This window comes from Schistocerca nitens, chromosome 4 (genome assembly GCF_023898315.1).
Source record: "Schistocerca nitens isolate TAMUIC-IGC-003100 chromosome 4, iqSchNite1.1, whole genome shotgun sequence".
Classification (NCBI taxonomy): domain Eukaryota; kingdom Metazoa; phylum Arthropoda; class Insecta; order Orthoptera; family Acrididae; genus Schistocerca; species Schistocerca nitens.
Window position 1 is genome coordinate 532401783 of NC_064617.1, and position 144179 is coordinate 532545961.

Below are 144179 nucleotides of genomic sequence, written 5' to 3' on the forward strand. Positions count from 1 at the left end.
TTAGTTACTTTCAGTAACAAAGTGCAGGCATTTCCTGCCAATTCCCATGAGTCATTTTCTTTTCTTCACATTCCTCTCTCCTTCCCTCCAAGTAAATCGATTGATAGTTAAACGTCAGCTTAAGTGAAATTATCCCTTAATATATGTGAAACAGCGCAGCACTCGTGAATTATTTCTCTGCCGTAAGGCAGAAACGAGAAATATGTCATCAAACATTGACGTTAGTTCTCTAATTGAACGCGCTGGTTTGCTCCCATCCCGCGTAAATCGCTAGGCTCTTCAGCATGGGCTCCGTTGCCTCTCATTTGAGCTGCATTAGTGGTGTTTAATTAGCAATTAAGAAGAGATCTGGTCCCCTGGCAGACTTCCTGCAGTGACTCACAGCTAACAGTAACCGAGCGTCGCTGCAGACTGTGTCCGTGTTTCAGTTTTGTCTGCTATGATTTCGGATACCATACGCCAGGTCACTTTCTTATTGCTGTAATTTTTTCCCCCTTATGCCATGACCGAATGGTAAGAGCTGACTGTCTGAGATCCACCCTATCGCATAGTAAGGAGAGAGTAGGATGTAAAGTGTTTTTCAGTTCCGGCCTTTATCTTACAATCACAAAAAATATCCCTAAAGCATTGTTCTGAATCGGGGATTGGTACTGAATTTAATTTACTTCTAAAACAATATTGATAGTATTTGTAGCCGCTCTTTCTCAAGTGAGCAAGGGCGTGCAGTCTGCAACAGGAAACGTTCCCTGTAGAGAAATGTGTAAGTGTGACACATTTTCTGTTGCAAACATGTACATGCGCAGCCCATTAAATTTCGGACATGCATCCGCGCAAATAAAATTTCTTCCACTGCCTCCCCTTTTTGGATGATGTCGTTCGCCGTAAAGTTGACGGCACATTAGGACATCCCGTACATCTTAAACCTACACATAAAAACATAACCTCTTCCTTTTGGGATTCTGTCTTCAAGGAAGCTATAGAGAGATCACCTAATAATTTAATGAATAGAGATAATGGTTTTAATTTGGACAAAGCATATAATCCGGCTCATAGGATAATTAAATTGCAGAGAAGTCGTCATGGTGTCATCGCCGCCGAGCATACACTATGTGATCAAAAGTATCCGTACATCCTCAAAAACATACGTTTCTCAAATTAGGTGCATTGTTCTGCCAAATTTTCCCAGGTACTCCATATCAGCGACCTCAGTAGTCGTTAGACATCGTGAGTGAGCAGAATGGGCCGCTCCGCGGAACTCACGGACTTCGAACGTAGTCAGGTGATTAGGTGTCACTTGTGTCATACGTCTGTACGCGAGATTTCCACACTCCTAACCATCCCTAGTTTCACTGTTTCCGATGTCATAGTCAAGTGGAAACGTGAAGGGACACATACAGCACAAAAACGTGCAGGCCGACCTCGTCTGTTGACTGAAAGAGACCGCCGACAGTTGAAGAGGGTCGTAATAGGCAGACATCTATCCAGACCATCACACAGGAATTCCAAATAGCATCAGGATCCATTGCAAGTATTATGACAGTTAGACGGGAGGTGAGAAAACTTAGATATCATGATCGAGCGGCTGCTCATAAGCCACACATCACTCCGGTAAATGCCAAACGACGTCTCGCTTGGTGTAAGGAGGGTAAACATTGTGAACGATTGAACAGTGGAAATAACATTGTGTGGAGTGATGCATCACGGTATACAATGTGGCGAACCGATGGCAGGGTGTGGGTATGGCGAATGCCCGGTGAACATCATCTGCCAGAGTGTGTAGTGCCAACAGCAAAATTCGGAGGCGGTGGTGTTATGGTGTGGTCGTATTTTTCATAGAGGGGGCTTGCACCCTCTGTTGTTTTGCGTGTCAGTATCACAGCATAGGCCTACATTGATGTTTTAAGCACCTTCTTGCTTCCCACTGTTAAAGAGAAATTCGGAGATGGCGATTGCATCTTTCAACACGATCGAGCACCTGTTCATAATGCATGGCCTGTGGCGGAGTGGTTACACGACAATAACATCCCTATAATGGACTGGCCTGCACAGAGTCCTGACCTGAATCTCATAGAACGCATTTGGAATTTTCAAATAACTTCCGGGAATTCAGCCAGGTAACACTTCCAGCGACACCACGAAAAGTGTTGAGAGAAAGACCAACAGCCTCATGAAGAAAAGTGGTTTGTCGCAGGACACAATCAAGAGGCTTAACACCTATAGTGCCGTTCCCCCTAGGTTATATGGCCTTCCAAAGGTTCATAAGGAAGCGGTTCCTTTCCGTCCTATAGTGAGTAACATCGGCGCTCCGACATATCGTGTATCCAAGCATCTTGCTTCTCTGTTGAGTCCACAAGTAGGACGGTGTGAACATCATATCAGGAACTCAGCTGATTTTTTACATCGTTTGGAGGGACTGAGGCTGAATGACTCTGATATTTTAGTGAGTTTCGATGTGGTCTCTCTCTTCACTCGTGTTCCTCTGTCTGATTCGTTGCGGTTAATTGAAGCCAGGTTTGGTGCTGATTTAACTAATCTCTTTAGGCATGTGTTGACATCCACTTACTTTTTATTTAATGACCAGTATTACGAGCAGACAGATGGAGTTGCGATGGGTAGTCCGTTGTCTCCTGTGATCGCAAATTTGTTTATGGAAGACTTCGAGGAACGTGCATTGGAGTCGGCGCCTTTAAAACCCGCCTGTTTCTTTAGATACGTTGACGATACCTTCCTTCTTTGGCCTCACGGTAGGGAGAATTTGAACGTCTTTCTAGAACATCTGAACTCGATCCACCCGAACATTCGTTTTACGATGGAGGTGGAAGTGGATGGTTGCCTTCCCTTTCTCGACGTGTTGGTTAGGAGGAAGGATGATGGATCATTGGGACAGGCAGTCTACAGGAAACGTACTCACACCGACTTGTACTTACAAGCTAATAGTTGTCACCATTCGGCTCAGCGTGAAGGGGTACTTCGTACCTTGGTACACAGGGCACATGTCGTTTCTGACGCTGAGACTTTGCCAGCTGAGCTGTCCCACCTTGAAGTTACATTTCGTCAAAATGGTTATAGTGATAGACAGATTGAACGTGCGTTGCGCTATCGACCAACTGTACATCGGGTGATTGATGATAATTCTGAGTCAACACCTAAGTCTACTGCCTTTTTGCCTTACGTAGGAAACACGTCCAATAAGATCGGTCGTATTTTACGGAAATACGATGTGAAATGTGTTTTCCGACCTCCATCTAAAATTAAAGCACTTTTGAGTTCCGTTAAGGATGATCTTGGACTGCGTAAGGCGGGTGTATATCGTATTCCTTGTAGCTGCGGCATGGCATATATTGGTCAAACTATCAGGACCGTGGAGGACAGATGTACTGAGCATAAACGGCACACACGAATACAGCAGCCAAATAGATCTGCTATTACCGAACATTGCTTGGATACTGGTCACCCCATGTTATATAATAACACCGAGATATTGGCATGCACGTCCAGCTATTGGGACAGTGTCATTAGGGAGGCAGTTGAGATTAAATTAGCGAGCAACCTCGTTAACAGGGATGGAGGTTTCTGTTTAAACTCTGTTTGGAATCCGGCTCTCTCCCTTGTCAAAAAACAGAGGAATTCATAGTCTCAGTATCGATAGCTCTGACTTTGGTCATCTTTGGTGGCACTAGTGTTCAGTGTGTGTGTGTGTGTGTTATCTTTCCTGCTTCTGTCCGAGAACCGAGGTATTAAATTTGCATGTACGCCGCCTTCCGTTGCAGTTTGCCTTGAGAATGGCGGGGTGTTCTCCCGCCGAAATATCGGCGGTCGCTGAAAGTGTTACCTGGCTGAATTCCCGGAAGTTATTTGAAAGTTGTATACGCCAGGAGAAACTCAGGTCTCACATTTGGAATGTTTTAGAACGCCTACTTCGTGCCAGGCCTCGCCGACCGACATCGATATCTCTCCTCAGTTCAGCATTCCATGGAGAATGGACTGTCATTCCACAAAAAACCTTCCAGCACGTGACTGAACGTATGCCTGCGAGAATGGAAACTGTTGTCAAGGCAATGGGTGGGCCAACACCATACTGAATTCCAGCATTACCGATGGAGGGCGCCACGAGTTTGTAAGTCTTTTTCAGCCAGGTATCCGGATACTTTTGAGCACATAGTGTTCATCGATAAGCGAATCGAATGTCTGTACGCCTTCGCCACAGGCGTCGCGTGTGTAAGCATCTCCTTGAGCCGACCAGCGTCTGTAACTCGCAGGCGCTTACCACCGCGGTGGAGCATATAAGGCCGTGCTTGTCACTAAGTTGGTTGTCTTGCAATCTATTTACATCATGACCGTACGGATACACTGCCGAAATATCAATCCAAGAAATCTAACGGGCTATTCATTGTACCACAAAGAGTTGTGGATGCACAGCTGATACACATCTGGCGAAATAAATACGCAGTATTACTTTTGAACAATGTATGAAACGCATCATTAATTTTGAACAATGTATCACAGTCAAAGCTATGAATGCTCAGTTTGCGTGCGCGTAACTGTTAGTGTGTGTAACAGTAAAAGCGAATGACTTGTTAGACATGTACGGCAGTCTGTCATAGGTTCACAACTGAAGGAATTCCTTTTTCCTTTTTTTTTTTTCCTCTCTCTCTTTTCCCATCCTCCACCCCGGAAGATAGCTGGAACCCCTTAGGAGACCGGGCCTGTAGAAGAGTTCGGCAAGCAGACAGTGAGGCAGAGAGTGGTCCGAAATTGGAGCAATGGGATGTCATTCTTTTCGGCATTTTTCATTATCTACCACAAAATATAGGTAAGACTGATCGAAATCCGACCAGTATTGTAGGATCTAATTCTTATCAACCAAATAACAGGCAAAGTGTCAGCACTGCTGGTTGCATACCAACTCATAATATTTAGGAGGAGACTTCCATTTTCAGAAAACCAGCCGTAAATCTAAGTTTGAATGATAATTATCCACTTGCTTAATTGTCTCTGTATCTCAGCGGTTAAGTGCCAGGCTACATGTAATGGAAATGTTTTTTGTACGTCTCTGCAACTGATAGAATGAATGCGGTACAAATTAACACTCTCTATCCGCAAGTAATAATAGTACCTCGCCAAACTGCGTGAAAAACGAAATATTTGACGACAGCGGATTGGTTCTCCCACTGAAGGGACAAAAATATAGTGGCATTAACGTGTGCACTATCCGGCCACAAGTACACAGACAAATATTAGTGGTTATTGTACACTATGCCTCCGCCCTTCACGTTTATGATGGCTCCAACTCCGCTCAGGACACTTTCAATGTAGTTTCTGAACGTCTGTTGAAGAATGGCAGCCCATTCTACCTCAAGAGCCGGAGCCAGAGAAGGTAGTGATGTTGGACGCTGGGTCTAACTCATCCTAATGATGTTCCATTGGCTTCAGGTCGGGATTCTGGGCAGGCTAGTCCATTTCAGTAATGTTACTGGAGCAAAACACTGGCTCACACATGCTGCTTTATGATAGAGAGCACTGTCATAATTATACAACAATCATCGTCTACGAACTGTTTTTCCACTGTACAGCATACAGAATCCTGCAAAATGTATTCACATTCTTCCACATTTAGCATTTTCATATGCGCAATAAAGGGACCACACCCTAAATACAAAAAACACCCTCGTGCCGTAACCACACCACCACCGTACTTCACTCTTGGCACAACGCATGGTGGCGGAGTTCCTTCTCGAGGCATTCCCCAAACCCAAACCACTCATTTCTAGTGATCTACTGCCCGGTTGCGTCGCTCTTTACACCACATCCAGCGTCATTTAGCATTGACTACAAAAATGCGAGCTTTTGAGGAGTTGGTCAACCACTGTGTCCCATTGATTTAAACTCCCTACGCACAGCCATTGTGCTAGCTGAACTGCTAGTAGCACTCTAAAACTTGCGAAAGATTCCTTCCGTTGGTTTCATTCGTGTTTTGCAACCGACCTCGGCAGTGTTCGACGATCCTTGTCCGTCAGGTATAAGGACTGCCTGGACTTGGTTTAGCAGCGATTATTTCCTCGCTTTTCCACTTCACAATCACACCACCAACAGTCGATTTGGGTAGCTTTAGAAGGGTTGAAATGTCCCTGATGTACTCAGTCCAGTCACATTAATGTGACCACCTGCCAAAAGCCTCAATAACCAAATTTTGACCGCGCACCGCTACAGTCGCAGGTTCGAAACCTGCCTCGGGTCCTTAGGTTAGTTAAGTGTAAGTAGTTCTGGCACGTACCGACTGCCGTATGAAGCCATGCTGACTCCAATGCCTTGGCCAGCTACGCTAGGTTTTATGGTTGAGGATCCATGACACGAACAGCCCGATCGACGTGTTCCCTCGAATTCACGCCTGGGCTTAAATCCTGGGCGTTTGGTGACTGGACCAGTACGGTACACTCATCCTGATGCTCTTCAAACCACGCACGTACACTGCAAGCTGCGTGACACATTGCAATGTCCTGCAGTTGATCCCATCGTGGCAAGGAAAAACGATCTGCTTGTAGGGATGGATATAGACCCATCGTGCCTGCCTGAACGAAGAGATCACCCACGAAAACATTCCGCAGACCGTAACGCTCCCTCCTGCAGCCTGCATCCTGCCGACTATTGTTGTAGGGCCGTACACACCAATGGAACATGGAACTTGATTCATCTAAAAAGGCCATCTTTCGCCACTCAGTGGACTTCCAGTTGTGGTATTGGCCTGAACAGCAGTCACCATGGGTGCTTGATCCAGCCACCTGCTGCAGTGGTCCATCACAGCAACATTCGCTGGACGGTCGTTGAGGAGACTGTTGGTACCTCCTAGGTGCATCTGGGTGGTCTGTTGCACAACGGTTGCACATCTGTTCGTCTGTATATATCTCCGCAGCTGTCGTTCACCCCTGTCACATATTGCTCGTGACGCAACACAGTTGCCTCGGAGTCAGTTTTGGGTAGCACCATTCTGCCACGACTCCACACGAACAGTTTACAAACATAGACGTAGCTTTCATCCTTGATCCTTGACCCGAAAGCCAATAATCATTTCCTTTGGGCCGGCCGGAGTGACCGAGCGGTTCTAAGCGCTTCAGTTTGGAACCGCGCGACCGCTACGGCCGCAGGTTCGAATCCTGCCTCGGGCATGGATGTGTGTGATGTCCTTAGATTAGTTAGGTTTAAGTAGTTCTAAGTTCAAGGGGACTGATGACCTCCGATGTTCAGTCCCATAGTGCTCAGAGCCGTTTGAACCATTTCATTTCCTTTGGGACGTCTGATAAATCGCTCCGTTTGCCCACGGCGACAATGCCTGCACTGTTTTCCGCGTCCCGCCGACACGCTTTATATGCCCTTTACTTCTAGTGTGCCACCTGCCATCTGTGAGCGCCTATTGCTCGTTGATGTCGAACATTGGCAGTGATCACATTCATGTGAGTGGACCGTGTTTGAGGACCAGTCGAATGAAAATCGAATATCCGACAGAACGGAACCATGGGATGGTTCCAATTAAAAGTAATCACCAGACGCGTTAAGACATTTATCCCACTGGGAGACTGAGACGATCAATTCCTGTTTCGTAGAACGAGTTTGGCCACTGACGGATCCACAACCGCACTCACTATTGCACTTTCTCATCCAACTGAAACTGATCTCCACACATGTCTTTCTTCAGGTAGCCAAAGGTGTGAAAATCACATGGTGAAGAGGGCAGCGTTTCCCAACAAATTCGCCGAAGTGTAGCCTTCGTCCGATGGGCAGCGTGGGGAGAGGAGGGGGGGGGGGGTGTTATCGTGCAGCAAGATGATATGATGCTGCGCGAGAGCATTCCTGAGAGTATTGACTTTGTGTCGCATTGCAGTTTCCGCAAAGTGTTTTCATAGAGCTACGCATTTATGGTGTTTCCCTGCTCGATGAACTCAAAGAGCAGAGGAAGCGCAAAAGTGGGTGTGGTTCTGGATCCGTTAGTGGCCGATCGCATTCTACAATGCAGGAATTGATCAGCTCGTCTTCCAACGGGATTGTCTTAACGCATTTTGAATTACTTTTCATTTGACATCCGATGGCTAGTCCACGTTCGAAGTGGCTGGGCTCTCCTGACCGACCCAATCTGCTCTTACTGCTTCTCTACTAACAATACAATACTCCCCGCCTTCTTTTATACTGGCTTTCCGTGACATTAATGGTCAGTTCCGCCTTACATAAGGGAGTCCTGATACTTTTGATCAGATAGTGTGTACAGTTTTGCAGGAACAGATATTTGCCACAAATTTCAATGTCTGTTATCAGCGTTAAGTGTTTTACTAGCCCTTGACTTATAACTGTCTGTAGGGGGTTTTGTATGATGATGAGAGTAAGTTTTGTAAGATGGCAAGATCTATGCCCCTCACATGAAGTCATTATAGATCAACTAACCCACATTGAGCGAACAGTAGGGCTGAACAAAAATGACTGACAAGGCACAATGCATCTTGTAGAGGGTATAGTATGGGCGTATTGCAATAATTAATGTCGGGTGATGGTTTTAAAGTAATTCACACGACATGAAAACTTTGTGGAAATGCGTCGATTTATTGGAGACTAGTTTAGCCCAGGGAAGTATACATAGCCGACCGCGCGCACGGCTGGGGAGCGGCGAAGGGAAGCGACAATAGGCAGCTTAGGGCGGCTCAAACTCTTGAGAAAGCGGTAACGGGGCGCGGCCTCCAGCTGTCTTAAGATGAGTGACAGTGAGGGGCGGTGGATGACCCCATGCTGGTGTACCGGGAAGCAGACGGAGAACTTGTACACCTGTTGATAAATGTCCATCGTCCCGTTTTCAGTGAAACATGCGAGAAAGCCGCGCAAAGCTACGGTGGAGCGGTCAACAGAGGTCAAAATATGCGTGTTCGTGACTATAGCAACTTCACGCTGAATTCACGGTCCGCAGAGCCTGAAGTAAATCAGGTGAAGAGCGACAGCATGAAATACGCTGGCCTCCGATGGGAATGCAGGACCAAAGAATTTGAAGTACTCTCCTGGGAGTCAGAATTCCGGAAAACTTGGTGTTGTGTAGACGCTAACCTTGATGGGTGGCCTGGGAGGAGCTAAATAGCAGAAGTTGAAAGAAATTTTGTGGGAATTTGTTCACTTCTCAGAGCAGGCATTGCTCGGCGCTGGGAAGCGACGCATAATTAATGCGGCTTGCGCTGCAATTGGCGTAAGTGATTTTGCTGGAGGGGAAACCGAGGTGAAGAGCGGACTGGCAGAACTCTCCATAGAGGTCTTCTGTTCCCAGCTTGCCTAGAGTGCAGATGTGGCGTTCTTTACTCAGCTTGCCTCGGAAAGAGTGAGCATCTTTGCAGTTTAGGACCTAGCAAATGGAACGATTGAGCTTGGAGATAGGAAGTTTTGGTTCAGCTATGTACTGAGCAAGATAGCTAGGAGTGAATAGACGAGCGCAGCCTTGCAGCACAACGAGGTCAGCTGATGTCCGCACAACGACACCGCTCCGCCACGCTGAATTCGGTGATATTGCGCCCGCTCCGGCCACTGATTAATTTGTTGGATCACGTCGGCAAAGTTTCCACGAGGGTTTAATGGGCCATGTATTGTAGAATTCTTCTTGCACTTACTTTTGATTTATCGCGCTTTACTCCACGCAAACGCAATTTATTACCACTGCCTGTTAGGAGAGTCATATAATGTGATGATTGAAGGTCGTGAGTTAAAATAAATCTGTGCTAATCGACTGCATCTGTTTTCAATCAAGTAGTTGAAATCCCAAGTCACTTTCTTAATTAATTTTATGTTCAACATTTGCATCTGGTGTTCAATTGCTGAATATAACATTAATGTACACCACTTTTTAATTAAAAGGGATCAATTCTGAATCAATTAATGTCAACACTGCCACCACAGTTCAATCAGGCGTCACAGGGCCTTATTACTTTCTTTGCGTTATCCGACATTGCGGCAGTTTTGCACTCTCTGTTGATCTGTTAGTCAATTACCTGGGGTGAACACACACCAAAACCAGATAAATGACGGGTGGGGTGTTACAGTTTAACTAGTAGCGGAGAACTGTATCTCATTATTGCTTATTGGTTATTTTATTATGAGCTCGTCGGACTAAATGTAAAGAGGGATGAAAAAGTTTTCGTTTCAGGTCGTTGCTGCAGCGGATATGCAACGTAGCTCAACTCCGATACGGTTAAGCAGCGATTTGAAGTCATGGCATTACTGTGGCATTCGTGCCTTTCCGACTTGCGTTCGGTAAATGAGGAAACGTAAACTATGGCGACGTTATTACCAAGTGCGTCCAACAGGTCCTGTTTGGACCAACGTGCTGTTATTCTTTCCTTGGCTACTCATGGACAAACAGCGGTAGACATCCATCGGAGAGTGAAGAATGTGTGTGGGGCAGCATGTCTGTCACAAACGACCGTTGTGGAATGGTGCGACATTGGTTGCTGCTGCTTCATGATGACGCACATTCCCATATGGCAGCAAATGTCGTAACACAGAAGTTACACCATCTCAAATGGGAGACAGTCGAGACCAACCCTACAGCCCCTTCCTTCCACGCGATTACGACGCTTTCAGTCCCTTAAGAAAGGCCTTGAAGGGTCGCGATTCCTGTCGGAACAGGATGTTCAGCACGTAGTTAAGGACTTCTTCACGCTGACGGACACTGTGTTTTACCAAAATGCTGTCTTCAACCTGTTGCGTCGGTGGATGATTGCCACAATGTTCATAGCTATTTGGCCTGTTTGGATACGGATTCTGGCCTTCGAATCGAAATTTTTTGATCGCTCCTTATAAATGATGCAAGCGATCGACTGCACCGACGACTCAACGAGGCGTTTATCCCGCAATGTATGGACTACGTAGTTGATGTCGGAGAAGGTTGTTGATGTTTCGAGGCTGTTTTCCGTGGCTTTATTCATTCAGATTCCTGTGAACATGAATCGGGAATAGTATTTCACTCCCAGTAACCAATTGTTGCCTTTTCATTGATATCTTCATCATCTACTTTCACATCTATACTCTGCAAACCACTGTGGAGTGGTTGTACCAGTTATAACAGTTTCACTCACCTACGGAGCGCGGGAACAATGACTGTTTAAATGCCTGCCGCAATTAATCTAACCTTGTCCTTACGAGCGATATGTAGGTGGTTGTAGTATATTCCTAGAGTCATCATTTACAGACGGCTCTTGAAACATTGTAACTAGGCTTTCTCGGGATAGTTTACGTCCGTGCTCAAGTGTTTGCCAGTTCAGTTCTTTCAGCATCTCTCTGACACTCCCCTATGGATCAATGTGGCCATTTGTGCTACTCTTCTGTGTATGCCTTTAATATCCCCTGTCAGCCCTATTTGACACGGGTCCCACACGCTTTAGCAGTATTCTTGGATGGGTCGCACGAGTGTTTAGTTTGCAATCTCTTTGTAGGCTAACTGCTTTTCCCTAGTATTCTAACAATAAACGGAAGTCTGCTACCTATTTTGCCCACAACAGAGCCTGTGTGACCATTCCGTTTCATATCCCTGCAAAGTTTTACAACCAGGTATTTGTATGAGATTACCGATTCGAGCAGTGACTCATTCACACTGTAGTCATAGGATACAATGTTATCTTGATTTCTTTGAGGAACATAACATTCGTGTTCCGAGGCTGCACGCGTACGCTTCTTGTCTGGATAACATTTAGACACTCTATCGCAGCTCGAGCGGTTTGCAAAATCATCATCGCAAATCCCAGAGAACAAGTCAGGGAGTATTTGGAACAGCGGGCGAAACGCAGCTATCAAAATCCACGGCGTTTGATTGCTGTACAGGATCTAATCATCAATGAGTGACCTCGAGTTGATACGAAATACCTAAAGAAACTCGTGGATTAGACACTGGACTCGCATTCGGGAGGACGACGGTTCAATCCCGCGTCCGGCCATCCTGATTTAGGTTTTCCGTGATTTCCCTAAATCACTCCAGGCAAATGCCGGGATGGTTCCTCTGAAAGGGCACGACCGACTTCCTTCCCCTTCCTTCCCTAATCCGATGAGACCGATGACCACGCTGTCTGGTCTCCTTCCCCAAAACCAACCAACCAACCAAACTCGTCGACTCTTATTCCTTGCCGAATTGAGTTCGTTATCAAAGCTAGAGACGGTGTTACATAGCACAGTGTGATGTCTCTTGGGAGTGTCTAACTTTCGTCCGGCTTGCCTACATTCGAACAATAAATAACCTCTGTAATCCATTCGTTGTTTTTGAAAAAGTAACGATGTACTATGAAGATGAGTCTCCTTTTCTGGGGTGCTGCAGTTTCTGCCTTTTGCTACTACCAGACTGCTTCTATTTCATGGTGGATTTATCAGGAAATAGTGTGCACATTGTTTGAAGGCAAAACGTCCGACTGTTTATCGCGTCGTGTCGTTGAAGTATTTTATTCACCGTTAGTCGTACCTGCAGATCTATTCTTACAAAGTGCGAATTAATATTCATTACCACTTCTACGAGGAAGTTAGTACAGTACTTTCACGGCCACGACCTTCAAATAATGATGACGCTCAATAGCCACCAGGACCTCATACATGAAAAGGTCATGATGTGCAATAGCTTTAGAATTTAAATGACGCTGATTCAGTACGGTAGAAAATTTGGTCTTATCTCGATTTGTGTACTGTTACTAACGACATAGTGCCATCGCATTCATAGCGTGCCTTTCATGAGGTAAACCTTTATTCGTGCGTTGCATATTGTTATCAAAATTAATATATTTCTCTCACTTTTGTCTGGCAGAAATAAAAGACACGTTGCACAATGTGAATGTCAATTAGCTCTAGCCTGGTTCCCAGTTTTTCAGAGACAACTAACCCTGCGTATAATCAGATATTACCTTGTACGCTACCTCATCCCCCCCCTTCCCCCACCAACACACACAAATCAACAACATTAGCGCCTCACTAAACTTCTGAATGAAAAATAATCCTCTAACTAAAATTATCCTCTTAACCATTGTGTCAATGGTACTGCTTATTTCTAAAAACTTTTTTATAAACTAATGAAGCAATATTCTCAGCGCACTGCGAGTGCTATGTAAAACTCATTCTCAGACAGATAAGCTATGAACATTGAACGCAGACACTTGTCACAACACACGCTTCCTCTATATCAGGGGTCCCAGTCTTTTCCTCTGACTGAACTCTTTGACCATCCTGGTACTCGTATGGAACACCTTGTTTATTCTGAAAGTTAATAAAATTTTAAAAATGAGAAAAACTTTTTATTAAATTGTTATTTCAATTTTAAATCATGACTAGTAACACAGAAAATAAAATTTAAGAAATTTAGTATTTGAAAATGTCGAAAAAGAAAAACGCCATGTTATTAATCCACTACTGGCCATTAAAATTGCTACACCACGAAGATGAAGTGCTACAGACGCGAAATTTAATCGACAGGAAGAAGATGCTGTGATATGCAAATGATTAGCTTTTCAGAGCATTCACACAAGGTTGGCGCCGGTGGCGACACCTACAACGTGCTGACAAGAGGAAAGTTTCCAACCGATTTCTCATACACAAACAGCCGCTGACCGGCGTTGCCTGGTGAAACGTTGTTGTGTTGCCTCGTGTCAGGAGGAGAAACGCATACCATCACGTTTCCGACTTTGATACAGGTCGGATTGCAGCCTATCCCGATTTCGGTTTATCGTATCGCGACATTGCTGCTCCCGTTGGTCGAGATCCAATGACTGTTAGCAGAATATGGAATCGGTGGGTTCAGGAGGGTAATACGGAACGCCGTGCTGGATCCCAACGGCCTCGTATCACTAGCAGTCGAGATGACAGCTATCTTATACGCATGGCAGTAACGAATCGTGCAGCCACGTCTCGATCCCTGAGTCAACAGATTGGGACGTTTGCAAGACAACAACCATCTGCACGAACAGTTCGACGACGTTTGCAGCAGCATGGACTATCAGCTCGGAGATCATGGCTGCGGTTACCCTTGACGCTGCATCACAGACATGAGCGCCTTTGATGGTGTATCCAACGACGAACCTGGGTGCACGATTGGCAAAACGTCACGTTTTTCGGATGAATCAAAGGTTCTGTTTACAGCATCATGATGGTCGCATCCGTGTTTGGCGACATCGCGGTGAACGCACATTGGAAGCGTGTATTCGTCATCGCCATACTGGCGTATCACCTGGCGTGATGGTGTGGGGTGCCATTGGTTACACGTCTCGGTCACCTCTTGTTCGCATTGACGGCACTTTGAACAGTGGACGTTACATTTCAGATGTGTTACGACCCGCGGCTCTACCCTTCATTCGCTCCCTGCGAAACCCTACATTGCAGCAGGATATTGCACGACCGCATGTTGCAGGTCCTGTACGGGCCTTTCTGGATACAGAAAATGTTCGACTGCTGCCCTTGCCAGCTCATTCTCCAGATCTCTCACCAATTGGAAACGTCTGGTCAATGATGGCCGAGCAACTGGCTCGTCACAACACGCCAGTCACTACTCTTGGTGAACTGTGGTATCGTGTTGAAGCTGCATGGGCAGCTGTACCTGTACACGCCATCCAAGCTCTGTTTGACTCAATGCCCAGGCGTATCAAGGCCGTTATTACGGCCAGAGGTGGTTGTTCTGGGTACTGATTTCTCGGGATCTATGCCCCCAAATTTCTTGAAAATGTAATCACATTTCAGTTCTAGTATAATACATTTGTCCAAAGAGTATCGGTTTATCATCTGCAATTCTTCTTGGTGTAGCAATTTTAATGGCCAGTAGTGTAGTTTTTTCGTGGAGCACTTACTCGCTTCCCACGGAAAAGAGTTTGGAAAAAAAAAACATGCTCTACACCACTTCTCTCACTAGCAACTATTGCTTCAACCACACATTGCATTCCTGTTTAAAATCAACCAAGTTAAGATGAGTGCACTATACTCGTTATTTGTAATCACTTCACTGCTGGACCCCTTACTTCTCAGCTAAGAGAAACTGCAAGACTCCAGGCTGCCAGTGCATTGTGTCTTACCACTACCACTAAAACTAATAATAATTATTCTGTGTAACCTCTAAAGCAATGTACGATGGCGGGCTGAAAAGTAACATCGAATTTGTATATGTAAACTCTTAAAGATTTTAATTTTATTAACTTCCTGTAGCTTTATTCTTCATTTTTATTTCTCAGCACCGTCACCTGGCGACGAGCACATGTCTCCCAACGAAAGACCAGGTTGTTGATGCCTGTCACTAGATTGACTTCGGTGTCTTAGCGGCACTTCTGCTCCCCCCGCTTCATTAGTATCAAAGTGAAGTCCTCGAAGGTATTCAGGTTCTGGAAACAGACGAAAATCGGATTGGGACAAGTCGGGATTGTATAGAGGACGATCGATGACAGTGAATCTAAGCTCTCGGATTGTTGCTAATGTCGCGGCGCTCTTGTGTGGTCTGGCATTGCATTTTGAAAGGGAGGATGTTCCATGAGTGGACAAACTTTTCGAATTCGAAACTCGATCGCAGCAATCTGCACCGAGCGAGGTGTCGCAGTGATTAGCACCCTGGACTCGCACCCGGGAGGACGACGGATCAAACCCGCATGAGGCCATCCTGATTTAGGTTTTCAGTGATTTTCTACATCGCTTCAGGCAAATGATGGGATGGTTCCTTTGAAAGAGAAGGCCGACTTCCTCCCACTATCCTTCCCTAATCCGATGGGACCGATGACCTCACTGTTTGTACCCTCCCCCAAATCAACTAACCGACAATCACCACATTGGATACTACTCGTATATAAACGCCAGCACGCTGCTCCTCACACACAGACGTAGGTTTGTTACACATCGCCGTGTTACACGGAACAATTCGGAGCCCTCTAGTGGCAGAAGACTGCAACTTGTGTCACCGAAGCGGGAAAGTTGACCGAGTAAAGCGCATGACATGTGATACCTCAACCGATCTTGAGAATAGAATACGAAATTCGGAGGCGTTACTCCGTAACACACCCTGATTGCAGCCGTTACATTCTGTTAGCTAATACAGTGTAGAACCTATAGCGGTGTAATAGAAGTTACATAAGTACTGTTGCTGTGCTGTCAATTAGTTCATTAGTAGACAATAGTACTGTGTAGACCTAACAGCAGTGCAGCTGCCATTACACACTAGGGATAACAGGGATGAATGTGCGGGTGCGTTATCGTGATGCAAGAGCAATGAATTGTCCCGCCACATTTCAGGCCGTTTCCTTCTCACATTTTCTCGCAGGCATCGCAACACGTCCCGATAGTACCATAGATTAACTGTTTGTTCCTGTGACACGAATTCATGATAAAGTAATCCTTCAAAGTCAAAGAAAACAATCAGCGTAGTTTTGACATTGGACCTGACCTGACGAGCTTGCTTTGGTCTTGGAGAACCTTTCACGGCCCGTTGCGAGGATTAAACCTATGTCTCAACATCATAACCGTAGACCCATGTCTCATCACTAGTTATAATTCTCTTAAGGACCATCTTGTTCTCATTTTCGTGATCCGAAAGCTCTTCACAGATCGCGAGATAAAGGTCTTTCTGGTTTTGATTCATGAGCCGTGCGACAAACTTGACGGCAAAGCGATGCATTCCAAGATGCTGGGTCAGGATTTCATGACAAGGTCCAACTGAACTATTACGTTCTTCTGCATTCTCTCGGACAGTCATTCTTCGATTGACACGCAAAATTTCATTTACGTTCCTGACATGAGAGTCGTCGATAGATGCCAAAGAGCGTAGTAACGAGAGTTATCTTTAACTTCTGTGCGGCCATTTTTAAACCGTGTGAACCATTCGTAACACCGAGTACGGCTTAAGCACTCATCACCGTAGGCTTCCTGCATCAGTTGGTGTGTCCCTGTAAAGGTTTTCTTGAGTTTCATGCAGATTGGTGGCCCCTCTAACTCTGCCATCTCGATATGCGCAATCTGTGCGACTCAATACAACACTGAACAATAACGGATAGGCACACAACAATGAAACATCCAGCAGTTACACATTACACTCAGGCGTCTGCAGGAATGCCAAACGCTGTTCGCTCCAACACACCATTGGCGCGAAATTACGAACGTTCCGGAATTTTTTGAACAGACCTCGTAGTTACTGCAGCGTTTTTCTGTCAATAAGATTGTTTGTTGCGAAGCGAATAGTGGAGCATTTTCTGGTCCATTGCGGGAACTACAGAGACCGTGAAGATGGATTATTCATAAGATATTTAAGCATATATGATGTGTATGTCCCAATTTTACTGTCATAGATACGCGGTACAACGTAAGTGTGTAATGGGTCGATTACACTACGGTGACAAAAGTCATGAGGAAACCTCCTAATATCGTGTCGGACCTCCTTTTGCCAGGCGTAGTGCGGCAACTCGACGTGGCATGGACTCAACAAGTTGCCAGCCCCCTGCAGATACATGGATCCGTCTACATCTACATGGATACTCTGCAAATCACATTTAAGTGCCTGGCAGAGGGTTCATCGAACCACCTTCACAATTTTCTATTATTCCAATCTCGTATAGGGCGCGGAAAGAATGAACACCTATATCTTTCCGAACGAGTTCTGATTTCCCTTATTTTATCGTGGTGATCGTTCCTCCCTATGTAGGTCGGTGTGAACAAAATATTTTCGCATTCGGAGGAGAAAGTTGGTGATTGGAATTTCGTGAGAAGATTCCGTCGCAACGAAAAACGACTTTCTTTTAACGACTTCCAGCCCAAATCCTGTATCATTTCTGTGACACTCTCTCCCATATTTCGCGATAATACAAAACGTGCTGCCTTTCTTTGAACTTTTTCGATGTACTCCGTCAGTCCTATCTGGTAAGGATCCCACACCGCGCAGCAGTATTCTAAAAGAGGACGGACAAGCGTAGTGTAGGCAGTCTCCTTAGTAGGTCTGTTACATTTTCTATGTGTCCTGCAAATAAAACAAAGTTTTTGGTTAGCTTTACCCACAATATTTTCTCTGTGTTCCTTCCAATTTAATTTGTTCGTAATTGTAATACCTAGGTATTTAGTTGAATTTACGGCTTTTAGTTAAGACTGATTTATCGTGTAACCGAAGTTTAACGAGTTCCTTTTAGCACTCCTGTGGATGACCTCACACTTTTCGTTATTCAGGGTCAACTGCCACTTTTCTCACTCTTCAGATATTTTTTCTAAATCGTTTTGCAGTTTGTTTTGATCTTCTGATGACTTTATTAGTCAATAAACGACAGCGTCATCTGCAAACAACCGAAGACGGCTGCTCAGATTGTCTCCCAAATCGTTTATATAGATAAGGAAGAGCAAAGGGCCTATAACACTACCTTGGGGAACGCCAGAAATCACTTCTGTTGTAAACGATGACTTTCCTTCAATTACTACGAACTGTGACCTCTCTGACAGGAAACCACAAAAAAATGTTCGAATGTGTGTGAGATCTTATGGGACTAAACTGCTAAGGTCATCAGTCCCTAAGCTTACACGCTACTTAACCTAAATTATCCTAAGGACAAACACACACACCCATGCCCGAGGGAAGACTCGAACCTCCGCCGGGACCAGCCGCACAGTCCAAGACTGCAGCGCCTGAGACCGCTCGGCTAATCCCGCGCGGCCCAGGAAATCACAGATCCAGTAACATAACTGAGACGATATTCCATAAGCACGCAATTTCAGTACGAGCCGCTTGTGTGGTACAGTGTCAAAAGCCTTCCGGAAATCCAGAAATACGGAATCGATCTGAAATCCCTTGTCAATAGCACTCAACACTTCATGTGAATAAAGACCTAGTTGTGTTTCACAGGAACGATGTTTTCTAAACCCATGTTGACTGTGTGTCAATAGACAGTTTTCTTCGAGGTAATTCATAACGTTCGAACACAATATATGTTCAAAAATTCTGCTACATATCGACGTTAACGATATGGGCCTGTAATTTAGTGGATTATTCATACTACCTTTCTTGAGTATTGGTGTGACCTGTGCAACTTCCCAGTCTTTGGGTACGGATCTTTCGCCGAGCGAAGTGTTGTATATGCATCAGCACAGTCCGAAAGGAACGTAGTTGGTATACATTTTGGACCAGAAGAGTTGCTTTTATCAAGTGATTTAAGTTGCTTCACTGCTCCGAGGATATTTACTTCTACGTTACTCATGTTGGCAGCTGTTCTTGATTCGAATTCTGGAATATTTACTTCGCCTTCTTTTGTGAAGGCATTTCGGAAGACTGTGTTGAGTAACTCTGCTTTGGCAGCACTGTCTTCGATATTATCTCCATTGCTTTCGCGCAGAGAGGGCATTGATTGTTTCTTGCCGCTAACATACTTCACATACGACCAGAATCTCTTTGGATTTTCTGCCAGGTTTCGAGACAACGTTTCATTGTGGAAACTGTTATAGACATCTCGCACTGAAGTCCGCGCTAAATTTCGAGCTTCTGTAAAAGATCGCCAATCTTGGGGATTTTGCGTCTGTTTAAATTTGGCATGTTTATTTCGTTGCTGCCTCTGTAGCCGTCCGTAATTGCGGAAGCGTTACCGGTGCAGGATTTTGTGCACAACCCATAAATGGGCGATCTGGGTAGCCAAACCATTCGCTCGAATTGTCCAGAATGTTCTTCAAACCAATCGGGAATAACTGTGGTTCGGTGACATGGCGCACTGTCATCTATAAAAATCCCATCGTTGTTTGGTAACATGAAGCCCATGAATGGCTGCAAATGGTCCACACGTAGCCGAACATAAGTATTTCCAGTCAATGATCGGTTCATTTGGGCCAGAGTAACCAATTCACTCCATGTACCAATGGCCCACACTCTTATGGAGCCACCAGCAGCTTTCACAGTGCCTTATTGACAACTTGTGTCTGTGGCTTCGCGCAGTCTGCGCCACACTAGAACCCTACAATCAGCTCTCTTCTTCTTCTTCTTCTTCGTCTTTATTCTTTTTTGTCATCAGTCTTGTGACTGGTCTGACGCGTCCAGCGACGAATTGCTCTCCTATGTCAACCTTCTTATCTCCAAGCAGCAATTGGAACATACGTATTCAATTATTTGCTGGATGTATTCCAGTCTCTGCCTTCCTCTACAGTTCTTATTCTATACAGATCCTTTTAGTACCAAGGAAGATATTTCATGATGTCTTTATAGATGTCCTCTCATCCTGTCCATTCTTCTCTTCAGGATTTTCCATGTGTTCCTTTCCTCGCCGATTCTGCGGAGAGCCTCCTCATTGCGTCAATTCTTACCAACAGAAATCGAGACTCATCTAACCAGGCGTGTAGGGTCCAACCGATATGGTCACCAGCCCAGAAGAGGCGCGGCAGGCGATGTCGTGTGGTTAGCAAAGGCTCTCACTTCGGTCGTCTGCTGCCATAACCCGTTGACGCCTAATTTCGCCGCACTGTCCTAACTGATGCTTCGTCGAACGTCCCACATTGACTTCTGCGGTTATTTCACGCCGTGTTCCTTGTCTGTTAAAAATGACAACTCTGCGCAAACGCCATTGCTCTCGGTCATTATGTGACGGCCGTCGGCCACTGTGTTGTCCGTGGTGAGAGCTAACGCCAGAAATTTTGTATTCTCGGCACACTCTTGACACTGTGGATCTTGGAATATTGGATTCCCTAACCATTTCCGAAATGGAATCTCCCACGCGTCTAGCTCCAACTACCATTCCGCGTTCAAAGTCTGTTAATTCCCGTCGTGTGGGCATAATCACGTTGGAAACATTTTCACGTAAATCGTCTGATTACAAACGACAGCTTCAATCCATTGTCCTTTGATACGTTCATTCCACAAGCAGTAAACTCCAACACATTAATTCTAGTACTTGAAAAAAAATGTAATCGCTGGCAAATTACGACATTAGTATTCAAAAATGGTTCAAATGGCTCTGAGCATCGTGCGACTTAACTTCTGAGGTCATCAGTCGCCTAGAACGTAGATCTAATTAAACCTAACTAACCTAAGGACATCACACACATCCATGCCCGAGCAGGATTCGAACCTGCGACCGTAGTGGTCGCCCGGTTCCAGACTGTAGCGCCTAGAACCGCACGACCACTCCGGCCGGCGACATTAGTATTACAGGCATAGGAAACGGTGAAAATAGTAATAATATTTTTAAAATAATTTGCATTTACGAACGAAACACAATCGAAGTTTCTCTGATCCCTTAGATTTTTTTTTTTCAGTAGGGGATAATTACCGCAGCATCCCCGTTTTATAGCGCGGGTAGTGAGACAAGGAACATGAATCCATATCAGTATGGCAGCCCTCACTTATTGGAATCCTTGTAGACTTTTGTCTTTCGTCTGCTACGCCTATCACGACGCTACGGAGTCAAGCCATACGCATTTTATAATAGACATCGCAAGTCAAAGAAGACCGCAACGCAGCTCTCCCATGTGAAAGTCTACAGGTCATATAAAGACAGCGCGGCAGGTCCGTGCTCGGTCAATGCGCTCAAGAAGCTGTGAGACAGTAACCGGTCCTCGTACGCGCCGACGGCTGACAATAGCGGGGGCTACTTTGCAACGCGGTAGGGGAGAGAACGGCCACATCCGCAGCTACCCTGCACGCAGCCGGGCTTTAGGGTGAGGCTGCATCCGGTTCCCCCCAGCTCCCGCTAGCGCAGGCCTGTTCCGGAAACTTATGCAGCTCTCCAGGGCACAACGGTAAACAGTCGCACAACGGCGACTGGGGAGAATCGGGTACGTTAAAAACCTACTCCTACCATCAAGTAGAAATACATTATCTTCAGCAGGACAACATATATGATCGAATGAAACTTCCTCACAAATTCAAGTAAGGTACTATACTAATGCCTGGCAGATTAAAACAGTGAATAGAGTAGGGAGTCGGTGCGTAAGTTGAAACATTATTGAGTTAACTGGGGCAAAGTTGATTAATAGGCAGGTGTTGTAGAGAGGCCGGAGAAAAGCTCACATGACTCCATTCGGTGTCCGTTGCTTTTCTTCATGTACGACAACGAGCTGAAAAGTAATGCTTCCGAATTTTTAAGCGAAAACTCTTAAAGATTTTTACATAAAACCAACGTTATTTACATTCTACATCTTTAACCTTCACGTCTCATATTTATTACTCAACATATCACATGGTGAGAAACACATTTGTCCTAACGAGAGACCAGTTCCTTGATACAGTCACTATATAGTATTTGACATTGTTGATGGAACCACTCCCTCACCTCTGCTTTGACCACTTCATCACATCCAAGTGAAGTACTCGAAGGCGTTTTTTAACTTTTGAAAACAGATGAAAGTCGGATGGGGCCATTTCAGGACTGTATGGAGGAGACAGCAAAGGACTTGGAAGAGCAGCTGAACGGAATGCACATTGTCTTGAAAGGAGGATATAAAATGAACATCAACAAAAGCAAAACGAGGATAATGGAATGTAGTCGAATTAAATCTGGTGATGCTGCGGGAATTAGATTAGGAAATGAGACGCTTAAAGTAGTAAATGAGTTTTGCTATTTGGGGAGCAAAATAACTGATGATGGTGGAAGTAGAGAGGATATAAAATGTAGAATGGCAGTGGCAAGGAAAGCGTTTCTGAAGAAGAGAAATTTGTTAACATCGAGTATAGATTTAAGTGTCAGGAAGTCGTATCTGGAAGTATTTCTATGGATACGTTAAAACGTGGAACTGAAACGTGGACGATAAATAGTTTTGACAAGAAGAGAATAGAAGATTTTGAAATGTTGTGCTACAGAAGAATGCCGAAGATTAGATGGATAGATCACATAACTAATGAGGAGGTATTGGATAGAATTAGAGAGAAGAGAAATTTGTGGCACAACTTGACTAGAAGAAGGGATAGTTTGGTAGGACATATTCTGAGGCATCAAGGGATCACCAATTTAGTATTGGAGGGCAGCGTGGAGGGTAAAAATCGTAGAGGGAGACCAATAGGTCAATACACTAAACAGATTCAGAAGGATGTAGGTTGCAGTAGGTACTGGAGATGAAGAATCTTGCTCAGGATAGAGTAGCATGGAGAGCTGCATCAAACTAGTCTCTGGACTGAAGACCACAACAACAACATGGAGGATGAACGATGAGAGTGAACCCAAGTGTCGCATTGTTGGAGATGTCGCAGCGCTCGTCTGTCTTCTGGCGTTGTCATGCTGAAAGAGAGGGTTCTCCATGTTGGATGAACTCTTCGAATTCGAAACTCGATTACAGTAAGCAGTTTTTCACGCACCGACGTAGTTACGTTGCACACCGCCCTGTTACAGTCCAGAATTCGGAGCCCCCTAGCGGCAGAGGGCTGCAAATACGTAGACACGAAAAATAAACATGTGCAATGTTTATTACGTTTGTTTTATTTAAAACGCTTTTCACATAAAAATTTCGAAGGCATTATTTTTCAGCACGCCTTCGAACATCAGTGAGCTAGCACTAAACATGACAGGTGATCCAAAATATTTCCTATTTGAAGACGACGTGAGTGTGAATGTGAAGAACGAGAAATGTAATGTAAAGGAGTTAGCAAACAGCGCAGTGGATAACGTTAGGTTATGGCTTACAGAAAACTGAAAGCAAATCAGTTCATCTGTGGTCATCAGCCCCTAGACTTAGAACTACTTAAACCTAACCAACCTAAGGACATCACACACATCCGTGCCCGAGGCAGGATTCGAACCTGCGATTGTAGCAGCAGCGCGGTTCCGGACTGAAGCGTCTAGAACCGCTCTGTCACAGCGGCCGGCAGCAAATCTGTCCTCAATCTCAAGTTGTATGAGTACCACAATACTTTGCTATACGTGACTCTATTGCAGATAGACTTGGTTTCTTCTAGCGTTGGAACTGACTATCCAAATCAGTTATAAGAGGGAAAATAGATGCCAGAAATGAAAGAAGCGACAAGGGACAGAACAGAAATCCTAGGACCGACTGGGGACCCAAATTTGACCTTTGAATTTGTACTCTGGCACTTAACCACTCTGGCACTTAAGAACTTCGCTACAGAGTCACGCAAGAAACAGGGCGGCACTTCATTGCAACAAAAGTCGATGGAGACAGTTTCTGACATGGAACTGCTGTAGAAGCGAAATGCTGTTGACATGCGGTGATCACATAATCAATGACATCGAAAATTTTAAACCAGTATAGCCCCACCCCCGACTCCTTAAAGAACCGAGTTATATACATTTTCATCAGTCATTTTTAAGAATGGTTTGTTGTAAGCCGATGAGGTGTTAAGGCGAACATTTTTATAGAATTGTTTTTGTAATTCAAGATTCTGTGTGATATGATATGCTCTTCAAAAAAGTATTAAATAATGAGAAGAGATACCGCAACAAATCATTTCTAAAGTTGATGCGTCGCCCAAAACCACGATCATAGATCTCTCCTCTTCACCTAGTAAACACACTTCTAAATATACTGTGACAATGAGAAATATGGAGAAAACTACAAACAAGAGACAAACGAAAGTGATAAACCATTTTACATAGTTTGTTAATTATTACATTACACAACGCTAATTCACTAATCTTCTGAGAGTCCTCAAGGTACTGAAAATTGTTTACGCAGACCACACCAACGTCCATCATTGATATTTCCTAAACAGATTTAAATATTATTTTAATCACACTGGAAAAAGAGTTGTTTAGAAACGATACTACGAAGTTGAATCGTCAAAGAAGTGACTGATACCTCTACATCTACATCTACAGATATACTCCGCAATCCACCATACGGTGCGTGGCGGAGGGGACCTCGTACCACAACTAGCATCTTCTCTCCCTGTTCCACTCCCAAACAGAACGAGGGAAAAATGACTGCCTATATGCTTCTCTTATCTTTTTGTGGTCTTTCCGCGAAATGTAAGTTGGCGGCAGTAAAACTGTACTGCAGTCAGTCCCAAATGCTGGTTCCTTAAATTTCCTCAGTAGCGATTCACGAAAAGAACGCATCATTTCCTCTAGAGACTCCCACCCGAGTTCCTGAAGCATTTCCGTAACACTCGCGTGATGATCAAACCTACCAGTAACAAATCTAGCAGCCCGCCTCTGAATTGCTTCCATGTCCTCCCTCAATCCGACTTGATAGGGATCCCAAACGCTCGAGCAGTACTCAAGAATAGATCGTATTAGTGTTTTATAAGCGGTCACCTTTACAGATGAACCACATCTTCCCAAAATTCTACCAATGAACCGAAGACGACTATCCGCCTTCCCCACAACTGCCATTACATTCTTGTCCCAATTCATATCGCTCCGCAATGTTACGCCCAAATATTTAATCGACGTGACTGTGCCAAGCGCTACACTACTAATGGAGTATTCAAACATTACAGGATTCTTTTTCCTGTTCATCTGCATTAATTTACATTTATCTATATTTAGAGTTAGCTGCCATTCTTTACACCAATCACAAATCCTGTCCAAGTCATCTTGTATCCTCCTACAGTCACTCAACGACGACACCTTCCCGTACACCACAGCATGATCAGTAAACAGCCGCACATTGCTATCCACCCTATCCAAAAGATCATTTATGTAGATAGAAAACAACAGCGGACCTACCACACTTCTCTGGGGCACTCCAGATGATACCCTCACCTCCGACGAACACTCACCACCGAGGACAACGTACTGGGTTCTATTACTTAAGAAGTCTTCGAGCCACTCACATACTCGGGAACCAATCCCATTTGCTCGTATCTTAGTTAGGAGTCTGCTGTGGGGCACCGAGTCAAACGCTTTCCCCAAGTCAAGGAATATGGCATCCGTCTGATACCCTTCAGCCATGGTTCGCAAGATAGCATGTGAAAAAAGGGCGAGTTGCGTTTCGCAGGGGCTATGCTTTCTAAAGCCGTGCTGATGCATGGACAGCAACTTCTCTGTCTCCAGGAAATTCATTATATTCGAACTGAGAATATGTTCGAGAATCCTGCAACAAACCGTTGTTAAGGATATTCGTCAGTAATTTTGAGGATTCGTCCTTCTACCCTTCTTATATACAGGCGTCACCTTCGCTTTTTTCCAGTCGCTCGGACTTTACGTTGGGCAAGAGATTCGCGGTAAATGCAAGCTAAGTAAGGAGACAACGCAGTAGAGTACTCTCTGTGAAACCGAATTGGAATCCCATCAGGACCTGGCGATTTATTTATTTTCAACCCATTCAGCTGCTTCACTACCCCAGGAATGTCTATCATTATGTCCTCCATACGGGAATCTGTACGAGACTCAAACGGCGGTATGTTTGTACGATCCTCCTGCGTGAAAGATTTCTCAAATGCTAAATTTAAAATTTCAGCTTGCGTTTTGCTGTCTTCCGTTGCCAGGCCAGACTGATCAGTGAGTGACTGGATGGAATCCTTCGAACCGCTTACCGATTTTACGTTAAGACCAGAATTTCCTTGGGTTTTCAGCAAGATCTTTTGCTAAGGTATGGCGGTGGTAGTGGTTGAATGCTTCGCGCATCGCTCTTTTTACAGCAGCTCGAATCTCTACTAACTTTTGCCTGTCCTCATTCTCCCGATCTTTCTTGTACCGCGAGTGCAACTGCCCCTCTCTCTCTCTCTCTCTCTCTCTCTCTCTCTAAAATTCATGAACAAAATCCCACTGCTAAACACAGCGCTTACCTAAAACATTTACACTGTTCGCCGCTGGTCGGCTGTCGCTCTGTGTTCGTAGGTGAACAATGATGCATTTCCAACCTACGTTCACTTGGAAAATTTTGCTCGATTCCACTACTGCTACCTTGCTCACCCCTTATTACCGGGTTGACTTACTCCAACTCGTATATTCAAAGCCAGAAAAAGCAATTAATTCGAAAATTCAGTCGTACCTGTTTTGGAAAGAACCCGTTCGAGACAAAAAAAAGCAACGTCAACTAAGAAAACTTGCTGCAGTTGGCGCGCACAGTGCCCGAAGCAGTATTTATGAGCACGTGCGGGAATTTCGACAGTTTGGTTTCTTTTGAGAAGAGCCAGAGGCCAGTGGCACGGCCGGCCGGCCCTGTGCCGACGCCGTCCTCTCACCAAAATTCTTCGCCCTCGCCAGCTTTCCAATCCCATAACTGCTTACCACTAAACTCCGCCACTGAGGTACAGCGACTTATCGCATTTTCAGTGGGTTCGAGTCTCCAGCTTATTTCTTCACAGGCAAATGTGGATCTTCCCGCTTCTGGAATTTGAGAGGTACTCGTAATTCCGCTCTCCAGTGATTATCGATATTTTTCTTTTGGTCCTCTGCTGCGTACCTTTTTCTTCATTGCATTTACGTCCAATTTTACAGAACGAAAGTACAGTGTGTGGCAGAGAAACGGGCCGATTCAGATATAACGAAACAGACCGAAGATTATATTGTAAAACATTTTCAAATACAGTAACGAAACCCTAGCGTATTGCCATTTCATGCACTGTTCATGTTTCGAGAATGATGTGTTGTAGGCAACCACCGTAGTTACGTTGCCACTCAAATAATCTGCGGTGTAAATCGTCCATGATATGTTCAAACATATGTATAGGAATGTTTCCGATTTCTGCACCAACTGTGTATTCCAGTTCCGCAATTGTGTGTAGATGTCTAGCACACACCCTGTATTTCAGGGACCCCCAAAGGAAATAATCATAGATCGGTTACGTCGGGAGATCCGAGTGTCCATAAAATGTCCCTTTTCCTTGAAATTATGTGGTTACCAAACAGACACTCTGCACACTGCTGCCACTGAAGTTTGAACACAAAGAGACGTAGCACCATATTGGTGAAATCGATACTCATTTGCAGGAAACTGTTAAAGTCCACATGCGAGGAATGTGTCAACCACGGCAGCAGACTGCTGAGATGTGACCGTGGTTGCTCGTTCGTTTTAAACCTCAAAAAAGAAAGGGCCGGCCAGCCGGGGTGGCCGAGCGGTTCTAGGCGCTACAGTCTGGAACCGCGCGACCGCTACTGTCGCAGGTTCGAATCCTGCCCCCGGCATTGATGTGTGTGATGTCCTTAGGTTAGTTAGGTTTAAGTAGTTCTAAGTTCTAGGGGACTCATGACCTTAGAACTTAAGTCCCATAGTGCTCAGAACCATTTGAACCAGGGAAGGGCCGATTACGCCCACTGGCGAGACAGTGTAACAGATTGTGACTTTCTAAATGTGTAAGGGGCGTTGATGGAGTTCATCAGGATTATCCTCGCATCAGTAACGTCAGGTTTGCTTCTTAACATAACCAGTGAGATGAATATGTGCCTCACCATTCATCTATTACAAATTTAAGAAGCCTTCATTGTCAATAATTTTAATCAAAAGGTCAACAGTCATTCGCTTTTCACAATCACTTTCATTTACTTGTTGCACAACCTTTATCTTCTACAGTTGCAACTTTAAATCATTCCATAAAATTATGTCCACACTAAGAACGATGAGCACATAGAGCTGTTTCGACTGTTTGTTTCAACTTTTGCACCTCCTCTGTTCGTTCCTGTAAGCGACAACTTTTGAGTCTTCTTGGTGACTTCAGCTTAAACGAGCTTCCTGTTCCTTCGAAGTTTTTCACCCATAACCTGATTGCGTGCCTCGATGGTAAAGTGATAATTCCGTCTGTGGTTGAAATGGCGATGGAGTTTCTGTCTAGCTGCAGCAACACATCGTTAGTGTAAAAGGCCTTCGCAGTCTCACCACGTTCAGGCCCGCTCCTACGCGTGTCTACCTGAAAAATGTTACAAACAATTCAGCGATGCCAATAACATCATTCCACTTTTAGAGACTAATTAAAACAGCCCGTTTTTGCCCATATCCTATACTTGCGACACTCTTTCTTAGTGAAACCAAACTGATATGCTAAAAAGTATTCCTCGCTCTGTACAGGGTGTTTCAATAAAAGTATGTAAAATTGAAGGTAGAAATAGGGGCTGCTACACATAGCAGTTTGACAGGCATAATTTTGTCTGTCAGGTCAACGGGATACACGTATAAACATGCTTAACACGAATAAAGTGTTCCGAGTTGTTGTTCATTGACAGTAAATTTGTATAATAGATTAGCTGGCTAAAAGTCTTGAGAAAGTGTGAGATATTAAATGGTCGTTGGCTTCTGTAGTCTAAGCGATGCATTTGCCTCCGGAAAGTCCTGATAGAAATGGGTTCTTGGCGCCCCACATTCAAATCAGCGGTGATCTTGTTCACAGTAGACCGCATATGGCCCCTATGCGACCCACCTTGAATTTTTGTGTAATCTCCGATATAATGTACGTTGATTCTTAAAAAGAAGAAGACAGCAATCAGCCACGATTAATAAATGGTTCAAATGGCTCTGAGCAATATGGGACTTAACATATGAGGTCATCAGTCCCCTAGAACTTAGAACTACTTAAACCTAACTAATCTAAGGAAATCACATACGTCCGTGCCCGAGGCAGGATTCGAACCTGCGACCGTAGCAGTCACGTGGTTCCGGACTGAAGCGCTGAGAACCGCTCGGCCACCGCGGCCGGCCACTATTAATACTCCTATTTATTTAAGTAAATAGCGCCGTAACCCGTTTCGAACTGGCATGTTTATCATCAGACGGCTGTTCACATGATTTGCAAGATACACTTCACATAATCGTCATTTTTCGATTCTGTCTTCTTCTTGGTAAGAATCAACCTACATTAATTGTACACAGCCACGGTCTCATTATTTCAGTTTTACACAAAATAGCAATCTCCGATATGCTGTGACCAATTCATCTTTTACCGATTATCATGTTCCCAAGTTCAAAATTCCAGGATCTACCACACCCATCGTATTCTCCCAACTTGGCTCTTTAAATTCTGTAGGCCGTCCTCCAACCACTTTTTTTGGAATCTGTCGCACCAACATAGGGCAACTGCTCGTAGTTCCTAGAAGTCTGTGAAATGATGTCCGTGCAGAAGTGTTTTCATAGCCCCAGACAGGTGGTAATCATAAGGGGGCAAGCCATGAGAATACGGTAGATGTGATAGTACCTGGAACCCCATTTCAGCGATGGCAGACGTGGCTTTCTGACGCATATGGGAACGAGCGTTGCCGTGTTGCAAGAGCCGTTCTTCGTGACGGTGCACGCACTCCACACACTGCCACCGATCGTCTATGAATATCTGCATTGTTTACACTCTCCTTCCGCAGAAACCTCGACATCCAGCGCTGTCCTCGACCACACCCCATATTGACCGCTCACGCAACGACAGCAGTTGGGAAATTGGGCTGTACTATGCAGGCCTTTCTAGAGGTTGTCTTGCTACCTACAGTTACATCAAAGTACTACGGACTTGTCATGTGCATGGAGCAACATGGATGATGGGGAAAAAACAAAATGTAAACGCCACAGGCCTGTGTCCTTGGCACAGTGTACGTTTCGACCAGCCGTTCGCCCGCATGATTACATAAGCGGACACGACATCGACCTGCTGTGGCAAGTAATGTGATTCATCCGACGAGGCGACAAGTTTCCAGTGATATACGGAACAATCTCGACGAACCAGTACCCACGGCAATAGTAACTGAGCATGTCGTTGGTCAACATGGGAGCATGGACGGGTCGTACACTGAGGAGCCCCATGTTCAATAATGTGCGCTGAACTGTGTGCCCGGAACACATGTGCCTGTACGACCACTGTGATCATACAGGATGGTAATTATTGAACTATATGAAACTTCTGAACGATTTGCGAGAGAACTTCGAACTGCACGGTTGACTGCAGAGCCCGATGGAGTTAGTATGGTTTGATTTAGCGACGAAGCCCACTTTCATTTGGATGGGTTCGTCAATAAACAAAACTGGCACATTTGGGTGACTGAGAATCCGTATTTCGCGATCGAGAAGTCTCTTCATCCTTAAAAGGTGTCTGCGTGGTGTGTAAAGTCCAGTGAAGAAATAATCAGTGCGATATTCCTTGATGGCAAGGTGACTACCGAACGGACTGTGAAGGTTTTGGAAGATGATTTCATCCCCATTATCCAAAGTGACAATGATTTCGACAAGACGTGGTTGATGAAAGACGGGCCCGATCCCAGAGAAACAGGAGAGTGTTGATGTCCTGGAGGGGCACTTTTGGGGACCGCATTCTGGCTCTGGGGTACCCACTGGCATGGGCCTCGATTAGCCGCCATATTCTCCGTATCTGAACACATGCGACTCCTTTTTGTGGGGCTATATTAAAGACAAGGTGTACAGCAATAACGCCAAAACCATTTCTGAGCTTAAGATAGCCATTTAGGAGGTTATCGACGGCATCGATGTTCCGACACTTCAGCGGGTCATGCAGTATTTCGCTATTCGACTGCGCCACATCACCGCCAAAGATGGCAGGCATACCGAACATGTCATAACCTAAATCTGAATATCTGCAGTGACGTTTACATGTTGAATAAAGTGTGTGCACGCCGTAGTTTGTACCTGACTTTTTTTCGTATACTTCAATAATTGTCACCCTATATCTGTCACAGATCGCCGCTTACCCTGCTTTACAGAGAGGACAAGCCTCCAACCTCCATATTTGTTTATTAGGGGCGGACGACCAGTTGTCACATTCTCGTGGTTTCACCGTCCCTCAACTACTTTCCATAGTTACTCACGACAGTAGCACGCGAACAGCCGACAAGCTTCACCTTTCGGAGTGTTCGTTCCCAGGCGGCGGGCCATAACAATCTGCCCTTTGTCGAAGTCGCATATGTCAGTGGAATTCCCCACTGCGGCCCGTATCGTCGCTAGAATGATTCCCCATTCGTCTCTGATCCGCGTGCATACTTTCCTTGATGAATCACGTGCCTGCAACGCCACGAAGCGGCAAACAATCTCGCAGTGGACGGTGGTCATAATGTTTTGGCTCATCAGTGTATGTACTAGATGTAGATTTCGGACAACTGCAGGGAAACGGGTAGTTTCGTGATCATTCTGGGTGGAACGTGCAACGGTAAGGGGAAACATGTCTTACAGATGTCAGGCACGGGAGCCATTCATACATCAAGTCAGATTAGATTAGAAGCCAGGATATTCGCGGAGGGTTGTACTTGGTGTGTGTCTATATGCAGTGTACGAGTTACAGCAGTACACCCATAGCTGTTCTATCGTTCCAAATGCCATCACGGATGAACATGACCACGCTCGTGAAGAGCGTGAAGTCTAGCCCATGAAACTGATCCGTCTCTTTTAGCAGAACCTATTTATACAATTCGATCCACTTTGCAAAAACCGTATCACTCAATGTAAGGACACATTGCGGGTATTGTGGGTGTAACAGATCCGTGTTAAGGTCTTGCCACACGCTACTTGCTACAAAGTTCATTGCGTGTTCTATACTGTGATTCCACATGTTCCCCACTTTCACCCCAAAGACGTGGTTATTGCTGTCCCTTGACGAACTGGTCCTTCTCTAGCGATACAGCAGAAAGGGCGTTGATGTGTATCGCTGTACAGTTCAGGTCGATGTCTTCCAGGTCTGCGAAACTGTACCGGTACTACGTATTTGAAATACAAAGCCCATGTGCTTCTGCAAACTCCGCCGGACGCTGACTCTTTTTTTTCCGACAAGTTCCATGATTACATTCTGATAGCGATATCTATCGCATCAGGCATATAATCATTGCGCAATTAAAATACGAAACGTATAAGTTCTCCTCCAGTCTCTTGTCTCAACAGGTTTGGAAATGTTATGTGACAATGTCAGCCAAATCTACGTGATCATGGATTTAATCGCTATATGCTTCACAGGAAACTGAGAACATTTACAAACCAACAAGAATATAACAAAATTAAAGAAACACACAAAAGACTCATAAGAGAATGTACAATGAATATAATATTACAGTGAAAGATTCTAAACTACTGCGCAGAATAAAAGGAGTGCGACACTTAGGCTTTGAATATTTGAGGGTTTCTTACTCAGACTTCTCAGTTGTGGAGCAAATATGTTGAAAATGGAAACTGCAGACTAGTGCCCACCCCTCTCTATAACGATGAAAGAAGTGTCAGTTTAAAGAAAATCGTATTTTCCTATAGCGCTCACTGAGTGAATGCTGCAGTTCACTTTGAGTGCGTCCATATTACTAATCGAAAACCCCATGAGTCAGTGCACTTACTGGGAAAGCAGCGATAGAATTCCGAGACTCATGAACTGACATTGCAGCTCGTTGTGACTGCGACTTTCTGAGCTAAGAATATTCTTTGTGAATACAGTGAATTTCCACAAGATTTAATCAGTAAGATAGACTTAAGTATGGGTAGAGCATCTAAAAGAATATGGGAAACAACGGGTAGTGCAAGGGGGAAGACAGAAAGCAAGAGGGTTAAGAATTATGGAAGGGTTGTCGGAAATGTGGAACAGTGGAAAGAGAAGAAAAACTAGAGAAGCAAAGACACGCCGATCAGTGTGCCAAAGACAAACGACAGAGAAGGGTAGAGAGCCACCAGTGGTGCACACAAGAGAAGAGGATTATGAAAATCGCGGAAGAAAAGCTGGCAAGAAGGAGAGAAAGGATGAAGAGATTCTGAAAGAAGAAGAAAATACAATCTTTGACGGGCCTACCAGTTGTCCTACAGAAAAAATTGAGTATATTGGAAGTATTTAAAGCAAACAACCTTTCACGTTTCAGCGTCAGACACATTGGAGATCGTTCTTACAGTAAAGTAGTCAGCGTTCTAGTGCTGCACAACATTATGAAAGTGGTAACTGCAAGAGAGCTTTTCACAAAGAACCTGTACTACTAAATGGGTGACCCAGTGCACGGTTACAGTTGCGGGTTGACTGTCTAACGGCTTTCGGTGAAATAAAATTTGAGTTTCTATATTTAATACATTTACTGAACGAATTTAGATTTGAAATGGTGTTATAACCTACTCATTCAGAGCTATAACTTATGTTAAAGCTTTAACACAATAAGTCAAGAATTACTGTTAGAAACTGTGTATAAGTATTGACGCAGCGCGGCTCACGGCGTGCAGCTTATCCAGACTATTTTCATCCACTATTTGAGAAAAAGGGCACTTAGCGACTTCCAACAGATTTACATGTAATTTCAAACCTTTACGAATTTTTTAATCGCTGTAACCACACACAAAATGATTAGAGGAAAAATGTTTTTCGCTTACTACATTTTTTCTGTTCACACAATAGAGGCATGATGTTTGAATTTATTACTTCTTCATTGCTGACTATATTAACTCTATTCTTCACACATTTTGCAGACACTATCCACATATAACACTGAATGTCGAGCATTTGCTGTAAAAAGTGAAATTTGAAACAAAAGAGCATTTAAAATTTAATTTATGATTTCGTTTTCACCATTGTCTTAGTTCACACCTACTGATCTACTGGATTCAGTACATAAAAGTTCATTGACGCGCGCTCTCTGTAAGTTAACAAAATTTAAAATATGTGGCCTGAAGATTTTTTTATAAATAACAATTCCACATGTCGGCTATCTTACTGTGGCGCTGTTTCTACGGTGGACCTACAGCTTATTGTCATAACAAGTTAATGGTAATACAATACTTTTAGTATAGTTGATTTAATAGTCAGTCTATACCCAGTAAAAATCAAATCCTCGTCTAACGTAATCAGTCATGTATAGGAATTTAAAGTTGGCCTAGATGTGACCAGCTGAAAACCATTATCTTCAGCTAATTATTTTAATAGCTGCGCTCTTTAGCATAACAGGTATATATCAACAGTTCTAACATACAAAATGGATGAAGTAATGTATTTTCCAAATTGCAAGAGACATTGAGCCGACTTTCTGTCGTTCCAGGGAACAAAATGAGGAGGTAGTCTTTTTTCGTCCCCTATTAAATTTCTTTACAACATTTACGTATTTACAAAATTGCCCCTCTTCAAGGACTACCACCTTAACGTTGGTGGGGAGGTTTGTGTGTATCAGTGATCCACTGAGCTATGTTGGCGGGAGCTGTGCTCCCGGAAGGGTCACCCATGCCAGACAGGTCAGTTGGTGAGATGCCAGACAAAGAGTGCTCCAGCCAGGGGGCTCCTTTCTTGGGAGTATGTGGGTAGCAACTGCATGGCCCCTTAGCTAAGTCTGACGTTACTTTCACTTACTTGTGTCATGCTTCTTCTGTTTTCTTTCCTATCGGCCTCCCTTGACCAACTCTCACTATTTCGACCCCAATGGTATTAGGTTTCGAGGCCTGAGGGTGTCTTTCATTTCTCTTTTCTATTCTCCAGTAATCAAAGGTTGGCAAAGGACCATGGAGTCTGCTCAGGCTGCCGATACTTGTTTGCAGAAACAAAACACTGGGAAATATCCATTGAAATTTGAGAACTCAATCAGACATAAGGATTTCAATGCAGCTCTGCCAACAAACCCATCTCCCACCTCCTAGAAGGCGTGAGTCGTGAGACCCCTGGACAACGTATGACACACAATGGATACAGGCAACAAAGCCAATGGGAGAGGATGAAAGACGAAGTTATTTCCGGCGCCTTTAAATAACCGGAACATATCGGCTAAGGGAGATAACCCCGAAAGAAAATCCTGGTCCTCCTAGAAGGGGGTTGAGCAGATGGCTGGTAACCAACTCTCAGAAGCAGTACTGCATGAGGAACAAATGGGTTTTAGGAAAGGACGCTCCACAATAGATGCAGTTTTTATTCTACAGCAAATAATAGAAAAACGGAGAGAGTATAATAAAGAAACACACATTGCTTTTATTGACTTCAAAAAAGCTTTTGACAATGTCAAAAGACAGAAACTTTGGGAAATAATGACGAATCGCGGATATCCAAAGCATCTAGTAAATGCGATAAAAAGTTTATATCAAGACACAAATATCACTCTAGATCTCAATGGTAAAACAATTAATGAGGTACCAGCTAACAAAGAGGTACGACAAGGCTGCTGCATCTCTCCAACTTTGTTCAACATTTACATTAATGAAATAATACGTATATGGAAATCAGAATTTCAGAAAGCCATCTACCTAGATAGGAACATTCTTTTATATAATTTACTATATGCTGATGATGCAGAGATCCTGGCAGATAAGGAAGATGACCTTCAGAAAGGAATATACTTGCTAAAAGAAATAAGTGCAAAATTTAACATGGAAATTTCAAAAGAGAAAACTAAGACAATGGCCTTCATGGGGAAAGAACCAATCAGAACCAAAATAGTATAGGAAGATTTTAGAGTAAGTACACCATTTCAGTTACCTCGGATGTGAAACGACATATGGCTACAGCAGAGATATTGAAATTAAGCTTAGTAAATTATGTCGGGTATGTGGAACAATTAAGAGGAACCTAAAAAACAAAACCAGGAAAGACACTCAAATTAAATTTTACAAAACTGTTGCATTTCCCACACTGCTCTATGGAAGTGAGAAATGGGTGATTACCAAGAAGCAAGAAAGCTGGATTCAGGCACAAGAAATGAAATTCCTTAGAAGTGTTGCACAAGAGTAGACAGGCTAAGAAATCAAGATATTAGAGAAGAACTGCAACTCTTTAGCCTCAATGATAAAATTCGAGATTACAGAAGAAAATGAACATCTACAAAGAATGGAGAGTGGGAGACTTTCATTATAGGCAAGAAATTATAAGTGCCATGGGCGAAGAGACAGAGGAAGACCCCGACAGAGATGGGTACCGTAACAGGCAATTTCTGCCTAATACCTGAAGAGAAGATGAAGACAAAATTGACAATTAGTACGACGTACATCAAAGTCTTTTCAATATTACAAAATTTCCAGTGATTGTGACATTTTCCCTATCGCTGTAATTTCTGCGCGTAGGCCACACAAGTTAGAAACGATTTTATGTTACCGTCGATTTTTTTTAAAAGCCTTTGCAATAATCTCGTCAGTTTTAATTGCTGACTTCTTTCTTATTTTCCCATCGATATTTAAAATTAATCGGTCAAACTCTGCGTCTTCTCGAAAACTTTTTACTAAAGATCAAACGTTGGAAGAACTTTTGACATTAATTTATTTATTCTTCGGTGCCACCATACAGTTAAATTGCGCTATGGCGCCTTCCATTGTAGTTCCAAATATTTCTTGGGATATGCTCGGTATCGAGCCACTGGTCCACAAAATAATAGTAGAAGTTTGAAGCTTTTGGTTTTTAGGTGTGCTTTCTGAAGACACAGCCAACTATCATCCAACATTTCCAGAGGAAGATATGTTAGAGCTGAAGACATTCTTATGTGATAGCGAATCTCTTCCTTTTCCTTATAGACAGGAACAAGGCCGCAGCAATGAACTTGTTCCCACAGACACTGATTAAACTGATAACTGCAACCCGCAATCTCTGTTTCAGGAAACAAACTTGTTGCTGATTGGATCATAGCAATTTCGGAATCCATCACGAGAGACGCAGGCTTCCATCCGCGCATCTTGTATTTAATAGCTTTAAAAAACGACTATATATTTCACGCTTTTTGTTCTGCAGGAAACCGTACACAGCTGGAATAGTATTTGTTTCCTCCAAAGTACTTCTAAGATCAGTGTGAAGGATAAACAATTGTCCAAACTGCTTGCACGAACTCTTGAAAGTTCTATCCACAAAGAATGATTCATAGCTTAATAAACACGATTTTCCCTTTACGCTTGCAAACACCAGTATTCTGTCACTCGGTCCTCTGTTTTCATCTGCAAGTAAAAGTTTGCTGCCATCGATCGGATTTTGTGTAGGTCCCATATAGTTTCGTCATATGCGATGCAGCGATTGTTTCGCATTTATATATGACGGTAACGATGTTACTAATTCGTAGCCTGGGGTGAACAGGTGCCCTAGTAGCCTAAACTGACTAAGTAAGGGAACTATATGTTTCCTCTGCAAGTCTTTTTGTTTTTACGCTTACAAAATGTTTTCGTATTTCATTTGGTGCTTCATCTGGAATACAACCATGGCTACCTTCTCCTAAAAGTATGGCATTTGTGTTGGATGGTCTTCCTTCTATTTACTCTTTCTATAGTTTATACAACGCCAGTATATGTTACATCTTCTTTCTTGGTATAGCACATAAAATACTGATGCCTGTTGTAAATCAAAAATGGTTTCCCGTTGGTAGTCGCGGTGAACTCCGTCTCTTCATCACGAAGAACAAGGAATTCCTTGCCATTCAGAGATCAACTGCAGTACTGAACTCTGAAAGAGAGCCACGCACCACAACCGTTCTAATGTGTCAATAAACTGAAGTGCGGACAGGTTCTTAGAGCAGGAAGTGGACTTTTCACGTGGTAAGTGGTCTTGGTGTATCCTACTTCTGTAACTGCCTGTTCCGAGGCCCTACTACCTGAAGTGTCTCGGGCTAAACGAAAACGTCGACATTCCATCTCCGTGCAAGTATCATTAAGGACAAGTGTCACAAACTCAACTCGATCACCCCGTAATGCTCTCAGGAGGAAAGCTGATGTCCGATAGACAAACGTGGTTGTCCTGTTCGCCGATTTATGCGCGACAAAAAATTGTCTTTGCAATATTGGAGGTCCATGATAGACACTGTTGTCCTCTCCGACATGCATCTTGCACAAATTATTATTACACCATGTTCAAGGTGGTTAACTCGAGACATGCTGCAACGTTCAGCACACAAATGTCTGTAATAGACTGCTCAGATATCACATATATGTTTGCGTCATATTCTGCATTTAGCCGCAATATTCTGGCTTCATACACGGCGTATTTTCAAATGGGACATACGACTCTTCCCGTGGTGCTAGGTGACCCAGTTTATTATAAATTACACCAAGATTTACTACAATTCGTCACCGAGAAATGTAACTGAAACGGACTTTATGCTGAAGGACTCGGTAAGGAAGACAAGAAGAAATTGACCCGCATAAATATAGCCGTAGATTTTTACGTAGCTACTTCAGAACAACTGAATCGAAGTGGCATCCAACTTGTAAGCACAAGTCTGTACTAAGCTCACTGATCACTTCGCATGTTGCGTTCTCTGCTGCAAGTGTCCTTCAACTGGCAAGGTCAGTTCCGCAACTCTCGAAGAAGTGTCACGTACAAGCATTTGTGCCTAAGTTTCTTGCTTATCATACTTTCATACTAACAGTGAAGCATCTAAATTGTTGAATCTTTCGTGGTCACTTGTTGACGTATTGGCGATTGTTTTTGTCTTGGGATCTTCAGCTGACGTTTGTTTAACGCTTTTTGTGACGTTTCGCCGGCACGAATGGCTGTCATTGTACACTGCTGATGATGGCCTCGAGTCGAGCCCGCGGCCGGACATTGTACGAGAGTCATTGCAAAAGATATCCAGCACTTTTTTTTTCTTCAAAAATCCAACTTTTGTTCTACATCTTTGCTATCCATAGAGGACAAACAAACACTTTTCTGTTTATATCCAAATTTAATTCAGCCTATTTCCCCAAGTCGTACTGTAGGAGCACTCAATCAAGAAGGCTGAAGAACACGACGTTTGTCTGAATCGACGTACTGTTATAAAGCTCCTGTGCTGTGAGAACGAGACAGTGACGAACATTCACAAGAGATTGAAGAAAGCGTATGTGGATGATGCTGTTGATCGCAGTGCAGTTAGTTGTTGGGCAAGCAAATTATCTGGTGAAAGTGGCCACGTCATTATTAGGGGCTCTCAGCACAGCGGCAGACCGAGAACTGCACAGGCATGGTACATAATACGCTTATCACCCAGATCTTTATGACCACCTCAATAATAGCCGCTGAGCGGTTCTAGGCGCTACGGTTGCAGGTTCGAATCCTGCCTCGGGCATGGATGTGTGTGATGACCTTAGGTTAGTTAGGTTTAAGTAGTTCTAAGTTCTAGTGGACTGATGACCTCAGAAGTTAAGTCACATAGTGCTCAGAGCCATTTGAAACAACCCTAATAAAATGGTTCAAATGTCTCTGAGCACTATGGGACTCAACTGCTGTGGTCATCAGTCCCCTAGAACTTAGAACTAGTTAAACCTAACTAACCTAAGGACATCACACACATCCATGCCCGAGGCAGGATTCGAACCTGCGACCGCAGCAGTCGCACGGTTCCGGACTGCGCGCCTAGAACCGCGAGACCACCGCGGCCGGCTCAACCCTAATAGCCTGTATGTCATTCTTTGGCACGGATAACAGAGCGACGCGTCGTGGCGTGGAACAATCAGTCCTTGGTAGGTCGCTGGAGGGAATTGGCACCACACACGAGTCACCTAATTCCCGTAAATTCCTGGGAGTGGGGAGACTAGCTCCGACGCCACGTTCAGTCACATCCCAGAGTGTTCGATCGGGCTCGGATCTGGCGAGTTGGGGGGGCCAGCACACCAATTGGAATTCGCCTCTGTGTCCTCGAACCAATCCCTCACACTCCTGGAACTGTGACACAGTGCATTATCTTGTTGAAAAACGCCACTGCCGTCGGGAAACGTGATCGTTATGAAGGGGTGTACGTGATCTGCAACCAGTGTACGATACTCGTTGGCCGTCGTGGTGCCTCGCACGAGCTCCACGGGACCCATGAATGCCCATGTGAATGTTCCCCAGAGCACAATGGAGCCGCCGCCGCCAGCCTGCCCCCGTCCAGCACTGCAGGTGTCAAGGAGCTGTTCCTGTGGATGATGACGCATTCGTGCCCTCTCATCGGCATTATGAAGAAGGTATCGGGATTCATCACACCACGCAACGCTCTGCCACAGCGCCAACGTCCAGTGCCGATGGTCACGTGCCCATTTTAGACGCAGTTGACGATGCCGATGTGTTAACATTGGCACATACGCGGGTCGCTGACTGCGGAGGCCCATCGTTTGGACTGTTCGATGCACTGTGTGTTCAGAAACACTTGTACTCTGCCCAGCATTAAAGTCTACATTAGTTCCGCCACAGTTCGCCGCCTGTCCCCTGTTACCAGTCTGCCCAGTCTACGGCGTCCAATGTCTGTAATGAAGGGTGGCCACTCAACACCACGACGTCTGGACGTGGTTTCACCTTGGTTTCGTCACGTGTTGAAGACACTCACCACAGCACAACTCAAACACCTGACAAGTTGTGCAGTTTCTGAAATGCTCATGTCGATCCTCCGAACCGTCACGATCTGCCCTAAGTCAAACTCAGATAGATGGCGGGCCTCCCCTAATCTACATTAAAGCTCTGTAGCGGGAAAATATGGCCAACTTGTCAATGGCCGCCATTTTAGGCCCACTGCGCTGCTCGTGATACATTGACTTCTGCAGCATATTTAGCTGTGCATATTAAAGAAGTGCACTCAACCGTCTAATGCACTGCTAAAACTAATCAGTGGCTTCACACGGAACATGTCGAATATTTAGCAACAAAAAAATCTCAGCAAATTTAAGATAGATGAGTCGAAAAGCATTTGTTGTGGCGAGCATGAAACACAGTTTTTTCCCTTCTATCCTTTATTAATAGCGAAAGCAGATTTCGCAGTTCTTGTTGAGGTATCGAGATTGAGCACCTTTTTTTCGTAATTATCGTTAAACTGGTCCTATTCAATAGTCAGCAGGACAAAAGGGAACCAATATTAGTTCGTAAGTGCAAGGAAAAATCCATCGCTACTTCAAAGCTCTATATCGACTTACTTTAGTTCGGAACCGCGCTGGTGCTACGGTCGCAGGTTCGAATCCTGCCTCGGGCATGGATGTGTGTGATGTCCTTAGGTTAGTTAGGTGTAGTTCTAAGTCTAGGGGACAGATGACCTCAGATGTTAAGTCCATTAGTGCTTAGAGCCTTTTGTTGCTACTCGGTCCAATGAAAATTCGCCCAATGTCTCTTTTGTTATACGAAATAAAGCATTGGATTCAAATATATATGCGCGGTATCTTACTAAATACAACTAATTACGCATGCTTTATATTTTTGTCAGATCTACCCCATAAAATTTTTTTCTGAGGATTATTCTATGGCATTGGGAGAATGATTACGAAAGTACAAAGGAATACAATACTTTTAAAATGTATTCGAATAAAACTAGGCCTGCGATCAAAAGTAGGCTGTAGGAAACAGTAACAACTGTATTAGTATTAATACAATGTAGATTAGTGGCCATCTTGCAACAGTGACAACAGTCTCTTGGTAACGTTTATGGTTACTGAATAAAAGGTCGTAGGTTCGGTGCGTTTTTTGTACGTTATATTGTGTGGAACAAAGTACAGTTTATTAATGTGATCATCGTAAATATAAGTTTAAACCATACTGTACAGTCAATCAGGTCGAACTTTTTACCAGTCATGATAAATTTGTACGGTACCACTCACTATTTTTCATGTATGTCCCAACAGTGGCAGTTTTATCTCTAAGATTAAACCATCCTATTAGCTCCTCCGACTTTTTTGGCTGCTGAATGGATTGGAAACTAAGTAACATAAACGTAAAAATCAGACAAACACAACAGGCCAGAAATGAATAAAATTTACTCATCGTTAAGTCGAGTTTCTGCGACCTCCCTCATTGCCATCAATATTCTCCCCCTTGTTGTAACTCTCCCTTCGGTAGAGTTTCTAGTTTTCATCCGTTTTCACCTCGAAACGAACAGCCAAAAGCACAGCACTGAGGCATTATTCTATTTAAAACTTCGAAGATACACAACAGTTCACGACTGGGCCCACAATGGCTGCTAACATCACGTGACGCGGTTTCAGTCAGTCCTGAACTGCGAACAGCGGCAAACGCAGGGGAAAAGGATGGGCATACTTTCCTTTATACAGAGCTTTAATTCTATATACGGACAGCACGCTGAGTGATACTTCAAATACCGTGCGTTTGTCTGACCAGCAGTCATTACTCGCCAGGTGATGCTGCTATAGCCCGGGCGGGTTAACACCGATAGGAGGACGGTGGTCATAATGTTCTGGCTGAGCAGTGTGGTGGGACAGCGTACCCTCCGCCACGCACCGTACGGTGGCTTGCGGAATATATATGTAGATAACAGATGTAGAAGGAAGCAGCCACGGCCTTTTCAAGGAACCATCCCGACATTCGCCTAGCATGAATTGGGTAACAACAAAAAACACAAATCTGGGTGGCCGGCTCTGGGGTTGAACAAGGCTCTTCTGAATGCGGGCCTAGTGTGTTAGATACTACTCAACCCCCTCAGTGTTGTGGTAGGAGTGAAGGAAATTAAAAGATTTCCTGAACTCGCAGAATAGGTGCGGTTATGATCAAACGCGATACTTATTAAGGGTAATGAATATGAAATTAAGCATAATGTAACAATGTTAGATCGGTAAGGTTGGCAATGGCCGGTTACTGCACGAAGGTTACCGACAGTACAAATGTTACACGAAATAATGTGCAGCAGCTAGTAGGAGAAGAAAATTACAAGTCTTCCATTCAGTACTTAGTGGAATTCTGGAAACTACAATAATCACTCAAGTCGGCCTATGAAATGAATAATCTGAGTTTTCCCCGATTTCCGAATGGAACTTTAGTCGTGATGAAAAGAAAACCGACGAAATTTCGCACTTTTTCAGGTTTCTTTCAAATTCCTCCGAAATTAAGCGTTTAATTCGAAAAGTCAAGGTTACCAAACATGTAGAGCATTAAAAACTGAACCGAATCATGTATAGCGAGTTTACATGGGCTTTTCGTTACATATTGTGTTCTAGATTTACTCTGAGAGAAAATATTTAATTGCGTTTCACTATGAGTTCGTGTGTAAATCGCTGTGGTAGCCATTTAATGAAAATAAATGAAATAATTTATTTAAACAATAAATTCTGGTTACTTTTCCATTTTCTCACGAAAGATAACATGCTTCAAAGCAAATTGGTACTCGATAAAAGGACAGAAGTTTTCGCCTTGAAAGAATATACTCCGAATGTTTCAGGAAGTAGGTGATAGTGAGCCAAACAACATTAGAAAACTTCTTAAGAAACACCGTATTCTCTGCAATAGATACAAGGCAAAGCATAACACGAAGATCGGCAAATGCTGATCGAAACGCGGGTGGCAATCAGAAAGGCAATGTGTGAAGTGTTCAGTAACTTCGGAAGCAAAACAGTATCACTGAAGCTCTGCCGAAACCCCAAGAAATTTTAGTCGTACGTGGAGGATGTCCAGACACTTGCTCACGAAACAGAAACTGATGTATAAAATAGCAAAACTAGAGCCGAAATGTTAAATTCCTGGCCGAGCGGTTCTAGGCGCCTCAGTCTGGAACCGCGCTGCTGTTACGGTCGCAGGTTCGAATCCTGCCTCGGGCGCGGATGTGTGTGATGTCCTTAGGTTAGTTAGGTTTAGGTAGTTCTAAGTCTAGGGGACTGATGACCTCAGATATTAAGTCCCATGGTGCTTAGAGCCATTTGAACCTTTTTTTTTTTTGTTAAATTCCGTCATGAAACGTTCTTTATAATGGAAGATCAAGAAATAGTGTTGTCATTCAGTAGCCGTACTGATACAAAAATGAGTCACGTTGTATGTAATCAGTACTAGCGGTGTTGAAATACAGCTCAAATCTTTAGAGCATAGTAAAGCTCCTCGACCCGATGGTGTCAAAAATGGCTCTGAGCACTATGGGACATAACACCTGAGGTCATCAGTCCTCTAGAACTTAGAACCACTTAAACCTAACTAACCTAAGGACATCACACACATTCATGCCCGAGGCAGTATTCGAAACTGCAGCCTTGGAGGTCGCGCGGTTCCAGACTGAAGCGCCTAGAACCTCTCGGCCACTACGGCCGGCCCGATGGTGTCATTGTCAGTTTCTACCCAGAGTCTGCTACTGAATTAGTTCCTCTTAAGCATAATTTACCGTAGATCCTTTGAGCAAGGAATTCTTCCTAGTGATCGGAAAAAAGCACAAGGCAGACCTATCTACAAGAAAGATCCACAAAACTCGCCCCCCCCCCTCCCACCCCGTTATACCGCTAGCCTCGATCTGCAGCAGAATGGTGGAGCATGAGTTAATGACAACCCTGGAACAGAATAAACTTCTCCATGAAAGACAACATGTATTCCGGAAGCATCGATCATGCGAAACCCAACTTGTGCCGTTCACAGCGACACAGGCAACTCCATGGATTCAGTGTTTCAAGACCCGAACGGCGTTTGATTCGGTGGCAAATAAACGCCTGTGACAGAAAGTATGTTCGTACGGAATATTTAGCCAGATTTGTGATTGGATCGAGGATTTCTTAACACGCAGAACGCAGCGCGTTATGCTGGATGGAACGCCTTCCTCAGATGCAGAAGTAATATCCGAATTGTAACTCTTCAGGCTTTCCCGGCGATCTAATGACATCTTGGGTTGTCGGGTGTTCTGCCGGATATCAGCGACGTACTTGCACGATATTTCGGTCACGTAGCTCGTAACCTTCATCAGGTGCCTCACGGGAGTATAATAACAACGTCAGTGTTCATGTTGTAGAGTAGTGAGTACATAGATAAGACTGGTACCAATCTCAGAATTTTCTTAGACGACGCGACTATCTGCGAGGAAATTCTATCTGAAAACAATTGTAGTTGTATTCAGTTGGACTTTGACAAAATATCTGCGTGTTGCAGGGACTGGCAACTAACTCTAAAAGAAGACAAATTTTAAGTCGTGCACTTCACGGAATGTAAAAGTATAGTAGCCTCTGACTGCATGCTAGATAGTTCACAGCTGAAAACAGTATTGTCATACAAATACTTGGGAATAACTATGTGTGGAGATATGAAGTGGAACGATCGCCTGGGAGCAGTTGCGGGTAAGACAGACATCAGGCTTCTGTTCGTTGGTACGGTACTTGGGAACTGCAGCTTGTTTGCGAAACGAATTGTTGACAAGAAGCGTGTGCGGCCCATACTTCAATACTGCTCAGATGTGTGGGGCCCATACCACGCCGACCTAACGGCGGACGTAGAGTGTGTACACAGAAGGGCAGCGCAAATGGTCACGGATTTGTCTGACTGGGGAGAGGGCGCCACGGATAAGCTGAAAAACCTGGACTGGCAACATTTGTAGAAAGACGCCACATTTCTCTCGAAAACCTTCTTTAAAAGTTCCAGACGCCAGATCCAATGGCAAAAAAGACATACATTCTTCAGCCACCTACGCAACGATCCCGTCAAGATCACGAAGATAAAATTACGGAAATAAGAGCTCTCACGGAGGCGATAAGCAGTTGTTCTTCCCAAGATCCATTCGCGAATAGAATAGTATACGGCACAATAAAAAGTAACCGCTGCCATGCATCTTGCGCTGATTCGCTGAGCAGAGATATAGACGTACATGTGTGAACTAAAAAATGACCAATTAAGTCAACCCTTGCACTTCATGAACACTGTGACAAGCAGATTCGAGTCAATATACAGGATGAAAGTTATTTGAATCTATAAACTCTGGGAGGTTTGCACGGGAACCAAAACAAACATTTTTCGGTAATGTCATTATTACCTAGGGGCATTTTTTTAATACGGTAAAGAGCGTAATCGCTCTCAGCACTCCTGCAATAGCACATAACATGGGGACGAATCAGATGAATGTAAGAAACGTCCTTCATGAGCAGTTGTAAATCCATTTCACTTACAGCGTATGCACAGCCTACAACCAGATGATTGTTCATTTAGGGCACAGTTTTCACAGTGGTACCTCCAACAGTATCAAAATATATTCTGCACTTCCGTCTTCTGTGCTTTTTACAGATGAAGCAACGTTCGGGCGTGAAGGGGTCTTCGACATCCACAATTAGCATGTTTTGGGTGAGGTTACTCACGCTCGCCAGTTGCGGTTCTAAGTGAATGAGTGGGCACATGTCGTTGGCGACCCTTTTACTGGGCCATGTCGGCTAACTGGGCTATTAAATGAGGGGCGCTTTACTATTTCCCTGCCAGAGTATTGCCAGAGTTGCTGGATGACGTGCCACTCGCTACAAGACAGCACGTGTGGTTCCAGCATAACGGGGCGCCGGCCCATTTCAATTGTCCTATGCGTCGATTCTTGAACCGACAGTTCCCAGAAAAGTGGATTGGCAGTGGTGAGCCTGTACAGTGGTCTACTCGATTCCTTAATTTGACTGCTCTGGCGGTCTAAGGCGCTGCAGTCATGGACTGTGCGGCTGGTCCCGGCGGAGGTTCGAGTCCTCCCTCGGGCATGGGTGTGTGTGTTTGTCCTTAGGATAATTTAAGTTAAGTAGCGTGTAAGCTTAGGGGCTAATGACCTTAGCAGTTAAGTCCCATAAGATTTCACACACATTTTGAACATTTTTTTTTTTTTTACTGCTCTGGCCTTCTTTGCATGATGAACGATGTGCAACACTGTTTTTAAAACCCCTGTTTAATCAGATGATCTGGCTGCCCAGATAGTAGTAGCAGCAGTAGGAATTAAGGACACTCCCCCAGTCTTTGACCGCGTTGACAAACCACGACACACTAGTGCAATTACCGAGCGAGGTGGCGCAGTGGTTAGACGCTGGACTCGCATTCGGGAGGACGACGGTTCAATCCCGCGTCCGGCCATCCTGATTTAGGTTTTCCGTGATTTCCCTAAATCACTCCAGGCAAATGCCGGGATGGTTCCTCTGAAAGGGCACGGCCGACTTCCTTCCCCGTCCTTCCCTAATCCGACGAGACCGATGACCACGCTGTCTGGTCTCCTTCCCCAAACCAACCACCCACTAGTGCAATTTGTGTTTTCAAGTCAATGCAGGCATTCTTGAACCATTGAAGTAACTGTGTTGTGTTACTTTTTGTTCTCACATTAAAAAATGTGTTTTCATTGGTCCATGCAACCTCCCAGAGTTTGTTAGATTAATTAATTTTCATCCAGAGAAAACTCCCTCTAACGGCTTAAAAAATCCTCATTGGTAAATAGGACATTAGAGAAAAATATTTCTTTAGGTGTACCGTGCAATCTCCCAGAGTCTGTCGGTTTAAATAATTTTCATCCTGTATAAGTTTTTATACCAATTCGATACTGTCGTAGAAATTCCAGGGCATATCTTCAGCATAGTTCAGCTCTTATTGTTGGTTATAGTCGAAATAGACTGCCGCTGCTACGGTATGTCTCATTTCTCTTTAACCCTCTAACCCCTAATTCTGACCACAAGTTTCCAATAGAAGTCGAGGTTTTCTGCTGCTTGCAACTACTGCCAACCTACGGTATCTAACAATAAGTGGACCAGTTTACAAGGAAACTGAAAGTGAAAAATGGAAGTGGCTAGATTACTGGTTTCTGAAACTTATTTGAAACATAAAGAAAAAAGAGTTGCGTTTTATGATGCAATGAACATCATGCCAGAAGATACGTTAATCGTACCTTTTGTTGTGAAGGAGTGCTGTATTTTGAGTAACATAATTTTGAACGTTCGAAATGAACAGCTCAACAATGAGCGCGCTTTATATGAACAAAGGAGTTCGGAATCCAAACAGAAGGCTGTATGATGACCCAACATATACAGGATGGTCAGAAACAGTCTAAAAAGCTTGTAAGGATGCTGTAGGAAAGGTTGTGCTGAGGAATGATTGTTATGAAAAAAATTCAATACATTGCGCCATTTGCAAGTTGATTAGTGTTGAAGGTAGCCGATCAGGACGTTGCGCGCGCGTGGCTCGCCATATACAGTTACTGTCAATTGTTCTCACAGCGTAGATGACAGCGTCGTAGCGTAGATCAGGGGCTGCCAACAAAATTTTCTCGAGGACCCCTCATCGAGCATGATTGGTACCTCGTCATATCACAGTATCAAGTACCTAAAAAAGCCAAATTAAGTCTTTTTATACATTTTCTATTTTTGGTACTTTGAAAAAACATTGAAATATTCATTATTGAAAAAATATTGAGCGGCCAAAACAAAAAAAATCTGTTATCATACGAAATATATTTTATATTCTAATAGCATCTTGCGGACCCCTCTGGATTAGCTCGCGGACCCCTGGGGGTTCGCGGACCACCTGCTGGGAACCATTGGCGTAGATAATAGCGCACTAGACTGATCGAGTTCGATTCTTACTACAGTTCCACGTCCATTTTTTGTATCACTCTCCTTCTCGGTTTTAGGAACCAAACGAAGCACACGCTTGCCGACGTCGTCTCTGGTTGGCCTGTTAAATTTTCACGCGCAACGGCCTGATTGGCTAGCTTCAGTGCTAATTAACTCGGAAACAGCGCAAGGTATTGAATTTTTTTCTTAACAGTTATTTCTGAGCACAACCTTTCCTGCAACATTCTTACTAGCTTTTCAGACCGCTTCTGACCACTCTGTACTTCGAGTAACTATCTTTATATTAGGAAAATCACGACAAATACTGAGGTGTAAAAGCGGTCTTTTTTCCGCGAACAGAACTGACAGGGAGCAGGTGATACCGATACTAAACTAAACTGCCTTACCTACCGTGTTATAGCTTGCGGAGTACAAATATACAATGTAATTATAGAAAAGTAAATGAAAAAAACTGAGATTATCACACTGTGCGCACTACTCATTCCGCTCTTCTGCATAGTATTGCTTAAAATAAACATTAACACGATAATAACAACAATTTCGGCCTTATACAGGTGGTGCGACACCGACGATAGTTGTAAGTTGGTACGTTGTAAATGAATGTCTTCTCCCTGCGCCCAGAGTTGGCAGCTGTGGCAATTAGGGAAGCCCTTACAAAGGGGCGGCGCTAACTGGACTTCCCAGGATGCCAGTCGAGCCACATTCCTTTGAGGCTCAGTCCACACATTGGTGCCAATATTGTCGCCAACGCTGATTCACCGTTGCGACCTTCCCTTCGCATACTACGCCGCGCTGGCAATAGCCGCCGTTTGGAAATTCGTTAATTTTACAGTAAAGATTATATTGCAGAGGGTTTTCTGATCACCATGTCTGGCAATGGTAATCATTATTGTCGCTTCAGTAGACATGTCATAAACTGTCTTCTGAATCTGGAGATGTTATGCAGTTCTCTAATGTTACGTGGGAGGTTATACCAGAGTCGTGTTTCTGCTTCTGAGAGGGACTTTTCCAGAAAGTGGCTGAACGATGGTGTGGGACAGAAAGAATTTTGCCCTGATGGGAATGGATGTTTCTGCCACGTTGTTCTGACAAAAGCTTTAAGATCAGGAGAGATATGAGGGACAGTGTATGTTCATAATACAGTAGAGAAGACAGAGGATATGCAAATCTCTGCGCTTGTCTGCACACAGCCAGGATAGCTGTGAATATGATACTGAAATATGATCAAAGAGTCGAACACCACAGATATAAAGGAACAGGCACTCATAACAAGTTTCAGGCGCCGTGGGCTTTCCTGAGAAAGACCTTGCAGAATAAAATCGATGTAAGCAACAATTGGAAGTATAAGAGTTTGTACAAGTTTCTTTTTCAGGTCAATAGGGAAGAGCCTTTTATGTTTTTCTAGAGTATGGAGAGATGCTGATGCCTTCTTGCACATTGCAGTTACGTGTTCAGTTCAGTCTCCCAGACTCTTTTCTGAGTTGATATTTGTCTCATTTAGGATTATAGATGATAGGGATTCCCGATATTTCGGTTTAATTAGCCTAGAATTACCAACCAGTACAGCTTGAGTTTTGGGTTTGTTGAGCTTTAACCCTACATCATGTGCCCATTTTGTAGTCCACACTGTTCTGTATTAAGATTCTCGATAGCTGTCGTCAGGTTTATTGGTTTTGCACTTAGATGCAACTAGAGGTCATCAGCGTATATGTGGTACTTGCAGTAGGGAAAAACTGATGACACATCACTGAAACACAATAAAAGGAGCACAGAACAATGCAGGAAGTCTGGTAGTACCTGCCTCCATGGTGACAGACACAGTGCATTGCTGGCGAGGCTTCAGGTATGAGCGAAACCAATGCACAGCACTTGGCGAGAAATTTAGGCTGCTAAGTTACGAAATTAAAAGTTGAAGTCGACAGTGTCAAAGGCTTTGCCAGGTATAGATTGGGAGTGTTATGACATCAAAATTTGTGCCAGAGACAGGGACTCGAATGGCATTGTTCTGCATGCCTTGTCCGAAAATTATCTTGAGGAGGTAGTTAGAGAACCAACTCGTGAGGGTAACGTCTTAGGCTTCCTGAAAACAAACAGACCTGAACTTAGCGAATCTGTTAACGTAGGGGAAGGTATCTGTGATCATAAGGCTGTGATAGCCTCTTTGACGACGGGTCCTAAAAAGGAATGTTAAGATAGGTAGGAAAATATATTTCCTCAGCAACGGTGACAGGATACAAATTTCAGAATGTCTCAGTAGTCAGCATCAAATACTCGGTGATGAGGACGAAGATGTCGGGAACAAATGGAAAAAATTCAAAGGTATCGTTCAATATTCCCTAGACAAGTATGTTCCGAATAAGATTTTAAGGGATGTGAAAGATCCACCATCGTTTAATAGCCGTGTTAGAAAAGCGCTGCGTAAACAAAGAACACTTCATCTCAGATTCAAGAGAAGTAAAAACTTAGCTGACAAACAAAAGCTGAACGAAGCGAAAATGAGCGTAAGGACAGCAATGAGAGAAGCGTTCAGTGATTCTTAAAGTAACACGTTGTCAACCGACCTGAGTAAAAACCCCAAGAGATTTTGGTCGTACGTAAAATCAGTAAGTGGGTCAAAATAATCTATTCATTCTCTCAGCCACCAAACCGGCACCGAAACGGAAGATAACAGAGAGAACGCCGAAATATTGAATTCCTGAATTCGGTCTTCCGAAGTTGTTTCACCGCAGAAGATCGTAACCCTCTCCCTCCTTTCAATCGTCGTACGAACATCGAAAGGCGGTTTCTGTGGCCGAGCGGTTCTAGGCGCTTCAGTCCGGAACCGCGCTGCTGCTACGGTCACAGGTTCGAATCCTGCCTCGGGCATGGATGTATGTGATGTCCTGAGGTTAGTTAGGTTTAAGTAGTTCTAATTCTAGGGGACTGATGACCTCAGATGTTAAATCCCATAGTGCTTAGAGCCATTGGAACATCGAAATGGCAGGTACTGAGATAACCAACCGCTAAATTGAAAAGCAGCTACAGTCGCTTAGTAGCGGAAAGACGTCTCGACCAGATGAGATACCTATAAGTTTCTATAAAGATTATGCGAAAGAACTTGCTCCCCTTCTAGCAGTAGTTTATAGTAGATCGCTTGTGCAACGAAAGGTTCCAAACGACTGGAAAAAAGCGCAGGTCATTCCCGCTTTTAAGGTAGGTCGTAAGATAGATCCACGCAATTATAGACCAAGACTGTTGACGTCAATCTGTTGTAGAATTATGGAACATGTTTTATGCTCAAGAATTATGACTTTTTGGAAAACGAACATCTCCTCTATAAAAATCAACATGGATTCCGCAAACAGAGACCTGCTAAACTCAGCTCGTTCTGTTCCTCCGTGAGATCCACAGCGCAGTGCACAACGGCGTTCAGGTTGATGCCGTGTTCCTTCATTTCAGTAAGGCATTTGACACCGTCCCGCATTGCCGTTTAATGAAAAAAATACGAGCTTATGGAGTATCGGAACAGACCTGCGATTGGATTCATGACTTTCTTGCAGATGGAACTCAACACGTCACTCTTAACGGAACTAAATCGACATATGTAAAGATAATATTTGGAGTACAACAGGGAAGTGTGATAGGGCCGTTGCTATTTACAATATATATAAATGATGTAGTAGAAAGCGTCGGATGCTCTTTAAGGCTATTCGCAGACGATGCAGTTGTCTATACCAAAGTAGCAATGCCAGAAATAGTAAGTAGCAATGCCAGAAATAGTAAGAATTTCCAGAACGATTTGCAGAGAATTGACGAATGGTGCAGGCTCTGGCAGTTGACCCTGAACGTAAATAAATGTAACATATTGCGCATACATAGGAACAGAAATCCACTACTGTACAGCTACACTATTGATGACAAACAGCTGGAGACAGCGTCTGCCGTAAAATGTCTAGGCGTAACTGTCCAGAGCGACCATAAGTGGAATGACCACATAAAGCAGATAGTGGGAAAAGCAGAAACCAGACTCAGATTCATAGGAAGAATCTTAAGGAAATGTCACTCATCCACGAAAGAAGTGGCTTATAAGGCGCTTGTCCGCCAGATTCTTGAGTATTTTTCATCTTTCTGGGATCCCTATCATGTAGGACTGATGGAGAAGATCCAACGAAGAGCGGCGCGTTTCGTCACGGGATCGTTTAGCTAGCGAGAGAGCGTTACGGAGATGCACTGGCAGACGTTACAACAGAGGCGTTGTGCATCACGGAGAGATTTACTATTGAAATCTCGGGACAGCACTTCTCAGGAGGAGTCGGACAACATGTTACTCTCCCCCTCCCACATACATCTCGCGTATTGACCACAAGGAGAAAATTCGAGAAATTAGAGCCAATACAGAGGCTTACCGACAATCATTCTTCCCACGCACTATTCGCGAGTGGAACGGGGTTGGAGGGATCAGATAGTGGTACCGAAAGTACCCTCCGCCACACACCATTAGGTGGCTTGCGGACCATGATGTAGATGTAGACACTTATTTGAGGATAGGTTGCACAAACAACAATCTCCTTTGCAGACTGATCATCAAGCGTATCTGATCAGCATCTACTGGACACGATGGCATCACAGTACAAATGATGAAGCCTGTTATTGACCCACTACTGTCCTTTATAACAGATATCTTCAACTACACTTTAACCAAAGGGTTTTCCCAGACGTTGCTTAAGTGTACGGGATCCGTAACAAATAAGACAACACGGGATACTGAACGTATACAGGAAAGGGCAGTGGGAGTGTTCAGTGTTTGTTCAATCTGTTGGTGTGTATTATAGAGATGCTGAAGAAACTGAACTGGCAGACTCTTGAAGGTAGACGTAAACAATCCCGGGAAAGCCCACTTACAAAGTAAGATGCTTCAGATAGAATTTTTCTTACCTGCACTCGTTTACCCCCATGAAGTAACCAATAAGTCTCTGTTTCGTTTGCAGTTCAATTATGGTAGTATGTAATGTGAAGTACCGGAGTAGTACTTCGTCTGGGACAATAGGATCAGCTACGGCTTTTGTTTTGCCTATATCAATACCGTGCAGGTTGTTCCATAGGACACTTGCTTTCCGCTATCGGTTAATGAATGGGCTTGCCTGAGTTTAGCATTTCTCACAGCCTGACTAAATCTATTCCGTTATTGTTTCCATGTTGAATTAATCTTTTCGTATTCGTATAATTGTTATTCGGAATACCTACCTCTCGCATACGGTACTCCATTCCTCACCTTGCTCAGACTTTATCGCTATCACCCCGATTCCCCACAGAAGTGAACCACTTTTGTACTTTTGTATAACTCCATATTTACCTACACAATGTATTCGTAAGTCAGTGTTTTCTTGTTTGCACGTTTTCTCCAGTAACTCTGCTTTTCATAGTTCATTTGCTTAGGTATCTTTTAATATAATTTGCAGAAAAACTTTTCCAATGAGGAGGGAATACAAACACCTGACCGTAGCACTTTGTAGAGATATGAATTGGAATGATCACATAGGCTCAGTTGTGGTTGAAGCAGATGGTAGGCTTCGCATAACTGGTAAAATGTCGAAGAAATATAACCAGTCTACAAAGGAAATTGTTACAAATTACTCGTGCAACCTATCCTATAATACTGCTAAAGTGTATAGGACCTGTACCAGATAAGATCAACAGCGGATATTGAAAGCAGCGCAAGTGTTCAGAGGTCTGTTCGATCTGTGGGTGAGTGTCACTGAGATGCTGAAGAAACTTAACTGGCAGACTCTCGAAGGCAGACGTAAACAATCACGGGATTGTTACTTACAATGTTTCAAGAACCGACTTTAAATGATGACTCTAGGAATATACTACAACTCCCTACGTATCGTTTCCGGAGGGATAGTGAGGACAAGATTAAACAAATTATAGCATGCACAGACGCATTTAAACGATTATTCTTCCCACGATCCATAGGTGAATGAAATGAAAAAAAAAAAAAAAACATAAGTGGTACAGTGGAACGTGCTCTTTCCCATGCCATTCATAGTCGTTTACAGGGTACTGACGTAGATGAAGTTACAAGCGTAGAAAGAACTAGATCCTCGAGTAGCATCTGGTAACTGTTCCTCTCTACATTCGGAAGTAACATAATCCATATTATTAAACTAAAGCCCTGCCTTACTACGACATCGACAAACGAATCGATCTCTCTTTTGCTTCAAATATCTTATATCACCGGATTGGAGAAATGCGATTTATGACGAAAAATTGAAAAAATACTTGAGAATGGAAATGGAGACTGCGATTCTATGACAAGTGACTGTCCACAAATAAGTATACTTACAAACTTATGCTTACACCCTTCTTCGTTGATTCCCGATAACGTAAGACTGATACATATGCAGAAACACATAAGCTGTAAAAAGATGAACTGTGCATTTCGCGAATGATTTCTTTGATTAGCCTGAGGATTTTAGACAGGTTCTCAATGGACTCGTAGAATACACACTGAAAAGATGATCGTCCTTCTTGTGGCAAACTATTCTTGACATTCTGTGCACACAAATCTCACGAAAGGCCTGTCGTCAATCAAACACAATCAGGGAATTAGAAAAAATTCTAGTGTCTTTAACTTCTTTTATATTACTACACTGGCGGCTTGCTCACCTGTTTGCGAGGGACATACAGGTCAGAGTGTTTTGTTATTTTTAGAGACGATGCTGTGAAGGCATACTGCCTTCTGTTGCGTATAAGATGGCAAAAACCAGACACTTGCTTTCTTTTGTGTGTCCGCTCGCAGATGCCTTTGTTTTCTACACTTGTAATTTGTACGGAATTTGCCTTTTCTCTGACAACTTGATTGGAAATACTGGATACCTCATTACTTAAAAACAAAATCCTGTAAGCGAAGAATTATGCGCGATGTATACCGTCACCATCTTGGCTGATGACGAAATAGTCGGCTAGTGGACGGGTAGACACATCACATACGTCCCACGGCACGCTGCCATGTTGCCAGGTCTGCAGCAGGAAGCCTAAGCAGCATTCCATATATCTAGCTATATCGTTATCTTCTGCAATAACACAACAATAACAAAAACTGCAACACTGAAACTACGTAAAACTTGTTAGTGATTGTTCCGGTGGTTACACTGCATTCGTTTATGTACGACAATGCCACTCTTCGTAGAAGTTGAATTCATTGTAACCGATGGCAATGTCTAGCAAAACATTGAGGCACGATTGAGTTAAGAAAAAGTAGCCACGCAATTTGGATACGTCTTGTAATCTTAAAACTGAATCTGTTTAATGGAACAATCATCAAATAATGCTGCTTCGGAATATGTCGACAATATGTAGCTTCAGGCTTATCAAAGCCAGTAATAAAGCTAATCTAATCCATAAATCTCTGTCTCTTAATCTTTGAACATTCAACATCAATATCTGGCAAAAGTTCTGACACAGCAGAAGTACGAATCAGGCTGAGTACGCTACTAGGGTTGAGAACACAGCATATTGCCATTCAACTAGAGACAACTTGCGGAGCGTCGTGTAGCTTGTTTTACGTCTTTTAAGAGCGAGAAAGGCCCTTACCACGTCTGACAGCAGTAGAGAACTGTAAGTGTTTGGAAATACACGTCTAGGTTTGTAACAGATTACGTTAATCAATACTATAGTGAAATACATGTCACATGCTGTCATCGCAAATTGGAAAAGTGCGGATATTCCTGCCACCGACTAACTAGTGACGAAATTTATTCCTGGTAAGCTCCGCACCGACACTTCTGTCCCTGCCGCGTCTTTCATACTGCAAACTTTGCGAGACGAGAAGTCTGATTACAAAATGAACAGAGCAATAAGACGGTTTTCATTTAAATCTATTCAGGAATGCAAGACAGACAGAACTAAGGATTTTGGCAGTAACGTAACCTCAGTTACATTTAAGAGGCTGCATTCCGATGAATAGAAGTCTGTCAGCTGCACAAATTCCTAGGCTTCTAAATGTACCTTCGCTTCCCTCCGAGCTTTTACTCAGCTACTTAGAATGTAGTGGATGCTCTGATTTTGCGGGTTTTCTGTCATAGATCGTACTTGTAATTGCTCTCTCTATCTTACAAGAAATGTCGTAGTGAACTTATTTAATCTTTATGTTTCCGTATGGCTAGACGGTTTCTCGATTCTGTTATTGGGCAATCGAAAACTACTATCAGTCACACTGTATTTACCCAGTTCGTGGGGGTCATAAATCAGCTTCCTAGGCAGCTTTTGTGCAACATCATTATAACAAACGACGTCGTCAATAAAGATCGCTTAATGGATGGGGGTATAGTGGATCGATAAGGACTTCTTCTAATGCAGTGCCAATATGCCGACATTACCAACTGCAGTCGAATCCAGCGACATAAACCATTGATGTAGCCTATTTACTATTTCTCGTACTTTTCTCGGTATGAATCTTATGTGAATACATTTGGCTATTGCTCCTCGAACTGCGTACGATAAAATCGCAGCATCTTACCAACAGCATACTGGGATATTCGTTCCAAGTAACGTTATCAAAGAACGTTCACGCAACGACAAAGAAAATCAGTCAGTGAAATTTCGTCACTATCACAGGATACTTAGACCACAGAGAACGCGAAAGTTCCTGAAGAGCAGTTCAACACAGAAAGGATCAATTAATCAAATAAATGAAAAACGCATGTAGTAGATTAACATTTTAGCTGTGTGACTTGCGCCTTATCTTGTTCCAACATTGAAAGGATCGGTGGGAACGTATGTAGTAAATTAATATTTTTGCAGTGTGACTTACGCCATTATCTTGTTCTCGGTGTTGAGTAGTCCGTGTTTTTTTTTTTTTTTTTTCAAATATCCAAAGTGCGCACAAATGCACAAAGTTTACTGTCCCATCTCGTGACCACTGCTGCTCCACTTGTTCACATGTGTTACACAGCCCCTTCTGTCTCTAGCTACAATGAATAATGACACGCCGAAACTTCCCATGACGGGAAACGGACTATAGAAATGTGATGGCTCACTATCGTACAGGTTAAACGAATTCTGCAGATATATTCAGTTCCAGAAAATAAATTAAATACTAAAGCGATTTTAGGGACTACAAGAGACAGGTATTGTATAAGCCCAGTGTAGCGTACGTGCAAAGTTTAAAAACATGTAACTTAACTGCGAACATTTGAATGAGAGCACTGTAACGTCCTTAGTTGAATATCTCGCTACCCCTCAACTATTCATGTCACAATGAATCGTAATATGTTTTCGAGAACAAACGACGCAGCGATTATCTGACTTGTTTGTCCATGAAAAAAAAAAAAAAAAAAAAAGGTAGCACTCACCTCATTTCAACTCGAACTTCGAAGAATTGCCTTGTCGAGTTTTCAAAGAGTAGAAACTATAAATGGATCCTCTAGAAACAGACTGCGCGCAATTCATCCCGTTATATTATTAACACCAAGGCACATTGATACATAAAATAACACAAGACTACTCATTTCCAAGTAACGTTAATATTTTGTAACGGTGCATTATGTGTATCACAGCGCAAAGGTAGCGAAATTAAAGACGTAAGCGCAGACGTATTACGTAGGCGCAAGACCGTATTTTATAGGCCACGACTCGCCTATATCTCGGACTAGCGCAATTGAGTCGAGGACTCGCACAGTTTCAATATTACTTACTTTGTTGCACACCTACCGCGATGGAACATCGCGGAGACCGTGTTCTAGGAGGAGGGAGGCAAAGGAGCATAAAAATTAGATTTTCTGACATAAAAAGGGTAGTGAGCAAACACAGAAAGTGGTTTTCTTTTGATTTCGGTATCTCGGCGATATATCAGTACTCGTCGAAGAGACGCAAATTTGAGGACATTTCTGAAACGCGCTGCTCTCGAGGCAGCTGGAACTCTTCTGAGGAGCCTGCGCGAGAGCCGAGTTGCCCCATCGGAGGGAGAGACGTCCGGATCACGGAGGGGGAAGTGGAGGGGGACAAATTCCAAGCACCAAATTTCTCGACAGATCTTACTGAAAGAACGATTTATTGACAGATGGGTATTAGTGGGTTTAAAATGAGGATATTGGGTTAAGTTGTGCGTAAATGAAGGCTAAATTTCGAAAATTTTCGAAATAAGTGTTTGCGGAACGAGTAGTAGCGGCGTGCGGCCGCCAGGGAAGGGTGGGGAGTGGTGGGGACGGCAGGAAACCCCCTCCCGCGCGCTGGCCACCAGCGGAGGAATCCCGCTGGTTATTCTGGCCTGGTCGCTCGCCAGGTTCGGAAGTGTCAGTGAGCTGTACCACGACTTCCCGAGATCACGGTCAGCTGTTCGCAGTAAGCCGACTCGAGCGCACAGTTGTGGGGCGCTCCTTGGCAGCTGACCCGCTCTCGAAAACTGTCTAATCTGCGTCTACGGGACGCATCTGTCTCCTTAATTTTATAGATCCCAAACCGGCGAAACCCTTTGGATATTGCTCCTTTTTTTCCTCGTTCGTTGAAGTGCACTGGGAATTTGGAAAAGTGCGTGTGATAGCAGTCCATTATGGATTTACTGTGTTCGGAGAATGAACGTGAGTGTAGAGCCTACGCCGACCAAGTGATTCTTAAGGACGATCGCGTACTCGAAGGTCTATTAAGGACGGAAGAGCGATATACGCCGTCTACTTCTTATTTCAGAACTGTGCAGAAGGAAATTACGCCGGAAATGCGAGACATCGTCGCCGATTGGATGCTCGAGGTGAGTGAGCTAGTCATCCAAGGTACTTGTCTAACGTACTGTCGTCTTGTATGTTCTCACTGCAGGCAACAGTTTGATCATTTACTAATCTGCAGTGCATCCGTGCTAAAGTGAACAGTAGTGCATGGGCGAGTTTTATCATAACAATGTAATATCATTATCGTTCATACAAACTGCTGATATCATTATCGTTCATACTAATGGCGGGATGGCGCAGGCGAAACTTACATAGTTGCCGTTGTACATGATGACGTAAGTGTGATAACATTCGTAGATGAGATCTGTTAGTGTTGAGTACTGAAATGTGTAATAAACTAAACTTAATCCCATGCTCATAAATACTGTACCTTCTTGATAATCTTGCCATCGCTAGCTGAAACTACGTCCAAGAGTACGTCGTCTCTGGTAGATTCCGTCCGAATCGGTCATATGATTTCGAAGCCAACACGGAAGCCACTTTTGGCATATTTCCAGATTGCATATAGAATTGACAGTCATGTTCTTTGCTGGACGGCGAGTGTCGTTATTCTTAAAATAAAATTGATCATAACGAAGAAGTCTTATTTTCTTGGAATCATTTCTACACAACGAAACTAATCTCTCGCGTCTAATTGTGACAGACTACTGTATGAGTGAGAAACCAAGATTATTACGCCTCACTAGTGACGTGTACGTATGGTTGCTACACTTGACATTTAAATTTATCCATGTTATGTGGATGTTTGAGGTCTGCGACTGTATTATAAGATCATGTGGAATAGTTGATACTACAGCAGTCACCAATAAAATATTAGTAAAAAGTGACTGCAGCAGTATAAATTATTCCATATAAACTTGTCATTGTCGGAATAAGGTACGATGGCGGTGATTTGGTATTTATGGTTGCCAGCTGTTCCGTGGTTACATATGTAGTAATAACATCCAAGTATACTTTCGGTATGTAAATGAGACTTTTACGATTTTCGGGTGCTTTCAACCTGAGCGTTAAGTGCACGTAGTCTTCCTTCTAAGTGACAAGCGGTAGGTCGACTTCGCGATTTCTCGGTGGTGCATTGATATTACAAATTCGCACTTAATTTTGAAGAGCCCTTTCGTAAGTAGTATGTCGCTAAAGAGACGTAAGAACACTCAGGAAACCGCCTTCGTTCTGTTGACACCTTACAGTCGTTTTCTTAAATTAAACACATCACTTGCTTAGCCACAAATGTAACTGTTGTCAAATGAGTGTCGGTTGTTAATAATTGATGTCTTTGTATTAAAAGTTGGTTCATTTCAATATAGACGACAGGTGGAATGTTGTGTTGCCTACGAAGGCGACTTGGAAGTTTGTGGTCTGAATTAAGCGTAGCGTTAATCGAATGCCTTCAATAAATAATGTATTTCTGGTGACTTTTCTTATCATCAGGGTAACAGTCGGGCGTACAAATAGCGACTTCTGTTGACGAGCAACACGGCTATTTTTTTCGATTCTTTGTTTAGAACTTCGCTGCGTCGTGGCACCGATTCTTGAAAAATGCTCCGGAGAAAGAGGCCTGTTACAGGTTAACAGTGAACAGTTTCTTGGCCAATGGTTGTCCACGATCTCGGTGACATTTGAGGTATGTGTGGTGTACCTATGTTGCTGCAAAACTCTGGGATAAATACGTAAACGTTAAGGATTCGCTTCGTCACTGTTCAAAGGAGTTGTATTCTCTCTCGCAAACAGTGAATAATCTTCGGTGCTTAAACGGTATTCGAATCTGTACCGCGATGTGTACGGAATTCCCTGTCTTGGTGGTATAAGTAAGCACGGAGCCTTAATTTACTGCAGACGCGACTGGTGTCTCGCGACAAGGATCACGGTTACACCTGTTTTTCTCTGTTGGGGGCAAGGTGCCGAGTGCAGCTGCACCGGCCGGCGGCGGGCTATGACTGGGCTGCTGGACGCACGTCCGTCTGAGAGGCCGAGTATGCGTGTGCGTGTGTGTGTGCGTATGTGAGAGCCGGGCGGCTCCGGATTAGCCCCCACGCACGCACATCTGTCCCCGCGCCATGAATGGGAGACGCTGTTGTATGTCGGCCGGAAGTTTTATCTCGCGACACACCAAATCTTCGGTCGGTTCGATTCCCAGTCGTGTTTACAGGTGATACCGAATGAAAGAACGGATTGTGGGCACCGGGAAAAGGTCTGGACTGCCGCCGACGAGGGCCGTGGGGAGCGGGGAGTTGCCGCCGTCTGGCACCTCTCCGCCCTTGACTCCCGAGTGAATCTCTTTAGGAAAGAAGCAGGTCCGTAGGTGTCTAATGTTGCTGAGCTCATACCGACGAACGATAAAAAATTCTCGGCATCAGTTTTCATTGCGCTCAACTAATGCGACTCCATTTTCAGTACTACTGAAACAGAGAATAAGGCGACTGCCATTATGTACGCCCTGAAGATTTTTGTGGAAACCTCAGCTGTGCTGGGTGTCATATGACAAGTGCAGGACAGGCTTAGGGAACAAAGTGTCTCTCCGAGACGTTAGGAATATGTGGTTATAAGAGTCTTGTGACTATACAGACATCTGCAAGCACCACTCGCGTAGTGAGCGCCAGAAGATATCTGACCATAGTCGTCCGCAGGAGAAAAAAGTGAGTCTCCCAGTCAATCTGGAAACTACAGCACACAGTTTTTATCCATTGCAAATTTCTCATACACTCCTAGAAGTGAATGGATAACCGTCTTATTATTTGGAATATAATAATTTTGTGTCGCTCTATAAAATTTAGTTCTTGTGGCATGGCACAGGTCGAAAATGATCACCTCATTTATACCAAAATTAGCAACATTAGAATCTTGTCTCTCCCAACCCGTCCGACCCCGGATAAATTCCTGCTGGCGCCTTGTACGAGTGTCTGACGTACGTTTCGTAGAGCCTTCACTACACTGAAAAATAACTGTACAATATTTATTTCCAGATCTGTCGCTGGTGTTCTATTTCCTGTCCATATGTTTTAAGTTCTCTTCGTATAATTAATATTGGTTCCGAAGCTCGCTGTAGAAATGCGCATAAGAACAGTTGCTTCATTTTGTCATTGTCGTTTTTTGTTGCTGCTGTATGTAGGTTTGATCTTGCACGAAATCATCACATACGAAACTGAATCATACACAGATGAGCGGTGAAGTAATACTAGTCTAAAAACGCTTGGCATACGTTACTTCTACGATGCCCCATTGCATTATTGTCATTCCAATTCTGATTTCAGCCCATTCCTGTTTGCCAATAACAGGAATCCACTGGACTTCACGAATTATTTTGACACACATCTACCTGTGCTGAGTGAAACTACAGTATTAATTAAGACTTCGGTTTTATAGTTATTTTACGAATATTTTTTTCGTATTAAACAAAACCAGGCGCCAGATCTTGATCATGTGCTAATTCTATCAATTTTGTTAGAACGCATGAGACTTAATTACTATGAAAATAGCACTGGTGAAGTTCTTTGTTTCTACTATACCTGTTTTATCTGACTATATTATTATGAAGGCATTAAATTCTTATTGTGCTATGTGTACTACAAGCCGAGCTATGAGATGTTATAATTGTGGTGTCTCTTGCAGAAATTGGTATCTGTTGTAGCTTAAGTCATTTCTACAACAGTACACCAAGAAATATTCAGAGGAAAGAATAAAAAAAATAATAATGTCCGTTTGATGTACTGTAAGAAACATGTCAATATGCACGATGACTAATGGAGGCGAAGTGTTGTTTATTAGGTTTTTTGGCAAGAACGATGAGGTGACTTATCACAGGTCATTATTCCAATATTCTACCTAATGGAGCACGGTCAGAGTAGGCTTTTTAGCTTCGAAAAATTGATCTCTCAGCAAACGACGGAATTCTAAAAAATATTTATCAAGCTAATCAAAGTATTACAGGGATTTCGGATTTGAAAAGGCCGTTTTGCGCTTAGGATGGAATGTTATCGTTAATAAACGCCAGCCGTCCTTTGTCCTGCATACTCGCTGATCTGCACAGTACCGGCTTGTCCCGCTCGTTCGTCATAGCTTAGTTGCGGCTGCACACGATTACTCGTCACCATTTTTATTGTGTAGCTTTCAGGAGACATACGTTTAAGTGCTTTATATTTCAGCGATTCGTTAACAACCCTTCGCTGCTAGATTTATTCGTGGTCCATATGTAGTCATCAGTATTTCTATCAGTTGCAACTAAATGTATAGATGTAGTCTTGTTCTGTCACTATTCTTACAGTTCCGATACTGGAGGAGGGCTCATATATTAAGGGAGAGATTACTTTCCTTTTAACTACTGGAAAGAAAATCATTCACCAGTTCTTTCTACTACAACTTCTGTTACATCTCTTCACCTATAGGTCACTTTAAAAAAATTCGTAAAATATGAATTTATCTCATAGGCGCTTAGGTATCGCAGCGTGGGTTATGAAAGGAAAGTCACCTCGTTGCTATGCGAAATGAGCAAACATTTTGACTGTACTATAATTACCGCAAATTACTCTCAGAGTAAAACGCTTTGGTTCGTCTGAATCTTTCCAAACCAGCATGATGTGACTTGCCTAACATAACAGGGATTTTCAGCATTGTAGTGTCAAGAGTTAATCTTCTATGCCTTCTGGATCGGACTGATTTGATCTTGCTAGCTAAAGTCGTTATCAAAGATCTTGGGCATACTTCGACTTCCATAAAAGGTATAAAAGTACCGTAGAAGATTTTGTAAAAGATATTTGAAAATGCTAGTAATGTATTTGGATACTGGTGTCCTCTACAATAGACATACACAAAAGTCTGTTCTAGTCACCATGTCAAATTATATCTTTCTGGAGGAGAGTAGTTTGTTTAATAACTATATTACAAGCAATTCGAAAGCTGAAATTTTATCGCGATCTTTGAAAACAGCAGAATGTGAACCATTTCTTTAGTAAGAAGGGTGTTTTCGTAAGTTGCCCGACGACAAACAATGGTGCAGCAGATCTGCTCATCATTTTATAACAGATAAACTTGATCCGCGCCTTCTCTGTTTACACGTGCCTCGCGCCAACAATGTGTCCGGCGATGGGGGAAACACGAGTGTTGATCACGAGGCGACAGCGTGTCTGCAGAGGAGCCAAGCACCACGGGAACTGGCGGGGGAAGAGTTGCGAACAACTGTCCTCTTTTCTTCCTTTCTCGCCACTGCATTTCGCTCTGAATACTGGTTCCGCAATGAGCTGAATTTCGAATGTCGCGCTTCTTCACAATGTATGGACGTATTTCTCAGGCACCTACTTTGTCAGGAGGTGACGGAGGTCCCGTCGCGTCGTGCAGAGACGGGTGCAGCTGCACTCCATCCTTGATTAGGTGTTGAATCAGCCAAACATTCGATCTTCTTGCCACACAGTATCCTAGAGGTCCTAATCTTATCAGTTTAATTTAAAGAAAAATTAATAAAAAGACTGAGCTGCTTTCACTTCCCACGCCGAGATGCACTATTTTCTTCGTTAGCTTATTGATACGTTTCATGGTCTTAAGAGTTTTCAGTTTCACTAAAGCTGTGATATCATGAGAAGCTCGTGGTTAGTTGTCTTGCCGACTGAGGTGGCGCAGTGTATAATAAATACTCTGGGATGGTATTTAGGAGGGGCGAGCTTGATTCTGGTTCAAGTTTTGTGTGGTTTACCAAACAATGTCTGACAAAAACCGGGATGATTCCTTCACATAAGGATCATCTGCTTTCAAGATGCATTCTTAGCCACCTCGAGCTTCCAATCTTGTCTCTAATGATATCGACGGGACGTCAAACCATAAACTTACTTCAAGATCGACGCAGCTCTTCCGCGGGTCCTGATTGTCATTATCTCAAATGATCCCTTGAAAGAAAGGCGCGACTAGATTATTCTGCTGGCATTTTTATTGCCGATTGTAATTTGATCATGCTCAGAATGGGCGTTAAACCCTTAATTGTACTAAACATTCCGAGAGAAAATCCAATTTATACTATTAGCATAGTAAAAAACACACGCACGCACAACCACACACGAGACAGATTGAGAAAAACACTGATTATATTACCTCCATTTCATTGTTCACTTTCTTTGCTCTGCCCATCATATCAAGGCATCAGGAGAAACCTTTCAAAAAAATGGTTCAAATGGCTCTGAGCACTATGGGCCTTAACTGCTGTGGTCATCAGTCCCCTAGAACTTAGAACTGCTTAAACCTAACCTAAAGACATCACTCACACACATCCATGCCCGAGGCAGGATTCGAACCTGTGATCGTAACGGTCGCGCGGTTCCAGACTGTAGCGCCTAGAACCGCACGGCTACTCCGGCCGGTGAGAAACCTTTCATTCTTTACCATTTTGGACACCTTAAGAAGCTAATGTTTGAACAAAGACGTATTCCTTTGTTTTATGGGACACATCAATAGCTCAGGCAGAATCCGTTTTTACGAAGTACTATTTAATTTCAAGCACGCGACTTTATTGTTGTTTGTTGTTGTGGTCTTCAGTCCTGAGACTGGTTTGATGCAGCTCTCCATGCTACTCTATCCTGTGCAAGCCTCTTCATCTCCCAGTACCTACTGCAGCCTACATCCTTCTGAATCTGCTTAGTGTATTCATCTCTTGGTCTCCCTCTACGATTTTTATCCTCCACGCTGCCCTCCAATACTAAATTGGTGATCCCTCGATGTCTCAGAACATGTCCTACTAACCGATCCCTTCTTCTAGTCAAGTTGTGCCACAAACTACTCTTCTCCCCAATTCGATTCAATACCTCCTCATTAGTTATGTGAACTACCCATCTAATCTTCAGCATTCTTCTGTAGCACCACGTTTCGAAAGCTTCTATTCTCTTCTTGTCTAAACTATTTATCGTCCACGTTTCAGTTCCATACATGGCTACACTCCATACAAATACTTTCAGAAACGACTTCCTGACACTTAAATCTATACTCGATGTTAACAAGTTTTTCTTCTTCAGAAACGCTTTCCTTGCCATTGCCAGTCTACATTTTATATCCTCTCTACTTCGACCATCATCAGTTATTTGGTCCCCAAATAGCAAAACTCCTTTACTACTTTAAGGGTCTCATTTCCTAATCTAATTCCCTCAGCATCACCCGACTTAATTCGACTACATTCCATTATCCTCGTTTTGCTTTTGTTGATGTTCATCTTATACCCTCCTTTCAAGACACTGTCCATTCCGTTCAACTGCTCTTCCAAGTCCTTTGCTGTCTCTGACAGAATTACAATGTCATCGGCGAAACAATCAGCTTTATTTTAGTGCACCGGCCTGCCTTTCTTTAGTAATTCGTTTTGGCCCGGCCGTCTAACCACGCCCTTTTCTTACCCAAATTCTTCGTTGAGAAGCCATTAGTAGCTCTCCTTATTTTCGGTCATTTTTTGTAATATTTGTCGTGTCTTTTGGTAACCGTGGCGCTTACTAATGAAAATGATTTACCTTTCTTATGACTTTTCCAGTTTCGTAACTCATCCTTTTAGTTGGTTCTTCGCACTTACTGATAATGCTATATACAGCAGCATCTCTTAATTGTTTACAATGGCTTCGTACTTCCTCCCAGTCGGAACTTTAATCACAGATGATTCATTTTTTTTTACATCGCCTTCAAATCTTCTACGTCCTCTTTTGTTAACAAATGAAACTGAGGTGGCAGCAACTATATATCTGTCAAGTGAGCGCCTAATCGATAGAAAAATGCAAGACGAAAAAGTATAAAAGATATTCAAAATCGCACAAGTAAACAGATCAGCTTTCGTAGCACAGGTGAGAGGTGAAATATGACATACTGGTGGTTGCATCTGTTCGATTCGAACATTTATCCCCGTTCCGTAATGTACACGGATGTTTCACCTCTGCTGGTGGTAGCGCGTTCGCGGCCGATTGCATGCAGTGCCTGGCAATGCCGCCTATAGGCCACCCCTACCATCTGCCGTGCCACGGTGGCTGCAGCCACGCTAGGCGACGCTGCATAGGCATCGGCGGCTTACATAGCAACAGCTGATTTCTGCGGCGTGTCACCTGCACGTAATTTATGCCGGAATACATTTCAATAAGCAGGCCACTTGAATACGGCCTGAAAGAAACATTCCGCGATGCGAGGAAACACGCAGTCCTCGGCTGTCGTGTTTTGCCTATCAGATGTGGCCGTCGCTTCGCCTGGATCTGGTTGGCGACAGTGCAGTACGTCACTGCGGCCTCTCTCGTCTGTCACTTCCGCCGTCCCGCGCCACGAATCCCAGTTTGCCGCTGATGAGGCGGGCGTAACGAGCTCGGCGGGTAACCCGACCTTTATGTGGAGCTCCGGGCGGGCGCCTATAGTGACGTACCGTCTGGACTGCTTCATATACATGCGCTCTCCCGGGTATTGGGTTATTTGAAAGGAAAAACTCCGCCGTCAGGGTATAAAAAACAATCTCTGGAGCACAAACAACGGGCGTATTTCCATATTCACGTCGTAAAGCCGTTTAACTGGCCTTTCAGGCTCTACGAGGAACGAAGTTATTATTTATTTTTCCTTCTGGGACCACTGACTTTCACGTTTTGTCTAGACCGGTCGGAATGTGTATAAAATTCAACCCGACTATTGTTCCTCTCACTACGTCGAACATCACCGAAAAGCTCTTTGGCGGCGTTCTGTGCAGTGAAGAACACAAATCGCCGCCGCTTGATTGGCTGCTTTGATCCGATTCGAAACGACGCAGAACATTCCATCACAGGAAAAAGACTTGTCTATCTTTTAACTAATGTCTGCTTCCTTGTCAGACTGTTGTTCCTGTTATTGTGATCTTCAGTCCGAAGACTGCTTTGATGCAGCTCCCCACGTTAATCTATCCCGTGCAAGCCTCTTCATCTCTGAATAACAGCTGCAGCCTACATCCATTTGAACCTGCTTGTTGTATTCCTCTACAGTTTTTACCATCTCCCTTCCCCACACTTTTCTTCATTACCAAATCGACGACCCTTATTGCCTCAAGGATGTTTCGTGTCGATTGATCCGTTCTTTTAGTCAAATCTTGGATATAAATTTCTTTTCTTCCCGATTCGGGTCAGTACCTCATTATTAGTTGCTCGATCTACCCATTTCCAACACAGAGTATATAAATGGCATTAAATTATTCCACAGACGTTCAAGAGCACAACATGCGCAAAAATTACGCGTTGTGCATTTTGTTACTGTGTTTAATAAGCCACTGCGCTTTTCGAGAACTACGCAGTATATATTGCAGACCTATGTAATTTCATCCAATATGAAATACTCATTACGTGCCGGGAATGAAAGCTCGCTAACCCGTGCAGCGCCTCACACAATGACGCTACGAAAGGAAATCTGTAAGCCTAGCGCTGTCATATATGAACGAACACTGAATAGTTGCCAAATAAGCTGAGACTAGAAACGCCTGTGGTGCCTAAATACACAAACCGAATCTTTTACCTTCCTTGTTGCTGGCGCCGTCATTTTGTGTCCCTCATGCTGACAAAACGTTCTCGAGCGAAAGCTTCTTACTGCCGTTGTTGGCACAATAAATGATAGCTGTGGACTGCAAATTTGGCATCGTTGTACGTTTGAAATCTTGTTTAAAAATTATGAGTGGACATAGGTCACATCAGGTCGCAGTGACAAGAAGACAGAAAACCACACTTTCTTGAAAATGTTTTACATTAATATAGAATAGGTAGGGCACAGGCAGCCTTATGAATGCTCTCTTTCTAAACTGTATTTTAATCACGATATTTGCCACCCAGTAGCAACATGCTTATTGAGTCTTTCAGCCCGCTACACTAACACGTGTTAGGATATCAGTCTCGTGAAAGAAGCTTCTGATCGATAAACTGCCAACGCTTTGCTTGACCAGATACGGCACTACAATCTCACCATACTTCGTCCATAGTTCCTTTTTTTTCAGTTTGCATTGCTTACAGCTGTGCATACTTCATATTTAGTTCATACAAGCGTGGCACATTATTGTGCTAATCATAGTCCTCATTTGATTCCTTTAATGTAAGTTGCTATTGCACCTTTGCTCGGAATTCCCAGCATGAAATGACGAGGTAGACTAACGCATTAACGTGTCAACATTGTTCCACACTCTAATCTAGGAAGCTGAACTTCGACGTCTGTCGTTGGCAGATTCTGCACCACGTTGCACAGTGTTGCTAAGAAGAATTTAAGACAGATTTCCGAAATCGTTTTGTCCATCAGTGTGCTACTCACGAAAAATCAGCGCACTGTTGATGACAAAAATTATGTCTAGACTGGTACTTCAAACCAACAATTGGCGTATTGTTTCCTCTTTCATTTGTATTAATACATTAATCTGACGCATCAGCAAGAAAGCCTGCACTTTTTCCGTCTTGAGGCAGATTGTGTAATTTGGTGAAATAATGCTGATGCCAGTTCCTGTTGCATTTGTGGGACTAATGACGAATAGCTCCACTCAGTACAGTAACATTTTAAACCCCCCTAGTAGCATCCGAGATAACGAAGATGGCCAGTTTTACATACTTATAGCTAAGAGGTATGGCGTCCTCAGTTGTTGTACGTCGTGGACACTGTAGTAGGTGAGAGGCAGCTGTTTATGGTCTTTAGGCATTTGCTCGTTAGCGACGCGTCTTATGTTTGCGTCGGTGTCTCAGTACAGTGGACATAGAGTCTCGTCTGACTACATTCAGGGAAAAAGTGCAATTCCCGTCACATCTCTTTTTACTAGGCGTTCTTACTTTGCTTGCTTCTTCGCGACATTTGATGTGCTGCACCATCATGTCCAAAATATCAGAACATAGATCATTCTGTGAATGTTACGCCATTGCCGTTCTGCAGCCAGCGCAGAAATTATGTTAGCAAAAATGAAAGTTCTCATTACACTTACAAACCGTGTGGATGGAATATTATACGCAGTGACGTGCACTTCTAACGTCCAACTCAAGCCAAAGGTCAACAAACGGTGGTGATTTTAGGACTACAGCAATTCCTTCACAGATGGTGCGTAGGAAACACACTGATATTTCGAATTTCTCTCACTTGTCCATCATGATCGTTACCCGAGAAAATATTTACTGTTTGAATTTAAGTGTAGGTATCGTAAGTGGTTTATGTTGTCGTTGATCGAACGGGATACTGGTAAATATTTGGCGGTTGTGACCCGTTCCATTGATGACGTAATGGCACATTTTCGCCCATTCGTGAACATTATGTTCCATTTAGCTACGTTAAAGGATAACTGCCAGGTGTCTCACCAAGAATAGTCTGTCTTTCGGTCACGCCACATGTTGCTAATTTTGTTCATGATGTAACTACCGTTTTCACCTTAAAGCCTCAGAAAGTCACCGACCAATTTTTACGTCACTTTTATACTGTACATAGAGATATTTCGTTCAGGAATGACGGGTGCCAGTTTCACTACTTACAATTCGTCACTGAAAACAGTATACCGACTTCCGTTTGTTAAGAAGTCTTCAAACCAGTATCGTATAGTTACTGCTGAGCAGCCGGTGCTGAGCTCTTTGTTTACGTAAAAACAAGAGCTAGTGTAGATGGTATGATACGTTGACGACATTGATATGTAAGTGTACAGATATTATTCTTATATTCACTGTCGCCATTGGCCCATCAACGTCGTTTGCCAGCAACCTTCTTTATTTCGGCATAACTGCGCTTCCTACATCAACGATCTGCCTGACGTATCTAGGCGTGCCCCTGTGATTTTTGTGTCCCTGTGATTCTTTCCTTGCACCATGTCTTCAACTACAGTTTTCAGCAACATCTCACATATATACTCATCCATTCTGTCTCTTGGATTCATTAGCATTTTTTTATTTATTTGCACGTCTCCGTCCCTAACTCCATCAAATTGTATGATCTTTAACTTTCTTCCGGAGTACGATATTTCAAAGGTACTAATAGTGGACGGCCCCAGGTTCGCTTGACTTGTTATCAGATGAGTTCAAATGGCTCTGAGCACTATGGGACTTAACATCAGTGGTCATCAGTCCCCTAGAACTTAGAACTACTAAACCTAACTAACCTAAGGACAACACACACATCCATGCCCGAGGCAGGATTCGAACCTGCGACCGTAGCAGTCGTGCAGCTCCGGACTGAGCGCCTAGAACCGCGAGACCACCGCGGCCGGCGTTATCAGATGAGTACAGGGGTCTTTCCCGGGCGTAAAATGCAGCCGCGGGGATGTGCCCATCACCCACCTAGTGCCGCGGCGAAGAAAAGCTGCATCTACCTGCTAAGCCTGTGACGTAGGCCCTGACCAGGCTATTGGCCCGACTGCGGGTTGACAGTTACTGCTCTTCACATCTTTCATGTGACGCCCAGTGACAACAGAAAGCGCAGGTTTGTTTCCCATTACGAACAAAATTATTTTATAATCGGAATTTTACGTGTGCATTCGATAGAGTCCTTCCAGATTAATCTATACCGATATTCGTTTTACCCATATGTATTAACAAGACAGTAAAACACCCTGAATAAACCGCAATCCAAAAGCGACAGAAGCGCTGGATGGTTGGCGGCAGCCGTCACCGCGGGGCAATTCTGTTGCTGTTGGAGGACGTGTTATTCATCGTGTTTGACTGTCTTTAGTAATACAAATCGGTAAAACGAATGTCGGACTAGATCAGGCTGAGACCGCCCTATCGAATGGGCATACAGAATACCACTTTAAAAATGATTTTGTTTGTAATGGGAAACAAACCGACGCTGTCAGTCGACAGTAGCGCCTCATGAAAGACGACACAATGTAAAAACGTAATTTCAAATACGCGATGAAACACCAGAGAACACACGACTCTCAGAAGAGACACTATATGTATATAAACCTCACTTTATACAGTCCTTGCTATTACATTTTTCTTACATCCTTATCTGTTGTACTTCGACACTGCTAAATTATTCTTCAAGAGTTAAGGATATAATTGTGTGTAAAGGACCTACCCTGTAGAACAAATTGGAAATTTGTGGCAAGGTCTTATGGGACCAAACCGCTGAAGTCATCGGTCCCTAAGCTTACACACTACTTAATGTAACTTACACTAAGGACAACACACACACTCATGCCCGAGGGAGGACTCGGAACCTCCGACGGGTGGAGTCCCGCGAACCGTGGCCATACGCCTTACACCGCTCGGCTACCCCGCGCGGCCTGTAGTACATACTCGTACGGATACTACATATCAAAGTTACCGAAGGACTCGCATTCAGGAGGGCAACGGTTCAAATTTTCGTCCGGGCATCCAGTTTTGAAACTTCTGTGGTTTCCGTAATCGGTTGAGTCAAATTCCGGGATGGTCCCTTTGCAAAGGTCATGGCCACTTTTCTTCCTCCTCTTCCTTTCTACATTAGCTTGCCCTCCCTTTTTAACCGTCTCTTAAGTGTCGATGAGACGTCAGGCTTACTTACCGGCATCTACAGGGTGTTACAAAAAGGTACGCCAAACTTTCAGGAAACATTCCTCACACACAAATAAAGGAAAGATGAAGTCAAATTCCGGAATGATCCCTTTGCAAAGGTCATGGCCACTTTTCTTCCTCCTCTTCCTTTCTATATTAGCTTGCCCTCCCTTTTTAACCGTCTCTTAGTGTCGATGAGACGTCAGGCTTACTTACCGGCATCTACAGGGTGTTACAAAGAGGTACGGCCAAACTTTCAGGAAACATTCCTCACACACAAATAAAGAAAAGATGTTATGTGGACATGTGTCCGGAAATGCTTAATTTCCATGTTAGAGCTCATTTTAGTTTCGTCAGTATGTACTGTACTTCCTCTATTCACCGCCATGATTTCATACGGGATACTCTACCTGTGCTGCTAGAACATGTGCCTTTACAAGTACGACACAACATGTGGTTCATGCACGATGGAGCTCCTGCACATTTCAGTCGAAGTGTTCGTACGCTTCTCAACAACAGATTCGGTGACCGATGCATTGGTAGAGCCGGACCAATTCCATGGCCTTCACGCTCTCCTGACCTCAACCCTCTTGACTTTCATTTATGGGGACATTTGAAAGCTCTTGTCTACGCAACCCCGGTACCAAATGTAGAGACTCTTCGTGCTCGTATTGTGGACGGCTGTGATACAATACGCCATTTTCCAGGGCTGCATCAGCGCATCAGGGATTCCATACGACGGAGGGTGGATGCATGTATCCTCCTAACGGAGGACATTTTGAACGTTTCCTGTAACAAAGTTTTTGAAGTCACGCTGGTACATTCTGTTGCTGTGTGTTTCCATTCCATGATTAATGTGATTTGAGGAGAAGAAATAAAATGAGCTGTAACATGGAAAGTGAGCGTTTCCGGACACATGTCCACGTAACATATTTTCTTTCTTTGTGTGTGAGGGATGTTCCCTGAAAGTTTGGCCGTACCTTTTTGTAACACCCTGTATACGCGTCTTCCCCCCTCTCCTATCCTGCACATCTCGTGTGATAAGTTCGCAAAGCTGCCTCCGGTAACTATTTATCAGACGCGTTATATACCTTATGCGGCTCGATTTTAACATGTAGCACCGGCAGAGTCTGGCTTTCTGGCCCTAAGTACAGTATGTGCTAAGAAGGCAATGTTTCGTATTGAGAGATCGTTCTTTGTCGTATAGAGAGTTAGGTGCGCTACAGAGACGTGTCCGTCGCGTTGTAGGTGTGCGTGGAGCAGACGCAGCAGGAGGAGGTGTTCCTGCTGGCGACCAACTACCTGGACCGCTTCCTCAGCGTGTGCAGCGTGCCCAAGACGTGCCTGCAGCTGCTCGGCACCGCCTGCCTGCTGCTCGCCTCCAAGCTGCGCCAGTCGCAGAACACGCTGCTCAGCGCAGACATGCTCGTCCAGTACACCGACAACAGCATCACGCACGACCAGCTGCTGGTGAGTACTGCCTCCCTGCCTGCGCGCGCCACTCTCTCGGGTCTATTGTTCGCGGGGACACTTCTGAATAGGGCTCTCGTGCGACCGAGACCACTTTGTAACAGAAAAGCCGATGGATTGGCCTCTCGACGCACGCCCGCCGTTTCAGAATTTGGGGGGGGGGGGGGGGGGAGAAGTAAGGCGTGGGCTCCAGCGGAATCCAGCGATCGGTCATGTGCCAGCCAGTCTCCAGTCCCGCTTTATAAACACTCCAGCTGAACCCGACACTGATTCCAGAACTCCAGCTTACTTACGTAGTTATCCCCAGTGCCGAATGTCGGCCCCTCGCTGTAGTGCAGTGCCGTCATCTGATATGAAATCTTCTTAGTTATTAGGCTGCGTCCTATTCCTCTTCAAACTTCTATAACACTCGACATTTCGACCCCTCTGTTGGAATCTTCTTCAGTATTTTCTGCTGTCCCCAACTGGCTGTTCGGCCTGGAGCTGTTGCGAGATCAAGAGAATGAAAAAAGTATTATTCTCAGTCTTCCTCGAATGGCCTTGGCTACAAACGTTCGTCTCTTTGACTTTAAAAATAATTTTGTTCCAGAGAAAAAGGGAAAGCTATCTAAATAATCCACCATTTATGAAAAACCTCTGTGGTTAGGGTGTGCAAGTTACATACGGCGCATTATACGTCGTGGAGATATCCTTCAAAGCGGCCGTTTCCGTGACGTTCTCTCTCGTGTCAAACAAATCTGGAGACATTCGTGTCGCTCTTATTTCTATACCTTCAGTATCCCCTTCTAGACCTACTTGATACGAAATCCACACACTTGGGCAATATTTTAAGATGGGAAGCACAAGTGATTTGTGGCCTCTTTTGTAGACTGACTGCTGTCTTCCAGTATCCTGTCAATCAACCTAAGTTTGCTATTTGCCTTATCCGTGACTAGGCCTATGAAGGCTCTGAGCACTATGCGACTTAACTTCTGAGGTCATCAGTCGCCGAGAACTTAGAATCAATTAAACTTAACTAATCTAAGGACATCACACACATCCATGCCCGAGGCAGGATTCGAACCTGCGACCGGAGCGGTCGCTCGGCTCCAGACTGTAGCGCCTATAACCGCACGGCCACTCCGGCCGGCTAGGCCTATGAAGTCATTGCATATTACATCCGTACAGATTGTTAGACCCAGCTATTTGTATGAGTTCACTGATCACAGTTGTGACTCATTAATAGTGTAGTGACGGAACACTATGTTTTTCTGTCTTTGTCTTCAACATTTGAAGCAAAATTACCTTACTTTGCACCACTTTGAAACCTCTTAAAGAACCGACTGAATATTTGAGCAGCTACTTTCGCACTGGTCTTCATTACGTAGGGGGCGCAGAAAAAGTTTCCGTTCGGTCATACAGTGTAGAATCGCTATCCGAGTGGGGCATCATTGCCGTGAGCATTGAGGCAATCATTCCACTGACATACCAGGTCGAAGGTAACCGTTTGGTAAAGCACCGTGTCCTTATGCGTGAAGAAGTCCATAACTGCCTGCTGCATGACCTAGTTCGACAGGAGTCGTCGACACTCCAAGGACCTTTTTTAAGGTCGACACTCCAAGGACCTTTTTTTAAGGTCGACACTCCCTTTTTTAATGGACCGAAGGCGTGATAATCGCATGGGTCATCGGTCCCATCGCATTATGGAAGGATGGGGAAGGAAGTCGGCCGCGCCCTTTCAGAGGAACCATCCTGGCACTTGCCTGAAGCGATTTAGGGAAATCACGGAAAACCTAAATCAGGGTGGCGAGAAGCGGGTTGGGACCGTCGTCCTTCCGCAATACGAGTCCGGTATGCTAACCACTGCGCCACCTCACTCGGTCGTAATTTTGTAGATAAACTTTGGTGTGGTGGTGTCAAATGGTTTCCAGGAGTCAAGAAATACTGAACCCACCTGGCTGCCTCGGTCCCAGGTTTCGGGATGTCATACGGAAAAGAAACAAGTTGAGTTTAGCACCATGTATGTTTTCGGAATCGATGCGAAACGACGTCGTCTCTGTTGGAGACACCTTCTTCGGAGCTGAGTTACTTGTGGGGAGCCTTCCTCGACGGGCAGTGACGCCTATCTACGACCGGCGACCCAGCCGACCGGGCTGCGATTGCAGCGAATGAATGGCTGCGATAGAGCCCCGTGGCGCCGGGACAGATAGCCGCTTCCTTCCTCCAGCCGTTCTCGGGCACCGTCGCCGCCGCCGTGCGTGCCCCCCACCTTGAATCGCACCGCATTCCACGAGCTAAGAAACCGGAGGCAACTTTTCCATTGAGAAGTTTCCTCCCGAGACGGTGCAGGAGGCTATTTAGAAGGCCAGCGGAAGACGTAAGTGAGGGTCAGCGACCAGTGGAAGACTGCTGCCTTCCGGAAGCCGGCCGAGTGTAGCGGCCAGGCCGGAAGCAGCGCCGCTGCTGCTACACGGGGACAATGGCGGCGAACAAAGGAGCAGCTGACACCCGGCTGCGTTCTGCGCATAATGCGTGCTTCCGCTGCCCGCCGCGAGCCTGCGCGTCGCCCGCCGCGCTTTCACACGCCGGCTGCGTAGCTACGCACTGCGCACCGCCGCCCCTCTGTTTACCTGCGCACTCTCCCTGTCTACCTTCGCTCTCTCGCCGTCCAGTTTCATTACACTCCTCCTTGCTGTAAATGTAGTCCACGCGAATTGCGGTGGCTGTCGACCAGGAAATAACTGGTTCGATTTCGGAATCGATAAAGTGGCAAGATAGTCTATTGCAGCGCCCCTGGCGTGTTGTTCCTGCACTGAGCTCGCTTGTCACGAGTGGTTGTTTCTGTTTACAAGTCAGCGCCAGAATCAGGAGCGGATCGAGGGGGTGGGGGTGTCCGTCTTGCTTGGATAGGTCGCTAGGTTCAACAATTGCCCGCGAAAGGGAAAGGTCCCTGGTTTGATTCAGTTTTGATCAGCCAGGAAGTTTCAGGAACACTACCTATAGCCAGAATTTTAGATCTTTCTGTATTTGAAGATGAGTGTCCAGTGGCGTCGCCCTTTACGTCATATCGAGCGTCCATTAATTTGAGTCTCTCTGCCCCCCCCCCCCCCCGCCCCCGCCCAGTGCGACACAATTTACTTAAACACTGATGTAAACAAACTATTACATTATATTGAAACATTTTTATTGTTTCATTTTCTTCTGGGTGGGCACACAGCCTCGATAAGTTTAGATGGTTCAAAAAATGGCTCTGAACACTATGCGACTTAACTTCTGAGGTCATCAGTCGCCTAGAACTTAGAACTAATTAAACCTAACTAACCTAAGGACATCACACACATCCATGCCCGAGGCAGGATTCGAACCTGCGACCGTAGCGGTCACGCGGTTCCAGACTGAAGCGCCTTTAACCGCACGGCCACACCGGCCGGCGATAAGTTTAGAAAAAGGCATTATCCCACCGGGCTGTACTTTACTTGGCCCTGCTGAAAAGTAACGCCTCCGAAATTTTTCTGTGCAAACTCGTAAAGCTTTTTAAATAAAACAAAACGTTCTTAACATTCTACATCTTTATTCTTCGCTTCTGCATATTTGTATACACCTGCCGTTCGAGGGTTCCGAATTGCAGCGTGTAACTTAATTTTCTGGGTGCGGTGGGGAAACAGCGTGCTGTAATCGAGTTTCGAATTCGAAGAGCTCGTCCTCACATGGAGCACCCTTTTCAACAGTATGACAGTGCCAGAGCGCTGCAATAACGAGACGAGTACAATATGCCCACATTTGTCGCAAGAAATGCACTTGAGAGAATGGGCTATGCCCGGAAATAGTAGTGTGAAATAAAGTATTTTAAATTACAGCTCGGTGAAATAGTGTCTTGCTTCAAATTCTGTTTTGTGGCTGGTATTATGAAACTTCTAGGCGTCTGTGACACGTTAAATGTGGGGATAATTATATTTGAGGGAGGGGGTTGCTTGGAAACTGTGATTCCTCATCCAGAACTGAACCCCGAATCGGCGACTGGCAAGAAATGCGTGTTGTGTGTGCTGTCTGTACAGTTTGGCACCTGGACGGCGAAAGTGATGTTACGAGGGTCTTCCCTTCATACACAAACTCGAAATGTGGCAACAGAATTAAGGAACTAGCAGTGATAATAGATGAAAAATTCGTTGTCAATGTTATTGGCAAAGAAATTGAGCTGCCTGAGTATTAGAGAGAGAGAGAGAGACGGCAACTCATAGCGCTTTTTCAGTCTCGTTGTCTTTCTAAGTGTAATCGCTAAGTAGCACCCAAAACTATTTTTCTTGTTTCAAGCCGGGTAGCGCAGTTGTTAGCGGACTGTACTCGCATTCGGGAGGACAACGTTCAAACCTGCGTCCGGCCGTCCTGATTTAGGCTTTCCGTGATTTTTTTTTTTAAATCGCTTCAGGCAAGTGCCCGGGTGGTTCCTTTGCAAGGACACGGCCGCTTCCTTCCCTAATCCGAGCTTGCGCTCCGTCTCTAATGACCAGGACTTTAAACACTGATCTCCTCCTCCTTTCTCGTATCATAGGTCTCACTTTTGAAAACAATTTTAATTAAAAAACGATTAAATTAGTACCGATCTGATTAGAATGTGATGTGTATGGTCCAACGTTGTGACAGGTACTTTTGGTGGGCTGTCGTCACTTTGCTCTGTCCTCTGCAGCGGAAAAGTCTCTCTCTCTTACAAAAAATCACTTAAAAAATCTAAAATTCACTTCTCTATATTACCCCTAAGCATGTGAAAAATCTCTTCTTAAAAACTTTCCCGCGCGGGAGACTGCTTCAAACTTATCACGTCACACCTGGAAACAACTCAATGAAACGTTTTTTGTTGTTGATTGCCTAGGCACTGATCTCCAATTCATTATAACTAGAAAAAAATAGTTTTGTGGCTGCATATTTTTGCGACTGCAATAACGGGGGGAAACGATGTCGACGCACACTTGACAAGGCTCAGCTTGTACTTAACCAAAAAGCCAACAGTGCGATGAGCTGGTGATCGAGAAAGAACTGAAATTGCCTGGTTGCTGGGCGTTGTCACTCGCCACGCTGATACGTCAAACACGTGATCGAAGAATAACCGGCTGCACGATTTTTTATTTTGGTTCCTCTAGCGACGTGCGACGGTAAAGTAGCCCACGTATTGGGAAATGCAGACACGTGCCTGCGACCAGACAATAAAACTAATTGCGTCATTTTTTTGAGGCAATAATAATAGCTTTATTGGTGCCGCTCCGAATAGGTAGAAAACACAACCGGATTTTCAGCATAGGGCGAAATTGCTTCCCAGCGGACACGCTGTTTATCGATACAAAGTTATTCCATGACTCCCATATGCGGCGTCATTACACGGCCGTATATCTTGGAGCGCGGGGTGCTCCTTCCGACGTTCCATATGCATACAATGAGGGCGATGCATAATCTCGGAGGTCAGCCGGTGTCCACCGGCGCAGCCTCGCCTCCGTCCGCGGTGACGGCCTAGCATTGTGGCGCTGCTGCCCTGCTCGCTTTTTTACCTATTTATTTATTTATTTACTTACTTACATGGCCGCCCTCGTCGCGAGGGTCACTCGATAACACCGGCGGATTGTCTTTTACGCAGTGGCCGGCCGGCGGCCTCGCCAGTGGCTGTCTTCTTTGTGTCTAAGCGTCGGGGGCGCGGCGTTAATTCTTACTTCCTCCATAAAAGCAGTTGACCTCCCGCCTCCGAACTTGAGTGGTCCGCGGGAAGCGCAGACGCGGCCGCGCCGAGCTCGGCCGGAATTTCGTCACCGTCATCGTAGACGGTTGCGGCGGTCGCGTTGTGAGCGAACTGGCGTCCCTGTCTATTAATAGGCGGTGGTGAGTCAGTGGCGTGGTGAGCCGAGTCCAGTGCGTCTCGCCGCGTCGCGTCCCCACGACTGCACGCGTCGAGCCGCTGTTCGGTCAACAGCGCATTTCGCGCTGACGGCCTATCTGGAGGGATGAAAGTAGTGGGTGCTTTGTTCGACGAGGCCACACACATCCGTACTGACAAGTAAGCGTGTTAACATTTTGCACACGCGTGCACTAGTCGCCTTCGCCCGCGCACAGTTCAAGCATATCGATGTTTGAATGGATTTCCGCGTGGTGGGTGCTTGGATAGGGTCCGCGAGTGTATAACCCGTTTTGTGGGACAACCAGGGCGAACTGGTACATTTTTTTCCTTGAACTTCATCCGTAGGCCGGTTTTGGAAACTTCATATTACCATTATCAATGCTGTTCGATGCGGCAGGAGGCTCCATACCACTTATAAGAGCCAGTACGTCACAGTCGTATCACGATTGGATCATGACGATGACATTTAGAAATTTGTAGCAAGTTCCTGTGGGACTAAACTGCTGAGGTCATCGGTCACTAGGCTTACACACTACTTAAACTAACTTACGCTAAGGACAACACACACACTCATGCCCGAGGGAGGACTCGAACCTCCGACAGGGGGAGCCGCGCGAACCGTGGCTAGGCGCCCCAGACCGCGCAGCGTAATATAGAGCGGTGCCCTTCATATGTGGTATGAACCATACAGTGTTGATGGTGGAAATATGTTTCCGGAACCAGTCTCCCGAAGAATATTTGTACCTGTCCAGTGGATCTTCGTATCGAGTAAAATATCGCAAGGGCTACTGACGCTGAAAGAGATCTAATTTGGGCCCTCCCACAACCCACGCCCTGCCGATAACGTCCCAATTTTTGTTTATATACAAAACACGCAACAACATTCAGTTCACGTTCGATTTGTTGCAACACTAACACGATCCATTTTCTATTGGTCCGTGACCCAACGATGAAAAGCGTAACAAACTAAGCAAGAGACACAAAATACGGTACGGATATGGTCGACTTACATATGATCGAATAAAATTCTGGAGGAAATAGTGACTTACATGTAGCTACGAAAACAAACGCAGGCTCGCTCTCGCATGCGCAGATTTATAGAAACGCTTAAGGGTACATGATCCAAAGACTCGAGCCTCTCCGTTGAGCAAGTGGCTCAATAATAATTTTACAAGTTTACAAATCCAATGGTCCGTACTTCAGTCGGCGCTCAGCCCAAGAATTTTTTTCCGTCGCTTATCACTTACTTCACTTCTTGGAAGGATTAGTTAATGTGGGAAACGTCAGACTGCACCGTGATTCGCAGTCAAAGTTATACTCTAGGTCTCCCTCTAACTGGCTGGGTAAGCCAGTTCGGGGGAGAGCAGAGGGACGTCACTATCGGGTTGATGACATCTCTCTGTACCTTTTGACTTAATACATCTACCTCCACGTAAACACTCCGCAAGTCACCATATTGTATATGGCGGAGGTACGTGTACCATTATTAGCCATTTCCTTTTCTATTCCACTCGCAGACGGTGCGAGGGAAAAACGACCATCTATATGCTTCCTTACGAACGCCAGTTTCTCTTATCTTGTTTTCGCGGTCCTTACGCGAAATATACGTTCGTGGTAATAGAACTGTCCTGCAGTCAGCTGCAAATGGCTGTTTTTCATATTTTATCAATAGTATTTAGCGAAAAGAGTGTTCTCTTGCCCGCATGTGCTCGATGTCTAGCAACTAACACATCATAATCGCAGTACGTAAAGCACACGACAAGTTGATCGGCAGAGAAACACGTGTTTCCCTCACTTCCATCAGATCGACTTTGCTTACACAGAATGACGAAATAAATTTATGCGCTGTACTGCTTACTTTCTACCGCTTCGAAACGGTGCGGGCATCGTCGGAGAGCCCAGTAGGGAGTGCCAAAAGTCGTCTGGTGGAACAGAGACGGGACTTACGTAGCAGAAGAGAGAAGGCGCGAAGAAACAGCCCCTTTGTGTCGTAAACGCCTCGTGGTTTCAAGATCGCTGGAGTGGATCCAGTTGGCCGGGAAGATAAGAGGAGCAGATGGGAGAGCTAGGCATTTCCGCTTTGAGGCAGAGCGAGATAGCGCATTATCGGGAAGACGCTGCGCTGGCGAACACCCCTGCTCGTTGAGTCTCATTACGGCATGCCCAGTTAATGAAGGAGTGGAGCCCCAGGCAGCCGCGGCCGCCGTGTCCCACTGCGGCCGGCTGTCCCTCCGGCCAGCGACAGCGACGGCATCCCCGCGTGCAGATCCCCAGCGCCCTGTGGCTCCCTCACAGCGCCAGCTGCCCCGCTGCCCCGCTGCCCCTCGAGCCACAATGGGCTCCCTTTCCCACCGACTCGTTAATGACGCTCGTATCAGCCGACTCTGAATAGCGGCAGCTGGAGGGATTGCGTCGCTCCCGCGTTACCGACGAGGGCGACGTGAAAATTGCTCGTCCTGCGGCGGAGAAGACTCTGACAATTTTGTTATTTTTGTGTTGGGACATGTTGCGCAATCTCGTTAATCAAATGCTAAACTGTTCTGCTGAATAGCTTCGTTAGTAGGACTTTTTGAAGTTCACATCGATAAGCTGTTATATCGTGCAGGCATAACTTCTTTAAGAAAATTTATGGTTCAGCCACATTAAAATTATTATTGATGAAAATGCGCACAGTCTGCAAATACAGGTACCAATACGAATACAAAGCCGAGTAACATTACTCTAGTTCAAGTTTTATTCATCATCATTTTCGTGAGCCTTTGCCTCACTTCAACGCGGGGTCGGCCTTGTTACAATGGATTTGGTGGTGTTAACATCAGAGGTTGGCCGGATGCCCTTCCTGTCGCCCCCCCCCCCCCCGTACCCCCCGGGGACAGAATTGGTGTACCCCTGCTGTCTGCGAGTGGTGTAACTGAGGCGGGACCTAGGCACCAGCTCGGTATTCACCTAGTGGGATGTGGAAAACCGCCTAAAAACCACATCCGGGCTGGGCGGCACACCGGCCCTCGTCGGTGCGCCGGGCGGATTCGATTCGAGGCCAGCGCGCCTACCAGAGTCCAAGAAGCAGCGCATTAGCGCTCTCGGCTAACCTGGCGGGTCTAGTCCAAGTTTTATTATTGACACTTTTCATTTTCTGCAAATTTTTGGATATCTTTCACCGTGTTCATTGCACAGTGCACACACCAGTCTTCATTCGACTAGTGGAATCCATGTGTTGCATATCGTATTACCATGTGTCGGAGTTTGTAGTTTGCCTGTCTCCACTCTTCTGCCATTATGGCGTCGGTTGAGCAGAAGTCGTTCCAAATAGAGTTGTGTTTTCTCAGACTATTTGGCGCGTGTTTTCGTAGACCTTGGTGTTGGGCGGAAGCTTCTCTTCTATGGAGAAGGTTTCTTTCATTCCTAATTTGAAAATATGTTCACATTAAAAATGACACTTTTCAGAATAGCAGGATTTCATCTTCAGACACATGTAATCACAAGAATCACAATAAGTCGGCACATTCGTATTCTTGTAACTATATACGTCCGAAGACATAAACTTGCTCTTTCGATACGCATCAGTTTTAATGTGAGCAGGTTAAAGTGGTTAACAATTTAAATATAGCTCAGCCAAAATATCCTCGTACATTCTAGAAATTACAACCGCGACTTTGCTTCCATCTAGGTATGGATAAAGTAAGTTCCTTTGCTGTGCACCACCAACGGAAATTCATCCAAATCAGATATATGTTTGCAAGCAGACTTACTTTTTCAACTGTTCACGAAACGGGGAGAGACTTGTGAAACTTGTTCGTGCTTCTCTTGATACTGACACACGTGAAAGACATCTCCAAACATCAACCATGGACGAAACATCGAGGAAGTACGCAGTATAATATCTGGCGTTTAGTGATTAAAATTATATGAAACGGCCGATTTCCTAGCCATATCGTAAGTGGGAGTGCAATACATATTGTGAAGAACAAACACGAGAAATGGAACGCTGACCAAATGCAAACACCGTACACTTAATGCTGGTGGCCCTGCACTGAAAAATTATGAAGCCGCATTCATCAGCCGGAAGGATTATGCGCCGTGTTTTCTTGGATGTAACTCATTTATCTTTTTGATTAGCTCACAGAAGATAAATCAACAGGCAGTAAATGCATTGCAAGTCATTCTGATCAATGTCTCCGACTACAAAGAAAGTTTTGTAGGGTCTAAGGAATTTGCAGTTCGAGTTGATAGAAAACGCATCCTATTCGGTAGAAAAATGTCCGGTGATTGTTTTGAGTCTAATGAAGAGGTTGCGACCGCCAGGAGATGGTTATACTGCAGGCCTTCCAAAACCGTCAAGAACAGAATCTACTTACTGGATAGAAATTGAAAAAAAAATGCATTTACCTAAAGGGGATTAATTTCAATATTGTCTCGTCCGCTTTCTTAGCGTATCGAGCTTCATATGAAGAACGGACAGTGCACGTGGTCCCGTGCCCGCTCTTTACGGGACGCACGCTGTGATCCGTTGTGTCCATTTACGCTATGACCAGGTTTCACGTCAGGCTAAGGTCCTACCGGCGAAAGTATGTGCTCAGTTGCAAAGAGTTTTGAAATAACATTCCGTACGTCATCCCGTTAGCGCAGTGCGTCATCGAATGCCGCAACTGTCCTACCCCATGGATCGGTGAATGTTCATCGAGTTACTCATTGTCGACGGCGCCACGTTATTCGAGGAAAATCACATTCCTATCCCAGTCCAGAATGTAGGCTCTTCCAGCTTGTCTACTAAGGAGACTATTCTTACACGGCAATATAAACGCAGCGTATAAAAGCCACTAGTTCACCGTTTCCGATACTTCTGGCATGCGGGAAAACTCACGTGTCATATCCATACAATGCTCCCTGTTCGCTGCTTGAAGAGTTGGCAGTACCGTGAAAAATGTTAATCGCCAAAGATTGTTTTAGAAAGGCAATCTGCATATTTTCGCTTTCAGGAAGTTCTTTCCAATTCCTGGCATTTTCTGTGACACGTGCCGTTTTTGTGAACACCTGTGTCCCTCTGCGTGTTGTTACGTTTGACGTTTCGACAGATAAATGGTATGAATTATGGAACATACATTAAACAGTAGTTTCATCATCTGACACTCTGACCTGATCCCATAATAAAAGCACAAAGGCCTGCCGTGTGTGATGATCACAAAAGTCATCCAAAATTTCTACTTCGCAGCGTCGTGCGCCACCAAAAATATTCAGTACCGCCTATATAGATGAACTATTACAACAGTACTGTGAGGCGATGAAGGCAGTGTCGGCAATCATTACGCAAGAGTATGCAAATTCCTTGGCAGTATATGCCAGACTCGACCAAAACACAGTGGTGAAGTTAGATTTCGAGAATTAGTCTTTAACATATGAGAGTATGCTAGTCTTTAGCATATTAGAATATTAAGCACCCCGTCCGTTTTGAGGCAAATGTGTAGTGCACGCTAATCTACATGACAAGACATTTTTCGAAATTTATTCCGATTCAGTTACGATGTGTTGGTTACCCAATGAAATCTCACTCATTAGATTATTATTACCGATATGGGAAGTTAATAGAGTTAATAGCTTACTGCTTAACTAACCGTAGTAGAAAATGATGGCGAGTACGCAGAGCATATCTTCATATTTTTGTTTGCGACGTATTTATCTTGAAAGAAAATGAAAAAAAAGGACGAATACCCTTGTTTCCGATCACGATTTTCGGGAGGCTTCCGTTTGTTGCAAGACAAATACAGAAAGCAGTTATTCCTTCCCAAATGGGAACTTCTTTGTCTCACTTCTGGTTCGCTTGAGTTTAGCTGGTTCGCTGAGTTTAGCTGACAACAACCGAGGGTCTGCTCTCAGATAGCCCGGCTTGCACTTTGCCGCAAAGTAGAGTTTGTCATCATACGCTAGCACAAAATATGTTCGTTAATGCTCTACACACAGCGACATAAGAAAGACCCACATCTGGAGTTCTGTAGCTATTTGATAAGAGGGATTTTTAACAACAAAAAGCTAACCTTACGAATGAGTGTCTCTAAGCAAAGAAGATATTTTGGAAGAGGATCATCAGATGACTGGCAGCAAACATTGCATACATACACCTTAGGCTCAACGCACACGAGCGGGTTAACTTCCGCGCGTCCTCGCAGCGAGATCATGACGTCAGAAATCGTTTCAGTGCACACATGGCGCTATTGCAGTGATAATCGCGTAGCATTAGCCGATTCGAATCGAATCGGTATACATGTACGCAGAAGGAAGCAGGTAGTACTTGCTTATTTCGTTAATGGCTACATTAAGAAACGGAGGTTGGGTGGTTGGTTGGTTTGGGGAAGGAGACCAGACAGCGAGGTCATCGGTCTCATCGGATTAGGGAAGGAAGTCGGCCGTGCCCTTTGAAAGGAACCATCCCGGCATTTGCCTGGAGCGATTTAGGGAAATCACGGAAAACCTAAATCAGGATGGCCGGACGCGGGATTGAACCGTCGTCCTCCCGAATGCGAGTCCAGTGTCTAACCACTGCGCCACCTCGCTCGGTAAGAAACGGAGGTTTTGGGTTAGTTCACAGCTCTGAAAGTGAGGTTCGTGACACTGTTGAGGAGTTTAAGAGAAGGTCGAAGTAATTTCTGTATTTTAAAGTGAACGTACAGTCGTTTTCAAATTTTAAATAGTCACATTCGAGCAAAAACGCCACCTGTTGAACTTAAACACAAAACAGTTTAAGAGTAATGTTTACCTGTATCATTACTCTCCTGATTCGGTTTCGCAGCAAAACTCTCACAAAACTTTACACACACTTGAAACCACGCGGCTCTTAATCCTATAACGATTGTCTTTGCGACATGTGTCCCATATTTCAGGGTATTATTTTCACCCCTTCAATTAACAAATATACGTTCAAAATGGCTGCATCAATGGCAGGCTGACGTTAGCTGTTGCTGTGGTTGCGGACCCGTGTGCACTGCCTCATTCACCGACAACGACCGCTGCTTCGCGGCGATATGCGAGATCGCTGCGATGCAGCAAGAGGTTTGTTCGAGATAAAGTTGCAACCGTTGCAACCACGACTTAGGCGTTCTCCCAGTTCCCGTGGTTTGTGACTGGGTGAAAGCTGTTCGACTTGCGGCCAATGAACAGTTGCAAGCCGTTCCGGCTGGTCAAAGGAAATTCTCTCGACTGGCTCCAAAGCCTTTAACAAGCCTGCTCCAAAGAAATCAGCGAGCGCATGTGTAGAGCTTTTTGTGTTCAGTCTCGTAGCATTCTCGTTGAAGATAATAAGTTCTAGGTTCCTGCTAGTTTTTTAAGGAAACTGTATATTTCAAACTTTTGAAAAATGAATACATCCTAGTGTAATTTCATTCTCTTGAGGCATTTTTCCGTAGAAATGTGCTGCATATATGAAGCCGGGAGTATCAAAAGCAAAAGGATCTTGCTGTCCTTTAACGTCACTTTCAAAATGAATAATTTTTTTCTCTTCCATACAAGGATCCGATTACAAGAGCCGATAATAGGGATTTTGGGGGGGAGGGGGGAAGCGAGAAAGGCACTTCTATACTTATTGCCATGAATAACACACGCACATTAAGTTGGCTCACTTCAGAGGGGACGTTGCATAGAAATAAGCACGCTATGCTGTTACACATATATTCGCGAAATTAAGCTGCATATCAGATTCTTAATCAGTAGACTCATTGAGGCCACTCCCTACCAACTAACCCAACGATAATTTTCCTTCAAATTAGATTATTTCCGGCATTTGCAATATTTGGCCATTTATTATCTTGTTTATCAGCATTGGTACTAATTATCTGCAATTTGTGTTACCAAAATCAGTGAGACAAATTGATCAATTTTTCATCATATTTGTATAATTCAAGATATGTAAAAGAAAACAGGATGGAACGTGGTGTCAGGAATAATTAAGAACGTTTTCAGTTAACATTTTGTATCACTAGTTCCCCTAAAGTGGCGACCACAAGTGGGAAGCAGGAACGTTTGAATGAATTTTATTCATCAGAATCGATGTTTTTGGAAAGCCTGCAACTGTTATTCATTCTTATAAACGGTAATGAAACATTGCACCACTTACATATTTTTTCATGCTTCGGCAGACGCACATTGAGAATTTCTCATACGCATGATCAAATATTTACGTTAGTATTTTTGTGTTGTGCAGCCTGTCCTGCACTGTAGCCGTCTTCTCTGTTATGCAGAAAACGAGACACATGCGCCGGCCGGAGCGGCCGAGCGGTTCTAGGCGCTACAGTCTGGAACCGCGCGACCGCTACGGTCGCAGGTTCGAATCCTGCCTCAGGCATGGATGTGTGTGATGTCCTTAGGTTAGTTACGTGTAAGTAGTTCCAAGTTCTAGGGGACTGATGACCTCAGCAGTTAAGTCTCAATAGTGCTCAGAGTCAATTTTAAGACACATGCAAACATCATTCCAACTGTTTGTGTTCGAGTTTTTTTTTTCTGCATAATGTAGTAGGCACTGTACAGTACCTTAACCTCAGAAAGACGACACGATACAGTGAAAGAGTGGCACAAAACACATATAAACAGCACATAAAATACTTTCATAAATATTTTCACTTGACAGGCAGAATAAATTCTTGAAACGCTTAGTGCTACGCATGAAAAAAAAAAACGTACCAGGAGCATTGTTTCATTATTTATGTCCGAAACATTTGAGCAACGCAAAGAGAGCAGATGTATCAACTAGCGCTACGGGCGGTCAGCAAACGAAACACGCGAAATAAGCGTTTTAGTAAACCCAAAGGGTTCTGACGGTCGAAACTATCACAAAGCTGCGCTTGCGCAGTAGATACAGTTTGAAAACGGTTGCACTCGTTTGTAATAGCTTTACTCGAACGAACCTAACGGCTGGGGAGCACAGTTCTCTCGGGGCGAGTTCGCAGGGTCACATCTGTAGTGTGCACGGCTCCATTGTTCGACAAGCACTGCTTGAAACTGGCGAGAAAATGACGCTGCGAGGTTGCGATAGTAAATCGCTGGTGTGCACCGAGCCTTAGACGCCTACACCGTGCCCGCCTCTTAGGGGCATAACCAGTACAAATTCCTTCTAACGAAAGTTGGTTCGCATAAGGTGATCTATCAACCCTAATTCCCCATACGTTTGATGCAAAGACGTTTTGTAACACTCTGTATATTGGCTTTTAACCAGTGATTAATTGACCTAGGACCAAAACAGTTTGATGTTTGCTTTTAAGGATTCGACTGGGAGCGAGACTGAGTGGCAGCCACGTGTGAAGCGTGCAGTGCGTTTGCTGGCGGACTAGGGGTGCAGTTATAATAAAGGGGAAGACGATCCCCGGCCACGGGCCGCATATGTCGAGAGCGCCAGTGCGGTGTGTGGGTTCCGCTACTGCTGTTGACGACAGCTGGCGGCCATCGGGCGCTGCTCCCCTCGGGCCCTCGCTTCGTCGCCTTTCCGGTCAGTTGGGCCGGCCGCGGCCGGGCAGGCAGCTGTGGGGACGGCCAACCCGCATGGCCCGCATGGTGCCGCGGGTCGCTGCTCGGCCACCAGACGCGCACCGCCGCTTTCCGCAGCCGCCCGCACACCGGAAGCACGCGCTGCCCCTCATGCTGGTGCTTCCTCGCTCCGGCTTCCGGTCGCCCCGAGGAGCTCTGCGCTCGCGGCTAATCCGCGTCGCCCAGTCAACCTCAACTCGTCAGCTTCCAGTACAGCCCCTTTTATAAGAGCAACTTTCTCCTCGCAGAATGATTTAGCGTTGCTGCCTCCGGATCACGGGTCCAGAGTTCAATTCCCAGCCGGGTTGGGGATTTTGTCTGCCCGGGGGCTGGGTGCATGTGTTGTCGTCATCATTCGTGTCAGTGGCTAGATTGTACTGTGTAAAAATGGAGACTTTGCACGGGCGCTGATGACCGCGCAGTTGAGCGCCCCACAAACCAAACATCATCATCAAGATATCTACATTATGTGAAAAGTGGCAACTGACCCTAAATAATGAAAAGTGTGAGGTCACCCACATGAAATGAAATGAGCGTTTGGCGTAATTGGCCGGGGCAGGTCCGGCCGCCTTGGTGCATGTCTTTAATAAGACGCCACATTGGGCGACCTGCGCACCGGATGGGGATGAAATGATGATGAAGACAACACAACGCCCAGTCCCTGAGCGGAGAAAATCCCCGACCCAGCCGGGAATCGAACCCGGGCCCGTAGGACGGCAATCCGTCACGCTGACCACTCTGCTATGAATACCAGAAAGGATTCGTTAAATTCCGGTTACACGACAAATCACGCAATTCTAAGGGCTGTCATTTCAACTAAATACCTAGGAATTGCACTTACGAACAAGTTAAATTGGAATGATAGCCTTTCATTGCCAGAACGCTTAAAAGATGCAGCAGGTCTAGTATAGAGACCATTTAGTATAATTTGATTAAACACCTATGGCTGAGTTGCAGGCAGGATCCCCTGTTTAGTTCGATGTTGACGTGCTATTCCAATATAGTTGGAGAGCCTCTGCAAGGCCGTTTAGGTGGAATAGCAAGAGGGTTGAGGCACGAATGGGAACCTGGATTGAGGAGAGAAGCGCTACCAGGCAGGATTGATGGAGGACATCCAAAAAGTTCCAAGGAGAGCAGCTCGTTTGGTATTACTTCGAATTTGGAGAGAAGTGTCACGGACATGATACGCGAGCTGATGTCACAATCTTTAAAACAAAGGCGTTGTTCGTTGAGGCGAGATCATAATCATGTACACGTGATGACTGGGTGTTGTGTGATGTCCTTAGGTTAGTTAGGTTTAAGTAGTTCTAAGTTCTAGGGGACTGACGACCATAGATGTTAAGTCCCATAGTGCTCAGAGCCATTTGAACCATAATCATGTACATGTAAATATCGACTACTAGCGGCGAGTAAGTCTACTCCATACGAGCATACGGTGTATCAAACCAACTGAGTGACTCGGCTGAAGAGTTTCTAATAAACAGAACGCAGCATGAAATTCTCAGTGGAGAGAAGTCTTTCGACGTAAAAGTGACTTTGGGCGTATCCCAAGGGATACAGGTCTGTTACATTTCACAATATATGTAAATGACATAGTAGACAATATCGGAAGTTCCATGAGGCTTTCAGTGGATGATGTATATCCAGAAATCGCAGCGCAAGAAAATTGTAGCGAAATGGATCAAGATCTCTAGGGAGCAGCAATTGACCCTCAACATAAATATAACGTATTGCGTATACATCGACAGAAAAAATCCATTATTGTATTGTTACACGATTGCAGGACTATCACCGGAAGCAGTTACTTCTGTAAAATTTGATAGATCTGCACCTCGTGGCCAAAATTTGAACTATTTTTTCCAATGTAAATCGGTTCCGCTTTAACGCAGTATCACCGCTTGCGATAATTACAGCCTACATTGGACCTTCGTGGGTAGCTGCACTTTAATTATAACCATCTGGTACTTCCTTCGGGTGGGATGAATTCGGCTGTCATCTGGTTTTTGTCTGTTGCATAAATTTTATGACAAGATAGTTCAGTTTGACCGGACAGCACAGTTTACCACGCAAAATTTAGCTAACCCAGATAACGTCTTCTCAGTCCACAATAGGAGCAATGCTATGACGCTTACACAGTTAAGGCCTACTCTAATTCGTGCGGCTCGGCCCCCGGCGGTGCAGTGTTTGCATCGCAGACGGGACCGAATCACTGGCGGTGCCGCCCGCACAGAATGGCCAATTAACATACTAATCCAACACATTCCATTGTGGCCGTGATTTATCGCGCTGCCCCCTCCCTCGGCCCCCACCGCCACCGCCACAGCCGTCCCATTCCCGGCGGTGTTACTTATATACCTGTCCGCCGCGCACACCGTGCCTGACAAGTTGTGCTCCAGCCGATTACGTTACGCCCACCGGCCCACTCGAGCTGCAATTGCCGACTCAGCCAGAAGCCTCCAACGTCTCCGCGAGTGACTTCGTGTCGCCCTATGATAGCCGGCAATTTGCCTGAGTTCGTGAGGTAATGAAATCGTAAAACTTGTATATATCAACAGGAACAATAATATAAAATCAGTTAACTACACGGTGACTGGAAGACCAAGAACGAAGAGCTAGGATTAAAAAGGGTATAAGACAGGAATGTAGTCTTTCGCCCCTATTGTTCAGTCTGTACATCGAAGAAGCAATGACGGAAATAAAGATGTAAAAGGAACCGATTCAGAAAACTGTTAAAATGAGGAGAAAACTGTGGCACGCGTTTGTCGTTTTCCAAACGCGAAGATGACTCATTTGCACAAATGTTGTACGCACCCTAGCCTCAACGGCAAGTTGCGGAGTTCGGGTAGGAGGATTAGTGGAACCTTCCTCCACCTTTTAGGAATCGAAGAGTTCGCGCCCGTCCAAACCGTTGATCTTACCGCACCAAGTACCTGTAAATCCCAGGCCCTCTTTTGCCATTTCTCCGACGCGAAAATGTGAAGGCGCTGGGCAATTGCATGTGAAGAGCTGACGCCGGTTGCTTAAGAATCGGTACATCGCTATCCAGCAACAGTCCGGCAACGCCTTCTCGAGTGCTGCCCGCGGATGACTGGACGCTTCGGGGTTGACGAATTCTGATCTTCTATCGTGTATGTGTGTAACATTCGGTTGTTTGATCACGTCATTCCTTGCTATACTCAGGCTAGACGCGACCAGACAGGTGCCAGATTTTCATACGTTCTGTTTTCTTCATCGATTTCTTCGTCGCCAGTATCTTTAGTGCCTTTCTACGCTTGTCATCATCCCATAACTGCAGTACCAAATCGGATACGTCTAGCGTCTTAACAGTACCATAGCGTAAAACCAAATCCTTCTCCATCTTCTTCTCCGTTTGGGCCATACGATTGTGGAACAAACTTGCATCTCATCCAAAACCACTTTGCGTTCAAGAGGAGATGAAAGGTCTATTTATTGCCATCGGCGTAGCTCCCCTGTCGGCACATGCCATCTGGGAACCAGTATCTCTGATACACTGTCAAGTATCCGTGCTCTCCTACTCGTTTCCATTTGTTTCCTTCCATCTCATCTGCTATCCTTCCTCTGAGCAGTCATCTTTTTCTTCACAGCGATTTCATCTGTACTGCTGCCACACATTTCTTTTAGATGTCTTTACTCACATTCGACGAGAGCCTAATGGAGAAATTCCTTCAACACAATGTTAATAAGGCCATGTTTCTTAAATTATATATATATATTCATACAAACCAGTTAGGATCACATAAAACTCCAACTTGTCTTCTTTCTTAGTTGTTTCATATTTTCCTAGTACTCCATCTTCTCCATGTTGTCTTTTCCTTTCTTCTGTCGACGTCGTTACTGATTTCTTATTTCTTCTGCCTTCAAAGCCTTCTAAATTCAGTATTTTTTTTTACTTAAAGAAGGTTTTTGTTATTTTCGATTCTTTGTTTTTCTTTCTAGTTATTTCCTAATTTGTACTCCATACTATCGTTGACTTGTTTCGTTAGCTGTTCTCATTCATTTACTAGAGGTGTCCAACGAAGAGTAACAGTCGCTTTGCCATCACTTCTGATATTTTCTTTATATTTTGGTAGATCTCATTTTCCAATCATCTGTAGTTTGTATTGCACTTATTATTTCTCCAGCAACCCGTCCGTTATGTATGTATATTATGTTCATATGTTATTATTATTATACAGGTGTAGGCCACTAGAGAACACACGAACGTCTACTTGAAGTGAGATTTTCTCAGGCGCTGCAGTTCATTCAGCTCCTAACAATCCGTTTTCTTCCTTTCATCCTACCAAGTTGATCCTGTCTCGTATTTCTTGACCTCTTGGCTCACTTCGTACTTTGTGCTTGAATGTTTGTCTTGGTGTATCTTACTGTGACATCACTATCCTCCAGGTCTTTCCTGACTTCGATGATCCACTTCATGTTTTTAATGCATTCTATGTACACTACGATCTGTTTAGTTTGTCGGGTGTCAGGCATTCTCTTGATATGGGCGTGACATTTCAATCGGCTTCATGTCATGCACTCCACCGCGTGTTCCAGAAAGAATGCTGAGGTTCTGGACAATCCGTTCTGAAAACTGGGGCCACGCGTTGACCTTGACATGAGTAAAAGAGCTGCTCACTGGCGTGCCGCCATTTTGACTCGCGTACCAGTACGATGCTGACGGTGCAACAGAAGGCACAGTGCCGGCCGATGTGGCTGAGCGGTTCTAGGCGCTACAGTGTGGAACCGCGCGACCGCTACGGTCGCAGGTTCGAATCCTGCCTCGGGCTGGATGTGTGTGATGTCCTTAGGTTAGTTAGGTTTAAGTAGTTCTAAGTTCTAGGGCACTGATGACCTCAGAAGTTAAGTCCCATAGTGCTCAGAGCCATTTGAACCGTTTTTGAGAAGGCACAGTGCGTCGTTTGGTATCCTGTGTTTTAATCAATAGTGTACAGCGATGCTTTCGGGGGACATATCTAGGAGAAAATACACCACGAAAACATTCCGCAGGTCATAACGCCTTCTTCTCCGGCCTGGACCCTTTGGATGATTGTTGCAGGGTGTTCGCTCTTCGTCCGACCGAACATAAAACTCGATTCATATGAAAAGGCCACCTGTCGCCATTAAATGGACGTCCAGTTGGCGTACAAATTCCAGCTTTCGTTCCCGACGAGCAACAGTCAGCATGGGCGCACGAACAAGGGTCTGCTGCGGTGACCCATACGCAGCAATGTTCGCTGAGCGGTCGTCGAGGAGACAATGATGGTAGACCCTTGGTTCATCTGGGTAGTCAGTTGCACGTCTATTCGTCCTTACACATCTCCGCAGCCGTCGTTCACCCGCGTCATCTATGGCCCGCGGTGCACTACAGTTGGCTCGGATTCGGTTTTGGATAGCGCCATTTTGTCGTACACGGTATACGTTAACCACAGCAGCACACGAAGTTTCCAGTCTGAGCCGTTTCGGAAAGACTTCCATCATTGGTCCGAAAGCCAATTATCATGCTCTTAGAACTTCAGAGAACTCGCTCCGGTTCCGCATTACGACGACTACGACACAATTGCCCCCCCCCCTTCCCGCCCCCCGCCCGACACGCTTTATTTACCCTCCACTGCTAGTGCTGTCACCGGCCATCTTTGATGGTTATTGGACGTAGTCGTCGATTATAGGCGGTGGTCGCATTAATGTGACTGTACCGTAAATATTGCTGATAACTGTACCGATTGTAATGTTGATTGACTGAAGATATTTCGTTAGGAGTAAGGTGGGTCCCGAAAACCCTAATCTTGTCAAGTGAAATAAATGCACAAATTAATAAATCAGATGTGTGTGAGTGGGGGGTATATGCATACGTCGCCTAGGAACTGTGGAATCCAGTCGGCCGCACCATAGGGGTGCCCGCCGGGCAAGCCGAGATAGGGTGGAGCTGAGGTGCTGCAGGTGGGTCGCGTCGCTTGCCACCCACCCTGTGGCTGCTATCAGCTGCGGCTGGCGGCGGGGAGAGCCCGGTCAGGAATGGACCGACAAAGTTAAGCAGCCCCCCCCCCCCAGCAGGCGGCAGCCGCCTGAGAAACTGTAGATTACAGAGCGCCGAGCGCCCGACACGCCGGTCGCATTCCGAAACGTGCCCCCCCCCCTCTCCTCCCCCCACTCACCTTGCCGCTCCCTCCTACCACGAACCTGTCCCGACGGCATTCCCCGGGCGCCCCGGGCCCGGGTTCGGCGCCCGCGACCTCCGCGGCTGCCACCTGGGAAAGTATTCGGCTGCCACCGCCGCCCCGTGTGTACCTGCACCGTCGACGGAGCCCGCTCGGCCAAATTTCTGCCGACCCCACCGAAGCGGAGTGATTCGGCTGTTCCGTCGCACGGGTAGCCGCAACAGGAGCAATCCGCATGTTAGCACAGAATTGTTCTGGTGCTCAGACTGCGTCACGCTCGAGTAGAAAGTTCTAATTGCGAAGGTGCCCTTGTCCGCCTGCGTGGCTAAGTGGCAGCGGCACCGTGGCTCAGCGTGTTTGGTCAGGAGACTGGTCACCCTTTGCAATTACAAAAAAGTAAAAAATGAAGAAAAGAACGCGAGAAGTTTTCATCGATGGAACCTGAGAGATGTCACGCGACATATGCATGGAGATGCTGACCGAAAAACGACGAATTCCAATGTCTGCAAGGCCGGCAACACAGACGAGAGCGATCTCCTGTCTCTCCGAACAGCACCCAAGTGACGCTATTGATAAGGATGATACGATGGTCGGTCGGTCCCGATTGGCCCGCCTGTTGCCAGAACGGCGGAGATAGCTTTTTTCCGTTTGGAAGGTATCGCTAGTATCAGAGTTATACGAGCGCAAGGCGCCGAGCAGAAGATGGAAGACTCGAGTGTTCTTCCCGAGCCGGCCACTTGAAGGAGTGTCGTATCAGTATTGTGTAAGACATCATTTTTTATCAGTTCTGTGTATAAAATACTATGGAATATACTTCACTTCGGGAAATTAATCTGTTCTGATGGCTTGGCGGCTCAATGGTAAAATGCCGAACGACGGATCAAAACGTCTCAGGTTCTATCGTGGGTCAGTCGTATGGTTTGTATCTGCCACTCGCCACTACTTTCCCATCTGGAGTTAGCAATAAAAAAGCGTTTTTGCACATGGAACACATGCAGTCAGTCATGTGAGAGAAAAGTCTTGCAGAAGTTTTTATACTGAATCCAAGCTTAACGTGTTTTTGAAAAGAATTTGTTTTGTGACCGTTATGTTTGAGGCAGTTCAAGGCAAGAAAGGAAATGAGGAAGATTAGGGATCAAAAATCCTATCTATAAGAAGGTCGGTAGATATGCACTCAAATTTCGAATGGGACAAGGATGAATCGTCTCCTTATCAAAGGACTCACCCCAGCATACGCCATAGGTTTAGAAAAACTACGGAAAACCAATTTGCGCTTGACCGGACAGAGGTTTGAAAGCGAGTCGACTGTTTCAATGAAGTGTGGTGTCTGTAGACAATTAAAAGAATGGTTGTCTATGTTGTACATCTTACAAATGAAATTTACAAGGCATCTTAAGGACGTCAGACAAGAGTAAGGTTTTAGTAGTTCTGGCCCTGTTTTGTCAGATTCTCTTCCTTGAATTATCGTCGTGACTTAATGTATGTAATTGAGCTTAAATGTTTCTCTAAGGAAAAATTACATCAGACGCATGCCACTGAGCGCATGTTTAAAATGTTAAATATGAACTACTGAAAATGAACCTGCATCCAGCAATGCGATTCTGAGTCTTAAGCAGCTACTGTGGCTGTGGAGATTATTCAATCCTGGAAGACGAACACTAGCAGTAAAATAATTTTCGGCCTTGCAGAAAGCACCATCTCATTTGGTCAGTATAATCTGTACCAAAGACAGGCCACGTTCCAGGCGATAAAACATACTTAGCAGATCCCGAAAGCCAGATAGGACGTGAACAGATTGTGCTATTTGCCTTGCACTTTTTCGCGCGAGGGCCGTAAGTGAGAGATATGTTTCTTTTTTTTTTTTTTTAGCTCGACATTAGGTTGGACTAAAGATTGACAGCTGTACAAAAGCTAGATACTGCTTTTTCGGTTGTTCTAAAATATTTGTTAGTCGGATACTCTTTCACTGCGCAAAGGTCATAAAACATCAAAGCTCAGCGCCTGACCAGGCTGCTTACCTGCATAATACATTCGAGAAGACCCGTCCACAGCATTTTACTTTCACTGGGGGTGGGGTGAGGACTGATTAACAGCGACGACAGAGGCAATGTGGAGGCGCCCACTTGCCGGATATTAGTCGAGCGGGCGCAGTGTATTTACAAGGGCACTTTGCTGTGATTACCGGAGGACCCGTAAAAAAAAAAAAAATGTCCCGGGCGTCAGCGGTGGCAATGCGGAGCAGGCATTCCGCGGCAGTTATTGACCTCGTGTCCTTGGGTGTATTCAATCAGCTGAGCGGCAGGTAGGCAGGCGAGCGGCTGTCCGCGTGGGTGGCCGCGCGAGACATCTAGCGGCCGGCGGCCGCTCTCACGCCTAGCAGTTCCGCGCATGCGCTGTCACTCGCGCGCACACGGGTTTTCCTATTGCATCGACGCTCTGCCGGACTACCTTATTCCTTTCTATCGCCGCTTTCACCTTGACTATACCCAAGTGACTTAAAAAAAACACTTGCTTGTCCAGTCACTGCGTAAGCTACACGATAATGACACGATCCATCTTTATTTTTTTCGTATTAGCTAAAGCTAGTTTATATAATTTTTCTGTGCTTTGCCTTTTTTTTTTTTTGGTCATCAGTCTACTGACAGGTTTGATGCGGCCCGCCACGAATTCCTTTCCTGTGCTAACCTCTTCATCTCAGAGTAGCACTTGCAACCTACGTCCTCAGTTATTTGCTTGACGTATTCCAATCTCTGTCTTCCTCTACAGTTTTTGCCCTCTATAGCTCCCTCTAGTACCATGGAAGTCATTCCCTCATGTCTTAGCAGATGTCCTATCATCCTGTCCCTTCTCCATATCAGTGTTTTCCACATATTCCTTTCCTCTCCGATTCTGCATAGAACCTCCTCATTCCTTACCTTATCAGTCCACCTAATTTTCAACATTCGTCTATAGCACCACATCTCAAATGCTTCGATTCTCTTCTGTTCCGGTTTTCCCACAGTCCATGTTTCACTACCATACAATGCTGTACTCCAGACGTACATCCTCAGAAATTTTTTCTTCAAATTAAGGCCGGTATTTGATATTAGTAGACTTCTCTTGGCCAGAAATGCCTTTTTTGCCATAGCGAGTCTGCTTTTGATGTCCTCCTTGCTCCGTCCGTCATTGGTTATTTTACTGCCTAGGTAGCAGAATTCCTTAACTTCATTGACTTCGTGACCATCAATCCTGATGTTAAGTTTCTCGCTGTTCTCATTTCTACTATTTCTCATTACCTTCGTATTTCTCCGATTTACTCTCAAACCATACTGTGTACTCATTAGACTGTTCATTCCGTTCAGCAGATCATTTAATTCTTCTTCACTTTCACTCAGGATAGCAATGTCATCAGCGAATCGTATCATTGATATCCTTTCACCTTGTATTTTAATTCCACTCCTGAACCTTTCTTTTATTTCCGTCATTGCTTCCTCGATGTACAGATTGAAGAGTAGGGGCGAAAGGCTACAGCCTTGTCTTACACCCTTCTTAATACGAGCACTTCGTTCTTGATCGTCCACTCTTATTATTCCCTCTTGGTTGTTGTACGTATTGTATATGACCCGTCTCTCCCTATGGCTTACCACTACTTTTTTCAGAATCTCGAACAGCTTGCACCATTTTATATTGTCGAACGCTTTTTGCCTTACAAAACGTATTTGTCATTTGTTACATTACCAGTTGAGGGAATCCGAAGGCAAAAAACTGACAAAAAATTTCAGAGTTATTTATGCACCAACAGAATTTTACTCAGTTAAAGCTGTGTGCGTGTGCACTGCTTATCGTCGTCGTCATCATCATCGTCGTCATCATCATCAACTTCTTCTTCTTCTACACTTCAGGCGTTAGGCATTCTGCCTGTTGTCATACTCATCTTTCATTCGATCTTCCTTGACATCTCTCGTTTAGTTTGTATCTTACGTTTTCGGGAGGTAATTTTTGGCTACTTATCCTGTTCATGTATTCATTTCATTTCCTAATGCTCTTGCACGTACGAGATAATTAGCTCCTTAATGCTCCATCAAAGAATAACACAGTCTGCAGCCAAAACATACCCCTACCATTTAGTCCAAGAATAGAACATCTTAGGGACACGACAACCGTCCCGATAACGGCGATATACTTTATATACGTGGTCTGCAAGAAGACTTTCGGCGGTGTGTCGGATCGCAATACATCTACATCTACATTTATACTCCGCAAGCCACCCAACGGTGTGTGGCGGAGGCTGAATGCTCTGCAGATGCAGGATCTGGATCCCGCAAGGCTGTCCCGACGGTGTGGCTGACGAAACGCGAGCGCGTCACACTGGCCGTGTTCGCGCGCGGCAGATGCCGCCCGTCAGCTGTTACCCGGCGCCGGCGCCGGCCGTGACGTCAGGGAACAATTGCACGTAGGGTGAACGTCCTGGCGGCGTCAATGGGGCGTCGTCGTTGCAGCCGCCGCTGGCCGCTGTTTGCCGCTACCCACCGCCGAGTTATCTGCCTCCCACGCAAGGTTATCTTCGCCGCCGCCGTGGAATTTCGCCAGCCACGGCAGATGCGAGAGTGCGCCTGCCCTCCGTTCTCGGTTCGAACTTCGCGGTAGGGAGGGGGAAAACTGACCGGTTAAAGCAGAGACCGGTATTTTAGTTCCGAATAACCGGTATTTTTCAGCTTTTGTTTGGTCTCTGTTAAAATTCGTGCGTTTTATTTTTTACTAACAACCGAGTAACAAAACCGAAATATCAATTAGCCACGACGACAGTGCTAAAGTTTTGGTTTTTAATAAATATTGCCGGCCGCGGTGGTCTAGCGGTTCTAGGCGCGCAGTCCGGAACCGCGCGACTGCTACGGTCGCAGGTTCGAATCCTGCCTCGGGCATGGATGTGTGTGATGTCCTTAGGTTAGTTAGGTTTAAGTAGTTCTAAGTTCTAGGGGACTGATGACCACAGCAGTTGAGTCCCATAGTGCTCAGAGCCATTTGAACCATTTGAACCAATAAATATTATTTTCAAAAAACGGTTAATTTTTATTCGTATAATTTCCATTGCTTTGTAATATTGTGTTACTACAGAAATTGTGGAACGTGATCAGTGCTGTTTTACTAACAATGCTGACAGAAACGAGCAACAAACACATGGTATAGCATTGCTGAGACAATGTACCTACTACCGCGTGGCGTTAGGTGGTACGTGCGTACATGCAGTGTGCGAGACTTGCCCCATATGATATTACAGAATGACACCATCCCTAGTCTGGAAGTATTTTACGAAGTGCAGCATCACTGAAGTAAATTGCTGCATTTCCTTTAAAAGATTAAGAACAAGAGGAGCCTCAACAAACTTTCGACTAAGGAGGAAACTTATAATTCAACAAGTCATTAATAATTTACAATAAAAACTGAAATTAGTTGATCCGTTGCCTGTGTCTACGTAATATGCCTGCTTGTACCCCTTCAAAACGGAAATGTTAATATTCCTAATACCCAAATAGTGGTACGATCCTCGATTGCAGATTTTCAAAAAATTAGAATCAGTGGGAGGTAGCGAACGGTCGACGGACTAAGTTTCCTTTTTATTTTTCCATTTAACTTAGTATTTTAATTCTATGTGTCTTGAAACTGAAGGAGTCAAAATTTTTCAATATTTATCGATTTCTACGTTTATTCAAGGTAATAATAGGAATAAGAAACCGATAATCGGTTACTTCAGAAACTGACTGTTTCGAAGGGTTTTTAACACCCAGGCTAAGCTAGCGCTGAAAAAGGCGATATAATGAAAAGCCGGTCCTTTGAGCGATAACGCCATCTGTACGTCGCGGCAGCAGGCCGAGAAAGTGAGATACTATGACGTCATTTTCGTTGACCGTACTCAAGCTCTACTCCTGGCAAGGGATTGCATCTTCACGTATGCGGCATTCATACCGTTGTAAATCGTGATTTTTGATGATCACAAGGATAAACCGTCCTCGACATCCAAAACCACCAGATATCAATATCATCGAGTCATTTCGGTCGGCGTGAAAGAAAGGTAATAGAACGCCCATTACATTCTTCAAGCGAGTTGCGATATAGGCCTAGTCGCAGCAAAATTGAGACAGTGACAGTGATCCTGAAAAGCATTTATGTCTTTATTCCAATTAGGCAACATCATACAACGGTCCTATACAACAGATAATAATAATAATAATAGTAATAGTAATTTCGTGCGGCTCGTTGGCTGGGTGTAAATTTTTCAGTTGAACGCAACTTCTGCCACTTTGGTGTCCCAAATCTACTCCAGTTATCTAAGCAGATAGGGCATGCAACTGTACGTGTAACCCGAACCACGAATCGTTCCTGCCCACGCCTTACATCTTGGGGAGGTGAAGGCTACATTAACCATAGCAATACCGACTCATTTTCCATAAAGCCCATTACCAAGGATGGGGGGGGGGAGGACTTTACGCTCACCCTAAAATTCGTTAACTGTTGTCGACTTACAACATACTTTTTAAAAGAGGTACTTATGTGTAAGTACGGTTCAGAACCCGATAATATAATTTAGAAGACCATTAGCAATATCTACGCATTTTCAGTAACTTGTACTACTAAGCTGGGAGTGCTTTATGGTCACCACAATAAAAATTTAAAAATGAAAATTGGGTAATTCTTGCCTTCTACTTACAGCACAGTTTTTAAAGAGACACTGATGTGCAAGTAAGGTCCTGAATCTGAAAATACTGAATATCGATTTATTTATGGAAAGTGACATCAGTATTGAGACTTAAATTTTTTGGGTTAAGTTTAACTGAAAGTTTAAAGCATTTATAGATTCTGATATAAGTGTTCAGTAAGAAACACACACGTTTTTTCAAAATTTTAAAATATTAAATAACTGACTAAATTACAATGTTTTCAAAAGGTGGACATAAACTACCCCCCCTCCCCCCATGTTATTGTGAAGGTTAAAAGGCAGACTGAAAATTCCCGTGGTCGGACCGAGATTCGACACCGTAATCTTTCGGTTTCCATGCGTGCATTTTTGCAGCCGTTACTGGAATTATTTTCTTGTCAGTTTGTAGGTACGCTCCATGTTGCTTTGGATCAGAATGTCAAAGTTATTGACAGATAGTTGTTTACAGGAGAGATACCATAGTAAAGACCAAGTAGGAGATTCAGCTTGCGGCCGATAGCGTAAGAGTCGTGATTTGTTTGCATTGATATTGTGACATATTTATTTTACCCGACGGAAGTCCTAGACCAACTGTGAATGTGCACAGAAAAGACGTACGTGATAGGTCTAGTATGGCCTCCTAAGCAAGCCCAAAAATGTACGCTAAAGAGCAGCAAGTGTATGTATATACGGGGGTCGTTCCGTAAGTGTCGTCATTGTTTTTCGCCACGGAAACTTTCTTGCCAAAAAGAAATACACCAAGACATTATGAACGACACACTTTGCACTATTTTTCTACATAGTTGCCACGGACATTGAGGCATTTGTCGTAGCGTTCAATCAGTTTGAAGAAACCGCTCTGGTAAAACCCAGTGCCCTGCGACGCAAGAAACTGTCGCACAACCTGCTGCAATGGTTTTTTCATTCGTAGATTGGAGGGATGCCCACTTCGACCTTCAGCCCCCATACTCTGCCTTCCTTCTCTGAACATGCAACACCAGCAACCAACCATTTGACGAAACATGATCTCTTCACCATACACGGCCTGTAGGTTTTACTGGACGACGGACTATCTAGCCATGTCCATTCACATCAGATAGCAGCACGAACTTCCATTGGCGACCACCTTGTCAGTGCACGTGGGTCTGCCATCGTGATGTGTACCCGAGTAACCTCGGGCACGTCAGTCTGCCGCTACATTCTCTTCTTCGGAGCTCTGCACAGCCATCATTCGTCCTCTGCTGAGGCATCGGCCGTTCGTGAACCAGCAAAGGGTGTGGATTCGTATGACGTTTGTTTGTGTCGCCTGTGTACCGTCTTCTCTCTCAAAAACTACGACGAAACATTGGCAGTGTCCCCAGAACAGAAACGCCAACCGCAATAGCCATATTCTGCGAGCAGACAAACGTGAATCGGCAAGGTCGCCCCCTTTCCGTGGTCGACTGTCAATCACTTTTTTTGAGTATAGAGGCGTTATGTCGCTTTGGTAGTGACCCAGGGGTTTCACTGCGTACCAGGACTGCAGACGCGAACGTACAAACAAACCAATGATCGCATAACTTTATTTTCTCGAGCTGATACTTCACGATTACTCTTCGCATCAACGAACTGGGACTGGTGCATTGCAGAGACTGCTGTAAAGTTCAGCTGCCTAGACCATATAGCATTTGGCCGGAGCTGAGAGCGCGCGGTGTACAGGTGCGTGTGGTTGTGTGTGCGCAGGACTTCGAGTGGCTGGTGCTGACGAAGCTGAAGTGGGAGCTGTCTGCGGTGACGGCGCACGACTTCCTGCCGCACCTGCTCGAGAGGCTGCCGCTCGTCGCCTGCGACCTGCACGCCGTGCGCCGACACGCCCACACCTACATCGCGCTCTGCGCCCGCGGTGAGTACGCCACGCCTCTCTCTGCTCATGCCCACAGTAGTAAGATTAGCGCCATCCGCTGGTAATTTTCATGCGCAACTGGTTTCGGTGTTGCGGTACACCATTTCAGGCCCCTCTGTGACTGTGGGTGATCACGCTGATACCGAGGACGTACTGTAGACGTTAGCTAAACTGAAGCTTCTTATCGCCTTTGTTGTGTACAGCAGTACATCGTGTATCGTCACACTCATATAGGCGACAAGAAGGCTTAGCGGATGCCGATGATGTTTTGAGCCATCTACACAAAGTATATATGATTACCGGTGTAAATCTGATCACCCAGAGGCATATAGAGGCCTGAAGACGGTGTACGGCAACACCGAAAAAACCATGGTGTCGTCTTTACTACATATGACATCCACCAATATTCACCAGAAGGTACGGAGACTGGGAATCACCTGACAGGCTACCAAAATTTTCTATAATATCCCCATAAAACTCAGAAACTTCATGTTGCATCTTTATTTCCGCCGTCATCTTCAAAGTAGTCTCCTCGCGCTTATAGGCAACGCTCACAGCGATTTTCTCATTGCTGGAAGTCTGTCGACTGAATCGTATTCAAAATAATATGCGATTCCGCCCGAATCTCTTCTAACACCGCCCTTTCGACTCCAGTTTCAGTTTCTGGAACAGGAAGAAATCGCAGGTAAACAGACCAGATGAGTAGGGTGGGCGAGCGCCAGTTGTCAACCCCAGAAAGGGTTATCAACAAGGCATTTTCGCACTCCTTACCTCAGTAAGTACGGTGATAATAGCAGCAGTTCTGGTCAGTTTTCACGAGGTCCCTCCTGGGAGCAAGGGGAATACCAGATTTGTTCCATATAATCCCCGCTGTTAAATTCCTAATTAGAAAAATCAGTCACGCAATTACCAAATAAATAGAGTCAAATCCAGAAATATAAACGAACATAGGCTGCAAAGAGTCAGCGAGCTCGCAACCAGCCCACCCATTCCCCGAGTGATGTAAAAGTTCTTTTTTGACTGGCAGAGAGCACCCCATCTCATTCCTCCAAGGCAGTGAAAATTCCTGGCAGTACCGGGAATTGAAACCGAGTCCTCCACCCGGTAGTCTGACCCGCTAACCTCGCAGCTACAGAGGTGGACACATCAAGAGATCGCTACTTGTATTTTCTTATCCACTTCTCCCCCTATAACTAATGTTTAAAAATACCCTGACGGTGACCAGTTGGGCCAACAACACTCTATTGCTGTCACACATTCGGAAAAATTTAATCCCCAATAGTTACCCTGAAAGGGTCGATTTCACTATGTGTACTCAAAGAAAGAGAAGGACAGAAAACGCTGTCATGTCTGCCCTACCCGTGGTAGAAATCGTAGCAAGGGCGACGACGTGGCCAGAGCCCCGACCGCCACCATCATCGGGAACGCTGAATGGGAACCAGTGTGTCCCGTCGTGGTGAGAGACCGGCCGACAGCAGGACGAAGCGTTGGCGCAGCTGGCTTATGAATGAGGTGGCCGTGCCGGGATATTTATAGCCAGCGAGCAGCTATAGAGGGGACGGACGGAAGTCTGGATTTGATAGCCGGTATCGGCCGCGATAAGCGCTGCCGGCGCGGGGTGCGGGCGTGGCCGGACCTAGGTCGAGCTCACTCCACATGCGGCCCTGGCGCAGGCCGCTGGGGACGCGGCGTGTCAGGGTCTACGGGATAGACAAAAGTGGTGCAGGGTGGCGCAGAGGTTGTAGCATTCGGAAGGGAAGATGCTCTGTCCGTCCAGATTCACATTTTCCGCGATTTATCCAAATACGAGGGTCGTCCAGAAAGTAATGCACCAGACAACAACAATGATACGACTGCGAAATTTCAGGTATACATTATTTGATCTTTCCGGAACGCGCGCAAATTTTCCATTTCCTCCGACAGATAGCGTAGCTGCATCAGTCTTTCAAAATGGCGTCTGTAAGTGATGTACGTTACATGCAGCTTGTCGTCATTGAATTACTCATTGCGGAAAAATAAACTGTTGGGAACATTCACTAACGTTTGTGTGCACTTATGGAGCATCTGCAGTTGACAGATATGCGGTTAGCCGCTGGGAAAAGAGGGAGAGGCCATTACGAGAAGGCGGTTCGACAGAGCTCCAAGATTTCCGCGTTGCGGAGGCCATCTACGGCTGTCACACCTGATAGGATGCAACTTGCTCATGTGCTCATTCGTCATGCTAAGAGGCAGCATCTTTAATTCTGAAGCATATGTGAACACATTAACCAAACTCAAGAAGAGCTTCCAGCGACTTCGGCGCCATAACGACCCAGGCCTGCCTCACACGTTTGAGGATTTCGGAACACATCATCCTACAACCCTGATCTAGCTCCCTCATATTTCCTCTTGTTTGGGTCATTAAAGGAGGTCATTCGTGGAAGACATTCTGAGAATAACAAAGAGGTAATTCGCACGGTGAAGAAATGGCTTTGTGACCAGAACAAGGAGTGATACTAATATCGAGAGGGCATACACGCTCGTGGTCTGGTGGCTAGCGTTGCTGCCTCCGGATCACGGAGTCCCGGGTTCGATTCCCGGTCGGGTTGGGGATTTTCTCTGCCCGAGGACTGGGTGTTTGTGTTGTCCTCATGATTTCATCATCATTCATGACGTGGCTAAATTGGATTGTGTAAAAATTGGGACTTTGTATGGGCGCTGATGACTGCGCCGAAGTTGAGCGCCCCACAAACCAAACATCATCATCTCACGCACTGTGTCTCGCTTGAGGAACGTGGAAAAATTAGATGTGTAGCAGAAACATAATTCTTTGTTGTGTGTACTTTTCATTGTGTTCAGTAAATAATTGCTGAAGAAGAATGTGGTGCATCACTTTCTGGGCGACCCGCATAGCTTTAGGCAGTCCAATTCAACGGGAATTGCTGACCATTTCTCAAATTCTGCTTTACTCAATTTGTCGTTAACGTAAATGTGTATACACAGCCAAAGAAAATACTTGGACACAAAGATCGCGAATTAGGGCGCAGAAAAACGAAAGCGCCATTCAACAATCTGTCCTTCCTGCCGTGTTAGTAGCACTCCTTACTTAATCGAGATTAACCGAAATTTTGTAGAAACAAGACCTAACCTCACAACCCAAGCAAGTTTCAATGATGGTTGTACGTTTAGAAGGGAAAATGCGGCAACTAGAACTGCATTTCCACTAGCACCGCATTTTCAGAATCGGTACTAGAGTGTTTACATGACCAGGCACTAGCGGTGTTGGGAATACGATTGACGAAACTCGATTTTGGGAGCTCCATGTAAACGTAGTGGCAGTTACAATAACCATCAACATTTACAAAAAAAACTAATTTTTTTGAAACATAGAAATTAACGTATTACTCTGAAATAACGAAACAATATTTCTTCGCTATTGGCAAAAGACGGAAATGATTTTTAATTTCTAAACACAGAAGTAATGAAGTGTTTCTAGTGATGTATTGAGAACGAAATTAATTCCGTCCTACCTTTTTTCTAGGAGACACGGTGCTGCGTTAAACACAGTAGTAAATCCATCTCACCACCCGATACACACGTCTTGCATACATTCCATAAACAAATATTAATCGCGCACTCCAGAAACACATTTAGTGTGGTGTATCAACATTTCTGACTTCGGCCCGACAGTCACTTGTTTCAGAACGCTACCAACCTTAGCCCAGCATACAACTCAGTGTAAACGGCATTGTTGTCGCCATTCTATTCTGTCTTCGAAGTTCGATGTGCTGGGTTTTGTTTCATATATAAGAGACGAAGAACAATGGGCACAATTAAATGTACTGGCTAACAGTATTTCAAATACAATACGTGAAGAGTACATGCGGACACGACATAACAGACATACCTATGTGAAAAGTAACAACAATCTCCAGAGGGTGGACAGCGATACTCACAGTGACAGCGAAAACAATGACAATGAGGAGGAACAGGAGGAAGCCGAGATGTGGCAGTAAATAACCATAAGGTGCTGGCGATCTAGTCAAAAAATCACCAAATGCTGCGCACAGATGGGCCTCTAAAGTTAATACATAGGATTAATAATAAATAGGTTAAGCAATACTATTTCTCTACAAATAACCGTTTGTGTGTGAGTGTGTGTGTGTGACTGGCGGTCAACGCCTAGAAGAAACCATTCCGAGATGTTCACCGTCAGTCACATTCTTTGAAGGTACTAACAAATCTCTCTTCTATCCTATCATCTTTTTTTATATTCTTCTTAAAAACAACAATATTTATATTTCAACCTTAAATTATTGTTATTTTGGAAAGTATCATTCTTTGTAAATGTTGTAGATAAAACAAAAGAAAAGGAAACTGTAAAAAGACGAAACATGAAAATTGTAAGATGTACGACCTGTTTTAAAACATCAGGTGACAGGTCTATAATTTGTCAATAAATGTGCTACTGCCCATCAGCCACCGTGAAGAGTAAGGGGGTTAGACACAGTCCTTAGAGAGATTGGTGATTGTTTCCAGCAGTTATACGGATGAGTTTTTAGAAATTACTCACACGCAAGAGTTTTTGCGTTGACCGTTTTAAGTAAAATATATTGCGACCTATATAGGAAAAACATCCTGTAAGTGAGGGGTGGAAATGCGAATCACTGGAACATTCACTCTATTCATAAGAGTTGACTCTTCACGCATCTTCGAACCAAATTATATTTGTTGGTGGAAAAAATTCGGAATCCAGTGGGAGAGTTATTGTAGTCGCATTACAGGAATTTGGCAGACCTTTCAGGAGTGGACTTCGAGAGCGAGGTGGTGCAGTGGTAAACAGTGGACTCGTATTCCAGAGGACGTCGGTTCAAATACCTGCCGTACCATGCAGATTTGTTCTTTGCGATTTCTCTAAATTTCTTAAGATAAATGCTGAGATTGATCCTTTGAATAAATGCGATCAGTTTCCTTCGCCTATGCTTGTCTTGTGCTGCGTCCTTAGTGACATCGTCATCTTCGGGACGTTGAACTCCACTTACAAAAAGGCAAAGGGAACAACTTCCCACCCATATCTGGCAGTCTCGAATGCCAGGGCGAGAAATTTTCACTTCGCCCTGGTAGAATGCTGAGCTGAGATGCATCGCTACATAGGAATAGTGCTACCAAGCGCAGATCTGGACAGAATTTTGCTACTAGCCGGTTTATCTGCTTCTGTATGTGAGTTGTCTGCCTACCATGCACAGCAAACCGGATCTTTAAAAAAGCAGACGGCCAGGCTCTTCAAGGTCTCGGCAAAGGTCATTGCATTCCCTCGGTAGGTGATACAGGCACTTTGGCGAGGAGGGAGATAAATGTGTGTGTGTGTGTGTGTGTCTGTGTGTGTGTATCTGTGTATATATGTGTGTATAGAGGAGGAATGGGCGAAAGAGAGGCGAGGGCTCCATTCAGTTCGCCGACCTCGGGCGCTGCGTCACCCGCTGGCCTTGGCAGATTCGCCAAAATTGCGCGCCACGAACAGCGCTACTGGCCGTGCTGGCGATGTGCGGTTTCACTGTCGTCGCTTCCATTACACGTACTTACCTCCAGAGTGCTGTAGGGGCTGGGCTGGGTTCGAAATGTACGCAGCCCGGTGCCTTCAACAAAGAGCTCGACTGATTGTCTTGACACTTTTTTTCCCCAAATGCCCAGTGCTCGGTCTGTAATCACTTCGATGCCAATTCGACTTTCGCTTTGTATCGTAACTTTTCTACTTTATAAAAGTTTGTTGTGTCTCCTAAACAGTGTCCAGCACGATAACCGTTATTTCGTCTGACACAGCGTGTCCCAGTTCCGTGTGTATGAAAAATAAAATTCGTGAGTTATGTGCTCAAAGTCACTGTCTTTATTCTCCCCCACGAATCAATACACAGCAGAAATAGTTTTAAAAATGTTTTTGGAACAGTCACTCTAATCCTTTTTTTGTAATTGCATTTAGTGCTGCAGCACAGGTTTCCTGAATGTCCTTGAATGCACCTTAACGGAGTCCTTTCATTGCTAATTTCAATTTGGGGAACAGCCAGACGTCGGCTGGGGCCACATCCTTCGAATACGGCAGGTGATCCAAGTCTGCCATCCGTTTGTTGTCCAGACACTCAAAAATGGTTCAAATGGCTCTGAGCACTATGGGACTCAACAGCTTAGGTCATAAGTCCCCTAGAACTTAGAACTACTTAAACCTAACTAACCTAAGGACATCACACACACCCATGCCCGAGGCAGGATTCGAACCTGCGACCGTAGCAGTCCCGCGGTTCCGGACTGCAGCGCCAGAACCGCTAGGCCACCACGGCCGGCTCCAGACACTCACGCACGTTCTTCACTTCGTTGGTTGGCTAGGGCGTTGTCGTGGAGGAGTGATCTGGACCCTGCCTCTCTGTATTCGGGTCGAATTAGACGAATTCACTGGCTTTAGTACAAAACCTGATGTTACCTCATTGCTCCACCTCCATTTTCCGACGAGTGTCAGACACGTTCGAAGCCAGGAAACCTGCTGCCTCGATGATAACTAATGCGTTGACCTACACAGCTGTTGTTGAAACTTCAAGGCTCGTAATACCGCAGCTCGACACAAGATAGCACCGCAGTTGGGAATTTACGCTAGATATCCTAACGGAACTGAGACATACTGTGTATTCTGGATGAATGAGGTTCAACTCTTCCTCATGCCGTCCTAATTCAGGTTTTTCGTTGTTTCTCTAAATCCACCGTGTTCTATCCTTGAATACACCACAGGTACGAAATACTGGTCCGACCGATTCTGAAATGTTCAACAGTCTGGGTCCCTTGTCAGATCGAATTCATAGAAGAGAGAGAGAGAGAGAGAGAGAGAGAAAATATTCAACGAAGAGCGGCGTGCTTCGTCACGAGATCATTCAGACGGTGCTAAAATAATTAGGGAGGTGATCAACAGACTCGAGTGGCAGACGCTACAAGGAACGTTTACTGTTTCCAGGAAGCGTCGGACAACATACTAGTTCTTCCCACATACGCCCCGCGAAATGATCACGAGAAAATCAGAAAAAGTAGATCTCATGTGGAGGTTTACGGACAATTATTCTTCTCAAGCGTTATTCGCGACTGTAACAGGGATGGGTGGAAAATTTAGTGGTTCCAGAACGACCCTCCAACACAGCTTAAGAGAAGACGGGACGTCAAATTTCGTCTTCCTCTTTGTTTACTCCTTCCCATACAATCGGTAACTCGATTTCCTTACACTTCTTAATACGTCGGTTGTCGAATTCCTTTTGAACTGTACTTCTCCTGCCTCATTCGGCAACCTCTGACTAAATTTTGAAAAGTTACTCTGTTTAACTTATGCAATGTGTCCAATAGAAAGTAACTTGTGACAGTGCATTTAGTGGCCAAAAATCTCATTAGCGGCCGTGACTGGTGACAGTGAACATTTACTGTACACGAAAGTACTCTTAGCACCCACTCCAGTTACCTTCCCTTACCTCATACTGCTGTGGGACCCACCCCGCCTTCCTTGCTTTGACTTAAAACCAATGATGCCAGATGGGCCGCGACAGACAAGCTGTGACGCCGAGGCTACGGAAATGGCCGCGTTGCCCAGAGAAGCTCTTCATCCTACTCCCTACTCTTTGAAGAGAGCGCTAAGATCCTAAATTTGGAGGGAAAAATGCCATTTTGACCGGAAACGTCATGTTGGGACAGTTACTTTTAGTAGAGCCACATCCGATGGCTCTCCCATCCTTTTCCAAATCTGCCTCTCCCTCAGAAACTAGTTTTTGCTAGCGTGAAATCCGTGATGGCAGTGAGAAAGATGGTACTAATTGCACACACAGTACTGTGATTTGCGGGTAGCGGGGATTTGCCGGCTGCGCACGCCGCGGCAGACAGATATGGCGGGCGCGCGGCAAGGTGAGGACGGGCCGCGGTGCTCGGCGCGGCCTTGGGCCGCTCGCGGGGCCGTGGGAACCCGCGTCGTGTCGCGGCGCCGCTCGACTGTGACGCCGCCGCCGCCGCCGGCTCAGTCGCCACGCCCGCCGCCCGCTCCGCCCACCTGCATCCGGCTGGCCTCCCCTCCCCTGCCCCCGGCCGCCACCAGCGCCGCGCCGCGGCCGGCGTTCCTATTAAGTAGCGGGCCACGGGGTGACTCGTATAAACACGGGTCGCCAGCCCATCCTGCGTTGTCGCTCGAAGCGAGGGACCGTGTTCGCTGCGTTCGCGCCGCCTTCTGTCACGAAACAAACGATACGCAGGCGTCTTGTAGCTGGCGTATGTGTGTGACCAGCTCGCACGCTTTGAACTCGTGTCTGCCGACGCCATTCTGTTCCGTATGTCAAAACTTACGAAAATCGTGCCAGGAAATCTTTATCGAGGTTGGTTCCTTACTTCAAATTGGAAGAATAAGAGGATATTCTTCCTTCGAAAAGTACGATACTTTCTGTGTATCAAAATGAGCGGAGGGATTTTTCACACCGAACCACTAGCTTACTTCAGCGGCGAATGATGTTTGGTAAACGAGAGAGTAGCAACTAGGTTATTACGCATTCGTGTTCGGACACGATTCAGCTGGCGCTTAACAATTTTCTTTTGTAAAGTATGCACTGCAGTATTGTACGTAAAGCGAAAGACAGTGAAACGACAAATCTTGCAGCAACGCTTATCTTGAAAGAGGCGGTAAAAGAGATCAAAGATAAAAAAAAAGGCTACCCGGAATTATCAAAGAGATTCGAAAGGTAGCTACGATGTGTTTCCTGGAGGTCTGAACACCGAAAACTTTTCCACATGGACATTTCCCGAAAGTTGATTCAATTGTCTGTTATAGATTGAATGCCGGTGGTGTGAAAGTCCAACTTAGTCTACTCGTCTATGGGAAATCATTCCTGCAAAAATAAAACTGGAGCCGGTGCTATACCTGTATACAGTGAGATTCTGACCCTGGCGGGTCGACTAGGCAAGACACCAGTTATTCAAAATACTGTTTGACCTTCTCATCTGTTTTTCCAGCTGGGCATTCCGTCTGCCTTGCAGTACTTTAGCTGAATGGTCATTACCTATGTGCCGTAGGTCCTGTATAGGGGATACTTCATATTCTACTAGCACTACTGCTCAACGAAAGAGAACAAATGTTACTGACCTCTCTAGCGAGCCAAGTTGCCGAGTCACAAGGAACAGTATAATAGCGGTTGAACCCGAACTGGTGACAGACACTGTTCACTTCCTCGCCGTTAGCGGGGTTGGACCGGTGGGTGCTACTCGATCTGTCAGTTTTTCATTTTACTGTACGTTTTACTATACTAACCAAATGATTGACCTAGTGTGAAACAGCGCTTTTGCATACGGTACTACGTGACACTCCAAATGCTTTACAGTCAATTATTACTAGTTATTCCTTCTTCTTTGCCATAAGCATATGAGACACCTTAGCTGTTATAAAGGATCAAAAAGAGTTAAAATCATCAAAACACAATTCAAACAATAGTATACAAAGCGACGTATATTTGGCTACATGTTTGTAACTATTTTGTTTACCGAGACATTGCAATCCTACTCAGATTTATGTGTGGGGTTCCACGTAGTTGAAAACTGAGAAATATAAATTTTTGAGCAAAGTACGAGCCGAAAAGTAGACTTTAGTTTTTTTGCCCCTGTGTATGGTTCCTAAAGGTAATTCGGAACAGAATGGTTCCCCCGTATAAGTCTCCCCTATATAACTCAGCAGTTTCAGAAGTGTCACAAGGACACCGTCTGACAATTAACTAACAGTTATACGGGGTGTACTACTTCAAGCTTTAGAGTTTGTATTGGAATTGATATGAATAAAGCGACGCAGTGACATGTTATACAAATGATTTTATTTGAGCATCAACGCTTTGAGAATCAATAATATGCTAATGCAGTCGTTCTCCGGTTCATGTACGACCGCAATATTTTCAAAATCCGTTGCATTAAAGACTTACTTGATGTAACTAGCATCGACGCCTGCATTTCACCGAGAGAGTCCTTTTGAATGAGTTTTCTGACTCGTATTTTTGTACAACAGCGTTTAGAAAATAATATATCTGTTTGAACAAAAATGGTTCAAATGGCTCTGAGCACTATGGGACTTAACAGCTACGGTCATCAGTCCCCTAGAACTTAGAACTACTTAAACCTAACTAACCTAAGGACAACACACAACACCCAGTGCTGTTTGAACAAACTTGCGGTCCGTGAATATCAAAATTGTCCAGATTTGCGGTTTTGCGTGATTTTTCTTGTGCCTCGAAAATGTCGAACGGCTGGAAAAACGCAGTGTCAGAGGAAGTGGGTTCCTACAGAGAGACAACCGCGCTGCAACCAATGAAGTGTTTGCCGACAAAGGGTACCCAGACACTTCAGCCCAAGGACAAACGCTGCTGGTAATGTTATGATTTCGAGTCTAAGGCGCGGGAGGCCTGGTTTGGGTTGGCGGGTGACATTGCGCACGTACACTGCAGCCTGTAATGTCGCGGCTTGTTACGTGTTTGCCCACTGCAGAGCAAGAAAGATCATTATCTGTTTGAAACAGCAGTCTAAATAATTCACTATCCATATTCACGCAAGAGTAGCAACCAAATTTGGAAGTAGCTATGAAGTGAAGATTGATACAATTAAATACTTTTAGACATTCTGTTTCTATAGGCTGAGCAATATGAATACCATACATAAGATTATGGAAGCACTTTACTGCTTGTAAATGTCAATTTATTGAATCTCACTCTTCGAAAAGAACCTAACCCAATTTCTTAATATCATTAACGTTTGATAAGACTAATCGGTCTAAATGATAGAAATCAAAATAAGTTACATGACAAATCTTACACATCTGAAGCAAATATTTCTTTTATTGTACAGTCATTTTATCAACCCTTCCAACAAGATATTTCTTGACATAATATTGCAGAATAATTCTGCATGAGCACGATTTAAAATTTTATTTATTGTTATAGACCAATGCTGTACATTTGTAAGTCTGTCATTCTCTTTTTGAGTGTCTACACAATTTGTGCTATTATTATATTATTTATTATTTTCAACACAACAACTAGACAGGATTGTCACCTATAACTGCTTGATCTTTGTTCAAAATCCTCTGTTACAGTTTGACTTATTTTGCAATGCTTTTTATCTGTTGCAGATTACAAGTTTTGCCGTTACTTGCCAAGTATGATAGCTGCATCAAGTATAGCAGCAGCACTGAATGGTTTAGGATGGACTACAAAAAGTGGGTTCTCACTAAGTCAACTTCTGGACAGTCTTCAGGCTATCACCTCAACTGAAAGGGTAGGTATTCCTTCACCAGAAATTTTTTATACGGTTGTAACGTGACACGTACGAGTAATAATGAGTAACTGGAGATCACGTGTTATATATAAACGATCTCTGTATCGCAAAGTAGTCTGTAAAATAAACTGAATCCCTGACAGTTGTATTTTCCATTCCCAGGATTACTTGCAAGTATGCTTGGACCAAATAGAAGGGATGCTCAGTGCAGTCGCTCCCGTAAGTGACGCTGCCGGGGCCTGCGGTGTGACTACGAGTGGCTCAAACCCTGCCACTTCCAACAGGCCTAGTGCTGACCATGCCGCAGCATCTTCGTCACCGTCGGCCGACAAGATGCACGAAGCTGGCAAGGCCGGGACGCCTACAGATGTATGGGACATCCATTTCTGATTAAAAGCTAACACAATGCAACATGGTCAGGTGCAGTCAGGTCAACATTCCCTTCAAGCTTCAGAAGACTCTACGGACACTGAATAAATAAGTGTTAATTATACGTTAAAAGAAAAGAAAGAAACAGCAGCATTATTTTGTATTTGGCCATGATGTATGTGGTTAGCATGTCATTAGTTCATGGGCAGAAATGTAAAGGAACAGATCAAAATTTCACATGAATTTGTGTGTTATCTGAAGAACATCAGTTTTATTAATAGTAACAGCCATTTTATTTTTCTTTGTAGTGTATGAAGTGACAACACGGCTGCATGGAAACACAGAACGTTATAATACCATGTGATATGTTACATTGCCTGTGATTTGTTTCGATATGAATTGAAAACAAAGAACCACCAGCACTGGAATACATTACCTCTGGAAGAAAGATGACTTGGGGGCTATTTGAAAATTTGTGATTGGCATTTAGTCTTTTCTTCCTGAAATAAGCAATTTCACTGGACATGTAAGATGTTTTTAAAGAGAGCTCTCACAGAAAATGTAGTTTCTATTTATTTAACTGTACTGAAATTAGAAGCACAGGTAATTTTGTGCTTCTTACTCTTGCATCATTTAATAAGACACTGGCATGAGGCATTGTAAAGATTAGCCTCGTATTCTCAGCTAGTGCTAAATTATAGCCTTCATTGCCATATATATACAACAGTCTTCATTTCCAAATATGTACAATGGCCTACATTGCCAAATATGTACAATTATTATTCAAGGAAACAGTAATGCAAGAAAGTGATTTTGACAGCTTTAAATTGTAGTGAACCTGTATGTATGTCTTTCTGACAGCAGTCTTTTGAATTTGATAATGCTGATGGAAATAATAAGTGCTTCATAGACAAAATGAAATTGCTTATTTCAAACTTCAAATTATGTGTTCTGTGTAAATGTAGGAGTATTCATGGTACTACCAGCATGAATGGGGAAGTGGGTGTCAGCCCGTGTTTCATTACATATTGAACTCTAGCAGCTGGAATTTCCTGTTTTTCTGTCACAATTAAACACATAGAACAGAAGCAGTGTAAAATACTGTTACAAAAATGGAATAGAGTACTATGAGGCAAACATAAATAAAAGATAATCCTAATTGTTGGTAAGGTGCTGTAGCATCTTACAGACATAATAAGGGAAGTCACAAGTCAATTCAGTTCCTTTAATAAAGTGCAGATTATGATTTTAGAACAGTAAATTTCTGTCAATTTTAAACTCAAGCTCAGAAATCTTTTTGAATTAACCAATATTTCAACAAAGATGAGCCCAAAAAATGAGGGGAAGGCAGTTATATACGCTTCTTTAAATAACAAAGGTTAATTTGTATATTGGTAGAACGCTTAGTCAGTGATGGTTGATTTGTATATATAAACTGATGTACTGATGAATTATGTAAGAATGAGTGTGTGACATTGTTTATTTGTAACTATTCTACTGCATAAATATTATAATAAAAAGAGTCTGTTGTTCCTAGAAAAAGAAAGTGGAATATTGTAATTAGTGATGTTTATATTTTATCCTGTTTTAATTCAGTCCATGAAATGTATTGTACAGTTTTGAAAATAATGGGATACTGTAAATGTGTGGAAAATAGATTTATGCGGTTGAAAATGGTGCTGTTCATCAATACATGACAATTTAATTAGTGGTATTGTTTTTATAGTTCGTGAGTTTTGTATACTTTAGCAAGGTTCTTCAAGCCGAAGACCTCGATGGACCAGAAAAATAGAATCACCATAAATAAAATGTTATTCTTATAGTACAGAGAAATGAATTGATGTCTGTAATCCAAAAAAGATATTGTGTTTTGTTTATATAGTTATGCTGGACACTATTTAATGTGGTGTAATGTATGTTTTAAATGTTAGATAATCAAATGTGATAAAACAATGATTTAAGTTAAATACAAGTCAGTGAAAAAAGACTGTCTATTTTACTTGAAACTGCTGTAAGTAATTGTGAATTTAATGTCTTCCAAATGAATTTCAGTAATATAACTTGTAAAGTACACATAGCAAACATTTGATTTTGGTACTTAAAAGTATTTGGGCACAGATTTCCGTAATCATAGCCAATTTAGTCATTACATATTTACTTTTTGTTTATGTGATTCCCGTAATGCTGTATTAATATTATGGCTGTAGGTAATACTGGTAAATTTATGTATATATCTCAGCATTGCAGACATGTAATTGTAACAGAATTTTCACTTTAGGACACAAAGAGGGTAGAGAGCACAAATTATTTGTATATGATTTTATCTGGCTGTCATCAACTAAGAAGACATTATTACACATATCAATAGTCTCTGACGAGAGACAACGATTTGTATACAATTTTATAATTTTATTTTGCTCTCCTTACAGGCCTTATTTCACAGCACAGTTATTTTATATCAGTATTGAAATGTGCTTCAGACAGATGCACATGCTAGAAAGTGGATTACACATATAGAAATTCCATAGCACATTAATGTAATTATCCTTTCTGAAGTACAACTTGTTTTCCTTGTAACACATTCAGCAGCAAATTATGCAGTGTCATTCAGTACAATACGGGGATGAATGACATGTGATACACAAATAAATTAAACCTATATATGAATAATTGTTATACAATGTATATAAAATACTGTTAAAGTGTGTGACTTTGTAATTATTAACATGTGTGAGTGTTTGTAGACAGCAACTTAGCAAGACAGAAAATGTTTAAAAGATATTTCTTTACAGATATAACAGGAATACAGAATCAGCCTCCAAAACCTCAGAATGTACACTTTACAGAACAGCACTACTGTAAAATACAAACATACCTCAAATGTTCTGTTTCATGTCTTTCTTTGAATTTCTGCAATTTTATAGTGAGTTATGTCATTTAAAATTTGTTAATACTTTGTAATATAAATATATATATATACATATATTTAAACAAGACCAATAAAAAACTATTTCTAAAATAACTGATGCATTTTTGCTATTCCCCAATACTTTTTCAGATGTGTAGAATAATGCATTAAACAAATAAGAGACACACATCATATCAGTCATTTATCACCCATAGTGAAACTGATTGAGTAGGACTGATTGTGAAGTATGTCCTTTTTGTCATGCCTGCAAAACTATCCAAGTATATCCACCATTAAACACTACTGTATTTCTGTTGACAATATAAGACATAATTAGTTAAACAGCTACACTATTTCACAACAAAAATTTTCTACATCTGAAACAAAGTTGGTCATTAGTTATATTGTCAATCTAGTCATTCTGAACATGTTGTCAAATAGTCACTTCTTTAGTAATCTTTGTGGATTTGCTGACATACAGTGCTATAGGTGCTATAATTACAGTTAACATTCATCATTGGTCGTCCTCCATCCAAGAAATTCATCTTCACTAACCATAAAAAATAATTCCTATTATTTAATATATTTTCTCTTAAACAGATTTATGAGATTTTATTAACTTATAGATTTATTCCCCTATATCAAGGATAATACACAACTTCAGCCCGTTACCAATAACTGTGCTCACAATTTATTTATGAAGCTGAAAATTTGCTGAAATCAATATATCAGTCACACAAACCAACGGTATATGATATAATGCAATGAGACTGAACATTTTCCAGTGATTGTATATTAATAGGTTAAGAGCTAGTAAATGAAAGACATCAGTAACTGCGAAAGTTACATGATATGTTTGTACTGCATTCTCAATAAATTTCAGAAGCATACTTATAGTTCAAGAAGAATATAATAATTCCAATCCCAAAGAAAGCAGGTGTTGACAGATGTGAAAATTACCGAACTATCAGTTTAATAAGTCACAGCTGCAAAATACTAACGCAAATTCTTTAAAGACAAATGGAAAAACTGGTAGAAGCCAACCTCAGGGAAGATCAGTTTGGATTCTGTAGAAATATTGGAACACATGAGGCAATACTGACCTTTGACTTATCTTAGAAGAAAGATTAAGGAAAGGCAAACCTACGTTTCTAGCATTTGTAGACTTAGAGAAAGAAATGTTGACTGGAATACTCTCTAGCTGGCGTAAAATACAGGAAGCAAAAGGCTATTCACAATTTGTACAGAAGCCAGATGGCAGTTATGAGAGTGGAGGGGCATGAAAGAGAAGGAGTGGTTGGGAAGGGAGTGAGACAGGGTTGTAGCCTCTGTCCGATGTTATTCAATCTGTATATTGAGCAAGCAGTAAAGGAAACAAAAGAAAAATTCGGAGTAGGAATTAAAATCCATGGAGAAGAAATAAAAACTTTGAGGTTCGCCAATGACATTTTAATTCTGTCAGAGACAGCAAAGGACTTGGAAGAGCAGTTGAACGGAATGGACAGTGTCTTGAAAGGAGGATATAAGATGAACATCAACAAAAGCAAAATGAGGATAATGAAATGTAGTCGAATTAAGTCAGATGATGCTGAGGGAATTAGATTAGGAAATGAGACACTTTCAAGCAGTAAAGGAGTTTTGCTATTTGAGGAGCAAAATAACTGATGATGGTTGAAGCAGAGAGGATATAAAATGTAGACTGGCAATGGCAAGGAAAGTGTTTCTGAAGAAGAGAAATTTGTTAACATCGAGTATAGATTTAAGTGTCAGGAAGTTGTTTCTGAAAGTATTTGTATGGAGTATAGCCATGTATGAAGTGAAATGTGAACGATAAATAGTTTGGACAAGAAGAGAATAGAAGCTTTTGAAATGTGGTCTACAGAAGAATGCTGAAGATTAGATGGGTAGATCACATAACTAATGAGGAGGTATTGAACAGAATTGGGGAGAAGAGTTTGTGGCACAACTTGACAAGAAGAAGGGACCAGTTGGTAGGACATGTTCTGAGGCATCAAAGGATCACAAATTTAGCATTGGAGGGCAGTGTGGAGGTTAAAAATAGTAGAGGGAGACCAAGAGATGAATACGCTAAGCAGATTGAGAAGGATGTAGGTTGCAGTAAGTACTGGGAGATGAAGACGCTTGCACAGGATAGAGTAGCATGGAGAGCTGCATCAAACCAGTCTCAGGACTGAAGACCACAACAACAACTTATAGTTCTGTGTGAAAGGATGTAAAGCTGGTTTTTTTATAATACAAAAACGAATGCTATCCTGTAACTTAATCTGACAGGACAGAGAACGGAGTGGCTGCACAAAAAATCTGATTAAAAACATAGTAACATTTTGCTGTAAAATGTGTGAAATCATCATACTGTATTCTTTCAAACCATTACTCTGAAATCAGATTCTTCAAGCTCCTTGATCTCTGAATTAGTCAAAATATTAGATATATTTATCAAAAAATATACTGCAAGCAACCAAACACATTTACAAACATGTACAACTTCTACAAAATGCTTTTTTGCAGTGCAAATTTTTATTGATTCCATATGAGAAACAGTAAAACATCACTATGAGATCGTAACTCGTGATTCCAATTTGTTAATGGCCACAGCTCTTGTACATAAATATCTGTGTTTTCCACATGTTGAGATATGTTGTGATGTTGTCCACATCACAATAGATCTAACAATTGAGTATTTCTCAGACAAGATGTCATTGTATACCAGGAGAACTTTTGTAACAAAACATACATACTTCAATCATAGAGAATGAGTTCCATCAAAAGTAAAGTAACTCAATACTCAATTTCACAGCTGGTTTGAACAACACAGTACTGTCCAAAGTAAATTTATGTTGAATGTGATATGTCCTTGCATTACTTAATATAAGAACTGAATGATACATCTTGGGCTTTAAGACAAGAAAATGCTTCATTTTTTGCCTAATGACATACTGTAGTTCAAATAATGTTGACTTTAGAAAGTGGATCGAGCATTAATAGGAGTGCTTTATCACATAACATAACAACCAATAGCATTACTCTATAACAACAAAAATAATCAATACGTCGCAATAAAGTGTAATTGGATAGATAAAAAAAATCTACAGGAGAACAAATGCAAAAAAAGTTTTACTTATGTAAGCTTTCAGACCCAATGGCCCTTTCTTCTGGCAGAAGAATGGAAGGGGAAGGAAAAGGACTGGAGAGTTTTAGGAAAATGGGTAGAGTTCAGAAAAATCACCCAGATCATTGGGTCAGGGGATAAGAAGGAAGACGTGTTGTTGGGGACTGCACAGGATGAGATTTGAAAACCTGAGCGCTTAAAGGTGGAAGATTGGCTAATATGCAGGACATAAATTACTGCTAAAACATCACACATGAATTAATAAAAATAAAAAGCTAAGTGTTTGTATGTAACAAAGGTGGGAGGGGGGATAGCAAAAAATAGACAGGTAAGATAATGAAAGATGAAGAAAACTGAAATGAAGTGAAGAAAAGAGTAGTTACTATGAAGAGATGCTGAATAAATTAATGTAAATAAAGGAAAGGTGGGTGTTGAGACCAAGGACATGTTCTAGCACTAGTTCCCACCTGTGGAGTTCCAAAAAACTTGTGTATGGGGTAAGAATCTAGATGGCACGTGTGGTGAAAGAAGCACCGAAGTCATGGTTGTCATGTTGTAGAGCATGCTCTGCAATAGGAGACTGCAAGTTGGCAGTATACACCCTCTGGTTAAGCCCATTCATCATAACTGATTATTTGGTGCTAGTCTTGCCAATGTAAAAGGCCAAACAGTGTTTACAAAACAGCTGATATATGCTGTGTTGTTTCATAGGTGGTTCTCCCTTTGATAGTACATGTTTTGCCAGTTACAAGGCTGGTATAGGCAGTGGTAGGAGGGTGCATAGGGCAAATCTTGCAACAGGGGAGGTCACAGGGATAGGAGCCATATAGTAGGGAGATGGGTGCAGAAGTAACATAGGATCTGACAGCAACTACTTCACCTTTGAGGGGCAGTCATACAAACAGATCAGGGGTGTGACCACGGGAACCAGAATGGAGCCTTCCTATGCCAGTCTTTTCACTGGTCCCTTGGAGGGGGTTTTCCTGGGATCCATAGGCCTTCAGACCCTGGTTTGTTTTAGTTACATTGATGACATCTTTGCCATATGGACTTATGGTGTGGCTGACCTGTTAAAATTCCTGAAATCTCTAAATACCTTCCCCCAATTAAATTTCACATGGTACTACTCTGAATCCCATGACACTTTCCTTGATGTTGATCTCATTCTCACCAAATGCCAGCTACACACTTCTGTCCACATTAAATCTACTAACAAACAACAGTACTTACATTTGACAGCTGCCATCCTCTCCACGTCAAATGTTCCCTCCCACACAGTCTTGGCATTCAAGGCAACCATTCTCTCTTCAGTCTTCACTGAATGTAATTACCCCACCAGCCTAGTTCAAAGATAGATTTCCTGAGCTATCACATCCGAGCCTGGTACTGCTGATCCCTCCAAAAACAACTTCAGAGCAGACCACTGTTATCCTGGTCTTCATCAGCTGCTTTGACAAGGTCAAGACTTGCTAAAATCATGCCCTGAAGTGAGATCAACTCTGCCTGACACTTTGCTTACCACTCCTAGAATAGTTTTTTGTCACTCTCCCAATCCCCACACGATATTCTTGTCAAACCATATGTACCTTCTGGACCCATCTCCCTACCCTATGGCTCCTACCCTTATGACTGTCCCCACTACAAGGCTTGCCCTATGCATCCTGCTACCACCACCTATACCGGCCCTATAACTGGCAAAATATGTACTATCAAAGGGAGAGCCACTTGTGAAACAACATATGTCATTTACCAGCTGTTACGTAAACACTGTTCGCCATTTTACATCAGCATGACTACCACCAATGAATGGGCATAGGCAGAGGGTGTACACAATATCCTATTGCAGAACATGCTCTACAACATGTCAGTCATGACATCGGTGCCTGTTTCACCACATGCAAGGTGGGAACTAGTGCTACAACATGTCCTTGGTTCTCGGCACCCACCTGGCCTTAGTTTATGTTAATTTCTTCTGTCTTAGTATTTCTTCTCAGTAACTTCCTCTTTCTTGACTCCTGTTCTAGTTTTCTACATATTTCATTTTCTGACATGTCTATTTTTTGCCACCGCCCTCCCACCTTGTTAAACACAATGCACTTAGCTTTTCACTTTCATTAACTCTTGCATGATGTTTTAGCAGTGATTTCTGATATACATATTACCCTGTCTTCCACCTTTAAGCTCTCAGGTTTTCAAATCTCATCCAATGCAGTCCCCAATAACCCATCTTCCCTTATCATCCAGTCTAGTAAGTCTTCCCTGATCTGGGGTTCTGGGTAACTTTTCTGAACTCTACCCCTTTTCCTAAATCTCTCCAGTCCTTTTGCTTCACCCCTCTTCCTTCCACTCCATCTCTTGTGCCAGAAGAAGGAGTCACTGGCTCAGAACAGACCCTGTAGAGTGATCTTTAAGGAGTTGTCCAAGATTTAGCACTGTTTTTCAATTTAGTGCAGGTACTTTGAGGCTATATTGCCAGTGTTGTTCATAATGGGTGACACAAAGCAAACATGAGAATTACATTAACAAGTTGGTTGTAGCTGTAGTTTCCTGGGTATACTCATTTTTCAGCAGTGATTCAGAAACAGAAAATGTGTCCTCATGTGTTGCCAGTTGCAGCAGGTGAGAACAGTTGGAGAGACTGTATCATGAGGCAGAGATAGAGCACACTGATGACACTCAGAGGGGGAAAAAAAAAGAAGAAGAAGAAGAAGAAGAAGAGAGAGAAAAAACAAATAAAAACTTCCTTCTGTCTATAGTAAGTAATAGTATGAATGATTTATTGGCTATATATCACAGTTCTCACTAATATTTTGAGGCTGGCACTAACAGTCTTAATTTTAGAATATAGTGATTGCAAGATAAACTTTTCTTGTACTGAAACTTTTTTTCACGAAAACTGTTCACTAGTAATCATCAATTACAAGACGTGGTGAGCAGTGGAAAACAGTGTTCAGTACTACTTCCACTTAGTGAGTAGTAATCCAAACTCAGCATTCTTTAGTATTTCCAAAGAACTATATTCTTTTACAAGCATCACAGTTCTGAAAATTTTTCATAGTATCACAAAAGAAGAGATTATATTTGTAAGTTGATTGAGTCGATTAATATCAGGCTGAAAACTACTCAGTGTGATAGCTGCTATATGTCAATATGTTACAAGATACAGCAGGATTTTTATTTTAAGGGAACATGGAATTATTGCAGCAGGTACACAGGTGAATGAGAATATGGTCAGTTACATAACAAATTGATCAGGCATGGAAATATCTGATTATCTATTCAAACAGTAACAAAACTACACAATGTATTCTAAACCAGACCACCAAATCAGTCAGATACAAGAACCTAGAAACATAGGAGGTAAGCATGATAATGTACTGGTATTTAAATTAATTGTGAAACTGAGAAATTTTATTCAAAGAAATATTACTATTTCACATGTTATTGTATGTAAATAGGTAGAGCTGTCATTAACCCAAAGGTTGGTTTGAACACCATAGTGCTCTACTAGGTCTATTTAGAGATGATATGCTGTTGCCTTCCTCTGGCCTTTGGGCTGACTTATCCAGACAGTTGTAGGGGAATCTACAGTTTAATGTGGATTCCTAGTCAGTTAAAATTTAAAAAAAAAACGCAGAGAATATTCTCCCATGTATCACTGCACATCACATACATGTGATGTATTGTTTCATACCCACCTTCCAAATTGTGCCCCATTAATGGCACCATGTGTGACCGTACAACACTGCAACTTTTCCAAACATGTAGGACCACTAAGATTTTCTTTAAATTTCTTCGACAGCACATTCCCAAAAGATAATGAGATTTGTAGCTGAGCATGCTAAACAACATCATCAGCACTCTTACACGAATGATACACAAATTAACATGGTGAAATTCTATTAAAAAATAATAATAAATCAAAAAACCAAGTTGCATTCACACAGAAGAAATGAAAAGACAATCTCAATAAGGTGAGCATCAGAAAATCTCTCAATAAAAGTCAGACGAAACACAGCAGAATAACTGAATAACATCAAGGATAAAATACCAGCACAGACACGGTAAAAACGAGGAGAGTTGACTGTGGCTGGATGACTACTTGGAAATAAAGGGCGACCAAGCCAGTTTGTGAAGCATAAAAATCTCACACCCAACACTTTGGGAAGAATTCTGTACATTAGACAAAATCTTAAAATATGAATTGCACTCGCCTCATTACCAGTTAACATAGAGAACAGGTTTGTGGAAGATTCAAATCAGCCCTCAGGTTATCATAAAAACACTCAGTTAAAATTTGTTATACTGACAGCTGTGTCCCACATCTGTGACACACTAGTGGTTCCTTGTGATGTAAGAGAAAACCATGCGTCAGTGAGCAATGTCCCACTCTAAGCCATGTAAGAGCTACTTCTTCAGCTCGTTGTGGTTGGAAGGAGGTAAGCCATGGTTTCTGTAAAGGTTTTATGGAATGTAGCTTATTATTCATCACTTCCAGCCACTGAGTCTCCTACTAACACATGGTCTTCTTGGTCACAAATGAGGTAACAGCCTGCAGGGGGACCAAACAGTGAGCAGGAGTTGGAAGCGAGCAAGCCTCCTTGGCAGCCCTATCAGTGAGTAAGTGCCTTGGAAATCAGCAGAAACATTATTGTCCTGCCTTCACGAGAGAAGGAGAGCATCCTGCACTTCTTCCACCATCCAATCTGCTGGGTGCATCTGGCCAACACCACTGTGAGAATCTGAACACAGGAACTTCTTGCCATGACACCATCTCATCTACGCCAGTGCCCTCAAGATAGCAAATAATTCCATGTAATATACTGAAAATTGCTCTGGGAGCCCTGCCCTGAGGACAATGTCAGGGAACATTACAGAACAGCTGATAAAAATTCCTCAGCTTGGACTCATCTGTGTAAAATGTAATAAAATCTGGATAGTGATGTAAAAACTCATTACATTTAATTTTAAAAATATGGTCTGGGGTACAATCAATTCGAGAAGTAAGCTCAGCCTCTTTAGTACCTGGGAGGTCCCATGCTCTGCCCCTGGCTCTGGACCTTAATGCACCCCACCTAGGGCTCACTCTCACATGGGGCCCAAACAACCTCATTGCCTGTAGCCGATGATGGAACAGCTGCTCCAGTGGTGGCTGTGCAATGGAGATGGATACTAGCAATTTTGCAATGGGCAAAGCCTTGTATGCTTGGTGTGCCTGTAGGAGAAGATGTCAAATAGACAGCAGAGGCTCACCAGCATCTGAACAGAGGCATGCGATAAGCCTCTGTTGACAGGCCAATACCCTAGTGGTGAACTGCATCCAGCATTTTGAGGTATGAAGGGCCTGCTGATCCAAAAACTTGACACCTGTTTTCAAGCTGGGGTCACATAAAGACCTTATAAAGTTGGAACAGACCTATGTCAGATGCATTTTAGGATGTTTAAAAGCCTTGAGACATCTCAGTTTTAATTCCTTAACATGTAGCAGCCTCATTAGCTTCTCAGCAAAGGTGAGACTGAGATACTTCACATTTTCCTTAAAAGTGAGAACGGTATCCCCCAAGTTTTAAAATGAGTAAATTAAAAAGAGAACGGGAATGATTAAAATCAACACAATCAGTTTTCTCGAAAGAGAATCTAAAACCTGTGATCTTAGACCATTCCTCCAACTGCTTGACTATTAAATGCAATTGCCAAGTACCCATTGCAGCTTGTGAGACTAATGCTATGATAACTATTGGGATTAGTCCAATCCTTCTCTGTTTTGAAAATTGAGATTAAAATAGATTCCTTCCATGAGTTGGGAAACTCTCCTGTTGTCTAAATTTCATTAAAGAGCTGAAGGAGAACAGCTTTTGATCACAGGTTCAACCATTTCAGCATGCTATCTGTTATCAGGTCATGACCAGGTGCAGTTTCATGAGTTACTGACAGTACAGAATCTGACTCCACAGAGAGAAAGGCTTGTTGGTGGAACAGAAATCAAAACTAACCCTCTCCTGTGTCTCCTGACAAGAAAAGAGAGCTGGATCCTGGCTACAATCAGCAGTAATGGTCTTATACAATTGGGCCATTGTCTGAACTATGTCTCTCATACAGCTGCTATTCTGCTTGTGAGTGCCAACTTGAGATCCTCGTGATGGCTTCCCATACTTTAATAGTGGATGTGGACTTATTGATGGAGCTGAGGAACCCTAGCCAAACCTCTGCTTACTCTCCCAAATTATTCTCCTCACCATCACCCGTGCTACTTGAAAGGTTGTAAGATTCGCATCTGTAGGGCATTGACTGACTCTTCACATAGCTGCTCTCCTGTCCCTAATGGAAGAATGACACTCACCAATCAACCAAGGGACAGGTGCCTCCTAGGTGTTAACATTGACTTTTGGATAGATGCATCAATGGTGAGGTGGGTCATGGTTTTAATGTAATTCACTCAGTCCTAGACACTGCCACACTGCTGAAAAACAGCTAACTGCCTGTAAAACATCCAGTTAGCCTTTCTGAAAAGCCATCTCAGTGGCTTCCCCTCGGGATCTGCTCCATTGGGCAGATGGATTCAGATAGGATGATGGTTGCTATCCTGCTCCACTCCCAAGTTAGCAGTGTCTGTAAGGGCAGGCAAGCAGGAGGAGAGAACTGTGGTTGTAGATGAACCAGTAGCAGTGCCAAAATGCATAGATTGACCCATGTTCATCAACATGACTTCTGTAGCTTGCATCTGATGCTCAAACATCCAACACCTGTGGTAAGTGGTTTCAGAGCCTCACAATACACTGCATGCATTAAAGTCCCCCAATAGTAGAAAGGGCTGGAGTAGTTCATCAAAAAGATGTGCGAGGACCTTGGTGTCCATGCACTCTTGGGGTAGTAGGTACACAGAGCACATCGTGACAGGAACATGTGCTATTACCTAAACAGTGACCATTTGTAGTGTTGTGGTTAAGGGCACAGATGAAGAGTGGAATGTGTTCTTGGTGAACACTGCTACCCCAATTTTCACACAGTGACAAGTCCTTTTGCCCTGTCAGCAGTAAGGTCATCTTTTCCGTAGAGGTGGTAGCATACAAATGAAGGTGCATCATTCTGTTTCAAATGAGTCTCTTTGAGACAGAGGTAAAAAGGTCTGCCCTTTATGAAGAGTGCCAGTTCCTCCAGATGAGTCCTGTATCCATTCATATTCCATTGGAGTATGGGAGCCATTTCAGCTATATGGTTTTGATTTACCCCTATCCCTGCACTGGGGTGGAGGGGCTACCTTGGTCTGGTGACAAGGTATCGAAATTGATGATGTCCTCCTCATCAGTCGTATGTGCCAGAATGACCTCTGATGGCACCTGGGACAGTTTTTGACTAAAAGTGACAATGCTTTCCCTGCTCCCTTTTCCTTCAAGGATTGCGGGGAAAGTCTGTGCTGAGAGGCAGTCTGCTTTTGGGGTGCCTTCTCGATGCTCACTGCAAAAATGTTGTTGGTCTCTTCTATTGCAACTGTCTGGGTCGCTATGTCTTTACTCACTTTTCATCAATTACAGGTGGAAGTACAGATGCTGATTGAGAGTAATGGTGTGCCGGATGTCATCTGCATCAAAGCACCCACCTTATGAACTGGTTTCTCCACCATGGAAGCCTACAAAGTGGCAAACACAGGCGATTTTGTCATCTTATACTCTTTCTTGGCTTCTGCATAGGAAATCTGCTTGGTCACTTTTATTTCCTGAATTTTGCACTCCTCAGCAAAAACAGGACAGTCTCAATTCCAGACTGGTTGGCTGAAAGAGCAGTTAAAATACATGGGGGGAGATGGGTAGTCAGTAACAGATTTCTGGGCTGCCTTCCCATATTCCCCATAGGTCACCTCACCTCTGCAACTCTGTTGTACAGCCATATCATAGGCATTCCTAGTATTGTATAGGGTTAGCTGTGTAAGGCCTAACTCAGAGTCAGAGGAATGCTGCCATAATGTGATTTAGGCAGTACTGGAGAACTGCAGGTCACAATTAAGGTGGCACTTCTGAATTTCTCCTTTATTAGTTCATGTCCTTTATTCCACATCCACTATCCATTGTGATGCCAATTCTTGTCTGAGTACTGAGATGTCTGTGTCCATAATATCACCACAAGTGAACACACCTTTGGTTGAATTAACAGAGTTACGCAACTCAATAATTATGTCACAGTCACCCAAAAAATTCCACCTGCTTTGCCCTTTTAGTTTCCACCAATAATGAAGCATTTCATAACTGCTTAATAGACTGTATGGTACCAGCAAGCCCTTCTAAGCTTTTATGACTATAGAAGGGACATACTTTTTCAAAAGTGCCTACCTTCCTCTTGATCACCACAAACACATTATGATTTACAACTCCTTGAGTGCTGTTACTAGTACAGTTTGACTACCAGGTGGACTAGCCTCCCTCATTCCTGTGGATATGTGGGTGTCAGTAATACCAAATGATACAAGTGTCTTGCTGGGAGTTGTAACATTTAATTTTGAACGTTCCAACTTAGTTTCACAAGCATCTAACGAAAGAGTCCACTTAGACAGAGCCCCCATTGCCTGATTCAACCTTATACAACTGAGGTGAGGCAGATTGCTAGAGATCGCCTGCTAAGACTGTTCTACCTCAATAGCTATGCCTCTCATTGGCAGGCAGCACTAAGGGGTTTTTAGAGAGGTTTGTACCATCCTCCTGACCCAGACACTTAAGCCAAGATACACAGTCCCTGCAACACTCAACTGTCTACCACCACACCACATGGTGGTCATTGAAGCATGCCCAGGGGTTACGGTGACAGAGGACTGATGGAGTTTACCAGTCCACAGCTAAGGAGACCCAGGGTTGCCAAGCCTATATCCAGCAAATGAATGCTGAGTGCCTGAGGGCATTCCCAACTAGAATTGCACCCACAAGAATCCACATTCCTACAAGTCAAGAAATATATTACTCCTTCCTCCCCCTGAACTTGGACTTGTTCTTTGGTATAACTTGTTAGTTAGTTAGTTTCATGTACCATGGAAAATTGGTCCAATTAATTATAATGACTTGGAAGCTGTCATTTCACATTCACAATACACATTAATTTGTAAATATAAATACAAGTATGACCTAAATGCAAGACCTAAGGTTGGGCTGTTTGGGGGAAGAGACCAAACAGCGAGGTCATCAGCCTCATAGGATTAGGGAAGGAAGTCGGCCGTGCCCTTTCAAAGGAACCATCCCGGCATTTGCCTGGAGCGATTTAGGGAAATCACAGAAAACCTAAATCAAGATGGTCCGAAGTGGGATTGAACTGTCGACCTCCTGAATGCGAGTGCAGTGTGCTAACCACTGCGCCATCTCACTCGGTTGCAAGACCTGCCCTATATATCCTCCTACCATCACCTATTCCAGTCCAGTCACTAACATCACCTATCCCATCAAAGGCAGGGCTACCTGTGAAACAAGCCATTTGATTCACAAGCTGCAACCACTGTGCTGCATTCTATGTAGGTATGACAACCAACAAGCTGTCTGTCGGCATGAATGGCCACCGACAAACTGTGGCCAAAAACAAAGTGGACCACCTTGTTGCTGAACATGCTGCCAAACATAATATCCCTCATCTCAATGACTGCTTCACAGCCTGTGCCATATGGATCCTTCCCACCAACACCATCTTTTCTGAATTGCGCAGGTGGGAACATTCCCTGCAATACATCCTACGTTCCCATAACCCTCCTGGCCTCAACCTTCGTTAGTCACTGTCCTCACCTATCCAGCCCCCTCCCTGTTCCCATTCCAGCACCACACAGCTGTCATTTCACCGCCACACCCAGTCTTTTAATTTCTTTTTATTTCTCTCCTTTCTGCTACTTATCCCCTCCCCCTCTGCACCTTCTCTTCTGCCCTCTGTCTAAAATGCAACACTTCACTGTCCGCCACTCCCACCATACTATCCCTCCCCCTCTCCGCCCCAGCTTCCTCCTTACCCCCACCCAGTTGCCACTCCCATCATGCATTGGTGCTGCTGCTCCCAGTGTGGTTTCAGCTCTCTGAGACTGCAGACGTGTGTGCAAGTTGTGTTTGTGTGAGTGTGTGTGTGTGTGTGTGTGTGTGTGCGCATGCGTGTTTGTATTTGTGTCTACTGCTGACAAAGGCCTTAATGGCTGAAAGCTATAATTGTGTGAATCTTTTTGTTGTGCCTATCGCGACTCAGCATCTCTGCTGTTTGGTGAGTAGCAACTTTCCTTCTCTGCTATTGTTAAATACAAGTATGAGTTAGTCATACCTACCACCTTTTACATATTACAGGAATAGAAATTCTTCTGCAGAACAGAAGGAGCTGTCAAAATGAAATTTGTTCAATTTTGTTTTCAAATTTCACTTTGCTGTCTGTCTGATATTTTGTACTACTGGGTAAATGGAGGAAATTTTGGTTACAGTATTGTGCACCCCTTTTTGTGCTACATACAACCTTAATGAGGAGTAATGAATGTCCTTTTTTCTTCTGCTAGAGCAATTATGTAGATCATTGCTTCTTTTTAAATGCAGTGGATTATTTATGATGAACTTTGTGAGTGAATAAATATACTGCAAAACAGTAGTCAAAATGCCTAAGTCCTTCAACAGATGTTTACAACATGATAAAAGGTGAGCGCCACATCTTATTCTCATAGCCATTTCTGGGCAATGGAAATTTTCTTTCTTAAAGACAAGCTACAACAGAATGTTAATCCAGGTGACATCAATGTAGGAGAAGATAGATTGGTACTTACCATAAAGAAGAAACATCAAGTTGTAGACAGGTATGATTAAAAGACACTCACATAGCTTTTGGCCACAGACTTTATAAGTAAACTCTCTCTCTCTCTCTCTCTCTCTCTCTCACACACACACACACACACACACACACACAAGCACATTCATGCACATATAACTACCAACTCCAGCATCTTGGACCAGAATGAAACATCATATGGGATGCAAGCAGCAGTCTGGAGGGGGTGGGAAAGGGGCAGGGGAAGGGGAAAGGGAAGGGGAAGGGGAAGGGATAGTAGTGTACGGGTGGGGAGAGAGATGAAATCTGTTTGGTGGAGTATGCAGGGACTAGTCTCCAACAGGCACAGTGTCAGGAGGTTGTGGTGCAGGGAGATGGGGAAAGAAGGAACAAAAAATGAGAGGAGCAGGAAAAAATGGGTGAATGCCTTGGCAGAGTGGGAGATGAGAATTGGGAGTAGATGATATGAAATAGGGAGCAGAAACTGTTGGGTAGAGGGTGTGGGGACAGTATGTTATCATAGATTGAGGGCAGGATAATTATGGGAATGGAGAATGTGTTGTAAGGATAACTCCCATCTGCGCAGTTCAGAAAAGCTGGTGCTGAAGGGAAGGATCCAGATGGCTCGTGTAGTGAAGCAGACATTGAAATCAAGTGTGCAGCTGCATGTTGTGCCACAGGATGGTCTAATTTGTTCTTGGTCACTGTTTGGTGGTGGCCGTTTATGCTGGTGGTCAGTTGGTTGGTAGTCATACCAATATAAAAAGCTGTGCAATGGTTGCAGTAGAGCTGGTAAATGACATGGCTACTTTCACATGTGGCCTGGCCCCTGGTAGGATAGGATAAACCAGTGACACGTCTGGAATAGGAAGTACTGGGTGGGTGAATTGGACAGGTTTTGCACCTGGGACTTCCACAGGAATATGATCCTTGTGGCAAGGGGTTGGGATTGGGAGTGGCATAGGGATGGACTAGGATGTTGTGGAGGTTGAGTGGGTGATGGAACACATGTTTGGGAGGGGTGGGAAGCATCTTGGGTAGGATGTCCCTCATTTGAGGGCATGATGATAGGTAATCAAAGCCCTGGAAAAGGATGTGGTTCAGTTGCTCCAGTCCACTGTGGTACTGGGTGATGAAGGGGACAGTCCTTTGTGGCTGGTTTTTGGGGTGGTTGGAGGATTGGAATTGTGAGGGGAAATGGCACAGGAGATCTGTCTGCGGAATAGTGCCTATCTGTGAAGGTCTTGGTGAGACCCTCAGCACACTGGGCAAGGAAGTTTTTGTCATGCAGACATACCAACATGTCATCCCTAGGTAGCCAGGGTATATGGGAGGGATTTTCTTGTATGAAAGGGATGACAGCTATGAACCTGAAGGTCTGTTGGTGGTTTGTGGGTTTAATGTGGTGTGGATGGCGCCACCAGAGAGGAGGAAGTAAACATCTAGAAAGGTGGCACACTGGCTTGAGGAGGACCACATGAAGTGGATGGGAGAGTTGTTGAGGTTGTGAAGGAACAAAGATTGGGTGTCCTGGCCCTGGGTCTAGATCATGAAGATATCATCAATGAACCTGAACCAGACAAGGGTTTGGTGTTTTGAGAGGCTAGGAAAGTCTCCTGTAAATGGCCCATAAAAAAGTTGGCTTAGGAGGGTGCTATGTTAGTGCCCATGGCTGTGATGTGGATTTGATTATATACCTTCCCTTCAAACAAGAAGTAGTGAGGTAGTGGATTTGGAGTCTGAAGGACATTGGAAAGGTAGTGTTCAATAGAGGTAATACTGTGGGAATGAAGGATGTTGGTGTATAAGGAGGTAGCATCAACAGTGACAAGTAGGGATCCAGGAGGTAAAGGGGTGGGGATGGTGGGGAGTCCGTGTGGAAAGTGGTTGGTGTCTTTGACATGATAGGCTAGATTACAGCCTGTTTGTTCAAAGCACTGGTCAATGGGTACCAAAATTCTTTCAGTGGGGCCTAATAACAAGCCACAATCAGGCGTCCAGCATTGTTTGGTTTGTGGATTTTGGGGAGAATGTAGAAGGTGGGTGTGTGGGGTGCCATACAGGTGAGAAGGGAAATGGATTCAGGGGAGATGTCCTGGGAAGGGCCTAAGGTCTTAAGCAGGGACTGGAGTTTTTGTTGGACTACTGGGATGGGGTCATTCTGGCAAAGTTTATAGGTGAAGTCAGGGAGTCAGACAATTGGTGGAGGCCTTCTGCCAGATAGTCACTGTGATTCATCACAACAAAGGTGGAACCTTTGTCTGAAGGTAGGATGATTAGGTCATGATTTGTTTTGAGGTTGTGCATGGCTGTTCTTTTTTCTACTGAAAGGCTGGTATTCTGTGGAAGGAACCTATGGAAGGATGGTGATGCTAAGTTAGAGGTAAGGAATTCCTGGAAGGTGACCAGCAGGTGGTTCGTGGGGAGGATCATGGTTGGATGGTGGTACAGACTGGAAAAGGCAGGGTTCAATGTTGGAATTAGGGTGGTTTTGGTTGGAGGGATTGGGGGCAAAGAAGTGCTTCCATTGCAAGCATTGGTAGAAGGAGAGTAGGTCTTTTACATCTCCAGCATGGTTAATTTGGGTGCAGGGCTCAAGATGAGGCCTTTGGATAGGACTGAAATGAATGTGGAACTGAGGGTTTTTGTGGAAACATTAAGTGTTATGGGAATGTTTTGGATCTGAATTTGGTGGAGGGTTGGCAGGGAATTTCGTGGTATGTGGCAAGTTAAAAAGGTCAGGTAGGCAGGGTTTAGATGCTATGACGGGTGGACGAGGAGGAACACTGGGTACAATAGGGGTTGATAATGGTGCCCCAAGGCGGTAGGAGGATGTCAAGAGGTTGGATAATTTATTGAGGTGGTGTCTGAAATGCTCCTCCAGGCTCTGGAGAGAAAGGGATTCAGTTTCAGAGATGTTACGTATGGAGTAGGGTTTGCAGAGTAGTAGTGTCTTGTGGATGGAGCAGAGGCAGTTCTAGATTGCCAGTGCCATAGGCATGTGTTTTTGCAGTACGAGGTTTGTGAGGGCCAGGGATTAGTGGAATTTAAAAAGGTGTAGGTCATTGTGAATGGATGGGGTGGGATCCAGAGAAAGGAAACTTTGGCCATTCGGGGGGATTCTATTGTTTTACAGGATGTGGAACTGGGTTTCAGCCAGGGAAAGGGATACTTTCCTAAACTGATGCAGAAAGATGGAGCAAGGCTTCATTGTGGCAGGAATGGTGCAAAGGAAAAGGAAATAACGCAGAAATGGGCACAATGGGTGTTGATGGTTGTGAGAGGAAAAGGACATGTAAAGAATACCTAGAGACACGCAGAAACACTCACAGATACGGTACACAAAAATATGCGCAGATAGGCAAAAATACACAAATATATGTGAAACTGCAGGCAACCATGTAAAACTGTGCACAAATATGTTAAAAATGTACAGAACGTGGGTGAAGAGGAACGATGAGGTATGGGAGTGTGTGTGTGTGTTGCGAAAAGTGAAGAGAGAGGGATAGGGGATTGGTTAGGTTGAGGATCAAAAGGTCATGTGGCACGTGCAGTACTGGAAAACAGAACTATAAAGTATGTCAGGATGAGGAACGAAATGTGAAAAATGTAATGAACTATTGGAGGAAAGAATCTGGGGCATTAGATGCTGCATCAACAATGTGCATGGTCATGAAGTCTGTGTTGTGCGCAGATGGTCGTTGATGCAGTACAGCTCAGAAGTAGATGACATTTGGAAGGCAGTGAATAAACACAGGCCCGCATCTCGTGGTCGTGCGGTAGCATTCTCGCTTCCCACGCCCGGGTTCGATTCCCGGAGGGGTCAGGGATTTTCTCTGCCTCGTGATGGCTGGGTGTTGTGTGCTGTCCTTAGGTTAGTTAGGTTTAAGTAGTTCTAAGTTCTAGGGGACTGATGGCCATAGCTGTTAAGTCCCATAGTGCTCAGAGCCATTTGAACCATTTTTGAATAAACACAGGAAAGAAGAAAGAAGGGACACTGAGAAGAGTAATGTTATACAGAAGAGTAACAAAGGAAAGCAAATCTGTGGCACAGCCATGGCGACCCACATGGCATTCTTCTATGCCAACCTTTTTATGGGCCATCTACAGGAGACATTCCTAGCCTCCCAAAACACCAAACCCTTGTCTGCTTCAAGTTCATTGATGATATCTTCATGATCTAGACCCAGGGCCAAGACACCCAATCTTTGATCCTTCACAACCTCAACAACTCTCCCATCCACTTCATGTGGTCCTCCTCAAACCAGTGTGCCACACTTGTCCAACCTTTGGAATATTAATGACCTTTTACCTGATATCATTGACTCAGATGTCATTGGCAGAATTGGGGACAGGTTTGGAGAAACATTGAATTAGCCCACAATCAGCTGAGGAAACATTATAATCAGGGCAGGAGGCCCCTTCAACTTAAGGCTGAAGACAGGAACTTTGTGCAAAACCTTAATCCTGTCAGGGATTTGGCAGGATCTGGCTCTAATAAACTCACACCATGATTTGTAGGTCCTTGCACAGTTTTGAGGCATCTGAGACCAATAAATCTTCCAGTGCATAACCCGTGGACCAGAAAGACCTTAAGGGTACACATTTGTCAGGTTAAGAGTCTTAATTAACATGCCCCACATGAGCCCCCCACCCCTCCCGCCACCACAGAGAGGCATGTTTCCTTTGGTGGGGGAGGTTGAGCTGTATTGGTTCATTTTCCAAGCTGTTATATCTTTGCTTACTGGCACAATCCTACATTATTTTTGGGGAAGGTACTTCTGTTTATGGATTTTGGCACATGTGCTCTGGAGTTGGATGTGCTCTCATTAGGCTAGTTGTCTGCTGTTCTCCATCACTCCATACTCAAGCTACTAAATTTACCTCCTCTCTGTTTGAACTCCCCTTATGGCTGATGTATTAGGTGTATTTAAACTTTTTCCTTCTCATTGCAATTTTTTCAGAACTGTCATTATTGTTTGGGTGCGAAACTAATTTGGTTGTTGTATATCCTATGGCATCACATATATTAGTGACCACTGGAGTCGAATATCGAGCGTGACCTTTAAGGTGGCAAGTTCTTGCTTACCCAACTTGTGCATGAATTGTAATATTGGGCATAGTCATGATAAACAAATGCCAGCAGCCAAATGAAAGTTGGCTTGTTTTTCTGTACTCACAAATCAAACAAGTGGCAATGTGTGTGCCATGTAAACATAGGGGTAAAAAGGGCACAGGGAATAGAAACGAATGTCACATGTATAAAACACTCCTAACAAGGCAGAATTTAAGAATAGATTATGGGTAGGCATCTCATAACAGTAGAAAGCAATGAGGACTGTAATGACACCATCAAGTGCTGTCTATGTAAGAAACATAAATCACCATCAAGGATGAGGAGTGATGCTGAAAGAGTGAGGAATTTCTGGCAAAAAGTGAGTAGTAAGTGACATAGAACAGAGCATCATGTACCTATGAAAAAGCAGGAAAGAAGTTTTTGGCGAAAATTCAGAACTAGAACTATGCGGTATAACAGAGAAGCAAGATCAGAGACGGATTTGGGAGTGACATATGATATAAGCAAAGAGAATTTGGTGACACAAACTGGGCAGTTGTACGTAGAATGTGACAGCACACATCCAGAGGAATACACTGCATTACCTACAAAAGTAAAAGAAGATTTGCCAATGCAGGAAGTGATTCTACAACAAAAACAGTGCAAGAGTCAGAGCCAGCTTGTGCAGGAAACAAACACCTTCTACAAAGAGGTAAAGAGTAAAACACAGACTGGAACTGATCTGTGACAGATTTATGAAAGCATAAAGAACATTATGCAATTCACTAGACTGGAATTGCTGATGATACTTACTACAGTGTTAAGACATCTAGTAAGGTATAAGCATCCAGAAGGGGAGTATATTACTTTACCTGTACCTGATTTCATTGATAGAATCCACCTCAGAATGAACAATCTGCCAACAGAAGTGGAAAAACTGGAAAAGTTATTGACGCAGGTTTCTGCCAGAAGAAATGAATCATTCTGTGTAGATACTTTTTACAAGCACTTTGTGATGACGCATGGTCATATAGCTTTCAATTACAGGTGAGTAGGCCAAGACTGTCGAATGTATACCTGTCACACCTAATGGAGAAAAGGATAGGACAGCTTAATACCATGAGTAGTGGCAGCGTATTGCATGAGGCTAGAAGAGTGACAGAGGAGTTGCAGTTAGATGTATTGTGCCTCCTAGAACTGTATATAAAGGCAGGAAAGATCCCAAGTATGCCAATAACTGCCCAGATAGTCACACAAGGGTAGCATCCTATGGCAGCAATAATAGTACTTAACAAGGCCATAACAGTGACAAAAATATCACAATACTGTTCAGAGCATGTAATCTGTGTGGAAAAGTTAACCAGAAGGGAGAGTTGCATCCTGGTTGCCATGTATTTTCATTTTAGTGATGAGATCAATGAGTATCTGATATTAGTCACCTAGGATGAACTAATCCTCTTGTGTTCTCTGCTGATGCAAATGTAAAGTAAATATTGTGACATAGCCACCTGACTGATGACCGTGGAAGACATCTGAAAGAAACTATTATGGAACTCAACCTACAGGTGTTGAATGCACCTCACAATCCACCAACTTACGAAGGGAGGATTGGAGCAATGTCAAATATTGATGTCACTTTAGCAAATATGGCAGTGGCGAGTCAAATGAAAGACTGGAATGTTGTGAGTGGAATGACATTGAGTGACCACAACATCATACACTATACCATCACTGGAAGAGAAATTCAAGATGACACAGGAAACGTGCGCATAAGGCCCAAACATAAGATCAAGGACGCTAACTGGGAAGAACTAAGAAGAGTATTTCAGTATCCAGGAAATCCATTGCTGGGCGATAATGTAGATGTTAAAGTGAAAGAACTGACAGTGGCTATACACAGAGCAATGGAGGCATCGATACCTATCAGCAGAGGTCATTCTAAAGGAATACCTTGCATCTGCACTGAGGCACTGCAGAAATTAAGATGTGAAACAAGAAGAGGCAGGAACTGATCCCTGAGGTGCATCGTATAAAATAATCAGTGAGAAAATATGATCGCCAACAGTCTTATCCACTGATAAGTCTTATCCAATGATGGGACAGTAACAGAAAGTTGGGAACAGTCATCTGCCTGAGACTGCGAGATAGATTATCAGTGTAGGTTATGGGACATGTTATGAGAAGAATATAGGAACAATAAACTTGTGTACCTTTCAGACAAGAAGAAACTAGTCACATAATTTTAGGACTGAAAAGAAAAAAATCTCCAGGACCGGATGAGATCCCTGTTGAAGTAATACAAGCCTTATGTGACCAATTAGATAGTTACTTGTGACATCTGTACAATGAGTGTCTCTTGCAAGGAAAAACGATGAAGTGGTAATAGTTAGTAAAGGACAAGATAAAGATCCAGTGATACCCAAATCCTACAGACCAATATGTCTTTTGAATATTCTTGGTAAGATATGTGAAAAACTTCTATCCAAAAGATTACAAGATCACAGACTGCTACAAGGGATTAGCCATCACAAGTACAGGTTTAGAAGAGGAAAGTCAACTAAAGATGCAATTAACAAGGCTATTTTGCTAGTCACAGATACTCATTCTACGTACGCTCTAGCGATGATCATTAATCTTGCTGGCACTTTTGATAACCTATGGTGGCCATCTTTCTTTGGTCCCCTTAGGGATTTGGAGTGTCCAGAAGTGCTGTATAATTGCCCGAGAGGTTATTGCTGTGGGCAGCATTCTTCTTCAACATGCCCAGGAAAGAAAATAACAAAGATAATAACAAAAAGCTGTCTGCAGGTGTAGTGTGGGGTCCAGAGTTTTGGGATGTAGTACTGGAGTCCATATAACAGAAGTTACATGACAGCGGTAACAGAAGCAGTCTGGTGGCAATTACAGATGACATGCTGTTCATTGTAAGTGGTGACTCCAGAAGAATTATGGAAGACAAATGTAACGCTGCCCTCCACGAACTTGAGGGCTGGTGTCAAAGTGTTAAATTGTCACTAGCACCTCACAAAACAATGTACCTCCTTCTGAAATGGAACCTAAAAAGAAGCCCTAAAATAAAATTAAATGATATAATGATTGGAAGATGTGCAATAATGAGATATCTAGAGGTACTTCTCAATGAATGTTGTAACTTTGCACATCACGTGGAGGAAGCAGGTAGGAAAGGTACCAATGTAATGAATAAAATTATAACCATTGCAAGTAGGCAATTTCGGCTTGCTTTGAAGAGAATTAGAGTATACCACCAATCTACATTAGCATCAGTCATAGGATACGGTGTGAACATGTGGGCCCATAGACTACAGCTAGTGAAGCCAGCCTCAATAGTGAGAAGAGTTCAATGAGACAGGCTACTAAGATTAATGGGGGTCTACAGCACTACCTCAAATAATGCTTTGTTAGTAATTCTAGGAATATGCCCACTGGTCTTGGAAATTAAGAAAAAACGGAGCCTTTTACTGATTAAAGAAAGGCAATCAAGTGGAAGTATGAAGGGTGCTTGGAACTGAGGCCAGTTTGAAAAAGGCAATAAGAGATCGCATATTACAACTACAGCAAAATGAATGGGACACTTCAGGCAATGGCAGGAGAACATAAAAATTACTCCCTAACATCAGGGAGAGATTAAAAATGTGATTTCTTAACCCACGAAGTGAATTAATACATTACCTGACTGGCCACGGCTCTTATGCTGCATATCTATACAAACTCAGAAGACAGATGAATGATAGCTGCACCTGCAGCACTGTGGGCCCACCAGAATACACATTATGGGACTGCGCACCCTATCAAGATTCACTGGGTAACGGACATCAGGTATTAAGGATGTTGGATCCCAAAGCAGCACTAAGGAGTGAGTCGACCTGGTGCATCTTGGACGATATTGCAGCTGCAGTATCCAGGAAGGCCAAGGAAGACTTCATGACACATTCTACCATAAGTCATCATTCTTCCTTCCAGTCTAGGAAACATACTCTGCAGATGGAGAGAAGATGACTGGGGTTGGCAACCACCAAGTGAAATACTGTCCCAAGAATATATACTGCTTTGGTGCAAGTGATCACGAAAGTGTGGGTTTTACGAAGTAACAGTGATGGGTGGAATTACTCGTTATAGTGGAAAAACTGCTGACATGCTGCCCAATGTCCAAGGAATCCAGCAGACTATGGCTGTTCATCAGGATACCATGGGGCAATCCAGTAGCAAAAACAACCATGTACAAGTTAAATGCACCAAATAAATGAAGAAACAAAGAACCATTTCTAGCGTTTGTAGTAGATTAGTAGCTGGGTAATTGGTGAAAGGTTTTAATGTAGTTTTTTTAGACTAGAAGTAGTTGTAGTTTTCTTTCTATTTAAAAAAAATAATAAGTACCAGAAATATATAATTAATACATAACTTATAACTATGCCAGGAAATGTGATTCGTAAGGCCTATTTTAGCTTTTTATATAAAAAGCTGCAATTATGAAGAACAAAAAAACCCTCTTGGCAAGATCCAGCACTTCTCTTAAAAGAAGGAATTTATTATTTACTGTTGTATATTCTTTTACTACTGTGATCTTGTACTTAGGTATCTATGCTTCAAGCATTTCTTACTACTTTTAAGTTTACTTGGCTATTTAATCAAATTAATTGTTATGTTTGGTCATTACTGTTAAATGATTAACCAGTTAATCACCTTTGTTTTAATTATGCAACCATTGTAACACTTAGCTTTTGGTCAGTGTCTGGGTGAGCTTTGCATTTTGTATTCTTCTGTTGGGCCTTGAGAATTTACTTATTTTGATTCTCAGTGTTGCATCAATTATACATCTGTTCATTTTCCATCAGCTTCTCGAGTTGCTCATAACATTGGAGTTGTTGGCCCTGGTTATCCACTACCCGCCAATTCACCAGGAATGGCTAGTCAACATCAAAAGGTGTGTACAGCATGGAGTTCCACCTCCTTTATTGTAGAAGCCACTAAGGTAGTGTGGCCTCCTTGCTTGCTATGGCATCTCTCTGTAGGTTAAGTTCTTAATCCTTATGGTATTCGGACTTATGTTTAGATCAAAGTGTCCACCTAAGCCATCCTAGCAAAGACTTACCTCTGTCAGCTTGGTCCTGTCTTGTTATTGCTGCCTTAGTGTTTGCTTGATTTGAAGATCTTTCAATTCTTAATTGTCACATTTGCCTGGTTGAAATTTTATGACTGCCTAAAGGACCCTCGAATTGCATTATTTTGAATGTTGAACTTGTTATTTTAAAGAGGCATTATTTGCCCTGAAGAAGAAAAAACACATTTATTATAAGTTTGGCATTTCTGGCTTGTCATCCTGAAATATATCTCGAACAGCTATTATTTATTTACATGTTATTGATGTTTTAAGTATATCTTATTAAATAAAGTATTACAAACTATTGTGAAGCAACAAATGGCTTTTTGTAAACTCAGCCTGCACCTTCCTCCTGCCTGTTAAGTTGTTGTATCCTGGTATGTCCACTGAGATCTCACCACACTCTGTTAATCAATAATTTCATACCAGCCACATTCATCCAACCCTTGTCATGTATGTGAACAACACCTACCGGTATTTCAGAAGATTTTGGCATGGTTTTCTGCTTGAAAATCATCACTGGATTAAGTTTAATACTGTGAGCACAACATGAAAGGTCAACAGTGCAGTGCAATTTTTCACGTACACTTGTTATTATAGTTATAGCACCTTCAGTGACAACAGTTCTATTACTTGGCACAGCAAATGTCAGAGGAGTTTCATTCATACTCGCTATTTGGCTTAGTTCCACACTGATTTTCTTTCTATGTTGAAGAATAAAGTGTTGGAAAGATAATATTTCCTCTTCATATTCTTGTGGCATTTTCTAAGATATTTTGGTTTTGGTTCACATGCAAAGCCCATGAGTCTTTATAATAACAATAATAATAATAATAATAATAATAATAATAATATTTATTCAACATCGAATAATCAAATACAATCCCTAGAAATAATACAGTTTCAGGACATCATACAGATTATTCTTCTGAATACGCCAGTTTATAAATTACAAACTAAAGATTTGATTGTATTAATAAATTTTACATTT

The 144179-nt window shown here is 43.8% G+C and overlaps 1 protein-coding gene across 1 annotated transcript; it reads left to right on the forward strand.

Moving 5' to 3' along the window:
• Positions 1–59142: 59142 nt before the first annotated feature.
• On the forward strand, positions 59143–119239 carry LOC126253199 (G1/S-specific cyclin-D2). Its single transcript, XM_049954369.1, has 5 exons — positions 59143–59611; positions 74264–74485; positions 104397–104556; positions 115703–115848; positions 116011–119239. Exons 1-5 carry the CDS (start codon positions 59417–59419, stop codon positions 116236–116238), a joined length of 951 nt encoding a protein of 316 aa, XP_049810326.1. The 5' UTR covers positions 59143–59416; the 3' UTR covers positions 116239–119239.
• The last annotated feature ends 24940 nt before the right edge of the window (positions 119240–144179 follow it).

Coding starts and splice junctions, on each gene's coding strand:
- LOC126253199 (XM_049954369.1), top strand. CDS start 59,417: ATGGATTTACTGTGTTCGGAGAATGAACGTGAGTGTAGAGCCTACGCC. Junction 59,612..74,263: donor TCGCCGATTGGATGCTCGAG/GTGAGTGAGCTA, acceptor GTCGCGTTGTAG/GTGTGCGTGGAGCAGACGCA. Junction 115,849..116,010: donor CTATCACCTCAACTGAAAGG/GTAGGTATTCCT, acceptor TTCCATTCCCAG/GATTACTTGCAAGTATGCTT.